The 142,473-nt window shown below is 42.4% G+C and overlaps 5 protein-coding genes and 3 long non-coding RNA genes across 22 annotated transcripts in view; 4 read left to right on the top strand and 4 right to left on the bottom strand.

Moving 5' to 3' along the window:
• Positions 1-4,861, top strand: part of STYK1 (serine/threonine/tyrosine kinase 1) — a 17,315-nt gene extending 12,454 nt beyond the window's left edge. For all 4 annotated transcript variants that reach the window (XM_027693493.1, XM_027693495.1, XM_027693494.1 and 1 more), the window contains 7 exons: positions 15-263; positions 556-737; positions 1,948-2,031; positions 2,293-2,501; positions 2,635-2,675; positions 3,572-3,668; positions 4,462-4,861. In XM_027693493.1, the coding sequence (XP_027549294.1) occupies positions 15-263; positions 556-737; positions 1,948-2,031; positions 2,293-2,501; positions 2,635-2,675; positions 3,572-3,668; positions 4,462-4,666 (1,067 nt within the window). In that variant the 3' untranslated portion in view covers positions 4,667-4,861. The remainder of the gene's footprint in view (positions 1-14; positions 264-555; positions 738-1,947; positions 2,032-2,292; positions 2,502-2,634; positions 2,676-3,571; positions 3,669-4,461) is intronic.
• A 2,961-nt stretch (positions 4,862-7,822) lies between these two features.
• GABARAPL1 (GABA type A receptor associated protein like 1) lies at positions 7,823-27,062 on the bottom strand. Of its 2 annotated transcripts, none has more exons than XM_027693500.1 (4): positions 26,885-27,062; positions 23,486-23,564; positions 22,311-22,429; positions 7,823-8,021 (listed from the first exon to the last, which is right to left on the bottom strand). In XM_027693500.1, exons 1-4 carry the CDS (start codon positions 26,972-26,974, stop codon positions 7,926-7,928), a joined length of 384 nt encoding a protein of 127 aa, XP_027549301.1. In that variant the 5' UTR covers positions 26,975-27,062; the 3' UTR covers positions 7,823-7,925. The 2 variants fall into 2 exon arrangements, with proteins under 2 accessions (XP_027549301.1, XP_027549302.1); XM_027693501.1 differs by lacking the exon at positions 7,823-8,021 and adding an exon at positions 18,361-21,067 and having other exon boundaries at positions 26,885-27,057.
• Positions 27,063-28,880: 1,818 nt separating this feature from the next.
• LOC113972437 lies at positions 28,881-31,276 on the top strand. The gene is made up of 3 exons (XR_003535903.1): positions 28,881-29,916; positions 30,507-30,603; positions 31,166-31,276. It is a non-coding gene; the product is annotated as an uncharacterized LOC113972437 (long non-coding RNA).
• TMEM52B (transmembrane protein 52B) lies at positions 30,805-36,225 on the bottom strand. The gene is made up of 5 exons (XM_027693492.1): positions 35,518-36,225; positions 34,879-34,922; positions 34,141-34,179; positions 32,980-33,146; positions 30,805-32,552 (listed from the first exon to the last, which is right to left on the bottom strand). The coding sequence occupies exons 1-5, from the start codon at positions 35,563-35,565 to the stop codon at positions 32,302-32,304; spliced, it is 549 nt and encodes a 182-aa protein (XP_027549293.1). The 5' UTR covers positions 35,566-36,225; the 3' UTR covers positions 30,805-32,301.
• An 8,454-nt stretch (positions 36,226-44,679) lies between these two features.
• Positions 44,680-113,274, top strand: ABCC9 (ATP binding cassette subfamily C member 9). 11 transcript variants are annotated; one of them, XM_027693513.1, is made up of 42 exons: positions 44,680-44,842; positions 51,288-51,382; positions 52,828-52,993; positions 55,507-55,648; positions 56,012-56,133; positions 57,001-57,167; positions 57,990-58,232; positions 62,405-62,599; positions 65,306-65,470; positions 67,093-67,248; positions 69,220-69,354; positions 70,635-70,797; positions 71,402-71,442; positions 72,308-72,450; positions 75,153-75,261; positions 76,646-76,756; positions 77,910-77,982; positions 79,391-79,496; positions 80,725-80,763; positions 83,484-83,522; positions 85,380-85,478; positions 86,834-86,918; positions 87,414-87,494; positions 88,043-88,180; positions 88,681-88,806; positions 89,351-89,447; positions 90,355-90,590; positions 91,499-91,647; positions 92,403-92,472; positions 93,300-93,457; positions 96,022-96,114; positions 99,180-99,282; positions 101,588-101,689; positions 104,302-104,422; positions 105,442-105,572; positions 106,160-106,238; positions 108,750-108,858; positions 109,076-109,179; positions 109,959-110,092; positions 110,451-110,513; positions 111,989-112,168; positions 112,955-113,066. In XM_027693513.1, exons 3-41 carry the CDS (start codon positions 52,849-52,851, stop codon positions 112,124-112,126), a joined length of 4,710 nt encoding a protein of 1,569 aa, XP_027549314.1. In that variant the 5' UTR covers positions 44,680-44,842; positions 51,288-51,382; positions 52,828-52,848; the 3' UTR covers positions 112,127-112,168; positions 112,955-113,066. The 11 variants fall into 11 exon arrangements, with proteins under 11 accessions (XP_027549314.1, XP_027549310.1, XP_027549313.1 ...); XM_027693509.1 differs by having other exon boundaries at positions 85,377-85,478; XM_027693512.1 differs by lacking the exon at positions 111,989-112,168 and having other exon boundaries at positions 85,377-85,478; positions 112,955-113,274.
• On the bottom strand, positions 99,771-100,564 carry LOC113972444. Its single transcript, XR_003535904.1, has 2 exons — positions 100,095-100,564; positions 99,771-99,941 (listed from the first exon to the last, which is right to left on the bottom strand). It is a non-coding gene; the product is annotated as an uncharacterized LOC113972444 (long non-coding RNA).
• Positions 113,275-123,116: 9,842 nt separating the features above from the next.
• Positions 123,117-130,808, top strand: KCNJ8 (potassium voltage-gated channel subfamily J member 8). Its single transcript, XM_027693550.1, has 3 exons — positions 123,117-123,585; positions 123,833-124,283; positions 127,968-130,808. The coding sequence occupies exons 2-3, from the start codon at positions 123,919-123,921 to the stop codon at positions 128,866-128,868; spliced, it is 1,266 nt and encodes a 421-aa protein (XP_027549351.1). The 5' UTR covers positions 123,117-123,585; positions 123,833-123,918; the 3' UTR covers positions 128,869-130,808.
• Positions 130,668-140,300, bottom strand: LOC113972455. The gene is made up of 3 exons (XR_003535910.1): positions 137,532-140,300; positions 131,986-132,222; positions 130,668-130,776 (listed from the first exon to the last, which is right to left on the bottom strand). It is a non-coding gene; the product is annotated as an uncharacterized LOC113972455 (long non-coding RNA).
• Between the last annotated feature and the right edge of the window lie 2,173 nt (positions 140,301-142,473).

The raw sequence follows: 142,473 nt of genomic DNA, 5'->3' as shown, positions 1-142,473 counted from the left end.
TTTGCTTTTGTCAGTGAAGAAAAAGAACCAGCAGGAATCCTGCTCAACAGAGAATGGCTGCATCCAGCTGAGTGAGACATCCGTGGAGAGCCTGCTAAAATCTGCATCCCCGACTCTGAAGGAACTGCAGATACCACGAGAGAAACTCCTGCCAGGCACCTTCCAGCTGATAAAACATGGTGGCCGTGGGAGCATCTACAGAGCACAGCTGGAAACTGGGAGCTCTGGGAAGACTAGGACTGTGGTGCTGAAAGCCTCACAAGGTGAGGCACGTGGTCAGGATCCCCTGTGGGACACATCTCTGATGCTGGGCAGAACTTTGCCATCACTACTGGGCAAGAACAAGCTGTGTTCAGTATCATGTCAGCTAGTCAGAATGATGGGAATGTCTTGGTAGGATTAAAGATTCCTGACCATCTTGATTTTAAGCTACTCACCCTGTTCTTTGCTGCTTCTGTTTGTTTTTGTTGTTGTCTTTGTTTGGTTTTTGTGTGTGGGTTTGGTTTGTTTGTTGTATTTTTCATTTGTTCTGTTTGTTTGTTTTTGTTCTTCCAGGCCTGGCCAGTCTCCAGGAAGTAAAGGATTTCCTGGGAAGGATTAAATTCCATCAAGATCTTGGCCATCACGAGAACCTTGTTGAACTGGTTGGATGTTGTGTAGACAAACTCCCACTTTATATGATCATGGAAGATGTATCTCTTGGTGACCTGCTGACGTTTCTGTGGACATGTCGGAAGGTGAGTCAAAAGAAGTGATGACAGAACAGCTTCTTAAATTCCTTAGGTGCATATTTTTCCATAAGTCACAGTCCATAAGTCAGAGATGATTCTTTTCATCTCTCCATGCATCCCTCTCTATCAGTCCAAACTATTTCCATCCCCCAGAGAAGTTCCACACAGGTCTAAACTAGAATAGAATTTGTGGGTTCTTCCATTGATATTCTATAGTTTGGAGAAGCTGACACTTCTGTAAAGCCAAGTCCAGCTTTGCATATCATTGGACCTCCTTGAAAGGTAGAGCACTGGAATTAGAGTGAGAATTGATACAGAAGCCTTAATTTGCAAAGTTTGAAATAAATGTCCCACTACAAATGCTTTTAAGGAAACAGAGCAGTTACAATACCAGGGAGAAGGTCATTAAATGATAACTAATTGGTTAAAAGGCAAGAAGTAGAATATAAGAATGAAAGGTTGGTACTTTCACTAGAGGGAGGTCAACTGTCTAGGACCTGGTGCTGATTGTTGCATGTATTAATAACCTAGAAAATGGGATGACAGTGAGGTGATGATGGTTGCTGATGATTCCAGCCAGTAAAGGCAAAGTCTGACCCAGAGGAATTGCAGAAGAATATTCCCAGACTGAGAGACTGGCTAATAAAAAGAACAAATGAAATTCAGCATAGCTAAAAATGAAATGATGCACAGGTGGAAAAGCAATCTTAGTTTCACATATGTAAATGGTGGCTCCATATCTGCCCATTGCTGATGAGGAATAAGAATCTGAAAGTATGAGATCTGATAGTATGAAAATATGCAGTCCATTGGAAATGTTAACCCAAGCTGAAAACAATAACCCAGATATCAGGGGAGGTTTAGATTGGATATCAGGAAAAGCTTTTCACACAGAGAATGGTTGTGCACTGAACAGGCTCCCCAGGGCAGTGGGCACAGCACCAAGGCTGTCTAAGTTCAAGAGATGTTTGAACAATGCTCTCAGGCATTTTTGGGGTGTCCTGTGCAGGGCCAGGATTGGACTTGATGATCCTGAGGGGTCAATTCCAACTCAGCACATTCTGGGATTCTGCATTTCAGTCAATTTATGACCAACTGTGAAATTACATGGGGGAGCATAAGATTAGATAGTACTCATTTTATGAGATTAGAAGGAAGCATTCCCCACTATCCTACTGCTGTGTCACTTGTTGGAACCAAACAAATTTGTCTCTAGGATGTAATGGCAATGGATGGGATCCCCTATGACCTCACTGAGAGGCAAGTTTATGAAGTTGGACAGCAGGTTGCAGCAGCCCTGGTAAGTCTGCTCACATTTACTGCTTTTTTTTTCCTTCTTGCTTGATTGCAACACAAATCTTCCTGGTGGCCTAAGTCTTCTTGGCCTAAGCACTGAGAATGTGTGCTTTGTTAAAACAGAGCCCACTGTGCTTGCATGATGTTGGTGACCGTGTCCCTCTACTCCACAGCATGGAAGACAAGCTTAAACTGAGTGAAAATTTATATCAACTAAATTTCCTTTTAAAATGATCGTGGTTTTGTTTCTTTTCCAACTTTCCAGGCTTACCTTGAAGAGAAGAAGCTGTTCCATGGTGATATTGCTGCCAGGAACGTTCTCCTCCATCCCAACTTCTCTGCCAAGCTCTGTGGTTTGGGTCTGGCCTATGAAACCCACGCTCATGGTGCCACCTTGGTCACACAGGGTGTGCCAGTCAAGTGGCAGGCCCCAGAGAGGCTCCTCAGGAAGCCCCCCAGCATCAAGGCAGATGTGTAGGGTTTAATTTTTGAACTAAAAATCTGTCAGACCTGTCTCTTTAGCTCCTTTATGTATCATTTTCATGTCCCAAAGGCGTATCCAGTCACAGCATAATGCTCCACATTGCTTTGTTTTCTTCCCTTGCAGATGGTCTTTTGGAATTCTACTGTATGAAATGATTACATTAGGTAAGGAGATTTTGTGATAATTAAAAAAAAATTTTGTAAGGAAGCAGCAAATTACAAGACCCAAAATCTCAAATTTCAGCATGTAAAGTTGGGCCACTTAAATAAGCACCCTGTTTTTTTTTCCAACTTGCAAAGTCTTGTCAATTCCTTTCAGGCTTTCTGTCAGTGTGAATTGTGGTAGGGAAAAAAAATGGATCTTGGTAAAGAAGGGATTTTCATTTTCTGGATTTTCATTTTCCATATTGAAGTTGTTGTTTCAGAACAACAACTGAAAAAGTCAGTTCAAAATCATGTAAGTCAAAATCCCAACAGACTTCCACCCAAGGCAGCACATTCCTCCAAAACATTTCACTTTCAACAAAGGCAGTTTCTCTACATGTTATTTATAAGAGGAAAATGTTTTCTTATCAGAGGAAAACAGGCTGTGAGAGGCCAGAACACACTGAGTTCATCCAGCCATCTGCCCCTTAATGGGATCAGCTATACTGTGTCACTTTAACTTCTGTTTTCCTCTTAGAAGTCTTTCAGAATAGGTAAAATATTCTATTCTAGTACTTCATCCCCCTGACAGGAAATTTTTCCTATTGTATGAACTAGAATTATTTTTCCTGGTGAAGTTTAACTTGTTGTTTATGTGTTTCACCCATCATGAACATGGAAGACTGTTGTTTTCCCATCCTCCTTGCAGAATATTCTCCCTATATTTGGAATCAAATATCTCTGTCTCTCATCTTGGCTTATTAAGCTTAAATAGCTGCAGTTTCTTTCAGCCTTTCTTCAGAGGTCATATTATCCAGATGACACAATCCTTCTGTTGCACAGGAGCTTGCACAGAAGCTGTTATCTGCAACCATTGCCATTGAGTTGTTCTACTGTTACTCCTTTTGTCCTTCCAGGTGCTCCGCCATATCCTGAGGTGCCACCTCCTGACATTTTATCACACCTGCAGAGACAGAACATCATGAAGCAGCCCTCACTCTGCCAGCAAGCCATGTAAGCCCCGTGCTTTGTGGGTGATTGAACAGGAGATCTGCAGAGCTAAATGGAAGTGAGACATGGAAAACCAGATCTTACCCAAAATCTCTTAAGTCTGGACTAAGCTGAGACTTGTTCTCACGTCTACCACATCTCCTCACTGGGTTCTGCTGCATGAAACCCTTGATGGCCAAAACCTTTCTTTTCTTCTTTTGAAAATTACACTTGTTTTTGTTTCCTTCTTTTGAAAATCCCACTTGTTTCTGTTTCCTTCTTGTGAAAATTATACTTGTTCTTTGCATTTTGTTGCTCCACTGCTTCCTTGCAAGGCGCAGGACTGCTCTGGAGTAATCTTTCTCCTCTAAGTGGTGGGATATTCCCTGAAATGAGCACAACATCCACAGGGAAGATCTAAGGCACATTTCCTTGTATGAAGACATAATTTCTTTTAATATTCAGACTTTTTTTCTTCCATCATACTGTTTCAAAAGGGGATGCCAGACAATATTCTTCCCATTTCCCACAATCCCAGTTGACATCCTGGCAAACAACTGCATGCCCATACATTATTATGTGTCCCCCTATGAAAATCTTAGTACCAAATCTTAGACTCTCTATGGTATGAGAAGCTGAATTAGGTGTATCACTGATATTGAAGAGTAAAGAACCAATTCAAACTAAGGATTTGGCAGGAGGAGAAGGGTCACTGAAAGAACTTCACATGGAGGAGGAAAATATGAGATGACTGTGGTAAAACTTGGTGTTGGTTGTTTCTCATTCCCAGTGTTTTCCCTGCTTCTCCATCTTACAGGTACAGCATCATGAAGTCCTGCTGGCAGTGGGATGCAGCTAACAGGCCTTCTCCAGCACAGCTCCTCTGGTCCCTGAAAACAGCTCTGAAGAGCAGCAATGGCCACACAGTTCTGCAGGTGCCTGAGCCAGTGGTGCCTGAACTCTATGCTGATGTTGCTGGTGTTGATGTGCACAGTGTAGTGAGGGAATACACCATCCTCTGAAGGGCCCTTCCACGTGCTGCTGAAGGAGAAGTCACTTGAGTTTTCCCTTCCTAAATATTTTGCAAGCTCAGCATGAGGTGCGTGTGTGTTGGAAGGGATCCCTTTGTTTTTCAGACGTGTTTATATATCTCAAATTTCTCCTCCAGGCCAGGCACAACAAGCTATTAGCACTGTTATTAAATCAACGTGTTGATATCATTCTGCCAGTGGTCATTTGGGAGATAACTGTGTTTAGGGAGCTGTAGAAAATGTAATGAGAAACTGGAGTTAAAGGAGTGTATTAGGTTTGTGTGGCAAGGATTTGGTTATGGGGTGGACTACGGGGGTGACTTCTGTGAGAAGAGATTCCACCTGCAGCCCATGGAGGAGCCCACACTGGAGCAGGTGGATGCCTGAGGGAGGCCGTGACCCCGTGGGAAGCCTGGGCTGGAGCAGAGTCCTGGGAGGGAGCTGTGGAGAGAGGAGCCCACTCTGGAGAAGGACTGCACCCTGTGGAAAGGGACCCGTGCTGGAGCAGTTTGTGAAAAACTGCTGCCCGAGGGAAGGGCTCAGGCTGGAGAAGTTCCTGGAGGACCCCACACTGGAGCAGGGAAAGAGTATGAGGAGTCTTCCCCGTGAAGAGGAAGGAGCAGCAGAGACACCGTGTCATGGACTGACCACAACCCCCATTCCCGATCCCCCTGCTGGACAGGAGGCGGCAGAGAAATCGGGAGTGAAGCTGAGCCCGGGAAGGAGGGAGAGGTGAGGGAAGGTGCCTTAAGATTTGGTTTTATTTCTCATCCTACCCGAATTTGATTAGCAATAGATTAATTTCCCCCAAGTCGAGTCTACTTTGCCCATAATGGTAATCGGTGAGTGATCTCTCCCTTAGCTTGACCTATGAGCCTTTCTTTGTTGTATTTTCCCTCCAGTTGAGAAGAGGGAGTCAGGGAGTGGCTGGAGGGGCACCTGGAATTCAGACAGATTCAACCCACTATGAGGTTTCTGGAAGTCTTTCCCTTTCCTTTCTGTCCCAGGAAATGCATCAGTTGGGCATTCAAAGAAGTAGATGTGTTGGAGAATGTGCTGGGGAAGTGTTCAGTAAATGTCTGGGATTTCTCCAGTGCTTTATACTCCCATGGGAGAGTGGGTACTGTGTTAAAACAAACAAGCAAAGCCCCAAACAAACAAAAAAAACCCCAAACAAAACCAAGAGCAACAACAAAACCTAGCAAAGCCCTTCATATCTGAAAATATTTGATCGATGATTTTAATGGGCATGCAGACCTGGTAAAAAATTGGAGGCACTTGAAGTTGTGAACGTTTTGCCTTCATTCCAAAAGAAGCAGAATCAGTCTGTGAAACAAATTTCCTCTTCTCCCCTCTGCTGTTTGTGGTTTCTGAGTTGACAGTGCCTTAAGGTTTTCTTCTCTCATTATTTTGGTGCTTCAAGCATTACAGGTTCTTGTGAAAAAAGAGTAAATGCACTTTAAAGGAATCATTTTACAATTCTGTGTGGAGTGGATTCAGCGTTCACTCAGTATCTCCAATGGCTCTTGTTTGAAGTTGAAGGGCACAGAGACCCACAAAAGACTGCTTGCAGTTGGTTGTATTAATTGGTTTTCAATATTTCATGTAGTTGAATCCCTGATAATTCCAGAACCAGTTGCAGGCCTGCAGCATCCCATGAGACCAATATTAGGTGTGTGAGCCATGTAGGATTTAAGGTGTGAGAAAGCTAAATGGTTGCTCTTCAAAATGGCAATGTTTATCCTGAAGGAAATCTTCAACCACCACTTTGGATATTAAACCTATATAGCTGTAAAAAGAAACAGATCCTGGTTTCCATCAAAATTTATTGGTCTTCTTCCAAAATCAATGTTAAGAAGTTTTCTATTTTGAATGCAAAGTAACGTGAATGACATGGTTGTTTTTTCTATATCACTTAGGCTTTGTAAGAAACTGTGTTTCCACCCAGAAATAAATGTCATGTGAGTTCCTACAGCATCTATATGACCACTAAACACTGTGACATTGCAAAGTCCATGTATATCACCACTGTACATTGCAAAGTGCACCAAAGAGGGCTCAGTTACCTTTCTGTCTTCTCTTATGGTGTTACCACGTTGATGTCCATGAACCACTGGTGATGTAAACCAGATATAAATAATGGAAACATCTTCTTTTCCAAATGCTAAAATTAAACGTCCTCTTTTCTCCCCCTCACTTGAAAACAGGTTCAAAGCTGCCTGGTAAATTTAGGTCAAATTCACAGTTACCTGTCATTTAGGTGAATAAACTATTCATTAAAAAAAAGCATTTAATTGGTTCAGACCCCAAGAATGGGATATTCTCAAAGGTCTCTGCTGTGAAAGGTGTTTCAGACAGGTAACACAATCCCAGAACTGCTGATGCAGAGCTGGTGAATAACCCCTGTCAAACAGAGAGCTAAAGGTAACAAACACAGCCCTGTTCTCAGAGCACGGAAAGCAAAGTCCTGCTTTACACAAATGCTCATATTTTGTTTCTCTTGTCAAAGCTCTGATCAAGGGAATCCATGGGAATTCAGGATGCTGAGCACCTCACAGCCTCCAACAAAAGATCTGCTTTGGTTTCCCCTGAAAGCAAATCTGTGCCAAGAGCCTGCTTATGAATTTGTCCACAGAAAGACATTTTCCTGCACTATGAAAAGGTCTAATTTAATTTCCCTTCAATAAAGTGGCCTCATTCTCAATCTCATCCTGAGCTGACTGTCTTTTCCCAAGGTTGGTTTGGAAGTGACTGAATCTAAACCAGATTGAGTTTTATAGTGACATGAAAGGAATTATACATGTGGAGTTACCCTAGTTTAACCACACTTCATGCTAATTAAAGTAGTCTATATAGAAGTATTTTTCCACAGAGCAGTTTCCATTCGTGCATCTACATTTTTAGCATCAGTGTAGACTCATGAATTCCTCCTTAGTGAATCCACTGAGGGCCTGGTGATATTTTTTTCACAGATGTTGTGTGGAGAATCATGGCTTTTCAATGGCAGCCCTTGTTTTATTTGTTTAATTGGAATATTTTGTTCCCATGAAAAATGTAAACTTTTAATTATTATATTGAAATTATATATCTGTTATATTAGGAGCAGTTTAGCACCACAGCATATAAATGACATGCATTTGAGTCTTTATTAGACCAGTATTCAATGTACCTGCTTATACAGGCTTGGAGACTGGAAAACAGTGGATTGTTTCACTGTTTTTCTCAAATGTAGTGTGTCTTTCATTACAGATCAAGGTTTATCTCTGCCACCTGTCTTCTTCAGCCATCTGATCATCAGTGAGAGGCTGAATGAGCACCAATAGATCTCCTGAAGGTGAGGAAAGTCCTGTCCAGAATAGGCAAAGAGGGACAAAAAGGTGGTGTTCCAAAAAGTGACAACAGACAGGATGCACAGATACTAAATATTCATGGTGTGATTTGGCTTCACCACGTTGGAATTTCCTGAAACCACAAATGAGCTTTTTAAGAGTCCTTTTGAACTCTAAAATCTTTTTTCTGCTTCAAGTAGCAAAGGATTCCCATTTAAACACCCAGAAGAGAGGTACTGCAGTACTCGTTCTTGTGCATTCACAGAATGGCTTTTTGGTGAGGGCTGTGGTTTAGTCATGAGGATGTGGGAGTGTTTATGCTACCTCCTACAGCTTGTGGTTTTATTTATAGCAGGTGTTGCACCACCAAGGAGTAGCAATAATTCACAAACATCCCCCCCCAACTCTCCAAGACACAAAAAATGCTAGTTTTTTCACATTAATTAGGCTCATATTTATAGAATCCCTTAACAGGTCTTTCTATGCTAAAAGGAGGAGGTGTCCCAGGGTTTTCCTCTTGCCTTGTTTTTAAACAGCCCCAATGTTACCCACTTCTGCAACAGGTGTTTTGCTTCAAAGAATCACAGAGTCACAGAATGCCCTGCGTTGGAATTGACCCACAAAAATCGAGTCCAACTCCTGGACCTGCCCAAGACAACCCCAGGAGTCACACCCTGTCCCTGAGAGTGGTGTCCAAACCCTCCTGGAGCTCTGGCAGCCTTGGGGCTTTGCCCACTGCCCTGGGGAGCCTGGTCAGTGCCCAACCACCCTCTGGGGTAGGAACCTTTTCCTAATATCCAACCTAAACCTGCCCTGACACAGCTCCAGGCCATTCCTGGAGCCCTGTGGAGCCCCACTAGGGACTGGTCTCTACTTCTGTAGCTTTGTGTTTCACTTTAGAGCTGTTGCTCTCTCGTTCCCATGTCCACAGCTCCACACAAACATGTTTTAGCCATCAGAATTTACAAGCTCATTCCCCTTGCAAGCTCATTTCCAGCTTTCCACCAGCGCTTTAGACCTGGTTTTATTTTCCCCTGCAGCCACCACTCTGCATATTTTGCCCTTGGCTAGAGCAGCCCTTGTTGTCAGAGCTGCTCCGAGGTGGCCTCCTAACCAGATCAGTCTTGCCTCGCTGCAGGAGCCTCTCACCACAGCAGGGGGAGTTTCTCACACATCAGACCAAATGGATGTCAAAAAAAACCCCCTTCTTCCAGGGTTGGGGCTGTCTTTGCTTCACACGGGTTCATAAAGGATGCCAGTATGGTTTCTGATATAATAAAACGTGTGACAAAATCCCACAGGCTGCAGTGTTTGCCCTCGTTTCCCTGCAGTTGACGCTGTGTGGCAGCACTGACTGGTCTCACCAGAGCTGCCCTCCCGTGATGCAGGAAGAGGACTTGGCCACGGAATCTGATTTTGTAGAGAGGCAGCTGTGAATCTGAACACAAATTAAAACAACTCCAGGTGGAGTTTCACACATTTCAGGTGACAGGAGCAGCTGCACTGTCCTCTAATGTGCTTTGAGCTCTCAGATGGAATCTGAACTGCTGTAAGAATTCAGATATTCCTGTTTCTCTTCCTGGGTTATCCCACATGTATCCTGATTTGGTGAAGCCTTTTCTAACCAATCCTTTGGGCCACTGATAAGTTTCTACCAGTGTAAAAAGACCAGTGTAATTTAAGGCATAAAATACCAGTGTAAAACTGATGTTTAAGGCTCAAATCACATCAAAAGACTCCGTGTCCTACCTTTAAATAAGGAGACGTACAAAAGTGGCCAAGGGTTGAGCAAAATTCTTAATTTGCTCAGATATTTTACATGATCAGTAGAGGAAAAAATGTACATATCAGTAAAAAAAAAAAAAATCAAAATAAAACTTTGGAGGGATTTGTCACGTTTTAGGAACAAGAATTTGGCTGTCCCAGAGTGTGAATCTTGACTCACATGGGGAGCTGGGTGCTATCACATCCCCTTTCCCAATCATAAGGCAAAACTGACCCTGAAAAACACACTGAGATCCACAAAAATGATGTAAATGAATAATTTGTATTCAAAACCTCCCCCCCACTGGAACAAAATCTGGAGGATTTGTCCAGGAGGCTCATTTAAAACAGAGGCTGAAGATGTGCCCACTCTAGGATTCCCACACTTTTGGCTTATTTTGGGTTTTTTTGCAGCTGTTTACGGGACATTTTTCCATCAGGTCTGAAGGAAAACACACAAAAAATACAAAAAACAAGGATGACTTGTGCAATTCCAGCCCCAATTCTCAGCTAAGGCAGCGAATTCCCTGCATTTGTGTTTCCAAAAAACATGGATTTAAGAAGAAAATATGCAAAACTTTAAATTGCTCATTTGGTGATGTCATGAAAATTAATTTTAAAGCCTTTTGTGGCTTACAGTTTGATATCCAGTACTTTTTCTTTCCAAATGTTAATAAATGCTGGTTTGGTTTTCTTATTGCAAATTGCTTTGGATTATAATAATTTTATCACAAATTCCATCTTCTGTGGTAATTATTTCTGTGCAGGGTGCTGTATTTACCTTTATGAGTTTGGGTACATCTCCCTTGAAAATCTTGCCCTTGGAAGCTCGTTTTCATTCCTCTTTTTCTTCCAGTACTCCCTTGCAGGACTCAAAGTGTTAATAAACACTTTGCAAAGCTACTTGTTTGTGTTCATTAGTTTTCTTTAATAGCTCTGAGTTACAAAAAACTAACACAGCATGTGAGAAAAACAGCAGAGGTGCTCCAAATACTTCAGTAAATGCTGTTATTTTCTGTGTTTCTTCCTGGCAGAATGTGAAGCAAACCAGGCAGGGTCCTTGGCTTTTAAATTCTTCTCATCTGGGGTGTTGTTTCAGCCTCTGAGGAGCACTCTCGTGTTTAAAATGCCTTGCCTGTTATTTGTAATTTTGCAAGACTGACATCTAAACCCTCATATATTTTTACAATGCCCATTCAAGCATTTTGCCACCTGACAGCCTCCCCTGATTACTGAGCTTTTTGTCTTTGTGAAAACCCTGTTAACTTTCTGTTCCCCTCTGCCTTCAGTGTGACAAAGGACTAAAAGCATTATTTTTTTTCTGATGGTATTTTATACAATTTGAAAGCACTGCGTGCACAGTGCCAGGAAAAAAAAAAACAAACTTGGAGAAAAAAAAAAGGTTAAATAATCCAGTTGTTTTTCAAGAATTTTTACCTTTAGTCTCTTTAATAATATTAATCACAAAGGCAGTAGGGAACCTTTCCCTGTGATCTGGGATGCTTGATGCTGTGTGGACATGTCCAGTGGAGGGCACTTGCTTGGAAATGTGGGGGAGGATGCTCTCAGGAGCTATTAACAGCCATCTGTTATAATAATCTGATTTATTTTTCAGCAGTTTTCAGTGGACAAGGTTGTGAACACCCTGGCATAGTGACATATGTCAGACCCAGACAAGTGTCTCCCATCTGCTGCCTTGCTGGCCCACAATATGTGTTATGAAATATTAGAACAAGGGGTTTTTTTCCATCTAGTTTCCAGCTTCATTTCCAAATCTTATTATTTCCCAGCTGGGCCCACAGACAGAAAAAAAAAAAAAGGAAGAGGTAGCAGCCTTACTTAATATTCTTTCAATCTGCCCAGCCTAAAATCACCTTTCGGCATCTTTTGCCAGACTGATGATGCCTGAAATGGGAAGTGGAGGAGGGACAACCAACACAAAGCTTTCCTGGGTTCATTTCGACTCCCACCAAGTCAAGAAAGGAATTTTGTCACTGAACTTTGAAGATTTTCTACTGGGAAATAAAAAAGTTCAGTATTCCCAGCATTTTGGGTATGGGAAGGGTGAAATATCCATTAATTCCAATATTCTGGTTTGGGGTGAAACTTTCAGCTGGTTTTCAGCTGAGGACTGCTGAGAATAAGTGTTATTTTATCCAGATAGTTTGGAAAGCAGAAGGAAACATCATGTGTGTAAAATAACCCTGGATTATCAACCTCCCACAGAAGCAGATGTGGATGAGTACTGCTCTGTCAGACCTGGCAGTTCTGAGCACTTTGAACCTTTAAAATATGCTTTGCAACAGTAATTAACTACTAATTAAGTAATATGTTTGAAATAAAGTCCCAATTAAATATACTAGTTCTGCAGACTGGTATTTCTATATTTTTAATTCATTTAAATTCCCTTTTAATTTTTTTCATTACTTCTTTATTAGAATCTTGTCAGTTGTCATCAAAAAAAGCACATAAGTGAGTCAGACCTGCTAATTAATTCTGTTGTTCTGTTTTTCTTTTCAAATTACAATGAAATGAGATAATTATGAAATCTATTAATATCTTTTTCTACAAAAAGTTAAATTTAATAATATTTACTAATAAAGCACAAGCTTGGCAGAAGAGATTCCCAAGTATTTTGAGGATTACAGACTCTAAACTTCATAGCAGTGAATCCCACTTAATGTAGGGTCCTACTTAATGTCTTGGGCCCTTTATAATTATTTTGCTATTACTATTATTATTATTTATAGTTAAAATATATTAGTAACAAATAAATTCAACAATAATACAATATAACAAATATACAAATAACAAAATACAATAATATATAATAATAATAAAGATAATAACAATATATATTATATGTCAATATAAAAAATACAAATACCTAATAATTTAATATAATAATTATGATTATATATGAATATATTTATGGAGTGTAGGAGTTGTGAATCTTGAAAGTGTAGAAGAGTCATCTTTATACAGAGTAATAATAATAAATCTATATAATAATTTATCAATAAACATTAATTTATTAACAAATGATAATTTATTAATAAACAACAATTCATTAAGACATAATAATTTGTTACTAATAAATATTATTATTATTGAGATTCACAACTCCTACACCCCACATCAGGCAGACAAATAAATATGTTACATTAGCAGTGGCTATTTGGGTTCCTTGACTGAAACATGAGTTTTTAATAGAAAATGCTTATAATAAAATTATCTAAAAGTGAAAACCCAGAATAACTGGGGGTTTTCTGTCTCACTCTAGTTCACCCCATCTCTTTTTCTGTACTTTTTAAGAGGCAGTACAAAACTCCACAGAAAATGCACTATCCCCAAATTGTAGCCAGAAGAGACCATTAATTAACATATTAACTAAATCTAAATTTAAAGCAGCCTTGGAAATCTAAAGCAGCCTTGGCTAACCTGAAAATGAGGTAATTTGTGACTTACTGGCCACCTCAGACAGCAATAAATCCCTTCCTGAGGGAAGGGACCCCACCACACAGAAGGCTGACGTTGAGCTGGAACTGCTACATGAACAACCTGTGCCACCAGGCAGGTCTTGGACACTTTTCCCAGGTGGATTAAGGGCCTTGTCATGGCCAAAGCAGTCTTGACTTGGGGAATTTTATTTAATTTATTGCTGACTAGTGTAAACTTTTGGTTAATGACTCAGACACAGAGGGAATAAAACCCAAAACGATTTAACAAATATATAGGTAAACAGGTTTTTTCCTCTTCCCCCAGCTCAGGTTCAGTGGATGTCCCCAGCAGTGACTTCTTTCATGTGTCTCCTCACGTCTCCTCCCTTTTGTGGGTGGGGCTCTTTCTTAAATCTGTTGGAGCAACAGCTTCCTTTCCTTTTATAATTGTTTCTTCCTTATTTTGTTGAGGAATATGCTGCTAGAGAGGAGATTTTTGTAGCTTTGTAGTCTGGACAACCCCAGTAGCAGCTGCAGGAAGCAGAGAAAATGTCCAAGCTGTGGGAGCAACAGACCTACAACGCCTGAGTCAAAGAAAAGTGTCAGTGCACTCCATCAAATTGCAGCTCATTCCACATGGGAAACTATGTTTGTGTGTGTTTTCTGCTTTCTGGGAAAGTACGAGAATATTACAATAAAAGAATATGTTAAAATAGGAACCTGCCTTAACAGCTCTGTGATTTTTCAGGAGCTCAGAAATCAGTCCAAACATCCACTCGATTCTGCCTTCTGGAACAGCCAAAAGTTTGCAAATTTTATGAAACCTGTTCATAATAAAACAGGAGAGCATATGTTAAATACCTTTAAGTTGCCAGAAAACCAAAAAAAAAGGTAAATGACAAGAAGAAGCACTTTTGCTTTTTCCAGGCTTGCACCGTGATTTCTTTTTTTGTTCCAGAGAAAGAAGGCACTGATAAATGAAACAATGAGCTTTGAAGGGAGCTGCTGCTCAAAGACAATTCAGCAGTGTTTTCCTGGCAGTATGCCAAGAGCAGGGACCACCTTATTGTTGCTGGTTTTGGCAAAGAAATCAGCTTTTCCAGGCCGCAAATGGCAGAATATCAAAATGTTACAATGCTCTCTTCCCAGAGATGATCAGGGGGTTCTTTCATTAATTAAAGATAATATGAATATACAGGATCCACAACTCAGATTTTACTTTGTAAAGAGTATAAGCTTGTTATTAAAAGTGCTGGGGATCAGGAGGACAAGGCTTTTTTTTTTGTCCTGACTCTGTTTCATTTTTGGCCTTGGGGCACGTCAGTCCACATCTCTGCACCTCCATTTCCCCAGCAGCAGACTGGAGAAAACAAGAGCTACCCCACTGGGCCACTGGGAGTCTGAATAGATCAGTATTTTTGAAAGAACAGAGACTGGCATATAGAACTTATTATGTAAGTGTGAAGTAATAAAATGCAGACTGTGATCAGACCTGTCACTGCTCATTTTCTGTTATGTGCCCCCAGGAACAAATGAACTGTGAGTGAGAGCTGAAATATTCCAACGTTACCTCTGAACAACCACTGGAAAATGGAACAATACTTATTTCAGATTCTAACCTGTATTACCATCTCCTCCATCATTTTTACATACATTCTTACATAGTGCATTGCAGCTTGACTCCTGCCTTTTTTGGCTCCCATTCTAAAAGGCTTATTTTGTCCCTTTGCCCATTGTCTCCTAGTTTTTCTCTCCTAAAAACTTTATTCTATTGCCCTTCATATCTGCAGAGTTTACACTTGCAAGCTTTTCTGTAATCACCCGAAGCCCATGACTCTGTTATTACCCTGTGTGTTTTTCCCAGTCCTGTGTTTCCCTATTGATTTCCACACTCCAGTGGCTATTTTTAGCACATGGCTTTTGGCTCCAGCTGCTCTGAGTGTATTGTTAATACATAATGCATGTTTGTCCATCATCCTAAAGGCTGGGTCCACATCTTGCTGTTTTTCTTTTCTGATTGCCTGTACACACTGTACCTGTCAAGGTGGTGTGTTTAAGAAGTGTGTATTTGTTGTGGGAATGACGTGTGATGTGAGGCATTTTTCAACCCTGCTCAGTGTTTGGCTGCCAAGTATCTTTGGGAATTAAAGGATTGCTAATCAATGCTATAAATAGAAGAATAAATGCCATACCTGGAAGCAGGAGAAGAAGGTAGAGATCCTGATTTTCAAGTGATGACATTGCTGGAACTGCATTAAGGAACTGGATTATGAGCTGAAGGAAAAACTGATCCAGTTCATCTCCTGTCCAGTCTTTATTCATCCCACAGGTTAGAGGAGTATCCCAGGATTTCCATACCCACTGATGTTCAGCCACCTTCTCTCTCAGAGATGACAGAAGGCTAAGAGATCTGTTCTCATGCAGAAGCACCTCCAATCTCCATTACCTGGGATACTTCTCTAAGCTGTGGGATGAATAAAGACTGGACAGGAGGTGAACTGGATCAGTTTTTCCTTCAGCTCATAATCCAGTTCCTTCAATCTTAATGCAGTTCCAGCAATGTCATCACTTGAAAATCAGGATCTCTACCTTCTTCTGCTTCCGCACAGAGCATTTATTCTTCTATTTATAGCATTGATTAGCAATCCTTTCATTCCCAAAGAACAATGCAACGTGCAGATGACATTGGCCAGGGAGTAAAAACAGGAAGAATCAGACCCTTGCTTTACAGAAAGGTGCTGCAACATCCAGCATTTTCAGGAGAATATTAACTATTTCCTGTAACACATGTATATCCAGGCCTGAGCTGTGCTTTGGGATGCCTGCAAGCTTCCAGGAACACAAATCCTTGGGAGTTGTACCACTGGCAGCACAAGCTGGGGCAGCTGCTGTTCGTGGTCAGTGTGCTCTGCTTGGGTCAGTCCTGGGCCCTTTCTGTGGCTCATCCTGGGAGAGCATTTATCTGAGATTGAGTGACAACAATGAGCTGCACTTTGTCCCTCTGATGGCCTTATTTCTGTTTTAATCAGTGTTTCTTTCATCTTGGACCTGACTGTTTTATGGGAGTGAAAACACCTGTGTTTAGCATAATTTGGGATCTTTTATGTTACCCATATATGTCCTTCACAGTGATGTTGTCAGGCCCTAATGCCTCAGGCCATCTCTTTCCTTAGGTAGACTCTGCTCCAGGAGAATGTTTCCTTCCAAAGCAAGCATCAGGATGACTGGAGAAGGGATCCCATGTGCAGTGACAGTGACCAAGGCAGAGTATTAATTACTTAGCCTTCCTAAACCAGCTGAGCCCATCATTTCCCCCAGGCCTTGCTTCAATACCATTTCTATAACCCACAGAGCAAAGGCTACAGATATAAATGAAACAGCCTTGGAGCACAGGATAATGTTTCATCTTTGGACCAGGCAAATCACACACAATAAATGGGTAAATGTAAATGCTTGCCTGCACATTTTGTGTTTGTGCCTCTCAGTGATGGCACCGACACAGACACAGCATGGCAGGTACAAACATCACCGTGGCACCATATTCCTAGGAAACGGGGGAGAGGGGGAGTGGGAGAGGGCTACTTAGACATACTTCATAGTGGTTTCCTACTCAAACCAGCAGACAATGCCACAACCCACACAGGAAAACCTGCACTGTATTTGAATCTGAAATTCAAATTATTTCAGCTAACAGTGTAACCTTTTAGCTGATCTATGCCCATCTGACTGGAGTCACAGCACCCTCCTGCCATGTGGAGGGAGCTTGTTTTAGTCACAGTGGTGGGTATGAGCACAGAAATTGCTGCTATGGGCAGGCTCCAGTGCAGGATGAATTCCTGCCTCGCCCTTGGCACTCGCAACAGAAGCTCCCGCAGTGGTTCCACTCTGTATGCAGCGGGGAGGAGAAGATCCTATTAAGCGTAGCAGGTTTTGTTCCTGTGAGTTTCAGTGTTGTAATTCCTGACCTCAGCACTCCAAGGAATTCTCCTGCTCAGAGCTCAGCAGGGTTGGATCTGGCGGTCACTCCTCCTCAGGGCCCATCTCCGCTGTGCCGGCCCCCAGCACCCCCACAGGCCACAGGGACCGGGAGAAGTGGCACATCTGTCACTGCTTCCCCAGGTGACAACACACATCCTTTTCCTCCCCGGGCACTGCCAGCTCCCGACTCCGAGTTCTGGCACTGAGCAAAGGGCACCCGCTGGCGTTGCCAGCTCCTGGCAGGACTCCTTCCCTCTCCGCGCACCAATATCCGCCAGGAAGAGCAGCCTGATTTATCACCACTGCAGGCTGCCTTTTCGAGGAGTCCCAGATTTCCCTAGCTTTGCTTTTCCTATCTTTAGAGGGCCCTGGGGCCTCTCCCACACTTGCCGGGAGTCCCACCTGAGCCCGAGCCAGGATGGGACAGCGAGGGCCGGTGGCTCCACAGGGATGTGGCTGACAGGGCACTTTGGGACCCGCTCCGCTGCACCCAACACGGCCAGGGAGGGTGGCCAGGCCCAGGCACAAGCCCTATCCCTAAGGCTCATGGTGGTGATGAGGCAGGCCAGGCTCAGGATCAGGCCCAGCGACGGCAGGGCCATGGGCATGGGCTGAGGCTTGGCCCTGTAGGCCTGGCTCAGTGGGGCTCGTAGCTGGGCAGGGCTGTGGGGAGCTGGAGACCAGCCCTGCTGCAGCATCACCAGGACAGGGGCCAAAATCGGTCCTGAGGGGGCTGAAATGGACAATGCCAGGACAGATGCCCACAGTCCGAGGCCATGGTGACCCCCCTCTGGGGGTCTGGCATGCACAGTCAGGGCTGGTGATGCTTTTGAGGCTCCATCAGCTGGCAAGGACTGTTCAGGGCCTTAAAATGTCAGAAAAAGCCTCAGTGCATCCATTATGCACCTTAAAACCTTCTCACATCACCCAGGTCTAATTAAAGTTCCTACTGGTGGCATGGCAAGACAGAGCTAGGTGTGTATGTGATAGTATCACCAAAAAAAGGAGATGAGTGACTTGTCCTGGTAGACAGGACTGAGTAAATCTGGGGTGGTGGGAAGAAGTAGTAGCAAAAGTAGCAAAAAAAAGCAGTAGTAAAAGTTCTGGCAAAGCTGTCCCTTTATTTATAAGCCCATGTCAGAAAGAAATGCCAGTCACCCATTTTGGATCAATCTGTGATTTTCAAATGCATCTTTATTGATAGGTTGATTAAGCTCTAGTCTGAACTTTATTTTACAAGAACCTGCAGCTAACCAACACAAAAAAATTACCATCATTACCTCGTACAATACCGGACTAGCACAAAACCAGAAATGCCACAATCCAGTTAAAAGAACTGTTAAAAGAACTAAACTGTAAACTCTACATGTAACAAACAGCTGTGATTAGTCCCACATGTCATTTATAAACCCAGCAGCGGGAGGGGAGGTCAGAACACAAAACCAAGCACCCCAGATGCCAACTCCTTCTCCCCTGAGCATGCTTGGCAGTCCACACATGGACAAGTGGGACAGCAGCAGAGAGATGCACACCAGCTGCCTGTCTCCTGTCTTTTACCCTAGAAAGCCCCCTGAGTCTGTTCTCTGCTTCAGAACATTCAGAGCTTCCTAAAACATGATACAGATTTGCACCCAAAGGATGTGAAGAGAGCCTGGTAGCTGAAGGAGAGTGGGTCTAAAAGAGAGGACTGAGCAGTGCAAGTAGAAAATTGAAGTTACCCAAGTTGGCAGTAGGTACAGCTCATCCAAACACATTTATTCCAGATGGATGGAACAGCAAACTTGAAGTTCAGGGTTGTAACACTGGGGATATGACACCCCCCATTTCACCTTCTGCTCCCTCATTTTCTTCTGCCTGTTACTACCAGTCTGTCTACATCCTTTGTGGTTCTTCCCTTCTCTCCCACTCTTCTGCTACTTTCCATTGCCCACTGGGAGCAACCTTCCTGCCCCTCTGCACTACCTTCCCTGACCTTCCCACAGTTCTGCCAGTGACTCCCCCCAACACTCCCTTGAGCTCTTCTGCCTCATGCACCTCTGCATAACAACACTCAGAGAAGGCTGAACCTGATTTCCTGTTTCCCACAATCAGAGGAACACTCATCTTGATTTCTCATTCATGAGGAACACAGGGAACTGGGATCTAACTTTATAAACAATAGAGCAAACACCTTCAACTTATTGTGGAGTCTGCCTGTGTTCTTCATCCTTCTTGCCTTTTCCTCCCTCTTGGTCCCTCTCTGAAATGTAGGAATGTTTACATAATTCAGGTCTAGTTCTCTGATTTTTAGATGAGACCTCAGAATTTTCCTGAAAGTCAGTTCACTCCCCAAAACCGTTTCCTTCATCACTGTTATGGCAGTTATGGGAAAATCTGCTGTTTGTGCCACTGGGAAGAAAACTGCTTTGGCATGACAGCATAAGGCTTGCACAGGACATCACCCATCTGGCACCTTTCTAAGAACAACACTGGTTTAAAATAAAATAATTAAAAAAAAAAATCTACAGATAATCTATTCCCCTTCAAGTCTAAAAGAACCTCTCTTGTGGCAAAGAGTGGCACCATTATCCAATCACAAAAAGCCAGCAAAACACACGTGGCAGTGACTGATTTCTTCCACTTGTGCATGTGGTACAAGGGCTGTACAGGGATGAGATGTGGAAGGGAAGGCTAAACCCACAGGACTTCTGCCATCCTCAGATCTGCAGAAGACTGCTACAAGGACAACACTGAGAGATAATTTTCTGTGTTCACCAATAACAAGACCACTAGTAGTTAGTTGTCTTAATGCACAGCAAGGGAGACTAAAGTTAGGATACCAGGAAAAGCAATCTCACTTGTAGGCTAGCTAGGAACTGAACAGTCAATCTCAGCAGCCTCCAGGGTCTTCCTCAGGGAAGTTCAGTAAGAACAAGTGTGATGAGCAGCCATGGTGGACATGTTTGGTGTACTCAGTCCTGTCTCAGAGCTGGTGGGGGCTAGTCCTTCTCTTGAGGTCCTTCCTAGCCCTGTGCTTATGAGTTTATCAGTTGACTTCACTGAAAAGAACAAAATGGCCATCTCTGATTTTTCTCTCCAGCAGTTGCAATTAAAGCAACAAAGGGAAAAAAAACAACTTAAAAAATCCTTCCTTCCTTTCCCCAACCTTCATGTCTCACAACTGAGGAGTTCCCAGTCCTCAGAGTTAGCCCTTCTGATATTGGTGGACAGAGTCAGCCCTTCTAATACTGACGGAAGTGATGGGAAACACAGTACCCTTGGAACAATTCACATGCAGTAGCTGGAGTGAGGACTGTCAGCACAGGACAGCCTTGTGAGAGCAGAGTGAAGTATTTCACAGCTCACTGAATGCTCACAGCAGTGTGGCTCGTGCCATGGGCAAGACATGACAGGGTCAGTGTACAATACATGGCATGCCTTCTTCATCCAGTGAAAGGGTTACGTGGGAATGGCCATCCTGCCCAGTCACTCTCCTGGAGCTTCCCCACACTGCCTTGTCCAGCAGCCTCCAGCACTAGCTAACTACTTCCAGCTGTGGCAAGAGAAGAACTGTGAACAGTGGAGTCTCCCCATCCCTCAGCGTGGAACCCTTTGTTAGTCTTCCAGTCCACCCTGTCCCTCTCCCCTCCCTCCCCTCGATTTAAAAAATAATGGTTATAATTAATGCGTGGAAGTTGATGACAGTGTGCACGGTGGTTCACTTCCAGTTCTCTTTCCCTCTTCTCATGCATCCTCCTCCTGCCTCTCCAACAACCCCCTCCCCTGCCAATCCACTCCATCAGTCCATCCACCCTGCAGGCCTGGGGGGCTGCTGCTCACTTGCCATAGACGCTCTCGTCGCTGTAGGCCACGTACAGAAAATAGTCCTCCTCATGGTTATCCTGCAAGGGGGCAAAGGGACAAAGTAACAAACCAGAGCCCTGGAACTCACCACATGTGAAAAAGCCCAACCCAGAGGTCACTGTAACTAAAGGGCATAACCTGTCTTTCGCTGTTTCTCCCCATTCACATTGAAGGCTTCGCTTCCCAACTCCCCCTCTCTGGCTACAGCTCTGCTTCCAAGTGCAGGCACGACACATACCTGGGCACAGTGAATTTACTTGAAGAGCCACATCAAGAGGAGAGACTTGGTAGGCTTTAAACAAGTCAAAAAATCACCTCTAGATGGTATTTTTAATTTTTCAGAACACTTTGACACGTGGCTGCATTTCTAGGTCCTGTTTTACAGGCGGGCAGCAGAGCTGAGATGTTCAGTGATTACACTGATACAAAAAGTCTGTCAGTCTCAGTTCTGAACAGTCAGACAGCTTTCTCCAACGTGTTCAGACTTGGAAAACTCCCTGCCTGTGTTATCTTTTATTATCTTCATCACTCCACACGCTGAGGAAGAGTCCAGTGATTGTCATAGGGTGACAAGGCTCACAGCACCACGCTGCAGCTCTTTTATGAAAACACACTAACACAGCAGAAGGAGAAATCAAGGAGAAATCAATGCAGGCTGCAAATCACCCATGACATAATGGCTGTATAACTAAGGGACATTCCTCTGATGGGCACTGAATATGCCTTTAAGGTTGATCAAATAACAGTGCTCAGCAGAAACAGTGGGCAGCAACGTTCACAGCATCCCACATAGTCCTTACTTATACAGCAGAAGCAATGAAAAACTAATTCTAAGCAAAGAATAAGTGTTCCTTAAGAACCTATTTATAGACAGTTGGTTGCCCAGTGATATTGTGTCCTTTTACTGGCTGAAAGGAAATCTCCTTTGTATAAACAGGAAAGCCAGGGTCTACGTTCTGCCCCCTCCCTGCCCCAGACACAATCCTTCCTGTGAAATATAAATTGGTTTATTTCGATACTTTGTCAAAACAGCAGGACTAACATGTTGCTGGGGCAACAACTCTCCACAACCCTTTCAAACAGCAAACAATCAGTTGAATTGATAAGGCTCCCCAGGCTCCTAACTGTGGGATCGAACTTCCCTGGACAGATGATGGGACACAGCTCAGGGCAAGAGGGTCCATGTTCAGGCACCTGTGACCAAGCTGAACCCAGTGCCAGCTGAGCAGTGCATTCTTCTGGAAACTCCAACAAAAGGTGAGAGGAAGGGGCCAGACTTACCTCGTACAGCTGGCCCATGGTAGCACTGGTGGGAGGGATGGTATTATTGACAAAGAAGAACAGGGCATCTTCTGGCCTCAGGTGGATCCGCTTTCGGATTAAGAAGTAGAATTGACCAACTGAAGAGGAACAGAGAGGGCCTTAGATGCAGAAACAATGTTGGTTCGGTTTTTTGTTTGTTTATTTTTGTGGGTTTTTTGTTTGCTTGGTTGGTGGGGTTTTTGTTTTGGTTTGGGTTTTTTTTTTGTTTTGTTGTTGCTGTTTCTTTTTTGTTTTTTAACCCTAACCCTGGCTGTTTTCTTTTGGTGGTGGAAGGCACATCCTGTATATAAAAAGTAGGGGAAAATGAACTTTGCAGGGCAAAATAAAGCAGTAAAAGCAAGCAGTAACTTCATGACTGTAACCACATCAGCAGCCAATCCACCGGGAGCTGGCAGGTTCTCAGGTACACACCTCATGCTACGTACCCTCTACATCCACACTCCATACTATGGTATGAAATGCTCTGCTGAGGGGATTGGTGGGAAGACCCTTAACTAGCTTAACCTTTAAATCCCACAGATCAAAGACACCTTAGGGAATTTAGCCTTGGTGCAAATGGTCATACCACTCCTGAAAAAAAAATTATCCTTGCTATTTGCTTGAACTGTGTTGCACAAGAAAGTATTTCACAGTCCAATCCATACTGCAAAAAAGAGAAATGCTGTTCTTTTAACTCATTCGGGTTCTTCACTGAAAACAAGTGTAATCACACACAAAATCACCGTGACCATTCTGAACAGGAACTTTGCAGCTATGACTCTAACCACAGGGGTGGAAAAGGATAGGACTATTTCAAGAACTTGTCTCTTCCTGCAACAAGAATACAGCCTCTGGCAACTCTGGTCATCACTGGCTGATGATTATGCTGCTGCCCATGATACACAATTCAGTCATGGTCAGAACTCGGCTGTGACACGGCCGTGGCAGCCAAGGCAGTGGGACACCTCAGGGAATTCTCCATGTTGCAATCCAGGCTGGAAGGTACATAAATCCAACAAGGACAGCAGGTGAAATGGGGCAGTGGTAAGATGCTGAGCCTGTCTGGATGTTTTCTTTGTGCTGATCATAGAGTAAAAAGCACTTCTGAGGCTTTCTCACTGAAAATCAGTAAGAAATGAGGTGAACATTGTTACCTGTGAGGTCAGAAGGCACGAGATACTTCCTTTTGTCGAGGTCAGGTACTCTGGCTTTTGGTGCTTTTTCCACAATTACCTGGAGGAAGAGAGAGAGAGAGTGAGAGAAAGGAAGAAAACGAACATGAATATCATAAAACAAAATGGTCCAAAAAGCATCAGTGGATATCATCCTTTGATGGTGCTACCAGGCCTTTAGCTATTTATTTAATCCATAACAAATACACATTAAAGAACAGATAGGTGAGAAGATGACTTAAAATCACTAACAGTAGCTGTCCTGGGAGCCCAGGACTGCAGCAGTAAGCACAGTGAGTGAAAAAAGGAGTCCAGCATAGACATAAAAATAAACCATAATGGCTGAGAAAAAAAAAAAAATCAGGACACCTTGATGTTCCCAATTCAGGTTAATTTTGTATGAAGCAGCTGTCAGGAGGCCAATACATGAACACAAGAAGTATCACAAGTAAGTTAAACTTTCCAGGTTACAGTTCCAAACTGCCTTGCACAAAATCAGCCCTACTCCCAGTAGTCCCACATCCTAATTTCTACTTTCACCCATATCAAGGGCTCTAGAATGAAGAATTAAAGACAAACTAGAGCTCATTGGGGAATTTATTTTAAAAATCTCCAGTTCCTCATTAGGTATCTTCTGCTCTGATATTCATATCCTGTAAATGGATATTATAGTGGATAGTAATATGGATATTATCCACACCTCATACAGCTATGGACATTTCCTTATTTATATAAATATCTAATAATTAAATCCAGCCTACCATCTGGGCAACTGGACCCACAGAGACCTTTGACACAAAACACTAATCTTCATTATACTCTAATATCATTATAATATAGGAAAATATGAAGCTCAACAGCCTTAAGGTCAAGCAGACCAAGAGACCTTCTGCTACAAGTTAATTTTTGTTAGCAGAGCTAGGCAAATGTTTACCTCAGAAGCAAGAAGTATTCCAAAGTGACCTCACCTCCTTCCACTGGAACCTTTGGAACTACTGGGCTTGCACAGAAAAAAATTGCAGGCTTTATGTTTTTTTTTTTTGGTTATATGTATTTTTAAACTGGTCAGAGTTCATGATTCCATCTATGTGGCTTGCTGTTCTGCAGGGGCCATTTTGACCATGCAAACTAAATCTAAAAGCTGGATTTTAAGAACTTCGTCAACTTTTTACTTTTATTAGACCCTGTAATTGTAAATACTTCAACTGAGACACCATGGGACTAATTCCTAAGGGTTCCGTGCTCCCACAGATCCCAGCCTGGACATCTCTTCCCTGTGCTCCATTTGAGTGTGGCCAACACAGCCAAACCCCCTGAAATTTCCAAGTTTGATTTTAAAATAGAAACACAGTTGTCTCTGCTACTTCAAGGATTTCAAGTACCTCAATTAGAACAAGGTATTCAAGCTCTTTCAGGCAGTTTGGGGTGCAGGACGTGCATTTCTGTGCAAGATGCAGTTGGTAAATGTCTCGAAGGAACGACAGTTCCACAATCTCACTCAACAGGAACACTGCACATTTTTTTTTTACCAGCACATCCAGTCAGGCAATATCTAACACAATAAACTGCAGTGGAGAGAAACTTTTAGCACTTGCCCCCAATTAAAAAAACGACTGGCAAGCAGAACTGCTGGCTGTGACTGCCCTGACTCAGGGTGCCTTGGTCACCAGATGATAAAGGAGAACAAGTCATGCCTATGAGGAAGAGGTGAGAGTGTTGCTGGGGTTTCTAAGCCCCTATGGAAGATTTAGGGAAGATTTAACTCAGATCACCAGCAAGCTTAAGAGAGATCTCCCTCCTGCAAAGAGGCAGGGAAGGAATGGAGGTGCCCTGCTAATCTGACTGGGAACTGCAGTCAGCGTGCCTGATAACGCAGGTTATCTCTTCTGAAGCACTAAACCCTCCACACACACACACAAACCCCCCTACAAAGATAATCCAGAGGGCAGATACAGATTATCTGTGCCTCTGCTGCTGCTGAGTGATGACTGTGGTAATGCAGGGCCGTGCCAACAGTAAAATCTGAGCACAGTGCTGAGATGTACCAGGGCACTGCAGTGTGGGCAGCCAAACGAGCGACATCCACAAGGATCCTGCTGTCAGGAAGGGTAGAACAGGCTGCTGCATCCATTTGCTTCCTATGCAGCTCTGACTACAGGCTACCCTTAATAATTCCCACCTGGGCCTTGCCATGCAGCATTTCCATTTAACCTTAACTACAGCACACCTTGTTATTTTGGTCCTGGTTTTCTTAATAAAGGTCTGACGATGCCCCCCTATCTTGACCTCCTTTACCTCTTGTCAGACCAGGCCTGGTCCTGGGCTTTTCCAGACACGTTTATCATGGCCTGCTGCACAACCTGCCATGTTAATCCTCAATTTACAGCCTGTCTCACTTCAGACCCTGCAGGTCCTCACCACGAGACACCAAACCACACACACTTCATTATTGATTTACTCAACCTGCTATGCCATGGCAGCCATCCCATAACCAAATGCACCCAAATACTGACTTCCAAAAATTTGTTTCAAGTCCAGTTGAGGGTCACTTCCAAGATAAAAAATATGCCGTTAGCCTGTAGGGAAAACATGGGGTTTAGTAGCTGTTCCCCCTTGTCCTTAGTTTTACAGGGGTGTTTAAGTATTTTTGGCATGCAGTAAATCTAGGGCAGACTTCTCCAGTGGGGATGGAAAAGACATTTGAAATTTGTTTATTAAAAAGGGGAAAAAAAAAGAACAAACCAACCCAAACACGATTAATTAGATTTGTCATTTCTTTCCCCCCCCCTCAATTATTGTTAATAATTATAAAGGCAGAAGTTTTCCACAGGTACGGCAATGGGGAATGAGGAAGCAAAGTTTAGCTGGATGACCTTGCATTCTGAGGGACATTTTGTCCACTGGGGCGCAAAAAGATTGAGAAGCATAATTTTTTTGCTCAATGCAAAGGAAAAGAAAAAAGCAAGAATATATTGAAAAGCCAAGCCAGGAGGCAGTAAAATAAAAATACAGGGAAATACGAGATGACACGGACACAGATGATGTTTCCTATGATGGATTAACCCACTCATTGTTCTCCTCCATTTTCACAGACCAGGATAAGCTCCTTCCCCGCTCATCAATACCATGTAGAAAAAGACGGGCAGCGTCTTCCCTGTCGAGTTATTGCGGACCCCCCCCCAAAAAAAGGCGCATTACACCCTACACCCCCCCCAGCGCAGAGCTGGCTACCCCGCAGGGATGGGGGCAGCCGGGGATCCGGGTCGGACCATCGGCAGCACCGAGCGCCTTTCGCCGCATTAAAGAACCAGCCCGGGAGGCGCCGGCAGGGAGAACAAAGGCGGGCCCGGCGCTGCCCCGCGGGAGCCGCCGCGCACTCACGGGCACTCTGTCCGGGTACTTCTTGCGGATCTTCTCGCCCTCCTTTTTCCGGTACTCGAACGGGTGGTCCTCCTTGTACTGGAACTTCATGGTGCCGGGCTGTGCCTCCGCTCCGAGCGCTGCGGCGGCTCCGTCCCTGCCCCGCGGCCCGGCCTGCCCCACCCTCCCGATGACGTCACGGAGAGGGGCGGTGCCGCCGTGACGTCACGGGGAGGAGCCCCCGCTGCGGCCGGGCTGTGCCGCTGAAGCTCTGACGTCACGGGGGAGGTGCCCCGCCGGGCGCTGTGACGTCACGAGGGAGGTGCCCTACAGAGCTCTGTGGCGCCACAGGGGAGGTCCCCCTTTGCCGCTTTGACGTCATGGGGAGATGCCCCTCTTCTGCTGTGACGTCTCAGAGAGGTTCCCCCTTTGCCGCTTTGACGTCAAGGGTAGATGTCCCTCTGCTGCTGTGATGTCATGAGGAGGTCCCCCTTTGCCTCTGTGACATCATGGGGAGGTGGCCTGCTGCACAGCTGAGCGCTGTGATGTCATGACGGAGGTCCCCCTTTGCCACTGTGACATCACAGAGTCCCCTCTGCCAGTGTGACATCACAAGGAGGTGCCCCGCTGTGCCGCACATTGCTCTGACGTCACAGAGATGGTGCCCCTTTTGCCTCTGTGATGTCACAAGGAGGTCTCCTTTGCCACTCTGACATCATGGGGAGGTGCCCCACTGCATCTGTGACATCATGGGGGAGGTCCCCTCTTGCCGGTGTGATGTCATAGGGGTTCCCCCTTTGCTGCTGTGACATCACAGTGAGGTGCCCCCACTGTGCCACAGATTGCTGTGACGTCATAGGGAGGTGCCCCGCTGCCTTTGTGACATCACGGGGAGGCCCCCCTTTGCCGCTCTGACATCACGGTGAGGTGCCCTGCTGCACCCCTGAACACTGTGACGTCACTAGGAGGTGTTCCCACTGCCCATGTCTGTCTGTCCGTCCCAGGACGCGTGGACATTTCCCCACAGTCGCCAGGTGGTGTCAGAGGATCCATCAGAAGGCACTGTTTTTGTGCAGTCAAATAGGGAACAGCCTAAGATGGAAGGAATCCTGGGGTTCTGACCTGTGGAAAATTCTGGTTTTGTGGCACTGCACCTTTCCATGATTCCTGTGTTTGGCCTCCTGGCTTCCTAACTGCTGGCAGCACACCAAAGTGTATTCAAGGTCTGTGGTGATGTAGGTTTGTCCTCAAGGGCAAAAGAGAGGAACTTTTCACCCAGGCCACCAACATGTCCTGGCAATTTTAACAGACTGACCTCGAACTCCCTTTGTCCCGTAAATGGTTGTTTCCCTCCCCAGGACTGCACACAAGGCAACTGAGCCTTGTTCAGTTTGAATTGCTGATGACAAACCAGGGAGAAGCTTCAGGGTTCTTCCTTGTCCTGATGGAAAGACATGGCCTGTGAGTGGTTTGCTAGGTGACTTCTCCCAACAAATCCCACGTGATTCACAAATCTTGCTGTTGTCTTCCTGCCCTGATGATGCAGCTCTGGATGTGCAGCCACCAGACTCGCCCCTCCTGCTTCCCCACTTCATCAGGCACCGAGTTCCTAGCTCTGTCCTCCAGCTTCAATAATAACAACAACATCACTGGAAAAACAGCAGGCAGGAAGATGACATGCAGGAGCAGTGACAAACAGCTAAACATCTGACTTGGAGTTATTAGAGTGTCATCCCCGGGGCATGTGACAAACCCTGTGTTATGGATCCGTGTGCTTGTTAGAGGGAGGAACTGGAAATGGGGTTGGCAAAACCCACAGGCTATCAAAACAATGTAGTTTTTCTTAACCCAGAGTGTCAGACCCGCTCTGAGCACGTACTGTACTGCTGCATCTGCAGCTCACGTACAGGGACATTCTGACAGGGATTTCCCAAGCGCTGCCAGTGCCGTAGCCATAGAAGCAGGAGATAAAAATATTTGCACAGAACCTGGGGGCAGGGTTTGCAGTCTGTGCTGTACCACACAGCTAATTGTAGGTCTGGACTCCCTTGGATATTTCTTTCATTAGTACCTCCCTTGGGATACCTTACTCCATTTGTGCCTCCACAGGCTGGCTTCATCTTTTTTTAAGCCTTTGTTGTGGATTCAGCATATCAAAGCCTCTCTTTGTCAGGACACTTCTATTTTGTACTCTGAATGGGGATTAAACTACACATGGTGTACCTGGAAGCACTTGTGAATCTGTTCTGCCTGATGTCCATCCCCGCCTGGCGTCTCTCCCATACCCCTCACGACTGGTCTGGTGACTCCAGAGCCAGTCTGGGCACATTGGTCTTGGATGAGGGCACAGGATTAGTCACTGCCACCAAACAATGTCTAATTGTGTGTATGTTTTCCTTTCCTCCAGAAAAGGACTCTGTGTTGTCTGTGCTGCCTCACTGCTCTATTTTTCTGCAGTTTCTTATTTTTCCACAAAAAAAGCTGCTCATTCCTCCCAAACTTATTGTATGGCCCAGCCTCAGCTCAAGTGGCTTAAACTCATACAAATGGTGTCACAAGGAGATTAAGGAACATACTTTGTGGCATGATGAAAAGCAGCAAATGACAGCAAAATCCTGCCTTTTCACAAAACACATGTGATCTTTTTTGACTCTGTCCTCATTTTTGGATTACTTCAGAGGAGGAAACTTTGAATTGTAACAGATCTGCCAGCAAGAGCAAAGTGTCTCCAGTCACCTGTGCCTGGTCTTTGCTTTCTTACACAACCTTCTATGTTTAAATAGAGTAGTCTGCTTCTGCTTTTTGTTTGTTTGTTGTAATCTGGTGTTTTATTGGGTCTTATGGGCTCACCTGAAGTCAGTTTAGTAGGAAACAATCCCTGAGCAAGTGAAGTTATATCTATCATTGTTGTCACTTCAAATACTTCAGATGTCTTGCCAGTAAAAAACCCCTTCAAGGTACCAGCATAGCACCTGAAAACTATGAGTGAGACAAGCAAGGAAGGATGTGAGCAGATGGGAAGGGACTGGAGAGTTAGACATGGAAATCAGCAGGTAAAACAGCTGAAATCAGCAAGTAATGCCCAGGTCTGGGTACAACTGACCTGTAATTTTTCCCTGGAAACTGAAGAAGGAAGGAGCTCAGTTTGTTAGAATACGATGCTAAAAACACCAAAATCACGTTTGATCCCCATATGGACCATTCACTTAAGAGCTGGACTCAATGATCCATGTGGGTCCCTTCCAACTCAAAATATTCTGTGATTTGAAGACAATTAGAAAAATTCATAGAAGAAAAAAATCTCATAGAAGTTAAAATATTTAAGACAGTAGAGGAGAGGAAAACTATTAATTTAAAAACGTCCCTTATCATTGCGCATATTAGGAAAAAAATTGCGGCGTAATTATTATGGTAAATTGTTGAAAATTGAGCATTTCTGCGTTGCCAGGCAGGATTGCTGCACTGTGGAGCGGGGCTGCCACCGTGTGTTAAATGCCTGCACAGCTCGGGCTTCGCAGGGAGGAGGTGGAGTAGGAACAGTCCGTTCCCCCTGGAAACGACTGTGAAGACTTCCAGGAAGTCTTCTGGGCTTGGTAGCACTTGACGCACGTTCAGCAGACTCAAATGTCTCTGCTTGCTTCAGGATTTCCCCGGGGAGTAAACAAGAGCCTTCCAGGAAATGTTCTACAGCTTGGGGGACACGTCATGGCTGAACAGGACTTCAGAGAGCAGCTGATAAAGTGGGTCACTCGACGAGATGTTCCACAAACAGTTGCTATTACTATTTCAAGGCCGGGTTGGACGGGGACTCTCAGCAACCAGGTCTAGTGGAAGGTGCCCCTGCCCACGGCAGAGGGTTGGAACTCAATATTTAAGGTCCCCTCTAACCCAAACCATTCTATGATTCTAGGATTCAAGCATGCTGGAAAGCAGAAGGGACATAAACTTATATGTCACTTCTTTATTTTTTCCATTTCACTTCATCACTCACTAATGATACAGTTGGGCAATGACCAGACGATTCAGAAAGAAGTTTATAACCTTGGAGATCAAGACCCTTAGACACAAAATTCCTGTGACTGGGCAAGGTCTGGGACATCATCAAAGATGTTTGGGTTGTTCAGTTCAGCTTTATTCTATCCCTGAAGTGATCTTAGCAACTTTCTCTAAAATTTTCTATGGTTGATCTCAACAGCAGTTAGGTCCTTAAAAACATGTGAGACCCTGTCCTTGTTGGATCTTGTCCAACATTGTCCTTTTTCTCCTTATCTACAAAATAACAATATTTTCTGTATTTCACAGGAAAGAAGACCAGCATATTAGGGACAGTGAGAATTCGGGTACTTCAGTAAGAAGGGCCATGCAGGTGTTTCAGAAATATGTGATATCTGTGTCCTGGGCATTCATATCAACGTGAACATATACATCAATAAATTCATGGTTGCTTATCATTTGATATTTGATGTTCCTCTGCTTTAATGTTTTCAAGTGCTGAACCTGGGGTAGAGACAACACTGATGTAATTCAACACTCACCTTCTCCTGACCGCCTAACCCAAGAAAACATTTTACAGATGGTCCATACCCATGTTCATCCAGTTTGATCAATATTTCTGGATGGTTCAGCATATTTGTATCGATCAGGAGAGACTCACAAATTATTCTATCTGGGAAATGGCTTAAATGCTTCAAACGGTCTTACTTAAATTGGTCTGGTTTTGACAGCAACAGTAGGAATTAATAAATGATACAATATGAATGCAATTAAAAGATGATTGAGCTTTATTTCAGGGGCAGTGTTCCTGCTCCTCCCCTTCTTTGATCTGTTGGCACCTATATAATATTTTTTTAATTCAAATATAACAGACTACTATTTCAGAATTGCTATATATCCTATTCAGAACCAGACTGTCTTCATTCTGTGTATCCTGGAGGACATTTAGGACACATACTGCACAGGCTGTCTGTATATATGCTGTCTTTTGTTTACAGATTGTTTGTTTGTTTTAAAAATGCTTATAAATGTTTGGCACTTTCCAGAAGTTTGGTGTTATTTTTGGGTCTTAATAGACCTTCTCACAGGTCTTTTTGTTTTGGTGTGGTTTTTGTTGGTTTGGTTTGGTTTGGTTTCAGTTTTGTCTGTTTTGAAATCCTCTCTACCATCCTGAGGAAACTCAGGCTGGAGGCAGGAGGAATGAGACGCCTCTGCCATCACCCTGAGGTCACTGTCCTGCGAAATGGTTCAGCACCTTGATCCTGCTGCCTGCTTATTTGTGCCAACTCTGCTACTGGTGTTGTGTGTTAATAAACGGACTTGGAGAATGCCAATGGCCAACCATCTCAAGGAGGTGACAGAAAGAGGTGTCAAACTATGACAGCTCTGAAAATATTTTGAATTTTAGTTAGTTCTTACCCCCTTTCTTGTTAGACTAAGGAAGTCTAATGTCCTGGGAGGGCTGGCCGGGCATCCTTGCCCTCAGCAGGTGCCTGCAGCTTTTCCTCCGGCACAGGATCCAGGTCTGGCACCTTCTGGCCCGCCTTGGCCACCGTGAATCTGCTCATGTGCAGGGCTTCTTCATACACTGGGGGAGTGTCCGATGCCGAGAGGGGTGGTGTTCCCTGGGCAGCACTGTGGGAGTGTGCCACTGCTAATATCCTCCTGGCAGCAGGCCCAAACACGGAGTGGAGAGCTGGAAGGGAGGAGACAAAAGTTGTTTGCCTCATCCTGAAAGCATCATGTGCTTAGGGAGTGCATCTGCAGGGCACAGGCTTTGCTCTCCCCACGGCCTGAGTGTTTTCCTTCAGCCTTTCCCTAAAAGGAGTGTGTGTGAAACCCCACCAATAACATCCCACAATTACTCTCTCCTGAAATGCCACTGAGACCTGTAGCTGCCCTAATTCCACCCAAACGTGTTTCAGGGCTGATTCACCATCTGGCTGCATTTGCTACGAGAAGTGAGCACCTCAATTTGTAGGATGTACGGGTGCTGCTTTCCCTCCATCCTGCTATGAACTTCCCTCTGTCAGCCTTGGGGTGTCACAATCTGGGCTTTTCAGAGTGCAGCCCCTCCCTTGGTGATGTGTTGAAGTCCCCAGCGCCCATCAAAGCCAACTCACAGGTGATGGTGCTCTGGAGGGTGCTGTCGTGGTCGAAAGCGATGACGGTGACCTCGTAGGGCTGTGGCCCTGACTCGTCCCCTGTCTGATGGCACTGAAAACAGCACCTCACGCAGACAGAAACCAGGCCACACAGGAGCAGGAGCCCACCAATCACCACCACCAACCTGGAAAGGGAGGGGACACAGAATTAGGACAGAAAGGTTTTGTTTGGAGGACACCTCGTAATATCTCTCACTGCTTAAAGCGTGGCTGGATGTCAAAGCTAAACATCTGCAGCCTTGTACAGCAGAGTTTGGACATTTCCCAGGGATGCAGATCCCTCATCTCCACCAGGCACCTGTTCAAGTGCTGCACCAGCCTCAGGGGAACCATTTTTCCTTTTGTCTAATCAGAATTTTCCTGTATGCAGCTTGGCCAGCCACCTCAAGTGCTTCTGGTGAGCACCTCCAAGTCTCTATGTTTTGTCTCAAGATCCCCCTTAGGTAGTGGAAAACTAAAATTAGGTTGCACTTTTGGCCTCCTCCAGGCTGAAGAAACCTGGTCCTTTAGTGGCTCTCCAGTGGACTTGTTTCAGTTTGTCAGCATCTCTTTTGTACTGGGGGACCAAAACTGGACTGGTCATGAGTGAAAAGCAGAGGAAAAATTGGATCACACAATCTTCAGGCTATGCTCTCTCTCTGTCTATTTAAAAAATATTTTACATATATATATATATATATATATAAAAAATAGATTGTTATTAATTATTAATGATAAATACATATAATATATAATATATATTATATATTATATATATTAATGCAGCCTTCTAGATGTTCAACAACTACCATTCTTTTTAATCTCATCCCGGTGAGAATTACTAAGAAATTAGACTTCAAAAATGGGTCTTTTAAAAGGCATATTTTGCCATGAATGCTTTATTAATGTTGTTCATACACCTAAATTAATATGTGGAATAAAAAAGGAGGCTGGTAAGTCAACATTTGTTAAAGATGATGGGGTAGCTAAGGGGTTGCCTGGCTACTGTAGAGCATTAGAGCATCCCAAGGGGAAGTGGGGGGTGGCATCACACTTGAGCAGGTCATATTTAATCCCACTCTTTGCTACTGGAACTGTCTAGAGATGCAGATAATTTAGAGTAAAAGTATGTTATCTTACCAGATATACCACAAACGGTCCCACTCTGTACCTGCACAGCTGAAGAGAAGAAGGTACAAAAAATAGTTATCCACAGAATACCAAATAAATGGGAAGATCCCTGTGGCACCTTCTTCCATCTCCCCTCGTGCTCCTCCCTTATTGTCCAACTCCCAGGTGGCACAATGATGAGAAACTCATTGTGCTTTGGGGAGGATACAGTTGTCCAACCTCATCAATCTCCCTGTAGATGGGTTTCCCTTCTGTTTGGCTTTGTCTCTTTATTGCTCTCCTGATATTTATGCCTGCCCAATTCCATTTGCAAACCTTAGAAACCTGCACTCACGTTTGTTTTGTCTTTTTTTGTCAGTATATAATTATTCTGTCATTCTTACAAAGGACATCACTGATAGTGATATTCACCAAGGCAGTATACTTCAAACCATTTTTTTTCAAGGAAAGTTCAATTCCAAATTCATAATCTCGGTCAATTAGAATTACGCCAGAAAGCTCTTAACTATTGCAGTTGTGCAAATAGGCAGCAGGTATGTTACCATACGATCAGGATGTTGATCAATAAAAATAGTGATTAATACACCACATTCAAAGCAATGGTAATTTTACAAGAGTATTTAATACTCTCAATTAAATAAGCTTTTCTGGAAAATGTCAACCATCAAGTCATAACACTCATGTCCACTACTGCCTTTGTCCTTCATTGTTTTCTCAAAAATCCCAGCAATTTGGACAAATACTTACAATTCAGTGTTGAGGCAGCCTTCCTCACCTCTTACTTGGGGGAACTACAAAGGATAAAACAAAAAAAGACACAGCTAAGTGAATTAAATCTTTGGCATTTGCAACTTTTACCTCTGTTACCTGGACCATTACCAGTCTGAATCTCCTATGGGAAGGACTTCTTGTTATGCCTCTTCCATTGTTTCCATCCTGTATTCTGCTGCAGATTTGAAGTTATGTGATACCAACTGCATTGTTTCATATCTTAACTTCCTGTAGTCAGTAAAATCCTGTTTAGTACTGTTCCCAGCACAAACCCTCTCTTACCTTCATCCTCTCCACAACTTGCCCTTTCTCCACCACAAGCTCATGATCCTTCTCCATGCTCCAGTATTAAGAACCTTTAAATACCCTGGTTCATGTAATTTACTGACATGAATTCTGCTCTGTCCCTCCAGCATTCTTACCTTTCTCATTCTTTCAGGTGCCCTGACCTCTGTGTTACCCTCCCTGGAATAGCAGCAAAAATTATCTTCCATGCCTGTTATATATCCAGTCCTTTCAAACATCAGGGAAAATTTTTGTGTTAATGGCCCTCCATCTTTCCAAAGTAACTGCAGAGCAGAGACCCCACAAAGAGGAACGTGAGCTGTGACTTACCCATAAAGAACATCCCAAAACAAAGCAGATCATGTCTGAGCTGTGCATTCCCGTGAGGTGATTCTGTGGCCTCTTGGTGTCTCAGGCTGCTCAAAGTCTTCTTGTCCTTCCTAGTTTCAGTTCATCCTCACCAGTCCAGCGACCAGAAGGAGCAGATTCCGTGCTGTGTGTTGAATCCAGTCTCTTCTTCCTACTCTACCCCTTTCTGTCCTCTGCCCTTCAGGTTTTTGCTTTTTCTCTTTCCCTCTTTGTCACTGGCAATTCCTGATCATTTCTGCCTGTGTCTTTTTGTTGGCCTGTTCCTCTCCCTCTTTTGAAGGGATTTCTAAAGCCTTCCAGTCAGATCAGGAGAAGAGCAGTAGCTACAAGTTCTGACTTTAGATGTTGAACTAGTTCAGTGAAGGGCATCGTGAGATCTCTGCAGACCTGACCCTTCCCTTCTAGGAGCAGAAAGGGTCTCCGAGTTTGTTCATTCCCAATTATTTCTCTCCCCGCCCCTACCCTCAGGGGAGTGGGTTGAAGGTCATGTTATTGACCTTTTTAATTGGAGTTCAGATTCCTCTCCCTCCTCCAGTAACTTTTCTGTCCTGGCATTCACATTGTCCTACCTGCATGGATCCAATCTACTGACTTTGAAGTGAAAGAATATATATATATATATATATATATATATATATATATGAAGTTACAGGTATATGTGTAGATCTATATGTGTGTGTATATATATATGCATACATATATATTTATATATATTAATATTCAGCACCTCTTCTACCTCCAATTTTAAGGCTCTGCCACCATCCCTCTTACCTGGTAGCCTCCTGCTATGTCAGTCCTGCAGCTGAGAGTTTTCACTCACAGGTCCCTCTCCCAAAATTCCTGCAGGGCCATCCAAGCCCCCCTAAACACCTTCTATCACAGGGAATACATGTTGATCCTCCTATCCTGGATACTGTTTGTCCTGCAGCTGATTATATCAGTAGGTTCCATTCAACAACCCATTAATTTTCTCTGCCTTGTAGAGCTGCTTAAAATCTCTGTTAGTGCTCATGGCCATTCAGAGGGTTATTATTACATGCACATAATTGTGTTCACCTAATCTTTCTCTTTTGAACAGCTGAGACAGAAAAAAAATGCTCTGCAGTAATGTGTTAACTATTTGTTCTTGGAAACCACCCGGGACTGGTGCATAAATGTTGGTTAAAGGCAGGAGAGCAACTACGGAAACTTGTTGCCTCATGTTGGAACCACAGTCCATTCACATTAAACTGGTGAATCATTAGCCTGCATGTTAGAGTTGATGGTTTTAGAGTTGCAGAGCAGAACCAATGGATTCATGAACGTAATGAATTCTCCCAAGGCAGGCTAAAAACTATTTACCATTCTCTAATTATAAAAGTTAGTGGTGCAGTATAAACATGCCTTAGCATTAGTTTATCTATCTATCCATCCCTCCATCCATCCCAGTCTACTGGAAGGAGGTTTCTGGGTCCCGATGGAGAAGTAAGAAAGAAAGAAACACGACCTATTGGCTTTGTATTTCTACAGGATTTGCCCAATATTCTTTTTGTCTCTTTCCCCTAAACTCTTTTGTGTGTTGTAGAAGTCTTAGAAGAAAAGACCCAGCAGAATTGTAAAATAGCCTTTCCTGTATGTCTGGCTTTTGAAACTGATGGGCTTCAATGTAGAAAAGAAGTGCAATTTACCAATTTTTTTCTGGGGATTTTTATTATCAGTGTGATAATTCAGTAGATTATCACTTCATTTTAACTGATAATTTTAAATTCTAGCAGGATCCAACAGGAGAAACACCGGATAAAGTGATAAAAAAAATTTCTAAAGGAAAAGCAGCAGTGTGACATGAAACAGTGACCCCTGCAAAAGCATATAATAATTAATTCTTACTGAAACATTGATTATTCTTTTTCCATTTCTGTGGCATTGCTGTTAATACTGTGCTTCCAGTTCTTGTTAAAAGACAGTGATTATCACATGTGACTGTGCCTGGGATCAGTGTGTTTCTCACTTCATTTTACTTTCAATCCTCCTGTGCCCCTTGAGACATCGAGGAGCACTTCTGGCTGAATTTACTGAATATTAATCACTGTTTAATAGAGCCAGGGAACACAGCCTCATGTTGCTGAAAAAGTTCAAGGAATGATTTAGACTTAATCCAAATTTAGTGTAATTTCCTCTTCCCTACACTCCTTCCTTCTTTATCTTTCTAGACAAAGGACAACAGGATGCAACTCAAGAGACCTCAATGTGATGAAGAACGAGCTGCACGCAAATTTCTCAAATATGCTGCAAGAAATTAGGAAATCAGCTGTGCTTGGAAGGGGGAAAGAAATCCATAAAAATAATGGCAAATCAACAAGTTCTGATGAGAGCTTATCTTTCAACATGGCAGGGAAGGAAATGAGGTGTGTCCTCTGTTTCTGCCCAGGTCTGTCTCCTCAGGTGAGTCTGTGTCTTCACGGATGTGACCACCTAGAAAGTAATTTTTTAGCATTGTGTATCTTTGTCTTAAATAGGTTTCCAGGCTGTGCTTTTTTCCCTAAAAGTGGGAACTGCAGCTCTGTAATTGTTGTGGAGAGGAGGTGATGAGCACAACTTGCTTACTGTGACACAAAGCTTTTCCCTTTCCGTCAAAGCCAGCATCATCAAAGGCCAGCAACAGCGTTCTGTCCCAGCACCTTTCCTGAGGGAGCAATCCCCAGACATATTCAATTTTGGAGGTGCTTTTCCAGCCTTGGATGTTGGCTCCAGAAAGAGGATAACAGTACCTTTCCTGTGGAAGTAAAGAACCCACCCCTAGTGTCGGTGGTGGTAAAGGAGAGGTGTGGGAGAAATCTCTAGGAATCTTTAATTTTGGAGGCGGTGGTCAAGTTTTGTAGGTACATTTGATTTCTTTTTTGGAAGTACACCACGCCATCTGGTGGAGCTGCTGAAATGCGGCAGTGGAAGGTAAAAGGCAACGAAAGCTTTTCGTCCTGGCGCAAAACGTGACAGGAGAGAAAACACTCGGTGGGTTTCACACTCACAGCAAAGGATATCAGCTATATTGTGCACTCAGAGCTTTCCTTTCCAACTACGTGTACCAGCCCGTTCTTTCACGCTCATAGAGATCCTGTAGTTAAACTAAAAATATCCAGCAAAAATTTCAGTGCCAGCCGAGAAACCTCCACACTGAACTCACACTCCTTGAATTGCATCACAGCCCCTGCAGCCTTTACCTTCCCCCGGTATTTTATCGTCTGCACCACCAACACCGGGTCTGGGTGCTTTCCTTCCCGAGGAAAGGCGATGTTATCCTCATTCAGGAGCCCACCTCCAAAGTTTGGATGCAGCCTGCAAAAGTGACTGCTCCCACACAAAGGGATCCCACACAGGATAGGAAACTTTAGCTGTCTTTTCCCTCCCAGCAGCAGCCCATCATCTGCACAGCCAGCACTGCTCCAGAGCTGGGCTGGGCTGGAGGTGGGACAGGCTATTGCCTTGCCAAAATCAATGGAGTGCCATAATTTACAGGAGCCCAGCTCCACAATTTGTGTGCAGTCTCCAAAGTTGAATAAGTCCAGGGATTCATCCTGAAGAAAAGGAGCCAAGAGAGAAAGCTGCTGCTGGCCATTATCTCCCCTGTGCACCCCACCATCTCTAACCCCAGCACTGGGACAGGGTGATTTCCTTCCCAAGGGTTCTTCGACCCTCAGCAGCCCCACAGCAGAAGGGTCATCTGAGAGACCAGGGAAGGTATTCAGCGCTCTAATTTCCCCTGTCTCCACAGCAGCTCTCCCAAAATTCCCTTTCGGGTCTTTGAAATTCCTGCTCCTGAGGCAATCCTTGCCAAGGATACACTGGGCCAGTCACATTGGGGTGTTTTTGCCATTTTTTCCCAGTCAAGCTCACTCAGCTGCCAGTACAGTCCACCAAAACATCACATGGAGGGTGTAGAATACACAGTTTGGTCACGTCCACATAGTTCTGAGCTTCCCCTACTATCCCTGTAACTAGGATGATAAAAACAAACAAACTAACAGGCTGTCTTTGTATGCAACAGATGTCAGATTTCAGAGTTACTGTAGGCAAATTAATTTAGTAGTCTCACATAAAAGAGATTTCTTATGGTTTTGATGATTTGTTTTTCCTCATGCTGTACATTTTCCCCAGCATGGAATGCAGTAGGGCTCAGCATGACAACCTCTGGAATTACAATCAGAGATGGTAAGGGATGTGGGAGAAAGACTGTGTGGGTTCTGCCAGGTCTAGTAAAAATGGTGGGGATGATTTCCACAAGGTACTTGCCATGATTATTGTCCTTTTAGTATATTCTCTTGCTGTACACAATAACATAGGTACAAGCAAAAATACATCAGGCTGAAAATTTATTTTCATACCTCAAAGAAAATAAAAAGATACACTTAAAATTTTCAGAAGTGCTCCGGTGATTTAGGTTCATTTCCAAACATAGCATGTGGAGCAGCAGGAGTTCACTTCCATAGTTCTACATGTGTGAATTACTTAAGACTATAACAACCATGTAGACACTCTCATTCTCCATGGAGTGAGAGAGTCATACCCAGGGGGGAATTGATTCCCACTATCTTATATATCCAGTTTAGGATGAAAAGAATAATCCTCTGAAAATGTATTTTTCTCTCCCAAGGCCATATAGGGAGTCTGGCCAACCAGCAGAGACATAAGAAATCAAATATCTGCTATTTAATCCTGGGTGAGGCGAGTTCTGTGTTTAGTATCTAACTCCCCTTCCAGGCATTCACACTGAAATTAGACACCTAAACTTTTTATTTGTGGCTACTATGTATCTAAAAGCCAAAATTTGTAATTGGGCCTAAGAAATGTAGATACCTGGTTGAGTTGAATGGGAGAAAATGAACCTAATCCTATTTTAGTTCTACCTTGTTTGCAGAGGATTAACATCTGACTGGCTTAAAAATAATGATGATTTTCTGGGCAACACACAATAATAGTCTGAATTGTCCAGTAACAACCTAGAGGACAAAAATTCTATATAGCACAACAAAAAGACAACCTTTTTTCCCAGTTTCTCACACACAGACACACACAGAAAAAATCCACAATATCATTGTAATCTCTAATACGAGTGGATTTGTGGGTTTGGTAGAATTTAAATTATAATACAAAAAGTTTACATGGTGATTTTTAGGATGCAACTCCTCTGCACTTAGAGGATGGGGAGATCTTGCATTACTCTTGACAGCCTTGAAAAGCCCTCCAATATTAAAAGAACAGCTCTCAGGTTTTGCAGGGTTTTTGAAGCAAAAAAAAGGAATGCAATCCAAACCAAATTATGCATTTGCTTGCCAATGGGGCTGATTTTTAATTTTTTTTTTTAATAAAACAACCTTTGTCAAACAGAACAAATAAAACTGGAGGGCTGAAAAGTTCTATTTTGTGCAGGATCTAACTTTGCACGTGGGTTTGGCCAAGATTAGGAGCTACCAAGGCAAACTGTGGTGCCTCTGGTGTGCAGTTGTCCCTCAAAGATCAGAAGGTTTGTAAATCCCTGCTCAAGTCCTGTGGCTTTGTTCACCTTTTATAGTGATGAACTCTGAAGTCTGGGATTTTCTTGTCATTCTCCATATAGAGTCCTTAGAGCTGCTCAGGTTGCTCTGTTGAAATTTTGCTGTATATATTTTCCACAACACTTTTCCCCATAGAAACCAGGAGTAATAACTTCTAAAGAAGCTGTGGAAAATATTTCAAATAATACTGAGATTCTTTTGCTTCCCCCCTCCATGCTTAATCACAATATATATTTAAAAGGGACAGAGAAGTTATTCAAAGACCTGGCTGCATTTTCCATTACATTAAAAAAAATGAAAATAGAAAATTAAGTTTTGCTACTTCATTATCATTTTCTTGGCAGCCCCATTATTATTTTTTTAGATACAATAAGCAATGTGTAATTAAAACAAATATAGCAAACCTTCCTTTTTTATGTAGGGTTGTAAGTGTAAGTAAAATAACCTTGAAGCTGTGTCAGTCTGATCTTTTTATATGGTGGCACGAGAACTGACACAGCTCTGTGGGGATTCTGTCACTGACAAATTTAGAAGCAAAATAAAGACTTGACAGTCCATACCTTGCATAATTTACTCTGAATATTTGTTTATATTGCTATATTAGCATAAAGCTCTGGTATAAACTATATTAGTCAAGGAATTTGTCCCCACTTTCTCAGCACAATATCCATGTTTTCTCCAGAACAGCTGCTTTAGTATGCACAGTTCAAACAAAATCACCTATGAAATGATGGAGATTTCAGCTCTTCCTCTAAGAGGTGGGAAAGACTGGGACCCTGCAAGCAGCTACCTGAGTTTGGATAATAAGTGGGAGCTCCTTATGATCCAATGCCTTCATTGCTCATCTTGGAGTGCCATAAAGAACACACAGGGAGACCTATGGATTGGTCCACAGTGTGGAAAATGGCAGAGCAAGCTATTGTCAGCTGGAACCAGAGCAGCCTGTTGGGAGAACACTGTCCAGAGTGCAGCCACCTTTCCCCTCCTGGTTAGTGGGTTAAATAAACCAGGACAATCCAGGTGGAGAGTGCTCAGCTGGGACCTGTGGCAGATTAATCCAGACTGCAGCAGCTCTTAGGTTGTTTTCCTCACATTAGTGAGGAATTTATGAAAACCCTAATTTATGAAAACCTCTTCCCGCTGACACTATTCCTTCACCATTTTGGTTCCTTTGGGATAGGCTGGCCAGGCTGATGGAATCTGTGTGGATTTCGTGGAGCCAAAATTCGGCGTTTTCATTGAGATCTGCTTAGAATTCTTTGCATCCCCACTCCCTCCACGAGGCCATCAGGTGAAGCAGCTTCTGTCTTTAGGCTGCCCGTCAGCCATGGTCACATATTCCCCTTTCTCCGGGGTCACCAGCCCACGGAGGGTCCCCCCCGGCCGCCGGTGAGTGCCCCACGGGGACGGGAGGGGCGGCGGAGGGGTGGAGCATGCTTCCCCGCATCCTTCCCCACATCCTTCCCCGCATCCTTCCCTGCATCACACCCGCCATTCCTCCCCGCATCCCTCCCGCATCCTCTTCGCATCCCTCCCCCCATCCCTTGGCGCATCCTTCCGCATATCCCTCCCCGCATCCCTTCCCTCTCCTTCTCGAGGAGATGTCGGTCGGTACCAGAATTCTCGTCTGCTGGAATCTGACGTGGGAAAACTGGCGACGTGTTGTACCTGAGGATCGGCCTGTGGTTGTTTCCGCTCGCTTAAAGGTCCAAACATACCCTAAAACGTTTCGAATTCCCGTAATTACCATTTTTTCCCCCCACCTTCCTTCCCCCCCCGCTTCCCTCCCCCCACCCCCGGCAAATCGAAAAGCCCTGATGCAAAATACCCTTTCAGATCAGAGCTGAGAGTGTTCTGACATTCGAGAGCTTTTCATTTTTCTTAATCCTTTAAAAAAAAGCATTTCAAAACATCTTAGCTTGTCACGTAGAGGAATGAAAGTACTTCACTTAGAAACAGTAAAATGAAACATGCTGGTTGATTCCACATTCACTGTGCCTTATTTTTTTTTCCTTCCTGTTTGACAATTTTGTGGAAATGGCAGAACTGAATTAAATTATGAAGTTTAATAGACAGAAATTAACTAAACTTTCATCTTCTGATAAAGAAAATCATGACCATAAATATTACTCATTATATGTATTTTCAAAAATATCACATGACAATGCTATTTCAGATGATGATTAGGTGGGTTAAAGATTTTTTTTATTAAATCTTGTGTAACAAGACATAGATACATAGCAGAACTTGGAAGCTTTCAGTCAATAATCTTTTTTTTTCTAAAGCACTGAACTTTAGTACCTGAAAAAGGAAAGAAATAAAAGAAAGGGGGGAAAAATGAATGCCATAAAAGATTTCAAGCCCTGTGGAGGACTGTTGAGGACTGTCTCAGTGTAATGCTGTGTTGATACTTCAAATGAAAGGGAGACAACAAAAGATACTCATTTTCTCTAGTTCTGAGGTTTCTGATTTCTCATCCCTACAACAGTCAGGTAAGAAACATCAGAGAAGAAGGAGCAATCTGGATTTGCCAAGATTTTGATGTCCTGCAGTGTTTGACCTCAGCCATCCAACCCCATCCTCAGCCCAGAGCTCGCTGTAACCCCTCTCCTGGCACGGAAACGTCTTTCCCCTCAATCCATTGGAAATCATTTGCTCTTTAGTGACCCTGGATCCCACAAAGTTTAAGCAAATTCTGTCCCAAGGGCCTCCAGCTCTAGTACCTAATGGCAAGTCCAAGGAATTGGACCTGATGATCCTTGTGATCCCTTCCAACTCAGGATGTTCCATGATTCCAAGAGCTGCCATGTGTCCTGTGAGGCACCACAAGCCCCAGACCTTTGCAATTTGTGCCTTTGAGTTTTAGGGCTCAAACCATGATAGAAAAATATGAATCCTGGTTCACCTTTGATGGCACTGAAATAAAAGTGAGCAAACAAACCAACTGGCTGCACGTAGACCCTCTCAGGACTTCTTTCTCACTAAATGAACATACATGATGTTTTTTTCAGCTAAAAAATAGCCCATGTAAAAAAGGGCTATTGTATTGAAAACTGTATTCTTGGTATGAGCAATCATATTAGTTTGGAATTTCCTTTCAAGTTTTAAAAAGGCTGTTTCAAAAGAAGCAGGTCCGTGTGATCAAAAAGTGAGATTTGGTCTGTCTTTTAAGCAGAACAGCTGGAGGGATTTAGGTAAGTAAAAAAAGTAAAATATCTGAGTAGGTTTTTTGCTCAATATGGTGGAAGACATGCAAAATTACGCTGTCAAATTCCAATTATCCAAGCTTAATTCAAAAGAAATCCAAAGCTGAGTCTCTGCAAGCCTGCCAGAAGTTAGACTACCTTGTCTAAATCAGTTACTTCAGAGTAGCCATCTGCTAATAGTCCATGTGCTGCAACGCAGCCTCTTGGAATCTTACTGCTCCAGAGAGGGGAAAAATGAAAATAAAAGCAAGCAGAAGAAATCCCAGGGGACTGCAGCTTCAGGAGGCGAAAAATCGGTGCTTTTTGCTTGCCTGTCTCTTCCCAGTTTCCTGCCCCCTTCAGCGTCTGAGAAAGACAAGAAGAGTTTGTGCACTTTGGAAACTCGATAGGAGGCAGCAGCTGATCTTCCCATCACCAGCCTAAAAATAATCCGCTCCAGGGCTTGGAGCGGCTTCACTAAGTGGAGAAAAATCCTGCCATCGGGATGATATTGATCACATAACACAGCCGAGTGACAGTTTGGGTTGGGATTTGGGGTTTGTGTTGCCAAAGGTAAGCTGCAGAGTTTGTTCTAACATTCAGCAACCAACCGGGGCATGCGATGACCCTCCCCCATTATCTCCCACTAACCACCTCCTCCTCCTTCCCTTTATATCTCTGGGACAGGGCTGCTCCTCGTTCTTTCCTGGGATTACAACTCCAATCTCTTTTTCCTTTTCCTTTTTCATTCGCAGGCGTTCTCTGCCTTTACTGTCTCCTCCTGCTGATGTTTTTTTTTTTGCTGCTGTTCACAGGGTTATGTTTGTTTTTTTTTTTTAAGCTGTCCTGTCTTGGCATGTGAAGTGGAAGGTTTTAGAGCAGCGGGGCAGAGTAGCACGCTGGTGTTGGGAATTGCATTGTGTGGAGAAACTTACCAAAAAAGAGAAAAAAAGCGATGTGTTAGACCTGTGAGACCACTGCAGATGTTTGTGTGAGAGGCTTTGCAGTGCCAACAGCTTGTTTAGCACCGCTGCTGCTGTGATTTTCTCTGTGTTTGGAGCCTGATCCAAAAATCCTCCAGAAGTCAATGAGATTCTTTGCATTGACTTCAGCAACGTTTGGATCAGGCTACTGGTTACGGCAGCGAGCGATGCGAACGCTGACAGGCACCAGAGGTAATTCATCACTGCAGGGCCCAGGGCAACTGGGACAGTGCTCAGCAAGGAAGAGGGGTCTATCTAGAATGGGTGGTCACAGCTTAAACAGGAATAAAAAGGAAATGGGATTTTGCATAGGATCATTTTTTATGAAACAGGTTTTAAAGGGGTGGCGCTTTTTGCCGCTGCAAAACTCTTTGCAAGGGATGCATGGACTGTAGATCACATAGACTGGGTTAGGTCCAGTGCTTTTAGGAGGGTAAGAAGGACAAACTAGAAGGTTTCAACCCAGAAGGAAAAAAGATTCAGAGCACTCACCTAATATCTGTGGCAAACCTCAGAGTTAGGCCTTCTGTTGTGTCTATTCAAACTTATAAATTCATAATTCGTCCTTAGTTGAAATTCACTCCGTGAAATTCAAGAAGGAAAGAAAAATTCTTGCTTTTGTAATGACTGATTTATTCAGAAGACAAGAACTTTTGTATAACTGGGAGTATTTTCTCAATCCTGCACCTATATGCATACACGTCTGTCTCTCTGTATAGACATTTATATATATGTGCATATACAGGCAGATAATGCATATCAGATGTAAGACCAAAATGAAATTCGATCTGAACTGAGACACAAGTATGCTCTGTAAACTGATCTCTTTTAATTAGCAAGTGCAGCTATCAATCCATATATTTTTTTAAAATATGGGCAACAGAACTACTGCAATAAATGTTTTTCTAAATATTTTTATTCCCCCAAGGAAGCTCCACCTGAGGAGTGTATTTATACTCTTTTCTCTATAGTCATAAGTATCTTGCAGAGCATGACGAACAGAGGTATAATCCAGGTAAGATGAAATTCTTGAATCTGAAGATTTTTAAGTCCACTTTAAAAGACCCTTAAGGTAGTTAAAATGTCTTTCACTAGAATTCCTGTAGTTTTGTACTTGGTGAGGATGTGAGGATGTTCTCATAACTTTTACGGAAATTCAGATTATCTACCGCTTTTCCACTGTCTTCCTCACAGTTGCTTGTGGAAAATATATCTCATGGACTGGCTTAGTGCCCTGAGAATCCCCATTTGTGCTTGTTAATATGATATCTGTGAGCGTTTAGGTTCAGTGTTATGTCATTTTCATGTTTACTACTTTGATCTATTTTCTTTTCTTCCCAAAACCTCTGTCTTCTTCACAGTGAATCACTTTTTTGCTGTTTTCTGTTTGTTATCTTATGACTATGTCTGTACACCTTCGCCCAAAACCAGGAAGTCTCAACTTGCCAGTGATGGGGATTTTAGCATAAAAACTTAAATGCTTAAAGGACACAAGGTTTTTTAGCCATTTTGTTGCAGGGTGAACTGCTGTTCAGATAGTTCACATCCTCATTAAATAAACCAACAGGGAATCAGAGTCCCAAATGATGTAAAGGAGGGCTGAGAATTGCCTTCCACTGGCACCCACATGGGCCCATCCTCTTGATTGTTCTTTCCATTCCCCCCCCCTCTGTGAAGTTTTGCTGGTGGCTTTAGCTCATATGTGACTGTTCAGCAAAGGCCATTTTCAAAGGGAGGAAGAAAAACCACCTCTGAGAATTTCTGATGAGTTGTAGAGTTCATAAAGACAGGAGTTAAAGCGAGTAATTTGTCAATAACTGTAAAGGGCAAAGGCCTGCCAGCCTACAAGTGTTAAAAACTTACCTGGTACTTGGCATCCCAAGTGAGGAATGTAGCTGGTACCCTCAGGTAGCACATACTTGTTATCAGGTGATCTTTATCACATTACTGCATTTTCCCTGACTGAAATGACAGATTAAACCTGGTATACTTGACAACATTATTGTAAAGTACAGCAAATTTTTACATTCCTGCTGTAAGTAGCAGTGAAGCAAATATACTGTGATGCACCCACTTCAGTGTAATCACCCCAGCATAACTTGTTGGCCTACTGTATTCTACAGAAAGGGAATTTATCTCTGGGGAGGCCATTTTTTGGTAACAACTATTAATAATGTTGCCTTATTAACTGAGTATCTGAGGAACTCAACAGCTCTTCTGAAAGGCTGTTACTACCTGACAAGTACTGGTGATCAATAACTGCAGATGACCAACAGATTTCAGAATAACCTGCTACCCTTTCATCTTTTCTCTCCTGAATGTTCATGTTTGGGTTATACATTTTATTGCTTTAATGTGGCAGTTGGACTGCTCCCATTTTTTGCAGCCCCTGCTGTTTGCCAGTCAAAGCCATCTGCTTGTAGAGAAGTCTTCAGCTCCAAAGATTCCCACCTGGGCATGAGCTTAGAGAAAAGATCTTTGTAAATCCATATGAGAAGAAGAGGCCTTTGCTTTCCAGTGACTCTCCCTTCCTTTGGGACCCACAGACAAAGATTTGCTAGGAAACTAGTGGACATTTCTCCACTGTTATGCCTTGTTCCTGTGGTCCTTGGGACAGTCCTGCATGAGCCAACTTTGGAACTGAAGTATGGCAACTGCAACAGCTCACCACTGGTGTTAATCTTCCTGTGAGCAGGGCTTCTTATTTTGGGAATTGCACCAGGGGGATAAAGACTGTTAATTCTGAGACTGAACTAATATTTGCGTGGCTCTCTGCCGGACTGTGAGGCTGCAGTGGAGCAGGCTGCTGAGGGTGATAAAACCACCTGGGTTTGCTGCTTAATTCACCTGAGCACAGTTCCAGGAAGGCTGGCTTTGTGCTGCTGCTGGTGTTCTCAAAGAAAGGGTCTTGGCAGGTGTGGGAGGGCAGGGGCTGCTATGGAGTGTGATACCTTCTCCGAGTTGCAGCATTAACCGCTTTTATCTCTTCCACCCCTTGACAACAGAAATCTCTTCAAATTTCTCCTCATGCTCCTCTGCAGCCCCGTTTTTCCTCTGATATCTCCCTGCATCCTTACTGTGGCCTAAAAAGCCTGTCTCCTCATCACTGATGAGGAGAAAATCACCTTTGGCTGCACGGTGGGAAACCTTGAGTCAGCTCTGTGCTCTGACCTGCTGAGGGCTAATTCAAAGACCTCCAGCATGGCTGTTCTTTACAGGTTTTGCTGTTCCATGTGGTCAGCATTCTGTCTTTGGCAGTGATCAACAACTGCTGCTTGGGAAAAACATAAGAAGTCTTCCATGTGTTTAGTTATGTACTTGCACAATGCTCAGCACTGAGAGAAACATGGGCAAGATTCACCTCTCTAAAGGCCTAGTTCACCTCTTTACAGATCTAGTTCTGACTGAAGCCCAACACTGGCTCACTAAAAGAGTTAAAGCGATGGAAGAATAGTTTAATTTTTATTAAGAGAGCCAAATCTGGCCAGTGCTTAATCATGAAAGTGTTCCATCTTCCTTTCCAGCTGCAGTTTTTGATGAGTTACAACAGTAAGCACAACTGCAATTCTTCATAGTTTTTCTAAATTTGTTGTTCTTCCTTTTCACATTTTCATTTCATTTCATAAGATGAAATCTTATGGGTTTACAGAAGAGGAAGGAGTAGTGCCTTTTTGCTCTACCTTTCATTTGGTATCTGTAATCATGGTCTTTCAAACTGTCTTAATTTCCAGGCTCAGTTTTTTGAGTGGAGATTTTCAAAACCTCATTAAAAGCCAGTATAGCTGAGGCCTTTTAAAAATCTTTATAATTCTTAGAATTATTAAAGATCTCTTTCTTTAAAGAACACCCAATACTGAAATATTGTTTGAAAATGCAACTTAGACTCTCAAATTAGTCTTTTCAATCTTTTGAACGTGCTTTTTACACTGTTTACAGCCCTGAGAACGTGTCCTTGTGTAGTTACACTAAACTTTCCAAACATGGGATCTGAGTGTGGGCATGAGAAATTTTGCCATTACGTTATCAAATTTTTCTTTAAAGAAGACTGAAGGCTGCACTGTTGGATGAGTGATGGCATCTGAAAACCTGTCATGGTCCAGCCCGTTTTTTTTAGCGGCGCTGCAAAAGCGTTGTTGCAAAATGCCCTGCACTGTCTAGAGAAATCAAGGATTTGTTCTTCTGCCTCAGGGGTTTTCCTTTCTGTCCTTCTTTGGAGATGAACACAGCTTGTTAAACCTTGAGGGTGATGAAAATGAGCTTCTGGAAGCACGCCCTGATGCAGCAGAAAGTAATGGCTAATTTCAGCTTTGAACCAAATGGGACTCTCCCTCATCCCTTAGATGTCAGTAAAATTTCATCCAATATATTTTGCCTATTTGTGCAGCTTGAGCCAGGAAGTAGAAACTGCATGATGTCCTTTATTTCTAGGGTGATGTGTCTGTGCAGCTTTGCATCTCCAGAGCCTTCTCTGTTTGTAAGTTTTCCAAAAACACAGCGCAAGGTCCAGTGGTTTGAGTCACAAAACTGTGGAGGGTTTAACAGATCTGCCTTCTGTACCAGAAATGGGTGGGAAGGGAATGATGGATCTCTTGGAGCTCTGCTGTACTGCAGTGTGTTTCCATACACTATTCCTGAAGATACAGGGAGCTGCCAGCAGCCTGTCTGTGTAGACACTAGAAGGTGTTATAGAAGTTGGGGTACACCGACAGATGCAGAACATAAGTCCTCCACTTCCAGTTACAGCTCATTCCCAGCACAGTGGGAATGCACAAAAGGATGGAAGGCAGGGAGAAAGGAAGGGTCACTGGACTGTTAATGCTTCCAGAGTTCTTATCTCCTCTATTCCCTATCAATGCCATGCTGTAGTAGATGTGTGTCCTGAGGTGGGTGATGCTAAAAAGGAAAGTTGTGCACCTTATGATTTGGCATTTTATGAGGCATTGAGTCAGCACAGCATCACAACACTGGCCAAAATGTTTAGACAGATTTTAAGCCTGTGGAGGTTCAATGAATATGGTCACTGGATGTGCTGATTAACGATGAAGTATTTTCTGATTTAAAATCTTGGGAATTTATTGCCAATTACCCTCTATCATTTCATTGGCAAAGCAATAATTTTTTATTTTCTGTTGTTTTCTTTACAAACTAACCAACCTAGGCTTGATTTTCTGTCTCATTTTAACAGAAGACAATTAAATTCTACTTCCTTTTTGAAGTGAAGATGTAACAAAAGTACTATGAATAAAGTGCTCATACCTACTCTTGAAAATTATTACTATTATGATGGGCACTATCTCTACACATCAGTATTAACTAATAGGACCAGATTCTTTTCTCAGCAAAGGACAACTGGTTTTAAGAGTGTGTTGTTGGTGTAATGGGAAACCTCTACAAACTGTTAGCTAGGAGATAACACTCTCCATGAAATTATTAGTCCTTTCTTCCACAGGAACACCTACTGCCTATATTCCATTTCCCTTCCAGAAAAATGTGAAAAAGCCCCCAACAGTTCCCTTAGCTTCCCTGGGATGTGGTTTTAATCCTTTCTCCCAGATTTATTTTTGTCCAGAAGCCAAAAGCTACACTGGAAGTCAATGATTCAGTGCTCATTTGAACCCAGGATTCTCCTGCCTTTCGGTACCACTCCAACCACCAGACCACAACAGCATCTTACTCTGTCTCAGAAAAGAGTCCTCTTTGTGGGAAAGGGAGGAAAATTCCCAGCAGAACTCCCTTGGACTTCTGACCTTCGATAAAAATGAGGAAACAGCGCTTCTGATTTTCAAGAGATTATCATTACCATTAGTTTTCTCTTAAAGGAGACATGTCAAGTTTTACAAGTTAAACCCACACAATCTCTGTGCAGCTTTTTGAAAAGTTCCATATTTTTTTTGCTAGTAAGTCCCCAATTGAGACAGAATTCATATTAACATAATATTTCTTTTGCGTTGCTAGTCTCATTTATTGATTAATGTATTTTTATATAAAAATAAAATGATAGAATGATAGTGGTCATATCACTCTATTCATTACAGAGAATGGGCCAAACTCTGCATCAAACTGTTCTGGACTATTAACAGATGGTTTTTACTGAAGATTGAGTGGGTTGTTCATCAGCTTTTGCATCACAGTAAGTACATGCATGCAAGTTATGTTTTACTTCTGGCAAATCTCAGCCATAAATTGCTGATATATTTGAGAAAGGAACTGCATTTCTCACATTCTTTTCAAAGAAACTCCTTTACAAGCGTCTCTGATGTGTTTCAATATGGATTATGCTTTTCAGAACCAGCAAGAAGTTAGTTAAAAGTGAAAAGGGGGTTTAGCAGAGGTTCAAAATGCACCTTTGAATTCTGTATCTTTTGAAGAACTGCATGTTTATGCTCCCTCTAAGGGACTACTTGAGTAGTTTATGCTTACCTTGTTTAAACAACTAGGCTCACAGAATTAATCTAAACTATTTGAGGAAAGAAGGAAAACCTTTCCTCCCCATTAACTAACCTTTTTTTATTTTAAACTGCATTCATGCCTTTTTTGCATCTCTATTTGGTTCTGATTCAGCAAAACTCGTTTGTCATTAATGCCAATGTTGTTGGAGAAGTATGCTTTGCTGAATTAAATATATCCTTTCTATTTTAGCATACGAAATTTGAGAAAAGAGAATGATGTGAGTAAATGAGTTTATATAATCCAATTCTAACCACTGTGTTGCTCCTTATAAGTCTCAGGCAAAGAAATGAGCAAGGACACATTTTTGGTTGCAATCTTGTTTCATCTTCTGATAGAGAAGAATGAAAAAATAAAAGATGCACAGGTTGATGAAAGCCAGAAACTGGTCACACTGTGGTCTGCAAGCACGAACACATGAGCTTATCTTGGTGTACAAAGATAATCTCTAAGAAATCATGGTAGTCAGGGACTGCTTAGATGAGTCTAAGCACGTGCATAAGGATTTGCAGGATCAAGCACAAATGCTGATTTACTGCCTGTGCAACCTTCAATGCTACCTACTTTGGGTAAGAGTTTGTCAGTCATCTCCAATGACTGGTGTGTGTGACTGTTGCTCTGTGCAACAACAAAGAAATACGAATTATCACTGAATGCAAAGCTGTTAAATCATAAATATCAAAGGTCCAGAGCAGAATGTGGTGCAACAAATGGTTAGAGATGTTGCACAGGCAATGTTGGCTCACCAGAGAAGCACTTACCCACAGGAGTCAGCTTATGTCCATTTGGGTTTTCTTATGGGAAATGGAAATAATTCTTCTTCAAAACTTCCTTATTCTCACAGGGAGAAGATCTGTGCATATAATGAACACTAAAAGGCACAATTCATTTAAAAATAGCACTTATTATAAATAGTAGATACAAATAAATATAAACAATATCAGCAAAACACAAATGTCTCATGAGCACAGCCTTCATTCTAACGTGCTTACACTTGGCGTAGCCCAAAATAACTTTCAAAATGCAACTGCGTGGGTTGTTCAGTGTCTCTTTATTCTATTTGTTTGGTCTTTGGGTAAAGGGAATGCCAGCATTCCCGGTAAACAAAAAATCTCTCTTTTTTTGCAGTAGCCAGACCCTCTGGGAGCGATGAGACTCGCATTCTGTGGGAACGACAACGCCTCGGCCTACAACATCAGTGCTGGTGTCCTGAGGAATGTCTGCTTTGTGGATGCCCTCAACCTGGTTCCCCATGTCTTCCTGCTATTTATCACCTTCCCAATCCTGTTTATTGGTGAGTTAATCAGCGATCATGGAACCTCCTGCAGCGCTACAGGCTGGGGACAGAGTGGCTGGAGAGCAGCCAGGCAGAGAGGGACCTGGGAGTTTGGATTGACAGGAAGCTGAACATGAGCCAGAGTGTGCCCAGGTGGCCAAGAAGCCAATGGATCCTGGCCTGGATCACGAACAGTGTGGCCAACAGGTCCAAGGAAGTGATTCTTCCCCTGGACTCAGCGCTGGTGAGGACACACCTCGAGTGCTGTGTCCAGTTCTGGGCCCCTCAGTTTAGGAAGGATATTGAGGTCCTGGAACAGGTCCAGAGAAGAGCAACGAGGCTGGTGAAGGAACTCAAGCGCTCTCTACAACTCCCTGACAGGAGGTTGTAGCCAGGTGGGGGTTGGTCTCTTCTCCCAGGGAACTCTCAGCAAGACAAGAGGGCTCGGTCTTAAGCTGTGCCAGGGGAGGTTTAGGTTGGATATTAGGAAGAATTTCTTTACAGAGAGAGTAATCAGGCATTGGAATGGGCTGCCCAGGGAAGTGGTGGATTCTCCGTCCCTGGAGGTTTTTAAGAAGAGACTGGATGTGGCATCAGTGCCATGGGCTGGGAACCACAGTGGTAGTGTGTCAAGGGTTGGACTTGATGATCTCGGAGGTCCCTTCCAACCCAGCTGATTCTGTGATTCTATGATTCTATGATCCTGCAAACACCTGAGCACGGGTTTTATATTCAGTCTGGTTTTATTCGTCCTGTAGTGAAATCGTTGGATGTTTTATATTTCTTGATTTTAAAGAAAACAAGAGGCAGAATGGCTTCTCCCAGAGGATGTGATGCCAAACCAGCTTTAAATGTGGGCATTTTTGGATATGAATATGAACTAATCAGTATGAAGAGATGGATGAGAACCAGAGGCATCAGAGCCAAACTTCTCTCTGTAGAAGTTTTCCTCAGAACTGAAATTACTATTATTAGACACTAGAAGACTCAGGGCAGTGGGTCTGAATTCCCTTCAAGTTATGTGAATTTCAGAGAATATCTAAAATGTGCAACTTGGAACTAAGGATAGGACAAGTGTAGGAAATTTTTAGAACAGAATAATTGCTTCTTTTTGCCAACATTTGTAAACAAAAGTAGAGCTATAGAGATAATTTTTTTTCCCCCCACAGGAATGAAAAGAAGAAATGATAAATCCCCCTTGAGGAATTTAGGAGAGTGGAACAGCTCTAACTCATATTTTCTTGTATAAAAACCATATCTAAACTAGTACTCTAATGACACTTTTTTTTCTCTAGTTGTCTCTTTATCCCAGTTAACTTGCAGGGATGAAATAAATACAATTTAATACGTTTTCAGAGCTGTCAAACTGATCATAGGAGATAAAGAGACTTGAATAACCATCAAAAGGCACTAAGTACTAATGAAAATAAATACTCTCCTGACAACTGCATGAGAAATGGCACATCAGTTCTTCCACACCACTTTCCTGGTGTCATATATGTACATAGGAATACATTTCTTGCACGAGGAAGATTTGAATTTGGGACTATATTTGAACTGGGGATTTAAGGACTTTTCTTGTGCAAAAAGACTCTAAAGTGACTGAATAATAGGCTACAGGAACCTGTGGGCTAAAACACTTGGCAGCAGGCAATATATAAAATAAAATAAAATATTATAACATAATCCAGTGACTGAAAACTAATTAACTAATAAGGCAAAGCAATAAGAAAAAAAGTTTTAACAAAATAATAACTAAAGACTGGGGGAAAAAAACCCAAACAAGGGTTATAGAGAACTCTTTCCAACAGTGCTGGGTTTTTATGTCAGTGCTGGCTCTTTCTTTGAAATCAGAGCAAGTCACCCTTGAATGATGGGGTTTTCTGCAGAAGTGTTTGATAGAAGCTCAATGCAAAGTCTGAGGACAGAGAGAAACTTTTACAACACTCTGGATTATGCATTGAGTGGCTGCTTTAATTTTTTTACAGGTATCAGCCAATCAATTTCGAAATAGCATTGCAGCCACTGAAAATCCCCTCTGTTTTCTGACAATGTTATGGGAAAAAAACCCACAGTAGCTTAAATTGTATGTTATTTGTTTGAAGTAAATGTATCTCTTTGAGGCTTCATTTGAGGAGACAAATTTTATATCAGTGGAAAACGTTGCCCACTCTTGTCTGTGACTGGGAAAGACGTGATGTTGTGCCATCACTTCAGATCTGTTGGTCTGAGGATGACACTTGAGATGTTTTTTTGTTTTGTTTTGTTTTGTCATCATTTTTCTTGGCCAGGGATTTCTTCTCTTTAATTGAAACTGTGGGAAGACTGTTGTCCCATTGTCTTCAGGGTTAGATTGAAGTTACATGGCCACTGAGACACTCCTGCCTCATCTTTTCAGTCACAACAGCCCCTATAGCCTTGTAGGGTGTTTGTATTGATTGTTACATATATATTAAGTGTGACCTATGGATTAGAAAAGTCACTGGTTATCACTGTGATAACCTTTCTCTTTCATTACCATCCTTTCCCAGGCTGGGGAAGCCAAAGCTCCAAAGTCCAGATTCACCACAATACCTGGCTGCACTTCCCTGGACACAACCTGAGGTGGATCCTGACATTCACCCTCCTGTTCGTGCACGTGTGTGAAATAGCTGAGGGAATAGTTTCTGACACGTAAGTGGCAGAGTTTGGTGGACAATCAAGCTAATTGCATTCATTAATATATGGTCTTAACGTGTGAGGGGATGAATAGTAAAGCATAAGGAAGTTTCCCCCCAAAAAAAATCACAGAATCATTTCATGAGCCATGCAGATTTTGGTGGGATGAAGATGATTGTTCTTAGCACTTATTCTCCTCTCGTGCTATAGTGGCAAGTAAATACTGACAAAAGTTAAAGCATTCACGTGGAAAAAATCCTTTTTGTCTCTAGGAAAGTCACTTTTTTCCTCTTGAATAGATAAGCAGAACACCTATGGTTTCACACAATGGTGAAAAAAGGCATCAAATTCACTAATTTCTGCCTGATTTATTTCCAGACAAATGAAATCTCGCCACCTGCATCTCTTTCTACCAGCTATAATGGGATTTGTGGCTGCCACTGTATCCATAGTCTATTACCATAATATTGAGACATCTAACTTTCCAAAGTTACTGCTGGGTAAGTCTGAGTCCAATATTTATGCACTCAAGTCTAACATTTATGTACTCTTACAAGACCCAGTAGTTTAGCCAAAGTCAGCTTGTGTAGATTGAAGAGGAGGGTGAAACATATGAGAATATTAGAAGAGGAATAGTTCTCTGCTCTTCCAACTAGTAGTATCATAGGAGTACTTTTATGAAGTACATGCTGAGAACTATTTTTAAAATTATCACAAAAGAGAAAGCCTTGTATGACTACTGTATTTCTATCACGAGCTTTTAGGTATTTCTTAACACTGCTCATTTTTTTGAGGAAGAATTTGTCTTCACTCAAAAGGACTATTTCGAAAGGCCACTTTTAACACTAATCTGACCACGAACCGTCCTGTGCAGATGCTGTTGTTTCTCAGCATCCTTTGCAGTTGATTTCAAGATTATCCAGCCTGCTGTCTCAGTCAGGAGATGGTCAGACTAGACATTGCAGGACAATATTTCATAGAGATTCATACTGTCCAAATTACCTGTAACTCAGCAACCTGAACAAGCTGTTGACAGGTACAAGCCAGGATTCAGGATATCACTAAACTCCATGAAGTCTTTTTAAAATGGGCAGATTTCCATACTCTCACTTGGGATGCACTCTTCTTTTTTAAAGAGGCAATGTGATGTTTGTTAAGTTATGAGACTTCTGCTTCTTGTTCCAACACCCCTGCCATGGGCAGGGACACCTTCCACTAGACCAGGTTGCTTAGAACCCCATCCAACCTGTCCTTGAACGCTTCCAGGGGTGGGGCTTGGAAGCTGAGACTTCTGAGGCAGTGGTGTAGTTAAATTCTCATATATGTATTTATTTTTTTTCCACTATGAGTGTGCACCTGTTTTACAGCTCTCTTCCTTTACTGGATAATGGCCTTTGTCACCAAAACCATCAAGCTTGTCAGATACTGCCAGGATGGTGTTCCTTTTTCTCAGCTGCGTTTCTGCATCACTGGAATTATGGTGATCCTCTACGGGCTGCTCATGGCTGTGGAGATCAACGTCATTCGAGTCAGGGTATGTGGCTTCTTTGGCAGGGTCTGGGAAAATATCAGCAGTATCATGGGGATGAAGGTGGGTCTTTAGTCCAAGTAACTCTGGTTTGTGTCAAGTTTGGGCCCAAGTTTAGCTTAGCCATAAATATTTTGTTAATTCTGTAGAAATCAGTGGTCATGTCTTTAAAATGTATGTCCTTGGTGTGTCCACTGGGCTTGGTATGTATGGGTGACTGTGTTCAGCTATCGATCTATGTATCTATCTATTTGTCCATCTATCCATCTATCTATCCATCTATCTATCTATCTATCCATCTATCTATCCATCTATCTATCCATCCATGTATCTATCTATCTATCCATCTATCCATCTACCTATCTATCTACCCATCTACCTATCTCTATATATCTATATATATCTACAGACAAGGTGAATTTATTTATATAGATAGATGTATATTTGTGGATGTAAGGAGGGTGTATGTGTGTGTATGTATCTACATTAAATGCTGATCAACTATTCAGGTAGTGAATGTATAAGTTAGCACACATTCTTACCCTCAATAATTTGAAGTAATTATATCCCAAGAGTACCTTTGTGTTGTTGCTCAGCTGGTGATAGGTGGTACTGGCAGGCTGCAGAGCTGTGTCCACATCCCATGTTGCTCAGTGTTTTGCCAAAATGGAAATGCTCCTATTTATAAGCAAATTCATATTTAAGTTCAATGTAAATGTACCCTTAAATGCAATTTTGACATTGTAGTTGTACTGTACAAAATTTTGCTAAAAATCACTGTTAATAAGATAATTTCTGAGCAGGTCTTGTCTATTTTCTCCTCTCCAGAGGTACGTGTTTTTCATGAACCCTCAGAAAGTGAAGCCCCCAGAGGACCTGCAGGACCTGGGGGTCAGGTTTCTGCAGCCTTTTGTCAATTTGCTCTCAAAGGCCACTTACTGGTGGATGAATACTCTCATTATATCTGCTCACAAGAAACCTGTGGACCTGAAGGCCATTGGAAAGCTCCCGATTGCAATGAGAGCACTGACAAATTACGTCTGTCTCAAAGAAGCATACGAGGAACAAAAGGTAACCACAGATGTTCATGTCACTGTTTGGCCTTGGAAACGTGAAGTGTCACTCTGAATTTTTTTTTTTTTCAGCTTTTATGAAATCCTAGTTTTGGGAATTTGTAACTCAGGACTGTTTGTTCCAAGGTGAAACTTGGCATGGGAAGTTCCAATCCAACAGTTGCTGTTTGGTTTCAAGCGAATTTATAGCAGGAAGGAGTTGCCAGATTGAGTGCAACTGGAAACTAAAACCACAACAGAATAATTGCTTGTTGGATTTTAAAAGTGAAAGCTTTGTTTAAATCTGAGCTACTCCAAACAGCATATTAAATTGGAAGACATCCTGTCCATAGTATCAGCTGGAAACACTCATCTTCACTTTTTTCTTCCAGAAAGAGAAATAGCCAAAACTACACGTCACGAATAGCCAAAACAACTGGTGTCTTAACAGTGCTTTAGTCACCAGTGTCAAGCACAGCACTGCATGAAGAAAATTAACTCCATCCTAGCCAGACCCAGTAGAGAAAGCATGGTTGGGAAAACTCACTGGGGAGAGAAGAACTTCCCAGAGAAACTTCTGGATGTATTTAGGCAGCTCTCTTCTCCCAGCAGGGAGCTGCAGGCTCCTTTCTGTGCCCTCATAATCAGTACAATTGTTTATATTTTAAAGGATATAATTTGCTTCTCTTCCTTTTTGCAGACAGTAGAGAGTAGAGACTAGAGATCAAGATCCTTCTGCTTTAAGCAAAAAGCTACTGAGTCATTGGAACTGAGCTTTTCTCAGCAAGGGAGAAGTGCATTCCTTAGGCCAGCTCCTTAAGGTGCCTAAATCCTACTTAAAGAGACCAAAGAGTCTTAGGCACCTCCATGCCCTGAGGACCTGAGTCTGTGGGCCATTCTTAATGACAGGCATGAGGACAATTCCTGTGGCTCATTTACATCTGCAGATACTGTCTGTGCCTGCACAAATATGCAGTTCAGAGGCCAAAATTCAAGTTAAATGTGCTATTGCTTGTGTGCAAAAGCACAAAGTTTTGGTGTCTCTCTTCCCTTGGTGTGTGTCATACACGCAGGAAGACTTTCATAAATGTGCCCCATGCAGTTACAGTCACCTATGTTTCTAATGTTGCCTTACATCAGATATTTTGGGTTCTGGAGTTGTCCAAAATATTGAGATTACCACAGCTATCACACTTGTGCTAATATTGGAAAACAGGCTGTAACCCTAAAGTAAACTGGTTCTTTGCAGATAAAGTTAAAGTAAACCATATGGCTAAAGCAAATCCAAGAATCCAGGCAGTGGAACTCACTGCAGTTTATCCCTGTGTGGATATGTGCTGGCTTGTGCATGGATGGGCCAGAAACAGCCACATAATTAGGAAAATTCTTCAGGTTAGAGTGTGGTCTGCAGCCTGGAAGAAATGATCTGTCACTGTCTCTGCTGCCAGTGTGTATCTTACACTAATCTTCTACTGGAAGGGATGGCAGCCCCCCACCATCCTCTGGATTAAGTGGGGTTACCCCTGCCTGTGCCTGGAGACAGCTGAGCTCAGCTGTGCTCCATGGCCCTGCAGAAGGAAAGCTTCTGTTTCTCTCCAAACCCTTCTTATCACACCTTGATGAAAGACAGTGAACATGACCTCGAGTATTCTACATTGCAAAATGCCTTCGAGATAGCTCATGTGACATTGTCTTGCTATCTCTTCTGCATGCTATGAAAATAAAAATAATTTAATAAATTCTCACATAATTACCCCACCCCCTCAAAAAAAAAAGGTGACCCTGTTTCTGTGTTGCTTGGCTTTTGTTTCAGCTCCTATCCAAGCAGTGTAGGTGTTTCAAACCACATGCTAATGCACTATACATCACATAGGTGAAAATAGATTTAGCACATTGATATTACATTTGGGTTCTGTGTAATTTGTCATGATGATCAATAGAAAGTTTTTCTTTTGGGAGTGTAACAGCAAAAGCAAAGTCAAGGACCATTAGTTCCCTATGCCTGCTATTCATGTGCCGTGATGGATGTTGCCTGTTAAAGAAAAAAAAAGGAAGAAAAAAGTGTGTCAACAGGGGCAGAGCATTGCCCTACAGCACCAGGATTACTCTGTCAGCTCTAGAACTGTGGAACAGTCCGATTTCCATATTTACTGAGGCACACCTTGCAGGTGACTTGATTTACCAGCAGGCTCTGTCTTACTGTCCCTGTTTCAACTGCTGAGCACCCAAGGTAGAGAACATCACAGGGATTTGAAAGGGAGCTGACAAGGGCAAGGAAAATCTAATCAAGTCCCACAGCTGAGAACAGCAGCCCATCCTGGGTAATTAACACAACAACAAATGCTACTGACTAACAAAAATAATCCCTGCAAATTTAAACAAACAGATGCACAATTGATCTGTAATGAGTGGTGATTGACAGATCATCCTTCAGCACCTAAATAAAGGGTCGGGCTGGCACATACAACACACATCCTGTACTGCAAGCCCATAACTCTCAAGAACCATTCTGGAAAAGAGCTTATGACCAGAAGAAAAATTCACTTTTTCTCCCCTCTCCCCATTAGATACTTCAGCTAATATGATGTCCTGATTAAAAAAGGAAGAGACAAGAGTGTTTAGCAGCAGAGATTATTAGAAAACTTAACTGGATTAGTATTTTTGCAATTAAAAGTAACTAGATTTCATGTGGTGATGACAAATGTGTGAGTTGTAGTAGCAGTGAAAATGGCTATTAAATTGTTACAGAAATAAGGATTATCATTGCCATTTACAAAATTTGCCATTAACTGAATGACCAGGATAGTATGACAATTTTTTTCCCCAAAAGATGAGAGCTGTGTTTTCCCAATAATTTATCTGAGCTCCTATCAAGCTGCTAAAGTGACAGTCATTTCTCTGAGGAGAGTGACAGCAGCCCCTTCAGTGCACTCAAGCTCAAAACCCACTAGGCAGCAAATCCAGAGCCTTTTATCTGGGCAAAGGGCACGAGGCCCTTGTGCTCCTTCCCTCCTGAGAAAAAGCAGTTTCATTCTGACCCCTTTCTGAAATGTTGGCCCTGGTTTGTCCGCCCTGGTTTGTCCCCATGCTGGTTGTTTTTCCTTAGTAAGCTTTTTGGCCCAATCCCTAGCAGCCATCTGGTCCACCTGGACATTTTTGGCACCACACACATAATCCATGGTATTGTTGAAGTGGCAGTGAAGGAAAAACCAAGAAAAGAAAAAAAAAACCATGGAGGCATCCAGGCAGTTACAGGCACACTTGCTTTACTCCGGTGACTTTGCTGGGTGGGGGGTGGTTGTTACTGGGCTGTGCTTAAAACGTCTCTGTGAATGCTCAGAAGGGCTTGGCTTGGCTTACAACTTGCAGGCGTCTGTGCTACTTGAAAAATGACAGATGCCTTTTTAGAGTGTCAAAAGCTGCTGCCTGAATTGAAAGGAAAGCACTTGACAGACCATGGGTCTGTTCAGTAGAATTCTTTCTTCGTTATATTGAAAGGAGTTCAGAAGCATCAGAACTCCTCTGAGTAGGTAAAGAGAGATCTGCTGGCTGGTGTTTTAGGACAAGAATTGGGATATTGTGTAAATCCACAGAACTGAAGGCTAGAAAGTACCCTTAATTGATTCAGTCTTGCCTCCCACCTGGGTCTGTTTCTCTCATCTTTTCGAGCATGGTAATGAGCGATCAGCTGAAGTGTGTCTTCCTGGAGGGCACCTAAGGGACGAGAAAAAAAAATCCAGATAAATTTAATTAAACTATATTCTTGCAGGCATCTGTCCAAGTATTTTTCCTTCAATCCCTTTGTCACACCAGAAGCCTTTACTGGACCAGGTGGTTCCACAGCCACTGTGAAACGAGGATTACCCGCATGGACAAGGGGTTGGAAGGTCAGACTTTTCCCTGAGTGCACATGAGACAAGGAGCAGTGGCTGCCTGCCAGGACTATTAATCTGTGCCTGCATCCCCATGCCCACAGGTTCAGAAAAGGGGTAGGATGTAGAGATGAGAAACCACAGCCACAAAGGGGAGGTAGAGCTTGAATTTGCTGTGAAGAACGTCTGAAATCTGTTGGTATCTCCAACATGTTTGCTACCTCACCTTTCAGGAACCATTTGGGCATCCAAGATGTTGCCATATAAAGCCAGGGAAGCTTCTTCTTAATGTGTTGATACCTATTTCTTTGTTTTCCAGAAAAAAGTGGAAGAGCAGCCCAACAGGAGCCCCTCCATATGGCTGGCCATGTACAGTGCTTTTGGACGACCAATCCTGCTCAGCAGCACCTTCCGGTACTTGGCCGATTTGCTGGGCTTTGCTGGGCCATTGTGCATTTCTGGCATTGTCCAGGGCTTCCAGAATACAACCAATAACACAAACACAACAGAAAAGGTAACCTGACAGCATGGATTGAAAGGCTTGGGTGCTTTAGTTCTGGATTCCTGTCAGGTGTTTGATACACCCGGCTTTTATGATCTTCACTGTATTATTTCATGGTTTCTTCTGAGCAAATTGAGGTTTTTTGGTTTTTTTTTGGTGAGAGACAGTCAAGTTCCAAACCAGAGTAGTGGCATGGAACACAGCTAGTGGAGGCTTCCCCCAGTTTCACAGAATCACAAAATCACAGAATATGCTGAATGGGATGGCACTCACAAGGATCATCGAATCCAACCCTCAGCCCTGCACAGGACCATCCCCAGAGTCACACCCTGTGCCCCAGAGGATCATCCAAACCCTCCTGGAGCTCTGACAGCCTTGGTGCTGTGCCCACTGCCCTGGGGAGCCTGGTCAGTGCCCAACCACCCTCTGGGGGAAGAACCTTTTTCTAATATCCAACCTAAGCCTCCCCTGACACAACTTCAGGCCATTCCCTCAGGTTTCCCAGCTCTCTGCCTCTTGATGGAGTCATCCCAGCAGTTCGGGGGAGAAGAAACAACTTTTCTGCTCCTCTTCAACTGTCCCTCTTTGTTCCAGGCAGGACAGCCACTGGTGGTGCCCCAGTGATCCATCCAGCAAGGATCAAGCTGAGAATTTTCCTTAATTTCTCTCCATTTCTCAGTTTGAACTCTCTGAAATCTGTTTTTCACTGGGAAGCTGAGAGGAGTCAGTCCCTGTTTGTGACTGATTATACCACTGTTTGCAGTGATGAAATGGGTAGGCACATGTGAGAAATTGAAAAGCATTCACTTTATTCAATGACTTTCTTGATAGTAAAAATTCACTAAAGACACTGGAATACAGCTCATTTCAAGTTTCACTGAGACTGAACTTTCAGAGATCACTTCTAAGCACTGAACAAGCCTCTGATCTAGAACATTTTCTGTCATAAGAAAAAGAATTTATTTCATTAGAGGAAAACACAGGTAAAGTTATTTTACTGACTGATAGCAGAGAAGACATGAGGAAGAAATTTTCCTACATGTGTCTCCTGATAACAGAAATTTCTCCATACACTTTATGAAGCCAGTAATTTGTATTTGAATGAGCAGATAGGTATGTAATGAAACAACATTTTCCCCTCCAGATAAAGTATTTGACCATCATCACTATCCAAATATCTTTTTCTTGGCTGTTCCCTCCTGATATTAATTTTCTTGACTGATGGTCTCAGTCTGGCTTTAGACTTTCATTGCTCTGAAGGAGAGTTTAATTGTACAGCTTATCAAATAAAGCTCTTTATCATCCTTGAACCTGCACATGCTGGACTTAAGCCACAAAGTCAGAAGGCAAAGTGCATGTTTTGCCTTCAAAAATGTTTTTTTTTGTGTGTTGAACAAACAAGGTATTTAAGCTTGAAAATAACTTCTGGATCTCAGAGTTGAGAATCTATATCTTGTCTGCTTCATTTATCTTTTCTACTCTTCAGTGCAGTGGTTTCAATTGTGGGTTTCTTAAAGTTTTAATCAGCGTTGGCTAAAGGGAAGATTGGAATCATTGGAAGTCTTGAAATCACTCCAAGGGTCTGGCTTGGTGACAGTCACTATTTCTCTTGGCTACATTTCAGAATACATTTGCCTTTAATTTATGGATTTTGATAAACTTTCTCGTGGTCTTTCTTCCTATTACCCATTTCTGTTTTAATTTCTCTCTAGTTTGAATTAATGTGAACAAGTTTAGTTTTATGCTTATTCTGCTTTAATTCCTGAGAACTCTACATACATTGAAAAAGAAAAGATATTTACAAATGCTATTTTATTATTGATAACTCCACTATGAAAACATGGGGAGGTTTGATGCAGCAGAATATGAAGAGTCTTCAAATATATTTATCTGACCAATCATGCACTTAAACAACCCTTGTTTCAAGGAGTCTTGGGCAGGTGGTTTGCTTTCCTATATTGCCCAAAATTTTCATCTCAGAATCAGGCTGGGTATTTCAGTAAAACAGGCTTTTTCCTCCTTTTATTTTTTTAAATCTCCCTAAGAATTCCAGTACATCCTGCTTCCAGCTGGATCGGAAATACCAAAGGAACAGTCCCTCTTGCAGTATTTTGGTACATTTGTTTCCTTTTCTGCCTTCAACAGAGCAGAACAGTGAACACAAAAACTAGAAAATGAAAACAAATAAAGTGATTTAAACAAGATTTTTTCTCTCCCCTCTTGAGGCATCTGAACCTCATTTTGTGGGGATTACTGGCATTGTTTTATTCAGAATTCACAGGTATCCTAGACTTTAATTCTGGAAGGAATTGTTTCTATAATATGCAAGATAACTAATCCCATATAATAAAAAATATTTCCTTTGTGGCACAAGCAGAATGAGCTTTATTTTGTAGTGAGTAGCATTTCTATGCTCCAAATCACCAGAATTTGATGGAGAAACTAAAGACAAGGCAGATGTGGTGAACTTACTGACACTTTCCTGCTAAAACCAGATCATTTTAGAACTGCTAAAAGTTGAGATCCTAAGTCTTTGGAACACGAGAGGAGTATTTAATTTTGATATCTAGGACAGTGAGAAATCTGATTTCTATAACTTTCCCATAATATCATCAATATTTTTTATTTTAGTGCAATGAATGAATTTCCTTGTTCCCAGTTTCTCAAGAAAATACAATCTCTCCTAGGGCACTTGAATAATTTTTTCCTTTCTTTCAGGTGAAGGATCCATCCAACTCCTATCTTTCCTCGGAAGAATTCCTCAGAAATGTCTATGTTTTGGCAGTCCTTCTCTTCCTGGCCCTTATCTTACAGAGGACGTTCCTGCAGGCATCCTACTATGTAACCACAGAAACCGGCATCAACCTGCGAGGTGCCTTGCTGGTGAGCAAAGATGTCCTGCCAAAAAATTCCCTAACAACAGCTCCAGCTTTGTGCTTCCATTTCATTTGTCTCGTTCTTTATCTGAAGGCTGAGTTAATGATGGTTTGGGAGAAGATACAGGCTGTGTTTTTATACAGAAAACTTGACAAAGCAGCATCACCGACGCAGCCAAACTGTGGGCAGCAATTCCTTCTGCTAAAAAACTGACCTGTAGAAGTTCAACACTCACTGTGTGTGTGTAAGAACACATCTTTGCAGATGAGGAAAGATGTAAGCAGTGCCATTTTGGCCCTGTGTCTGCTTTGCTCATTCCCTTACGAGTTAGACTCTGCTGGCCGTGAACAGAGTCATCTGCAAAGCATCTTCGTTTTATGTGAACCTTGTCCATGTGCCCTGAGTGGTAGGGCTGGATACTTATGCCCTTTTGCACAGAGCCCTGTGGGAAGGGGTGGGAGTGATTCATCTGCAGAGCTGTGTCTGTAAACCCAGCATCCATTAACCCCCTGTGACAGTTGTGTTTATGGACTGGAGCCAGCAGCTCCGGCTCAGCACGTGGGTGGGTTGTAGCAGGGCTCTCCCAGACCAGACTCCACAGGCAGCAGTAGCAGGAACTGATGTTTTGCCAGATGTAACTAACCATGGGAATATCAGCTCAGCGTGGAAGCTGCTTCTTTTGTGCCCACGGGGACCGATGGAGCTGTTTCAAATGTTTTCTGCCTTCTTCCAGGATAAGGTGGTACAGACTTGGAGAAAAAAGAGTACCTGGTTATTTCCTCATGTTTTTGTGACTCCCACTTGTCAAGATGGGGACTCTTAGGAGCATTATTAGCTCAGTGGGTGCACATAACACCAAGGCTGTGGGATCAATCCTGTACAGGTCATTCACTTCAGAGTTGGACTTGATGATCCTTGTCGGTCCATTCTAACTCAGAATATTCTGTGATATGCAGCTGATGTAATTCACTGTGGCCTGTAGACATTTCTGATTATTTTTACAGGATCTACATTGCTCAAGGACAAAACAGGTCAAAGAGGACAAAATTTTTAAAAAAACTTCCTTGGAGCTGCATTGTTTGGTATTTGGTCATAACTGTGAATGGGGCTAACAATATTTGACTTTACAAGTCTTGTAGATATAAACCCCGATTAATTTAAAACCCTGTTAAGCTCCTACAAATTTTATGGAAAGAGGTGGCCAGGTAAAGGGTAGAAAGCCAAAGGAATCCATACCCACCCTGATCAAACCTTCACAGTTTAACTATCTTATCAGAAACAAGGATCTCTTTGAGAGACAGTGTCACAGAAAAGCAGGCTCACCAAATGCTTTATAAAAAAGTATCTTTGACCAGTCTCCTAAATTTTGAATGTTTTGTTGTCATTTTGTTCTATTTTAGGTCTACATTAAGCAACAAATCTTTTCAGAGGAATTGGAGCTTTTTAAAGTCAGTTCTCTCTCTTGTGCTTTGTCTCCCTCTGTCTCCCTCTCTCTCTGTCCCAGGTGAGAGACCGGGAGAAGGGCTGCCTTAGGCAAAGGCTGATGCTGCAGTTTGAAACATCCTGCTGCCACTGTTGTTTTATAATTACACCATTTTCATATCTTCCATTTTATTCTTTTCCTACAGGCAATGATATATAATAAGATCCTGAGGCTTTCTACATCCAACTTGTCCATGGGAGAGATGACGCTGGGACAAATCAACAACTTGGTTGCCATAGAAACAAACCAACTGATGTGGTTCTTGTTCCTGTGCCCCAATCTGTGGGCAATGCCTGTTCAGGTAGAGCATCAAAGAAAGGGCCTGATTTCAGAGATCCTCCAACCTGGTTGGGAAGAATCTGTGAGACTGCTGCAAAATCCAGACGGGAACCTGGTCTTCATGCTCATTTCCCAGGAAGACTAACAAGCAGGAATGTGGCCCATCATCTGCTCCAAGTGCTGGGAGGGTGTCTCTCCAAGGGCCAGTGAAGAGAGAGGGGGTTTTTTGAGAGAGGGTTTTGTTGGAGCAGGATTTCCATGTCATGGATGTTATCTGTGACTTTAAAAAGATTGACCTGCAATCCTTTCCCTGCCCATATTTCTTCCATTGCTGACACAAGCCATTGCTTTTACTTCTGCCACATGGCAGCAGCACAGGCATCTGACAGGGCTGATTATTGCTCTTTGCAGTGTCCACTTTTAACTGGGTTTTGTGGCAGGAGCAAAAAGTAATTGAATCCTGTTCTGTGACTGACAGCAGCACTGACAGTGCTCAGAGGAGCTCCCTTCTAAACAAGCTTAGTTACTGTACACATCTAGTCCTCAGCAAGGCTTGGAAAGAACTACAGGCTGATCAGTGGGAAGGAAAGGTTAGAATTGTTAGCCTGAAAGAAATCTTCAAAAATGCCAAATACCTTAATAAACTAAGACACGTTGGTTTTCCATGAAGCTTGGACTCCTGTAGCATTTCATAATTTTAGCTTGGGGTGGGTTTGGCATGCTCCTTACCTGTTGGTGATCCCACTGACATTAAAAAATTTTAAAAAGGGATAGAACCAACTGTTATTATAAGTATTTTATAATCTTTTAATATCTCAATTGACTATTTTTTAGAAAGAAAAAAAAAAAGAGTTGGAAGAAACTAACCTGTGTTAACTATGAGCACTTTTCCACTCTGGAAAAGGTGATAGGACTGTCCTGCTTATAGTAAATACTGAACTTATATCCATCTAGTGTGATCAGATTTAGCCATACCCTGATGAAGATCAGGGTGAATCCTAGAAAATATATTGTTCATCCCTCAATTATGGCCTGATATCCTGGGCAAACATTCATTGCAGAATCAGGGCCCAAGTAAGGGCTTCAGTTTACACCAAGTGCAAATTACTGCCTGCAACCTTTTATAATTCCCTAATAAAATGGCATCTGGGTATGATACTTTGCTGTACAGAAGTCTGAAAAGCTGAATATTGCTTTGAAAATGTTACACTGCACTGATTCTTACTTCTGATTGTGTAATAAGAAGGGAGATTGAAAGACAGAATGGACTTGTTCAGGAGATAAAAATATGAGATAGGCAACTAGTTCTCTATGCCTTCTTGTCACTGAGGATATCTCTGTACCACAAAGTGGAGCTTTTAGTAAAAATACTTAAGCAGTAGAGCTTGTATTAACTCAGGAGCCAGAATTCCAGTAGTTGCATCACAGCCATTCCCAGGTAAGCCTTTTTGGGAAGTGTTCCCACACTCTTTGCAGGACTAAGGCAACGTGTTTGTGTTTTCCTACAGATGGTAATGATGCACAAGCTCAGGTTGTGTCACTTCCAGCACATCTGCTTCATGCTTCAGTGCCTGTCTTAGGTGGAGGACCACTATGACAGAATGCAACTGTGATCCAAGGCAGTCCTAAGACCTTTGAGAGCTCCCAGAGTGATGCAAGGAGCTCTACTGTAAATAAGACTTGAGGCCAGTAACTCTCTGAAATGCCTCAGGGCAAGCACCATCATTTTAGTGCTCCTTCAGCTCTGTGGAAACCCAGCCTGGATTAGAACTACCAGGCAGTAACACAAACTATTTAGTTAATGTCAAAAGTAAAGGCTTCTGGGTTTATTTCCCACACTTTCCAAACGTGACCTTCTGAAGTGTGTGCTCAGCCCATTCCTACGAACCATTTAAGTGTTTATTAGAAGAACAAATATTTTTCTTCTTGGTACTGTTCTGGCATATTGAAATCTACTTTTTTCCTCCCATGTTGTTTTTTATTTTCTTGACAGATAATAATGGGTGTGATCCTACTCTACAACTTGCTGGGAGTGAGTGCCTTGGTCGGTGCTGCAGTCATCGTGCTCTTAGCTCCAATACAGTATTTCATAGCTACAAAGTTGGCTGAGGCTCAGAAGAGCACCCTTGTAAGTAAATTATTTCAGCGACATTTGTGGTCCAGGAATGAGAACAAGGCATCAGGGTTTCTGGGTTCTGTTCCTGTAGTTAGTGAACATCCATTAGTCCCATCATTCCTCTGTTTCTCTGTGGCTCAGTATCTCTCCCTTCCTCACATTTGTCAGAAGAGACTCTCAAATAAAATGTGTGGGCCTTGACCTGCCTTCTCTGCAAAGAGTATTTTTAACACAACTAGCACAATTTTGTCTGAATTCAACTCCATAGAAGGGTGTTATTCCCACATTCAGACGTTGTATTTAATGGGATGCTAGCAAAGAGTACAAATGACTGATAAATTATAGCAGGAAATATTAAAGAATGTGTACAACAGACTTTTTGCTCTCACCCCAAGCTTTGGTATTCTCTACAAATCAGCTGGCACTGCTGCATTAATATCTATTTTGCATTCTTCAAGGCTGTAAGTTTGTTTTGCTGTCTGATTTAATTCACCAGTTGGAAATGTTTTCTGGTACTTTGTCTAATTTTTAACTTTATAGTCGTGATCTTTGAACTTTTTAAGTCAACCTTTGATGTTTAAGTTGCCAAATATTTAGAGATCCTTTTCATCATAATATCTTAATGAGCAAATTATACATACATGGATCTGATCTCCAGCAGGCTTCAACCCTGTTGAGTTGTGCCAGTTTGTACAACCTGTACAGATTGTACAGAGGATTTATCCTTGCATAATTTCAAGAATAGTCTGAATCTTTCTTACTGCTGTTTTCTGACTTCCTCTGAATCATAACATTTTTTTGATTACGATTTTACCAAAATTTATGATTTTACCAAACCTTATGATTACTGCATTCTGGTGAGGGGCAATTAGCTAAACATATCAATAAATAATTCACCTATTTTCATGACTGGTCTGTTTGGATCCCAAAATGAATCTTGTGTAGCAAGTACACACATATATTCTTCTATCTATTGTTATGGACACTGTTGGCACAGTAACGCCCCTCCCTGAGTCTCACCCACTGTTTGAAGGGTTGGGATGCTTTGGGTTATTTTTCTTTTCAGAACAGGCTCACTTAATTTCCCCTCATGGCTGTAACCATTTTAATATCTCCAAAGAACATGGAATTTTGTATTGTTTTTCTCAGTATGGCACCTGTACAAAATCATGAACAAACAAAATTAAGCATTTTTGATGAATTTTCCAAGAGAAATGAAGGGGAAAGAGCATTCTCATTAAGACTACAGACCTGTTATCTATTTCTTATCCTGGTTTTCTTTTGAAATGAAGGACTATTCTACTGAGAGATTAAAGAAAACCAATGAGATACTAAAAGGCATTAAGTTATTAAAGCTGTATGCCTGGGAGCACATATTCTGTACGAGCGTGGAAGAAACGAGGATGAAGGAACTCACCAGCCTCAAAACCTTTGCACTTCATACATCTCTTTCTAGTAAGTAACTTTATTTTTGGTGCTTGGAAATCCTGTTCTTCAGGATCTTCAGGATGTCAACATTCCTCCTGACTTCAACTAAGGCAAAATCCAGCTGTGTCTGTGACACGTTTTTGTGTGTGATGTGATTAAAATAAAAAGGCATGAGATATATATAAGACAAGCTTGAAAAGGTAGAGTATGCCTTGTTGATTTATTTTTGTAGTAAGTTCAATGACATTCATTATGACATTATATATTAGCAGATCTGACTGCAGAAAAGACAAATTAGTGTCTGAAAGAAATTGTGTTTTGTGTAATGGAGAAGAGCTGAGAGGGTAATGTTTTAGTTGTGTTGCATAATATTTGTGCACATAATAATTTTTCTGCAAGTTTACTGGAAAATACAGATGGGAGAATTCCCTGGATTATTTGTTGGTGTGTTTAAGATCTCTGACGACCATGGAAGGGAGTTTCTTCTTTCAGAGTAATTTTCCTTTGGGAGTTTTAATTACTTGAATTGGAAATCCAAGAAAATGGATTCTTCTGGTGTCATACCCTTACTGTAAAATTGTTTTTTTCTTGTTTCATATAATCTGATGCCTATTTTGTTTTTCCTTCCCAGTTTTTATGAATGCAGCCATACCAATTGCAGCTGTTCTTGCAGTAAGATGTGTTTTTTTTTTTTTACTTTTCCTTATAAAAGGTGGAGAAAAGGAGAGGGGGGTGGAAAAAAAGAATGGACAGCATTGTTATTGTAGCATCTATTCCTCATAAAACCAGCAGGTGAGTTAATGTGCCCCTGCTAACTGCAGGAGAGGAGTGTATGGAGTGTCCATTCCCAGAGTGTGGATTGGTAAAACCAAAAAGAAATATAATTGTTTACCATCAGAAAGAAAGAAAAAAATTCATTGCAACTTGAAGGGTGACCCATTTTGAAAAGCTCTTTTTCTGAAGGGATTTTGAGTGGCTTTGCTTGTCTCTCGAGCATTAAGTGCATTATAAGCAATCATTTCAGTTTGCAGGAAAGAGTACTCTGCAGTTTATGGAAAAATAAGTTTTGCTTGTGGTCTGGCCAGGTTTAAATCTCAGCCTCAAGCGCTAGAGGAACTGTGACATGCCAGTAAGTGTGGGTTTTTCACAGGCCACATTTTGAGGGCATTACTGAGAGTACAGTGAGTGTAGGTACCAGAACTGGTGGAAACATATCCAGAGTTCTGGACCCATAAGATTTGTTGGATTCTTACTGATTTTTATGAGTTATGTGTTTCCTCTGAAGTCACTTACAAAGCTAGATGGAACAATGAAATTTTTTTCATTCTTAAATGTGTAAACCTCTTGAAACCATGGGCAAGGTTTTAAAACCTATTTCACTTTAGGGGAAGACACCTTTCTCTTCAGTTTACTGTGATCCCCAGTAAACTGAGGCAAATAGTTATTAGCCTTAATTGAGACAAACATTTTGCTTCCTGCCCTTGCCCCTCTTTTTGGAGAGCCCTTGTCCTGACCTGCTCTTTCCCTGGTGTGACAGACCTTTGTGACTTATGCCTACACCAACGAGAAGCCCCTGCAGCCTGCCCAGGCCTTCGCATCCCTGTCCCTGTTCCACATCCTGGTCACACCCCTGTTCCTGCTCTCCACCGTGGTCCGTTTTGCAGTCAAAGCTATTGTAAGGTAAGTGGCCCTTCTGTTTTCACCAACTCATGAACACCTAGTTGGGTAACACATCAGGGAAGGTGCTGGAGGAAGGGGTTGTCTCTACCTGCTTGCGTTGGAAGAGAGTTAAGATGCGGGACTCAGGTGTTCAAAGATGTGAGAGAAATCAGAGTAAACAGTTCATTTTACTGGATGATGCAAAGAAACAGCAAAGGAAAGGCATTGAGCTGTTGGAGCAAGTCCAGAGGAGACCACCAAGGTGATCAGAGGGATGGGGCACCTCTGATATGGGGTAAGGCTGCGAGAGTTGGGATTGTTCAGCCTGGAGAAGAGAAGACTTTGGGGTGACCTAATTGTGGCCTTCCAGGACCTGAAAGGAACCCAAAAGGAAGATGGAGAGAGACTATTTCCAAGGGCCTGGAATGACAGGACAACAGGGAATGGCTTCAAACTGACAGAGAGTATGTTTAGATTGGATATTAGGGAGAAATCCTTCCCTGGGAGGGCGGTGAGGCCCTGGCACAGGTTGCCCAGAAAAGCTATGGCTGCCCCTGGATCCCTGGAAGTGTTGAAGGCCAGGTTGGATGGGGCTCTGAGCAACGTGGGCTAGTGGAAGGTGTCCCTGCCCATGGCAGGGGATTGGAACTGCATGATCTTTAAGATCCCTTCTAAACCAGGCCATTCCATGATTCTATGATTATAAACGATCCATTCTTTTTATGATTTCACTACCTTTGACAGTTCAGATTTAGAGCTGCACTGTTCTTCCTTGGGAAATGCTTCTCTGCTCACAGTGTGGCCACTGACCATCACTCTCATCTAGTACTTTCTGGGCTCTTTACTGTACAGAGGGAGATGATAGAGACTGGTGTGAAGCTCTCTAGCAAGACTGGCCCTGCTGAGACAAGAAAGAGTGACTCTACCTCCACAAAGGGTGCACTGGGATTTCAGTGAGAATTTGGCAATGTCCTGCCTGATATGTTCCAGGCATTTATTTCTGTAAAATCGCCCAACAGAACAGCTTCCTTCATACTGGGCTGTAAAGCACTTGATCTCGAGGGAGCTGGTTGGTAAGAAGTCAAATTTCAGGCTTTTGGCTGCTGTGCCAGCGGCCTGTATGGACAGAGTCATGGTCACAGGGCAGTTGTGCAGACCTACACATTGCCAAGATGTCCCAGGGGGCACAAACTGACACCTGACTGGCAGCAATGTGTCAGATGCCAACCACTAGCAGGATGTGAGGACAGAACTAACCTTCCCACCCAGAAACATCGTTCCCTCGTGCCAAGGCTGAGGCACATTGGCAAGGTGTTGCGTTGCTGCTGTCACTGACTCTTTTTGGTGGGCAGAAATAATGACAAATAGCAGTCAAAGGGACTTCAGGCTCCACAGCTGTCCTTTGCCAGCACCACACTGACTTCAAAAAACAAAAATAATTAAACAGGGTTTATTTTTATCAAAGCAGCAGCAGGGCCACATGAGACATTTTCCCTAGGTTGAAAAGGATTTCTGAGTAGTGGAAAATCTCAAGGCTCCTCTATAAATCATCCATGCCTCTACATCTCTGTACTATGTTTAGCAGAGCCCTAATATCAAAATGGTGTGTACATTTTCCTTAACACTGCTGGCCACTCCTCAGGACACTATTTAGAGACCATATTTGCCAAAACAAACTGTATCCTTTGGCAAACTCATTTCCTAACATCTTTCTCCCATGAACATCATGTCCCCCAAGCGAAGAATGAAAAATGTGTGCTTGGCCACTCCATGGCACTATCCTCAATCAGATACATACACGAGTATGTGCTCATTTGTTTTATGATTAAGTGCTTACACTTTGGTCAGAATTTCATGTTCAAGAGTAGTTCTAGTGCCTTGAAAACTTTTGAGGGTACTTCATTCAAATTCAAAGTAAGGGTTGATGTTTTCTTGGGTGCATGATCAGAGCAAGGTCTCTTATCTTCCACAAGAAAATAAATTCTTGCTTGGTGCCCTTATGTAAGACTGAAATTCTGACATGGGAGTTAGACACATGAATCTTCCTTTCAAAAGAGGAGGTAGAAACAGGAATACTGTCAGGAGAAAATAATGACAATAACAGTGCTTTCTCGCTAACATGTGGCTAGAACATGTATTGATAATTTAACATGAAATGTGCAGGTGGGCCTTGAGACAGGACTACTTTCCCATTTTCAGATTAATGTTCAAATCACTGATCTGAAGGCATGTCTCCTCCTTCTTTCTCAGTCTCCGGCCCAGCACACTTCAGTTTTAGTTTTTGCAAAGTCACAGAGCTTCACCATGATCAGTGAGTGACTTTGTTCATCCCTGCAGAAGCTGTGTCAGGATGTACCTACTGCACTGGCATTTCCAGGGGGTGTAGGTGGGTGAATGACCATTTATGAACCCTGACTGTGTGTAGGCATGAGAAAGGCCCAGAAGAGATGGAAACCATTCCCACGGAGCTCCCTCGGCACCCACATGACCAGCCCTGCTCTTCATTCCTGGCCACCAGTACAATGTTTGATTATTTTCATCTGTCCTTCTTCCACACACATAAATTTTCATTTGCCATCAGGGTAGCAGATAGTCCGAGAGGAAACTGAAAGTATCCCATGAACTTCTTTTGGAACATTTCTGATAAATGCTGCTGCACAAAAATGGGAATACTCTAATGGAAACTTGGGTTTGTGCAACTCACTGTCCTGTTTTCTTTCAAGTGTCCAGAAGCTGAATGAGTTTCTCCTGAGTGATGAGATTGGAGATGACAGCTGGAGAGGGGGGGACAGCTCTGTACCCTATGAATCCTGTAAGAAGCACACAGGACTTGTAAGTTCTGGTTTGTGACACTGAATTTCAAAGCCCTATAGCCCCATACAAGATCAGTGGCTGAGCTGATAGACCTTGGGAGTTTTGGCTTCTAGCCTGACTAATATTGACCAATTTTGCCTTTTTTATGTCTTAATCTCTCTGTTTCTATGACATAAAGGGCCCACAAACACATTTAATCATTGCTGAAGTGCCAGTAGTAATAAAAACCCCACAACACACCAAGATATTTGCACACGGTTCAAATTAATCCTGCTCAGCTTTTATAGAAGCCCCAGGTGGATTCCCTGTGATTATGGGCTTTGTGCTCTATATTCCCAGTACATCCTGTTGTATCGTGGGCATCCTTAGGGAGAAACAACTCCTGCTCTGGGAAATTCAGAATTGGAGGTGGGAAAAACTGCACCAAACTTTGTGAAATAGGAATTAATTCCAAAATTCTGTTTCTGGAGTGCAAAACATAGAGTGAATTAGAGTAAAATTTGAGGACAGAAAAAAACCCAATGAAGATGATTTGGGAAAAGGTTGGGGGTTTGTTTTTTTTTTCATTTTGACATTTTTTAAAAAGCCAGATATTTCAGCTCTTTCAAACTGATTATACAAGTTGAAATGTGACTGAGTCTTGAAGACAGCAACAGAAAGAAAGGATTAGCACAAAATAAGTTTGATTTTGAGCTGAATTAAATTATTGAACAACATTTCTTGTTTTTCTGGGCTAACAATTATAATAAATGAAACAAATATCAAATTGTTTCAGCATTTGTTTTATTTCTTCTGTCCACCTTTTGTCTAGCCTTAAAGAGACAAAGTCTAGATAGATGGTGGGGAAAGGGAAAGACGAAGGCAGTGTCTGTAAAAGTTAATCAATAACCAAATATAGTCCAGCTGTAAGGAACCACTAAGATTATATTGATTCAGCTCGATACAGAGGTGCTTACAAATAACAACAGGTAGCTCTGAATGAGCTGGCTCCAAAATCACTATTATCCCTCAGGAAGGTGCTCTGCACAAGCTAAACTGACATGCTTCCCACTCCTGCAGCTATTCTGCTTCCGAGAACTAACTGGTAACTCAGCACGTCATTACACTTTTAGTGACACAGCTTTGCTTGGGGCTGCCTCAGGTAGGGCAGAGGAGGGTGACAGGTGAAATTTGGGATGGTTTTGCGTGGGAAACAAAAAAAATCAGATATTTTCTGTGCTTCAGTTAGAAGTGTTTAAAGCATTACACTGTGTGCATGACAGCAGCGTGTCTTTATTATCACACATTGGTGTCTTGTTTTGAGCTGGTACAGTGGTAAGAAAGGAAATGGATCTATAGGGAACCAAATGCTGTCTTCTCCTGAGGATTCTGACTTTTCTTCTGTGTTCATTTCCCTGTGCAGCACACCAAGGCCATCAACAGGAGGCAGCCCCTGAGGTACCAGCTTGAAGGCTATGAGCAGCCAGCAAGGAAGCAAACACGGCCCGTGGAGATCGACGATGTCGCGATCAAGGTGGTTTGAAAACATCCTCTCGTTCCTTACGAGGAGCAGCTCCTCCTGAAACAGCGCCTGATAGTGCCCAATTGCTGCTGCTATTCCAAATTGTCCACTGTCAGAGCAAGCCCTTAGATGAGTCAGCACATTAGCCAAAAGTGCAGTGAGAAGAGTTAGCTTCAGACCAGGTCTTTATAGTGATTTCCAACACTAACATAAAGGAAAAAAACTTAGAATATCTGATGGGCAGGAATTAATACAGATTGATTAACCTGTCCTTTCAGGCAGTTCTCATTCAACCTTAGAATAAAGACCAAAACTTCTGAGTTGACATCGAACTGTTGGAGGCTACCAAAGTGATTAAAGGGATGGAAATATGAGGAAAGGCTGAGAGAGTTAGGATTGTTCAGCCTAGAGAAAAGAAGGCTCCTGGGTGACCTAATTGTGACCTTCCAGAACCTGAAGGGAGCCCAAAAGGAAGATGGAGAGAGACTATTTCCAAGGGCCTGGAATGACAGGACAAGGGGGAATGGCTTCAAACTGACAGAGAGTATGTTTAGATTGGATATTAGGGAGAAATCCTTCCCTGTGAGGGTGGTGAGGCCCTGGCACAGGTTGCCCAGAAAAGCTGTGGCTGCCCCTGGATCCCTGGAAGTGTTGAAGGCCAGGTTGGATGGGGCTCTGAGCAACATGGGCTAGTGGAAGGTGTCCCTGCCCATAGCAGGGGGGTGGAACTGGATGGTCTTTAATGTCCCTTCCAACCCAAGACTTTCTATGATTATTTGATCTATATTATGACCTGTCATTTATTATGACATTATTTTAAGTTATGTTTGCCATGTGTCCCCCCTCAGTGTGCTCGGTACAAAGAATGTTTATTTAGCCTTATATTTGACAGAGTGAAAATATTTGGTAGAGTTCAACTCAAGATTATCCTTTTATTGCATTACATAAAGTATATACATTTGTGTATATATCTTTTCTTATTCAGAAGCTTTTCTGGGTTTGCCAATCTTTAAAAATCTAACTTTTTTTGTTTTGTTTTGTTTTTTGTGTGTGTGTGTGTGTGTGTACAACTTATTTAAGTGACATACTTTAAATCCAAACCAGCCATTCTATTTTTAACCCTGATGTGTTTATATATAAGTGACATGTGGTAATTGTTTTGTAGGTGACCAATGGATACTTTTCATGGGGAAGTGGCTTAGCTACGTTGTCCAACATAAACATTAGAATCCCAACAGGTACGATAAAAGCACAACTTAAACATGAAACATGTAATGTCAAATTGTTATTACTAATTCCATTTCTTGATGTTGTGAAAAGCATAGAAGTACACCTTTAGATTTTTATAAGAAAAAAATGAAAGTTAAAAATGTATAAAAATCCATGACCTGTTTTGGTCATATAGCAATATCATTAGATAAATTATGTGGGTTTTGCAGACCTTTAGATAGTTTCAATAAGAGCAGAAAGTCAAGCGTAAGAATAAATAGGAAAATGATGGTTTCAAATAATTCATTATTATTTCTAATAGAGAAATTTAAAAAAAAAGAAAGAGAGAGAACTCCAGACTTGTTCAAACCCAGGGTGAATCTAATTCAGTATCTTATTTCCACCAGTTGGTGCCCAGGGACACAGCACTCATGTCTTGCACTTTTCCTGCCATTCATCAACATAACAATCTCCCAGTTCACAACTATTTTCATCTCAGAAAATGCAGTTTTTCTGTCAAGAAAACCTCAATTATTTCCTCTTTCAATGAACTTCTCCTTGTCAAGCTGAGTTCCTGTAATTCCTTGCATTGGCGAGGGGTTCCACAGGTTTACAAAATACTGGTTTGTTTCAGAAAACTTACATAGCAAGTGTGAAAAGTAACAACTATTATTTTCTATTATTATTATTAATGATAATAATAATGATGCTGATAATAGTAATAATACTTTTTTGTTGTTTTTGTTGTTAATGGTGTGAAATACCTAACAGTTGGTAGTTGATGCTATTAAGTAGCCTTATATTTTATTTTTACGTCCTATCAAGTGCATAGTTTTAAAATAGACCATTGCTTTAGGTTGATGTCACATGGTTGTTAAGTAATCCCAAAGTCTGTATCATTTGTTTCCATGTAGCATTAAGTGCCCCACACATGGATGAACATTCCTCTGTGCTGGCCCAGTGCCACATCCAACACCACTAGAATGCCTTTGCTGCAAGGAATTTAAAGTCTAAGGCCAGGGGTTCACAAGCTGAGTGAGCCAGAGTTTATCTCCTTTGGAAGGAATAAGACCCTTAAATTCCCAGCTGGAGAGAGATATGGAAAATTTCCAGTACCTGAAAGGAGCCTGCAAGAAAGGTGGAGGAAGGCTATTTATAAGGGCTTGGAGTGACAGGACAACAGGGAATGGCTTCAAACTGACAGAGTGTAGGTTTAGATTGGATTTTAAGAAAAAATTCCTCCCTGTGAGGGTGGTGAGGCCCTGGCTCAGGTTGGCCAGAGAAGCTGTGGCTGCCCCATCCCTGGAAGTGCTAACATATTTAACCAACGAGTTCAAACATGCTCTAGACCTGGATCTGGTTGCACCATGCTGACTGGAGTATATTTTTTTTCCTCTTTTCAAGATGTGTTTTTTGGTGTTTTTATTATTATCACAGGTCAGATGACAATGATTGTGGGTCAAGTTGGCTGTGGCAAGTCCTCCCTTCTCCTTGCTATATTGGGAGAGATGCAGACGCTGGAGGGAAAAGTTCACTGGAGCAAGTATGTTTATATAGCTTTTAATTGCTGTATTTAAGGAGGAGGAGGTTGAGGTTTGCTGTGAGAAATGTAAACTTCGTGCCTCAGAGCTGCATGTTGAGTGATTCTCATCACCCAGATCCTCTCTGGAATGCATCACCTGCAAACTTATGAAGGGTTTTCACTGCTGTTTTTTCATGGTTCAGAGCAGGCAGAGCAGCCTTAGGAAGGGAAAAAGGCTAGTGTGGCAATTAACATCTAATATGTTAGCCTAGCAAATGACCTGACTAGAAATTCAGATTATCAAATAGGCATGTATTTCTCACTCAGAGATGCTGCTGCTGGCAGAAAAAAAAAAGTGATACAACAACACGTGTTACCGCTTTTCTCCTTCCCGGGTACATGATCAAGCCTCACCTGTGGAAGTCACTGTTACTCTTTACAGTAACCCCAAAACTTGTCTTTGATTTTAAAGATCAGCTCTGTTTCCTTAAAACTGCCAAGCCAAACTCCTCTCAATTAGCTTTTTGCTGAGAAAGAGGGAGTTTTGTCACAGAGGCCAATATTCTGTTGCCCCATTCCTTGACTAGTAACCTCCTTTGTCATATTTTTCTTACAGCAATGTTGCAAGCTGGATGTTTTTTGCTTTTCCTGTGCTAGTATCCATGGCATTTTTTGCTCTCCAGCTATATTTCACTTTGTGCTATTCTAAACATATGATCTCACTGGAGTAGCAGGTACAGTTGGAGCCAAGGCAAGACTAACTTTGAGTTTAAGCTTTGAAGGAAGAAGAATATGTGACTTACCACAGTTAATTTCTTTGAGACACATAATGAAGGCTTTTACACCCCAATCAGGCATTGTTTTTCTGAGTAGTTTGAAAAAAATACCAGGGGTAAGTACAGTGTACCTTGAAATGATTCTCACAGTTGTTTTCAAAGATATAGTTGAGAAAGACTCAGGTTTTTCCTAGAAAAAGATATGAAATCTAAGGGAGATTAGAGAAGTGAGAAATCCTAGAAACACACTAGAGACAGTTTGTGAAATGTTTCATAATCGTGAATGATGAAAAACAACAAAAATGAAAATTTCACGTTGTTCAAGGGATCACATCATGCTGTCAGTCGATTGTACATCACCAAACAACTCAGGCTCTAGGAAGCATCTCAGGCTTTTTTTTTTCATTGCACACTATAACTGGTACCGTGAAATAGCTGATGCAAACATGGTTATGTTTTGCTGGTAATTTCAGACTGCCTGGCAGACAGACGAATACAGAAGGATACTTCAGGTATTTAACCAAGTGGATCCTCTATTTTGCAAAACCACACTAAAGGTCCTATTTACTCTCTTAAACCCCCTTCCATGCGATTCTACGTGCATGACTAACGCAGCTACTGATCCAGGGGTGAAATGCAGTGAATTCCCCCACAAATTCAGCCACAACAACACAGTAATAGGAATAATGGATAAGATCTCAGCACCAGTTGTATTGGGGCAATCCTGCAATGCATCAGTGGGATTTGAATACACTGTTGCTGTGGGTGTTGACTGCAGTAAGAGCTGTATGCCCTCCTGCCACGGTTGTCACTGGTTTGGCATCTTAGGGAAATAAAGCACATTAGTGCGTCTTTCTGTAAAAGATCTTGGCCAGGGCAAGTCTTATGGGCCAGATCTCCATTCTTCCCACTTATGTGAGACATGTCTCAGATACATTACAAACCTTAGACACACAAAAAACCAGCCCCTTGTCTGAGGTTTGTAACATAACTGAGGCTGTCTGGATGCAGTGATTGAACCAAGCTCGTTTCAGATCTGAATTGATAATTATTAAGTCTATATGAGGACAGTTGTGGGGATTATGCAGAGACGTGTTCCCCTCATCCACATTGAGCCAAACAGCCAGAACTATATTGTCAGGCTGCCAAGCAAAGAGTGGCTAAGTGGAAATCCCTCACAATACATTTTATGTACATTGGACTGGTTTCTGTGCAAACAGGTTGTTGTGTATTAAGTGAAAAGCTCAGGAAACACAAGAACTATTAAAGGGATCCTCACAAATGGCCCGTTCTGTCCTCAAGTATCAAGGATACAAGAAAAGTTAGGAAAAGGAAATGCTCCCCTCGGGCTGCAACCATAGTAACAGCAGCTCACAGAAACCACATTATGGGCACTGGAGGGATAAATGCCCTGCAATCCCATCACTCAGCTTCAGCTGGGTAAAAAAGTATAAGACCAAATACTTAATCCCCTTGTTTGTGAAGGCCCCAGCTCAGTAAAGGTCTTCTATGTGTTTATTCATGGGATTATTGGTGAATGTGGGTTCTCACAGAAATCTCACTCATAATTTGGGAGAATTAAAGTGTATTTGTCAAGCTAAGCATGGAATGACATTTCTAAACAAAGAAGAAGTGTTTAAGTAAGTAAGATCTGAAAATTAGTCCTTGCTCATTCAGATAATCTATTTGATTCCAATGGCAAGTGTATTAAATCTGGTATGGAATTGCAAGGGGTCCTGCAAGACCTGTGCCCAGTTTTTGTTAAATTGTAGTTCAGAGGGCACTCCTACATGTGTACATGAAAGCATTATCTCTTTCTCTGCCACTGCTATGCCCTGCTGATAAAAGTTTGGGGGTTTTGAGTAGAGCAAATTTGGTTTGTTCTTTTTTTCTTTTTTGTTTGGCTTGACCTAATTTCCAACCCTTTTCAATCTCTCCTTAGACTCCATCTTTTGCTTTCTTGTAATTTTATTCCATTGTAGAGAAGACTGGAAGTTTCTGCTGAGTAAGAGACCAGTTCTAGTGAAGTGATGTCTCTTGAGTCTCAATTTATGTCCCCTTGACACTTCTGAGATAAATCAGCAGGACTTACTCACATCTAATGAAGTATCTCCTCTGACAATTGATGCCCAAAGGAAACACAGATTGTGTCCTTTGTGAGGCCTGAATTGTCAAAGTCCTCAGAGAGCTGATGTTCTGCTGTGTCTCAGGTCTGGAATTTTGGGAAGATGATAATACATGAGACTGGCATTACAAGGACTCTGCTATTAGAATTTTCTAGACTTGGATATTCTCCTTATGAGTGCAGCTGCATTTACTGGTATCCCAGCAGTCAAGCAGACATTTCTGCCTCAGTAGTGAAATATTTCACCTGGAGGATTCATAGAACTGAGAGTGGAGGATAATTTTGTTCATGGTTTTGTTTTTTTTTTTTAAGTCAGGAAAATAATACATTAGCATCAGTTTTCTAGTCCCTTCCAATGCCTATTTCTATCTACCTGGCATAAACTTACTCTTCTGGGTTTTACACTTTGCAGTGATGCATCACCATGTCTGGACACGAGCATCATCACTGGTCCAGAACTGCTTTTGCTGCCATTCCAGCCCCTTAATACAGTTTTTCACTCAATTAACAAACAGAGGGAGCTGCAAAGTCATTCATGTCATTACTGCCACTGAATGCTCTTCAGAATGAGTTTCTTAAGGATATGATCCTTAAGAAGTGGAGGTTGCCAAGGAAAGCCTTGTAGTGCTGTGCTTTATGCAGCCTTAGTGCTATAAACAGGTTCAAGATCTCTTCTGATTCAAAGGTGTGTCTGCAAAGCTTATCTTTGCTCCAGGGGAAATTTGACATTAGTTACCAGCTCTTGCAGGTCATTGACAGAACTGTGGAGAAGTTATTGCTTGTCAGCCTTTTACATGCCCAGGCAATATTAAATATGTTAATTTTTAATAGGTTTTACAATACGCTTTTAATTTTTAACACATTTTCTAACAACATGATTTGCCTGTTTAGCCACTGTGTGTTATAGATATGAAACTGTTGTAATTAGAAAAGTTTTATGCTTTTACTAAGACCTTGTTTGTTTTCCCGTCAAGAACAAACAAACCCCAACTTATGTTGATTTCTTAAAATATGTACTTAACTCCAGTTTCCCTGTGTGTAAAACTAGCACAAATTGTTATTCTTTATATTTCCTGCTTACTAAATGTCATTTACCATAACTTACAGTGTAAATGAAACTGAACCTTCTTTTGAAGCATCCAGAAGGTATTATTTCTTTTTTTTTAGTGTATCTTAATACACGCATTAATTCCTTCAGAATTTCCCCAAACCTTCATCTTTGTACTCTTCAACCATCTGTGTTTTCTTACCATGTTGATGATAATTGTTTTCTGTGGGATTAACTGACAGACTGTGCTAAATCCAGTGAATCCCAATCTTCTCCAGTGATTGTACCACTACCTCAGTCTTGTCTGAAAGATGTTCAGTGATCCCAGGTCCCATTTGACAGCACTGGGAGTTTCGTGTGCTCCATATTGTGCAAGACAGGGCCTCTAGATGGATTTGAGACATCATCATGTGGATCCTGCCGTGTGTTTTGTGTGTTCTGAGGTTTGTGCTGTGCCTAACCCAGGCTGTGTCATAGAGCAGGTCACAGAGGGAGCTGAAGTCAAGCAGTGCCTCCACCCCTGGCTCCAGGGAAGAGGCCTGCAGGTTCAAAAGAAGGACAAGCCAAACTGAAAACATCTCATAACTGACAGAGGAGTAGTGGCACATGGAGCTGTGGTTGGGAGACACACCAGGATTTGCTGCCTGATAATCCTGAGGACACATTTTGTACTAGTGCATCCTGAACTACTTAAACTCCTCAAAGTTTTGGGATACTACTGATGGCTTCTAACCAGCTACTTCTCATGCCCTGCACCCTCTTTGTCGGCAGCAAACACAAGATGTTTACACACAAAGTTAACCAAATGCTTTGTTGGAAGCAATAGCATCAAAGAGACTGAGAAGGAACCCAATTGTGGCCTTCCAGAACATAAAGGGAGCCTACAGGAAAGATGGAGAGAAACTATTTCCAAGGGCCTGGAGTGACAGGACAAGGGGGAATGGCTTCAAACTGACAGAGGGGAGGTTTAGATTGGGTATTGGGGAGAAATCCTTCCCTGTGAGAGTGGTGAGGCCCTGGCACAGGTTGTCCAGAGAAGCTGTGGCTGCCCCATCCCTGGAAGTGTTGAAGGCCAGGCTGGATGGGGCTCTGAGCAACATGGGCTAGTGGAAGGTGTCCCTGCCCATGGCAGGGGGGTGGAACTGGATGATCTTTAAGGTCCCTTCCAACCCAGGCCACTCTGTGATTCCATGTTTCTATGATAAGTGTTCAGATCCATGAGCTGATACCAGTTCACCCCTCCTGCCTCACACACCTTGGCCATCTCAGAAAAATATCTGACATTACATGACCTCTTTTGCTGCTGTACATTGGCAAAACAACCAGAAGAAAAGAACACGTCATTAGGTATTTAGACACGTTGAAAGATGACGAAAAAATGCTTGGGAGAGTACAGTGATTCCTTCCCAATTTGTATTAAATTCTCTTTTCCAATATCATGTCAGTCCACTGAGGATCTAATAGACTGAAAGTAAAAAATCATTCACTGAGAAAAAAACCATTTTATGTGTGTGGTCACCTAAAATAATCTAAAACTTCAGAAAGCAGCAAGTCAAGTGTACTGATGCTGCTTGAACAGTGTCTTTTCACATATCTGTTTTGATATTTGAGAAAAAATACCAAATAACTATTCTTATGAGAATATAATCATTTTTATTATTTATTAATTTGCCTTTGGATTGAAATTGCAGTTACTAGATTGAGGTAGGTACCAACCATTTATAGGAAAATAGGATACAACCTAGAGTGTAGATTTTGCCATCAGGGGAGAGAGTCGGTGCTGTTCTAACAAAAGCATCTAATTTAAAATTCTTCCATTCATTTTTGTAACAGTTGCTTTGCTTATGTGTTCCCCTGTATTTCTCTGAATGCACATTCATAAAATTAATGTTAAAAACCCTGATTCTCAGACATTGCTTTGCTTTTTGCTAATGCTCTGTATCTGCCTACAGTAGAAACAGGTACTCTGTGGCTTATGCAGCTCAGAAGCCGTGGCTGCTGAATGCAACCGTGGAGGAAAACATCATCTTTGGGAGCCCTTTTAACAAACAGAGGTAAATATCAACCTCCTTGCAAAAACACCTGGCAGCTCCTTTCAGAGAGGGTTTGTTTTGGGTTTTTTTTGGCATATTCTGGAGTAAGTTTGTAGATTTGGAGAAGTATGTATCAATGCCCATTAACCCTGGGGAGGGTTTAGTAAAACTGATTTTATCCATCTCAGAGGAAGGTTTCTGGTTTAAGTGAGCCTTTCAGGAAGGTGTGTGTGAGAAATCACACAGGCTGTCCATGGGATACAGAGAAAGCCATACCTCTGATTTCCAAGGTGAGATGAATCCCATCTTTGCAGTCTTTTTTGTTTAATGGAGCCTGAGGTTGCCAGAGGACTCTGGAAATAGGGATTCTAGGCACGTTTCCACTGAGTTTATGTGCTTATCCTGCTGTGATCCAGTTACTGGAGCACTTTTTCACAAGAACAGTGCACATATGAAGATGGGCTCCTACAAGGAAATAACCTTAATTCTTCCTTTAGAAACACAGGAGAAGGGGGTGTGACAGCTGAGGTGCACAGCCTCTATTGTGCCTATCCAGCTGCTTGTATCCTTCTCAAAGATCAGTTAAGAAATGTCGAAAAAGTGACTAGACTTAAAGGAAAACAAATTGCTGCTGTTTTCAAAGGCAACATCCTCTCTGTTTTAAGTTATTAAAAATACACCCCATTCCTCTCAGCCTGTGCTTTGTTAAGATGGATGAGTCCATTCTGACCTGATAAAACTTGACCATGATCAAATGCCTCAAAATCCAGAGAGGCACCTAAAATTTCAGGGACCGGATTCTTCGGCTGCTGCATCCATCAGCCTAAATTCACCTGATTCAAAGATTCAAGACTGAATTATACCACTCAAATAGCCTGATCCCAGCTGCTGATTAGCAGGTCATCTGTGATACCCCACAGACCTAGAAATCTCACAACAAATTTCAAGGCTTTGCAAGTGGTTTCCTGTTTCTGGTGAGACCAGAATCACTGCAAGGATCCTTTGTCCTGGAATATCACTGTGAACAAAATGAAGAGGCGCTTAAAGGGGGGAGAATAATAACTCAGTGGAAAATGGCTTTAAATCCTCCAGAGTCCAACAAAACAGCTCCATGATAGGGAGAAACATACTCAGTATTTTATGTAATTAAATCTTTAAAAAGCAGTGTTGTCAATAAAGATCTCTAATAAACATGACATGTTTTACAGTGCTTAGTTTACAATGCTCCAGGATTAGCTGCTGAGTAATCATTTTGCCCTTCTGATTTCTGCAATTATCCATCCATCACAGAGCCATAAAAACGTAGCAGTGAATTTTTTTTTTTAGCAGAGTAAGTGGCTGGTTAAATAATTGCAATGACTGTATTGTTTTTACAGGTACAAGGCTGTTACAGATGCGTGTTCTCTGCAGCCTGACATCGACTTACTGCCATTTGGTGATCAGACAGAAATTGGAGAAAGGGTAAATAACACAAATGCTTTAATCTCTGCTTGGCCTTTGTATTAAGAAGACACTCTCTGGTGTCACTCGGACAAATCTGATCTCCGTTGGGCTGCCAGACTGGTAAATAATTGTAATTTACCAAGGCTCACTGCAAAAAGAGTTGAAAACTTTTTTCCTTCTTCAGCTGTTTCTCAAATGGTATTTTTGGAGCAAAGTCCCCTGTATTTTGCATGCAGAATTTGGTGCTTGTATTTGTTATATTTTTCAACCTGAAAAGCCTACTGTGCTCAGAGCAGCTCTTCCTAATTTACACTTACCCGTGAGTAGTTGCCGAATAATAATTTATCTTCTGATATTACATGAAGATTATGCTTGTTTATCAACAGAATTAGCATTTTAATGAAGTTTTTGATATTCACTGGAGCTCTGTATAATTGTAAAAAATCACATTTCCGGAGGCCTGTCACAATGTTTATTCAAAGATGTCTATTTTTCATCCGTTTTACTCATTAGGGGATTAATTTAAGTGGAGGCCAACGACAAAGAATCTGTGTTGCTCGAGCACTCTATCAGAACACCAACATTGTCTTCTTGGTAAGATTCTTCTTTTCCACATGGAGCAGGGAAAGTTAGTAACAAAATCGACATTCCATATATTTATGTTAGATTTAGGAGAGCTACAGGGACTTGTGTTCAACTCCAAATTCAAATTATGCAGGTAGGAAATAGGCAGCCACCAGAGGCAGCATCAAAACATACTGGGAGACTGATGGAGGTGGAATTTCCTACTCAGATTAACACTGGAAGAGCAGAACAGATTCTCTAACTCAAAGTGAAGATCAGTTTGGTTTTGAGGAAATTAGAAGAGTTGCTAATTCTGTTTTAACTTTCCTGTGCCAGTTTCCCACCAAAGTTACTAATTAAATTAATTAAAAATTAACTGAGTCTATTGTTATGAACTGAAGATCAATGGATTCCAGTTCCCTCTTTTGTAGTGCAGGCCTCTGGCTGGGTCTCAGTCATTAGAGAGAGAGATGAAACATTAGCAACCCTAGACACTTTCTAGTTTTAAAATAATATTTTAGAAATAAGACCAACTTTTGTACCCTGTTCTAATATTTTCTAATTTGATTTGATTGCAGGATGACCCGTTCTCTGCACTGGACATTCACTTAAGTGATCATTTAATGCAGGAAGGGATTTTGAAGTTTCTGCAGGAAGACAAGAGGACTCTTGTCCTGGTGACACATAAATTACAATATCTACCACATGCTGACTGGGTAAGAGAAGCAGTACCAGGGTGCAAATCTGATGAACATACACTTGAAGCTCACATCGTAACACTTGATGGGATTACTACTTTTCTCTGTAATAGATTCCCTCCTTAATTCCACATGCCATGGGGCCACCTGCCACTTTAACAAATACAGATTTTGTAGTGGAAGAACTATTTTATTTTCACATTATTTATGTAGCTTTTGTAATTGAAATTGAATCAAAGTTAATTTTGATTTTGATTGCAAATATGACTATTATTTATTATGTCTTGTCTGTGCTTCTTAAAAGTGCAGCTGAACTTGGCTTAAAGATGTTTCAATGTTTCAGTTTATGAGCTGTGCCAACAAAATTAAGAAATCATTCATAAAATGTTCAATAAAGCGGGCACAGAAATTTGCATAATGGCAATGCCACCAATGCTGAGACATGTCTTGTAGGATCCAGGTCAGTGATTATGGTATTTATGTTGTTGAGTAAATCTATCAGGTGCTTTCTCTCCTAGATCATAGCAATGAAGGATGGAATGGTGCTTAGAGAAGGGACACTAAAGGATATCCAGAACAAGGATATTGAGCTCTATGAACATTGGAAAACTCTGATGAATCGCCAGGATCAAGAGTTGGAAAAGGTAAATAGACATTTAGACAAGGATGGTTTTTCTGAAAAGAAATATTCTCCATTTGAATTAAAAAAAAACCATCCCAAACTATGTCAGAGGAAGTTTTAAACTAGGCATTAGGGCAGAACTGCATGACCTGTACGGAGTTTTAAGGACTGGAATAGGTTTTCCAGGAAGTGTGTGGTACATCCATCATGGGTGGTTTGTAAGGACACATTCCCCAAACCACCCTTTGGAATGTGGTGCACAGCTCATCCTTTGGTGGGCCGTGGTATCTCTTATTCTGTTATTGCCATGAACATCTAGGATTCTCTAAAGGCTATTTCTGAAGTTTTTATCATTCCAGAAGAGAGGGAATGAAAGAATGGAAGAAAGAGAGAGGGGAGTAGGTGGACAAAGCAGGATTTTCTGAAAGTTAAATCCTAAAACACTGTGCTTTTCCGTTCTGTGAGTGAAGTGACTCCAATAAAGTTCTCTTTGAGGTTGCTGTTGATGCTGCCACAGTGGCAGAACAGCTCAGCTCTAAATGAATAAACACATTTCCTTATTTCAGGATATGGAAGCTGACCAAACTACTCTTGAGAGAAAAACCCTCCGAAGGGCCATGTACCCCAGAGAATCCAAATCCCAACTGGAAGATGAAGATGAGGGTATGTCTTATCATTTCACTTTATTTAATCTGTTCCTATTTTTCATTGCCTTTCCACTTCAATAGCTGACAATTTTTAGCTATGAAATGTGAAGATGATGGTGACACTTGGTAATAACTGGGAAGTCCAATACTTTGAGCTGTTTATGATATGATTTATTTAAGGAATTCTCCATGTATTTGTGCAGGGATAAGGGTGTCACAGAACAAGTTAATTTCTTTGATAACTCGCACTGCCTGGAGTTATTGAGGGATGAGAGAGAAGTAAAACAACAGAAATAATTGTAAAGAGAACAAATCGGGGTAGTTGTCAAGAGCAGGGCAACATTTCCCTTGCTCAAGTGCAGCCTGCAAGGCTGTGAGATATATATTCTTATTATCTGCAGAAAAAATTAAATGTCTTGTTTATACACCTATGAAATATGTATCTCTCACTAATTGTGTTTCAGTGTAATGTGATAAATTATCTGTTTATCACAGACAAAGCTTTAGTACTGTTGGTTGAAGGGAAAATTGAACTTTTTTGTGCAACAGATGTTGGAGCCTCTGGATGGAAAGGTTTGGAAGGCTTTCTAGAATCTTCCATGTGGCCAAAATTGCTCTGTTGACTGTAAAATAAAAGCAGCTGAGTTGGGAAAGGCCTGGTCTCTGCTATAAATGGTCAGTTTAACTAAAATTAACAAGGCTGTAACAAGTCAAAGACTGATAAACGATAGAATTGCTTAAAGAGCACAGGGAAAGTCTTATGAGAATATATCTGAAGTGTTTGCTGTTTTTAAATGACAAACCAAATGTTTTCTTTAAAATTAAAATTCAAGACAAGAAAAAAGTCACCCAAATCTAGTAAAACAAGGTAAAATTCCTAGTACCGAGTCCCAACTAAACTTGATTTAATGTCTGAGTCACAGAGGAAGAAGAGGAAGAGGATGAAGATGATAATATGTCAACTGTCATGAGGCTGAGGACAAAGATGCCATGGAAAACCTGTTGGAGATATCTCACCTCTGGAGGATTTTTCTTGCTCTTTCTGATGATTTTCTCCAAGCTGTTGAAACACTCAGTTATAGTGGCCATAGATTACTGGCTTGCTACGTGGACATCCATGGACAACACAAATGAAGCCAGGAATGCTGATGATGATAAGGTGAGCCATGTCTTGGAGGATAAAAAGAAAGAAAGAAAGAAAAAATATTCTAAAGTAATTACTTGCTGTTCATCTAGTTAGATTGGAAAGATGATAGATGGAGTAAGCTTGGTTATAATATAGGATGGACAAATTCTTCATGTTAAAACAAGGCCATTGAAATTTTATCCATCTTTTTGAACATGCAAAACTGAAATATGTTTGAGGGAAGAAAAATAATTGACTTTTCAAAGGAAGGGACCTCATACTAAACTTTTCCTTCTGGATTTTTTAACTCCTAAGTCAATGACCCCATTTTCCTAAGTACTGGCTGTCGAGTAATGTCCTGCCAGAAAAACAATTAAAAAAAGTCTTCAATTGTGCTATTTAAGTACAATCTGCTTATAGCTGTAAATTTGACTAATATACCATATTGCACTGGAATCCACTTAGTAAACTTTCAGAAAGCTTGAATGTGTTATAACCCTGGCAGATGAGTCTAGGATTTGCTCTGGGAATTTTATGATGCTTGAACTCAATAAAGTGGAACTTTCCAATATCTCTCAAATGCCTTTATTCTTCAGAGGTTCTACTTTGGTTGACTGAATTTCTTGGCCAACAGTGTGTGATCCTTTGTATTTATCCATTTAGTCCACCTTCACAGTTCCAAGAACTATCTTTTCATGGCCTTGAAGGGTGTTCATCAGTAGGGCGAGGGCTCAGAACTATGATAACTTCTACTTATGTGAACTTACTGAATTGCAGTTCAGTCATAGGTTTTTATTTCTCAGATATTATATACAATTATAATTATAACTATGTAATATAAGTGATGTGACATAGTAGCTGATTGGTACCTTAGGAACCTCCTAGAAGAAAGCAGAAATTGGTGTTTATTTCTAGGATTGATGTGTTTGTCATTTTATCAGACTTATCATGTAGCTGTCTTCAGCATCCTGTCCGGAGCTGGGATTGTCCTTTGCCTCATCACATCACTGACTGTGGAGTGGATGGGCCTCACAGCAGCCAAGAACCTACACCACAACCTCCTCAACAAGATCATCCTTGGACCCATCAGGTACAGCAGAAATTATATCCCCCCTGAAAAGCTCCGTGACCAAAACCCTCTTTGTACCTGGGAGGGTGCGCCTCCCAAAAGCTCTTGTGGCCACCCTGTTTCCTCCAAGGCCTCAAAAAGTGAAAATAACTAGTGAGTGAATTAAGGGGGGGAAAATTCCATTGCAGAACATGTGAAATCCTTCCACCTTTTTTATCTGGCTGAAATCTGTTGGATAACTGGCAGCCCTTCAAGGCTGGAGTGTCAAGGGGCAGTTCAAGCTCCAGGACACCCAAACTCCAGCTCTGAGCAGTGACGTGGTGACAAATGACACCAAGGCTTCTTCTGATGGCCAGCGACTGGTTTTGTGGATGGCAACAGAGGCAGCAGGATGGTCAAAAGGATGCACGAATAACAAATCAAGTTATCCCAGTGCTTCCATGAAACTTCTGGAGTTGGTGACCTTTATCAGGAGCCAGGGACAGGCTGAGGTCTTTGGAAGGGATCTTAAGTCTTGAGGGAGAAAGAATGAAAGACCAGCACATAAGACAGCAGGTTTTTGGAAGAGGAGATAAAGCTTTTTTCTGTGGGGGAAATGCCAAAAGAAGCATTTGGACAGTCAGGATGCAGATTTTATATCTGTTGTGTTACTCGTATTTACTGCTTGGTTTTAGAGAAAGGCTGGAGACAGCTTTCTGTGTTCTGTCTGATTGGACTTTTTACCCAAAAATGGAATTCCTTTACAGGTAACTTTTTGGTTTTAATTTGTTCCACAGGTTCTTTGATATGACTCCATTGGGGCTGATTCTAAATCGTTTCTCTGCTGACACAAATATCATTGACCAGGTAGATGCATTGATATATTCTGTTTTATTACACCTTGGCTTTGCAAATTTTCACTTAGATACTGAATAAGGGCATTAAATGTATTAAAGGTACGTATTATTAAATGTATTAAAATGTTCAGTAGAGAAAAGCATGGCAAAACAGGCACAGGGAGTGATAAAAATAGAAAGTAATACGGGCAGGTAACTATAAAAATAAATGTAGTGAGAGATAGAGACTCTCAGTTTCTTCATATGCACATCAGTTGCTTCTGCTGGTAGATCTGGATTAGCAAAACATCATATTTTGAGCTCAAAACAGGAAAGAGGGTAGAATATAGTAACTTTTACTGTATAGGAGTAGATATGACAAATAAACCTTCCACCCTGGCTGTAGAACATGTGGATTTAGAGCATTCGGGGGAAGGAGAGGATGTTTTCACTATGGCTGTGCATTAAAATTTTTGGATGAGCAGCAAACCTCAATGTGAGGTTGGTGAGAACGTGGAAGAAAAATTAAGAGGTTCTAAAAAAGTTCATTGTATTTTTCTAAATACTTAGGATATGAAGAACAATTTTTTCTTCCTTACCTATTATCTAAAGAAGGTGGAAATGGCTCCTGTTTCCCCATGAGATTTGAAGCTCTGACTTTTAGAAAAAAAACCAAACACACTGGCTCATTTATTTTTAACATTTGGCTATTAGACTCACAGAAACATAAAGGCTCTTGATGTAAAGAGAATATTGATGACTGCACAGTGGTATCATTCCACTTTCCCAGTGGTCCTCTGTGGGAAAAGGGCTATTCTAGTGATTTTTGCCTTATGTAAGTCTTTTATTTCACTGTAGCACATCCCTCCTACGCTGGAGTCTCTTACCAGGTCCACCTTGCTCTGCCTGTCAGCCATTGGAATGATCTCCTATGCCACCCCATGGTTCCTCGTTGCCCTCGTGCCTCTTGGGATAGCATTTTATTTCATCCAGAAATACTTCAGAGTTGCTTCCAAGTACGTATTAAAAAAAAACCCCACACAAATAAAACCAAACAACAAAACCTGTCCTGAAAATTTCTTCTAAAAAAAAAAAAATTGTGCTAAGAATTGTGATGGAATGTGAGGCTACAGGAATAAGGGGAAAATGGCCATGGCATCCTGCTTCTGATCCTGAGGCTTGAGTCTGGGACATACACAGGAGGATTTTTCCAGGTGACATGACTACAAATGGGATATTTAGGGAAGTAACACCAGTTGCATCACTTTTGTACACTGTTGGCTATAGAATCAGATGAGCATGAAGTCTGTTAATCAACTGAGCCAGCTTGCCTCTGGTCAAAGCTCCTCTTTGACCTTCTGTGGGTTAGTAGAGAATGGAAAATAACTCCCCGGATTAACATCAGTTGCTGCTTTTTCTTCATATTGGGGGAAAAAACCTCTACAGAAAGTCATTTCCACTCTACAGTGTTTCATATCCATATTCAAATGATTTTAATGGTTTGCCTGGGTATAAAAAGTACAATTTTTTAGCAAAAAGAGCACCATGATTTCTTAGACTCATGCTAAAGTCATTCTATAAATGACTTTAAAAACATCTTAAGCAAGCCATCTGAAGGTTTTTTCTTAAATTGGATCCATTACTTTTTTTTTGTTATCAGCCAGAATCTGGCTGGATTTACACCACTTTCTGATACCTAAAATTACTCACCAAGGCACCTGCTGACTTGCAGGGAGGCCAAAAGAACCTGTCATTATTAGCAGGTTATTATTATCAGGCCCTGTCTTTGCAGTAGGCACATGCTACAGCATTAGCTGCTGTTTTGCAGCAAATAAGAAATAGATAAACTAGTAGTTTCTTATCCAGAAAGAGTTGTGTCAGTTATTCCCCTTAAATCCATGGAGCAGGGTGGGCACTGAGCAACATATTAATAATTTTACTTCACTTTACCCTACTTTTCATCATCTTTCCTCAGAATTTCCAAGATTTATTCTTAAGAAAATGACATAATCAGAATTCATAAACCAGGAAAATGTTTAAATATGAAAGAATCTGCCTAATTTCTCCGAGGTTTGTCCAAAAACTTTGTTCTTACCCCACCAAACCTGGTGTAGCAATAACCATGCAAGCTAGAGAGAGGTTGATCACCCCTCTAAGTCAGCACACACCTACACGTGCACCCATGGGCTCTGCAAGTCCATAACCATCTCATCCATTTTATTCCCTTAGTGTTCTGGGAAAATCTGTATGAGGAGTGTTTGGGTTTTTTTTTAATTAATCTGTTTAAATTAAACTCTTTTAAATCACTTGTGAGGCATTCAGGGTTGACTTGGGTTCTTTCAATGTACAACAAAAAACAAAAAAACCCAATTTATTTCTATAAAAATCAGTCTTGGGAAATGCAGGAGGAAGGAACAGCTTCAGCCAGTATTTATAACTTACTTGCACGCAGTGCTTTGCAGGAATATAAGCTCCACTAATTTTTAGAAATGCAAATATTTACAGTATTTCTTGCAGCACTTTGTTGTATTTTCCATTACATCTTTCAAAAACTTCTGTGTATTTTCCATCATAAATTTGAAAGATATTTATCATCAAAACATAAGCAGTGAAATCAGCTCTGTGTACTGCAACATTCAGCATCATGGAGCACTTATTTCTCCTGGCCTATCTAATGCAGTGTGCAAACATAGCAGGATTTTGATAAAGACTTTAAATCTCTAATGATCTGGCCTCTCTTCTGTTTATACAACTGGCTGCTGTGCCAATGGCAGAGTGTTACAGAAAGATGGATTTTTCTCCGTGGTTTGGAAAACATTCCTGTTTCAGGAGACTGGAACTTTTTGGACTTAAATATCATTGCTCCAAGCAGGTCTTGGAAGTACCATTGCTGAGTAATTGAGGAAATTTATCATTCGTATTATTTCTCTGTCAGTGCTGTCTCTGTTTCAGCCAGTGTGGTAATTTAAAACTGCAAATAGAAGGTCTACTATCATCTGTTATATTTACATTCAGCATGCTATGGTACTTACAGATATGGAAAATGAAGCAAGATTTATATGGAAAGGCACCTTTTCTTTTTGTTAGACTGGCTGGTACAGTTGCAATAAAATAAATAAGCTTACAGACACACAAACCCTGTTTTATACCTGACCTAAGAGTCATCAATAACATGTTACAAAATTTAAAATCAGTTGTTCTGAATTAAAGTTCATTATATTAATAAATTAGAATGTGTGAGAATAACAGGTAATTAGGATCTGGCTAGCATGAACAGTAGGTATTTACCCAGGAGAGACATGATAATGTCATTATCACTGAGGGACAAAGAGAAGCTCATCTGTGACCAAAAGAAGATGGAAGAGGTGACTGGGAAATGATTCAAAGGCTCCTGCGGCAAGAGAGGAACACGATATTCCCATGCCAGTGTCTTTCTATAATATAGAAAGACAATTTTGTGTGTTCCTGAAAAGAGTATGTGCAATGCGTGAAAGGTCCATCCTTGCCTGCTATGCATGAAATTTCTACAGACAGAGATGTTTACATTGTAATGGGTGTCTGTTGTTTTTTGTGCTCCCAGGGACCTCCAGGAACTCGATGACAGCACCCAGCTCCCTTTACTGTGTCACTTCTCGGAGACAGCTGAAGGCCTTACCACCATCAGAGCATTTGGGTCAGTAAAACAAATTTTTAGAGGGAGGCTTGGCTTTTGGTCTGGCCTGTGCAGCCTCCTTGGAGCATGTCTGAGAGCAAGTTCTTGGATTTGATGAGCTTTCTTAAACTATCTCAAAAAAACCCAAAAAACCAAAGAGATTTTGTTTTATTATTGCTTTTCCATGCCTTTAAAACCTTTTGCATATTTTCAGTAACACATTAATTATTTCTGTATTGGTTTTCCACTGAATTAAAGATGATTACATATTTCAGATATGATATTTAGACTTTCAGGGAGTCTGTTTTAGCCTTGCCTTACCTGGGCAGCAGGGAGCTCTCTTTTTCCAAGCAGGCACAGGAAACTCCTTCAGACCCCCCTGCTACATCCTACAACCTGTGTCCCTGAATCAGTGCTGTATTTAACCCATTCCCTGGGCAGGGAAACATCTTTATAACACTCTCCAACTGAAAGGGAGACTTTCCAAGAAAATTACAGCAGAACAGAGCTTGATCTTAATATTGTAAAACCTACCCTTGCTAATCAAAATTGAAAAATAAATTCCAGAAGATTCAGGTAATTTTTTCAGCTTCCCATGCATGTATTTTTTCTCTACTTACTACATGAAATGCAGGCCAAATTCTCCTTGTATATTCACTACATTATAGCTGGCATGACTGACCAAGTCCCAGCTTGATGTTGCTTCCCAGTAAGCACAGCTTGCACTCATCCTGTGCTATGTAGAACCTCAAACCAGAGCAGATCTCACTACAGTGCCATTTACACACCTCTCTGATCAGCTTAAGACTGTTTCCCTGCTTCAGGCTAAGCTTTAGGACCTGGGCTGTTAGTACAGACTGTTGCAGTAAGGAATGTGGAAGGACAAGCAAAAATATTGCTGTGTTGAAGAGATGTGAGCCAGTGGTCAACAGGAAATGTTTTAACAAGCTTGATCAACCAGAATGACGTACTGAAAGAGTAAATCATCATTAAGGCCTGATGGTGATGTAGCTGAGTGCTTCTTGAGAGGTTCAGAGCGGCCTTTTACCGTGTTGTCTCCTGAGAAAGATGAAGGACCTTAGCACCTCTTGGGAGCTGAACTCTACCTTATAAAACAGACACTGTGGGCTTGGATGGCAGAGAGTAAAAGGCAACCTGAGGGAAGGACTGGGCATCACAACCATCGCTTGAGTTCTCCAGGAACTCTGGTCCTAATCAAAGCCATTTCATCTCCCTGTCTGTGCTCCACTGTCAACCAAACTTGAAGTCTCCAGCACTTTTTTTCAGCAAGCTCGTATTTACTGTTAGCCATTCTCTGCAGTTTGAGTTCAGTATGTTCCAGGATAAAATAGAGCAGCTCCTCACATAACTTACCACAAAGTAGTACAGTTGGATCAGAGAGCAATCTCAGTGACCTTTGCTGTTTGTCATCTGACAGGATAAAAGTCTAAAGCAGCCCAGAAGATGAGCTGAACGTGGACGAAAGCATACAGATTGAGCATGTCAGATTTTCCATTAGGAAAACAGGAGTTTTGCTGCCAGGAAGGCAGATGAGCAGGACAGTCAGTGCATCTTTGCTCCTCCCCACGTCATTCCTGTTACCAGTTGTTTTGGGGAGGTTGCTTGCCATGTTTGCAAGCTGTGTAGAGGGAAATAAAACATCAGTGGGAAACAGTAGAGGAAAAAAGAAGGAAATTTCTGGTAGAACAGGCGTTACAGGTGCTTCACAGCAGGGCCTTGAGACTTTAAAATGGAAGATAAAACAACGAGCTGCTGACTGAAGTTCAGCTGGTTTATTCAAGTAAGGGTAAGGAGCAGACAGCAGAATATGAAACAAGATGGTTTCCATCTGACTGTGCAAGGCACAATGAATTTAATACACTTAACACCAACAGAGATTTCCCCCTCTCCTCCCAAAACATACCTCAGCTCTTGGGGGCTCTGGCATCCTTGGTTTTAAATGTGATGGGCGTTACAAGGGAGAGAGGGAAGCAGTGGAGGTAACACCTCTCATTTTTGTAATTCAGAGATGATCTCTGGCTCTCCCTCATTGTAGTTTCCCAGTTGTTTAGGCTGAGAAAACAGCTGAGCTGTGTGGCTGGAAGGTATTGATCTGCGGATAGATCTACATTAGCTGAAACTTGAGAGGTGTCACTCTTGTTACTTAGAGGTGTCACTCCTGTTGAAGAGCCCTGCAGCTGGCCAGGCACCTTTTTTGTGTCAGACCAGCTGGTATAGTTGCAATAAAACAGCAGACACACAAACTTTGTTTTATACCTGACCTAAGAGTCACCAATAACATGCTCCAAAATTTAAAATCAACTGTGATTAATATAATGAACTTAAATTCATTATATTAATAAATTAAAATGTGTGAGAATAACAGGTAATTAGGATCTGGCTAAAATGGACAGCAGGTTTTTACCCAGGAGAGACATGATAATGTTATTATCACTGAGGGACAAAGAGAAACTCATCTCTGACCGAAAGTAGATGGAAGAGGTGACTGAGAAATGATTCAAAGGCTCCTGCGGCAAGAGAGGAACATGATATTCCCATGCCAGTGTCTTTCTGTGCTATAGAAATACTGAAAAGAATATGTGCAACACATGAAATGTCTGTTCTTGTCTGCTATGCAGTAAAATTTCTACAGACAGAGACGCCTGAAATCGGCTTTTCAGATGACAGGTCTTGGTGGTGGCTTGTGAGGAAGAAGCAAGGGGCCACAGGAGCACTCACTTGTTAGAGGACTGAAGGGTGGCCACAGCTATAAAAAATGGATCAACTTTGAGAAGCAAATGCCCAGCACCCCAGCACTGGAGTGTCTCTCAGGGGACAGGCTCTGATCCAAAATCTACTCCAAAACAAACCCTCCCCATTACACGTGTAGCTCTGGTTATGGAGAGTTGTGGCAGCAGGGAAGAGTTTTTTAACCCAAAATCAGAAGGGCAAAAAGTTTTGACTGTGGAAGGGGGGAGGGAGGGAGGGAGGGAGGGAGGGAGGGAAGTCAGAGGAGAGTTGATGCTTCACCCTTCTGTGTGTGAGCGTGTGACGTGCTGTAAATGTACCAACTTTGCTCTTGGCAGGCACGAAGCCAGGTTCAAACAACGCATGCTGGAACTGACAGACACGAACAACATTGCCTACTTATTTCTGTCGGCTGCCAACAGATGGCTGGAGGTCAGGACGGTACGTTCAGTTTCGTCCCAGCCGTGGTTTTGAAACCTTGGAAGCAAACAGAGGCTTCTCCTGACGCGGAGAAGATAATAACGGGAATTAATCTCGCGATGAGGTTACACACACACAGCTCCTTAAAATAGATCGGCATTGTTATGTTAAACCCAGAGGGTTTTTTCAGCTTTCTTGGCCAGGGGTAGGAAAATGCAAGTTCTCCCTCATCTTTTGCTGCTGTGCTGTCTAGTGTCTGAAGAGAATGCAAGGACAAACATTTACATAACTTGAAACAAGGCTTTCTCTGCTACTGTGCAGCATCTGCAGACCTGCTCCGGCAGGAACTACTTTCAAAGAAGGACAGGGATTTTTGGTAGTTTTGTGAACTGTGTCATCATTCTGCCAGGGCTGTTTTAGGCACCACTCACCTTTTAGGTCCTGAAGCAACAGGTTTGACCCCACAGCTGTAAGTTAAACCCCTCCTTGCAGTGCCCTTACTGCAGCTGTCAGGCCATACTCTTTGTGGTTTTACTGTTTGATATCATGAAAGATGGCAGAACCAGACTCCAACTGGAAAAAAAAATGACAGTGGGGCACAGAGCAGCCACTGACAGTGAAACAGGCTCCTGGTTTTTGTGGGGGCTCTCCAGGGACAGCACATGAGGGACTTTACTAATCTGCAAGGCAAGAAGAGGCAAACAAGGCAACTGTGATTTCTTTATTCATCTGAAACCCAAAGAGCAGTGAATAAACAGAGCAGTGACCTGGTTCTGCTAGACACAAATAGCAACAGGCATGATTAATCCCCACATCAAAGGCTGGATACTCACCTTATTTTCCTGGTATGCTGTCAGAGCAACAAAGTTATTCTCCATTTCTTATGATGACAAAACTTTCCCTTGTGCATGAAGCTCTCAGCTTCTTACAGCGTACAAGACCAAGCTGAACTTGCTTCCAAATCTAAGGCAGATAAATAACAGAGCAACAGCCAATCCTGGAATGAGCTGTGGCGATGCCTGTTAATGTCTCACAGTTTTAGACTTGCTTACATGTGGAATGAACCTGATCCAAGAATATGCCTCGCTTCATCGTAGCATTAGGAATAATGTGGCCTTGCCAGGGAGTAGTTCCTTTATCTCTCCCTAATGGCACAGTGGTACTAAGATCACCCAAAAGCTTGTAGGATTTTATAGCAGCTGTCAAGTCCTATCCCAGCTGCTGATGGAGTCTCAAGACACTGTGGTTCCAATTCCCTGCATATGTCAATCATAAAATCCCAGAATCACATGGTTTGGGTTGAAGAGGACCTTAAAAATCATCCACTTCCAACCCCCCTGCCATGGGCAGGGACACCTTCCACTAGCCCAGGTTGCTTAGAGCCCCATCCAACCTGGCCTTGAACACTTCCAGGGATGGGGCAGCCACAGCTTCTCTGGGCAACCTGTGTCAGGGCCTTACCACTCTCACAGGGAAGGATTTCTTCCTAATATCCAATCTAAACCTCCTGTCTCTCAGTTTAAATCCATCCCCCGCTTAAGTTTGAGTCTGTCATCTGCTCTTCAACACAATTTACAGACAGAAGAACCAGGCAACCCTCATTTGCAATCTCAGAAGGAAAGATTACAGGCATTATCAGACAGGAGGAGAAAAATGGATGGAAAATGTAATCCAAGCTAAATAGAGTGCAGGTAGCAGTGGGAGAGAGGGAATACCAAGGGTCTCATTAATCAGACACCTTGATTCCATGAGATCACATGTGGCATTGACTTCAAAACTGAGGTGCACATCAAGAAAATAGGTTCCAACTCCTGCAAAGCTTCTGCCAATAAAACATATGCATGACCTGTATAAATTCTACCAAAAGCCTTCCTGGACTTGGTGAAGTCACCGATACTTCTCTTTTCTGAGGAGGCAAACCCATGTTTTAAGAAGACCCGAAAGAGAGTGAAGAAAGTGGAATTGATTTGTTTTAGCGGTAGGAATTAGGGGTGTCATTGTTATATCATTCTTAGGATTTTTTATGTGCTTATTTGATTTTTTTGATATCTACTCTATTTGGGGCTCCCACAGTGAAATACCAAATGGATTTGCTGAAATTACTGGCCTGTTTCACTTGTGTTCAGCAAGTTGCTTTAGGGTGTTTCGGGTCGAGCCCTACAACCTGTGACCTTCTCCAGGAAGAACAAACCAATTATTAAGTAGTAGGTGTCATTATATAAATAATTCTCAGTAAAGTCAAACTGCCCCTCAACTAAAGAAATGTTCTTGTTTCTGCCTTTTAAAGTTGCCTAGAATCTTTCTCTCCCTGTCTCTCTCATTCCAGGATTACCTTGGTGCCTGTATTGTCCTGACTGCAGCTGTCACCTCCATCACTGAAGGGCCCAACTCGGGATTTGTGGGGCTGGGTCTCCTGTACGCTCTCACAGTACGTACCAAGGCAAAGCTTAAGAACTTTCAGACCAACCAAGTATTAATTTTATAATATTTTTATATAGACATGGTTGTCTTCCAGCTTTCTTAATCTTGAAAAAAACCCCAATCCTGCAAATAATGGATTCGAGCCAAAGTTGAGAGAGTTCAGGGCAACTTGGACTTGCTTCAGGTTTCATGAGCCAATTAAAAAAACACAGCCATTCCCAGGCCCTGCGTGCTCCCAAGCAGAGCAGGAAAATTAAAAATGCGTAAGAGGACCTGCCGTGCACTCTAGTTTGTATAACACAGTGTTGGTTCCGCCTCTACATGGCAAAAACATGCCAGGAAATACTATTCCACAGATTGTCATAATCCAAGTAATCTTTAACCAGAGACCAAATCAAATAATTGCTGAAGAAACAGATACATCAGTTTTGCCTTTGGAGGGAAGCTACTCAGATGCCTGATGTTGTCCATGCAATTCTGAATGGATTTGGGGACTGGGACCTTTGCAGGCATGGTTCATCGTGCCGGGCAGCAGTAGGAAAGCAGAGGAGATTGACTTGGGAATGATGAGATTTTGGTGGTCCAGTAGCTGACTCATTTTGCCACTGTCATGAGCAGTGAGGTATTTTAGCTGAGGAGAGGGAGCAGTGTTTTAGTGTCCCTGGCTACGAGAGAGGCTGAGAGAGCACCATGAGCACAGAGTGAATTACAGTCACCATAGAGGGTAGAAATATTACTGAATTAACCACAAGAGTGGGGACAAAAGCAGGATGATGACAGTGGCAGGAAGAACTTTTGAAACCATGGCAAAAATCTGGCTCCTTTAAAACACTGATATGAGGGAGGGATATGGGTCTAAGACAGAGATCTGGCTTTGCACCTAAATGCTGTCAAGCCTGTGGTTACAACAGAGTTTTCGGCAGCTGCCTTGGGGTGACCTTAGATCCCCTTCGTCCCTCGTTGCAGCAGTGTAAGGTCCTGCCAGAAACTGAGAATCAGTCCCAGGGCTTCAACCTCGCTCAGAAAACATGCCTGATAATCCTGCTTCATTAGCAGAGATCTAGGAGCGCTGGGATGTCTGCATCATCCTTGGCTTCCTTGTTTTCAGCCTGTGTTTGCAAACAGATCATTGGTGTGAAACAGGCACGTGCTGAAGTCTGGCATGGCAGAGGAAGAAGTGCTGTAGCCACCAAGTGTTCACCTGTCCCTCTGCTTCCCCACAAGAATACTGGTGACATTTTGAAGGCAGTTTGATGATTACCCGTGTCCCCTGGCACAGGGTTTTGTGTTATTTCTCTTTGTTTGGACCTGGATGAGAGCAAACTGTACCAAGGCTGTGTTTACAATGGACATCCATGGCTTGTTCTTTCCTCTTCTGTAAACACTGCCAACCGCCCTGTACAACTGTGAGGTGGTGGTTGAAGTGGTGGGTAGAGCTTTCTGGATGCCAGGCTCTGTTATCAGATCCGTCAGTTCTGCAGAGTGTTTTGCTTATCTGTAAACTTACCCATTTCTATAACTGCCTGGCTCAAAAGCTGGGCACCAGATGAGGAGTTTCTGAACAACAAAGAATAACCCCTCCAGAACTCTATCTTAATGATCACTAAGTCTTACTTACTTACTAAGTCCTCTAAATTAACAACAGGTTTTGCTGAATCTCAGTAAAAGTTATTTTCTGTTTGCCCATTGCATCAGTATTAGGTTAGTGGGAAAGAAGTGGGGATGGGGGATTTATTAATAATAAAGTCCTTATTTGTCAGATTCAATGATCTCCACCCCCCAAAAAAAATTACAAAGCCTTTCTCTGAATTATGTTTGTGCATAGGATGTTTTCATTGCATTAAGTTTCTAAACCTTTAGCAGGTATATAAAATATCTCAATTTTTAAAGGTTCTTGGCAATCAATAAGATCAATTTTTCTTTCTTATATATGTGCCTAAATACAGACTTAGGAATGTTTAGGAAATAGCTTTACAATTTTCAGCCTTAAATAGTCAGTCCTGACTAGAAATCAGTTTGTTTAATCTACTGGGTATTTTTAGACAACTAATTGTCAACTATTATCTACTGGAAGTAATACCTTTACTATTGATCAAATCCTTTTCATTACAAATGAGAATAAAACACAGGAAAGAACTACTGCTGAATTGATAACACAGTTTTTCCTCATATATTTCTGTGCTAAATATTTCTTGTATTTTTCCCCAAGAGAAATGGATTATCTAAACATATGCAGGCAGAAACAGAAATGAAATTATCATCAAATCTTTTCAATATATTTGCAAATTACAAACTTCCTTTATCCTTAGTTGCAGTCTTTGAAACATTAGAAAATATGGTATTTCCTAACAGAGCTTCCAATTTTGAATCTTTTCTGTATTTCTCCTTCAACAAACAAGGATGAGAATACCAAGCATTAAACTACTATGTCAGGGCTGTTTGTGATGGGGTATGATGGCCTTATTATGGATTTGATGCTGCTGCACTGGGTCTTGAAGTGGTGGAATGTCAGTGAGTGAGGCCAAGGGCTTTCCCAGATGTATCCAACCTTTATTTGCAAACAGGTAGATGAACAGACAGAAGGCTGAACCCTGACCTTGTTTTCATTTTGTGATGCAGATAACCAACTACCTGAACTGGGTAGTGAGGAATCTGGCTGATCTGGAGGTGCAGATGGGTGCAGTAAAGAAAGTACACAGCTTCCTGAACATGGAGTCGGAGAACTATGAAGGCTGCTTGGGTATTGCACTCTAATCTTTTGGGGGTTTTGTGTGGTAATGCGAAAGAATGGTAGGCTTGGTCATGCAAAATGTACACACCACTTTGGCCAAAATCTGCTCTCATTGATGTGGAGGAACTGCCACTGATGTGAGTGACAAGGAGAGCCAAAAGCAGCTTTGAGATACGTTGCCCATGCCAGTCAACATGAAAAGAAATCCCTATCTAATGCCAGGGAGACAGAGAATGGCCCTGTGGTACAATCAGAAAATACCAGTCATAGGTATTTTCATATGGGAAAATGGTATTTCATATAGTATTTTCATTTTGTTCATATGGGATGAATAAAACATCCATGTAGCTATTCAAGAAACAAACACAGGGATAATGCACCATCAGTCACACGCTTCAAAATCTCTGACCTTTGCAGCAAATGGGCGACTACAGGACAGGGTCACACTGTCAGACATTGTCAGCTGAGGCCTGAGCTGCACCTCAGAGTTTGTGCTGCACACACTTCAAATTGCCTCTGAGGGGTATTTTAGAAGCGGTTGAAGGGCGAGACCGAGAAGGTTGGCAGGCTGACAAGCTTCCCTGGAAAGCCAGGCTCCTCAGTGTGGAGACAAAACCTGCTGCCTATTTGCAACTCTGGATGAAATATGAGCTGTGATAATGTCAACAGCTCGTGTTGTACAGCAGTAACAACATCCCTCCTCACGCTGCCCTTCCTGTGCCGGTTACTGACCGCGGGACACGCTCACCCCACGCTGGACTCGGCGTTCTCTGCTCCTTTGCCTTCTCCCCGTTTCACTGCCAAGAGACACTTCAGCATCTGCCCTCCCTCTCTCCTTATGTGTTGAGAGCTGGAAGCCAAGTGCTAATGTGCCTGCCTGGCAGTTCCCAGCTCAGCTCCCCCCTTGGCAGGGAACTGGGGCTCCATTTCTGGAGATGCCCTGGCAGGAGAGAGGGGGAAAGGGGACTGTCCTAAAGGGTGACCCCTGGCAGCACTCATTTCAGTTTGTTTTTCTGTAACTATTTCAGATCCCTCTCAAGTCCCCAAAGACTGGCCCCAGGAGGGGGAAATCAAGATTGAAAATTTGTGTGTTCGGTATGAAAACAACCTGAAGCCTGTTCTCAAGCATGTTAAGGCATATATCAAACCAGGACAAAAGGTATCATGCAACTGCCCATCTTCCTCAACCTGGAGCAGATCCCTCCTTACTGTGTTTGCTTTTCTAAGGAAGCAGAAGAGCAAGAATAACAATAGCTTACAGTGGCAGATATGTACATTGAAAATCCTCTCTGAGGTCCCTGGGCATGGATCAAAAACTTACACTGATAAGAGCTGGTTCTTGGTTGGGATCAGCTTTCCTTATCAGAGCCCCGTTTCTTTCCAAGTCCATCTCCCTCTCATAGAGGGAGCCTAGGTGGCAAATGAAATCAGATCTGGAACACCAGTCTGGAACTGAGTAAAAATGCAAGAATATCTCATATTTCAGCAAAGTGTCATCGGAGTCCAGGTCGAAACGCAGAAGTTTCATAAATGTTCCTGGGACAAGTCCTTATGATGTAGAGAGGCAGAAAAAGGAAGTGTGTCTTGCCATGCTGTTTTGTTTTTCCCCTGGTGTCTGCATCTGCCCATTGGGAAGGACCTTTCTGGTCACCAGCAGCACATCCCAGTCCAGCTTTCCCAAAATAACTGCGGGTCTGATTTACAGCTTCCCTCTGTAAGGAAGTGACATCTTGCTGTCTTTTGCAGGTTGGGATCTGCGGTCGGACTGGCAGTGGCAAGTCCTCCCTGTCTCTGGCATTCTTCAGGATGGTGGACATATTTGATGGTTAGTTTTCACCAGGGGATGTTGTCACTCCTAACCTGCTCCCCCCTTATTTCTTCAGAATGAGCGAGGAGACTTTTTGATAGTTTCCATCCTGGCTCTTGGATACTTGATTAGAATGGGGTTTGTTATGCCTGATCCTTCAAAATACAAAGTGTCCTACTGTGAGCAACGCTTGGTTCTTGCAGCAAATGCTGCACACAGACCATACTTCTAAGTTTTTAAAAAATTTTCTGTGGATGCTCTGACAAAAAAATATGCCTTTTTTGAGACATGATGAAAAAATATGTAACTCTCTGGAGTGTTTAAATTTCTCCCTAAAGAATAACTGCATTAACTTATTATAGCTGTCAAAATATTAGCAGAGTAGAAACTAGAACTCAACAAGTCATTCTCTAAATATTTATTTTTTATTTTATTGTGGTTTGCCACAACTGCAGCACAAACTGACTAAAAGTTTGGAAATATTTGGCTGTTTTCACTCTCCCAGCTAATTGACATGAACAGGTATGCAACAATACCCACTCTGGTATTTATAATATAGATACATGTGTGCTGTTACATGATTATAGAAAACCACTGGAAAGTCATCCTTTCGTTTCAAAGATTTCCTTGTTTCTAATTTAGCCATTGTGCATGGAATGTTTTCTAGGAAACCCCAGTAGGATGTGGGGGGACAAGTGAATCTGATGCAGATAATACTTGCTTTTGTTGTGGTTCTCTGCCTATATGTATCTATGGTAATAGGCTTCTGATTCATGGCCAGGGTTCCTGGTTATATGAGCATTGCAAACAAATAATAGCTCTGTTTACGGCCAACATGAAGTTTCCTTCTACTTAAATCTCTTTTCTGTATATTTTATCTGTCTGCTTCTTCTGCATCTTTGATTTTTCCCTGTGGGAATGTCTAAGTCTTTTCTAATCAAGCTCTGTTTATCCTTTGTGCACGTCCCTCTCTCAGCTAGACCAATATTTGGCCTCTGTGCTGCTCCACTTCTGGGTGGGGTTCCTGACTTTAATAAAAGTTACATAACAAGATTTCGAGTAACTTTGCTAGAGCCAAGATTTCATTCATGTTGTTCCTTAGGTCTTTGTTATCTCTTCAAATCTGTATGTGTTCCATTTTATTTTACTACTCTTGCTTCTTTCTTTGTGCTTCTTAGTGTTCCCCTTCTCTTGCCCTCTGTTCCAACTACCTCTCATTTCTCTACTGTCTTGCTTGACAGATCATTACTTTCCCAGTTTTCCAACTTCTCTCAAATTTACTTTTTCCCCTTAGGTCTTCTCATCTCCTCTTTTCTTTTCCTTGAGCACCTTGGCTTCTACCAGATATGCATTTCCTTAGAACAGAGACACACAGACCAACCTACAAAATGCATTATCATGACAATTGGGAACGACAGAAGAGACACACATGCACAGCTCTGAATATCCATGTATCTGCCAGGTTTTCCACATGGAAACTGTGGAAAAGCCTGATGAAAATACTCCTTACCATGTCCCCATGCAGTTTTACCTGGCCCATCCCATCCCCGTAACCTTGAGGAAGTTTCCATGTCCAGGGGAAGTCAGTGGGGTCAGTCATTCCTAGATTTTTTTTGAGGATTCAAGGGAAGAGAGAGAGATTCCTTCTGCCCTTCTCACCATCATCCATTTACAGAACAACCAACCACTTTCTCTCGTACATTTTTCTCATCTCCCTCGCCTGAATATCAACCGTTGCCACACCCAGAACATCATAAATCAGATTTTCAGATGAGATCCATGTGTTCATTGACCTGAAGTAGTGACTAGAAAAGGAAAAAATCCTCTTTCTTTACTGATTATCCCAGCTGTTCCCACAACTTCTTGTTGGGGAATGAATACTGGGAGAAGGAGTGATTAATGTGACTGCTTCCAGTAATCTTATGGCAGCAGAGCAGTATGTGGCTAATTTGCATCAAATACTCAAATGGAATTAAGCTGTAGGAATGAGCATGAGTGGAGCAGGACATTCTTTTTGTTTTTCTCATCTACCTCTTGATAAAACGTTGATACCACCCCATTCCTTCTAAAGTTTGAAGGATAGCTTTGTCTCCTGATGTATGGATTGCAGATAAATACATGTATTGTGCACAAGCAATTGTGCACAACCTCAAAGTAAATATCTGCTGCAACTGCTGAATTCCAGGGGAACAAAGAAAGGCCCAGGACGTGGCTAACTACAGAAGTTGCTCTTGCTCTTGCTCTGTTTGGCTGTAAAGCTCAGGTTGCCCTATAAAAAAATCCTCCTTCTGGTGCTATCATTAATCACAAAACAGGAAAGCCATGTCTTTCCTTTAAGGAGGGTGGGGACAAAAATAAAAGGCAGAGAGCAAGGTGATAGTGTCACTAATAAGCTGGGATACCTCTGGCTTGTGTTGTTATGTACATCCACATTTCCCAGTTGGATGACAGTGCTGAGAGGTCACAGAGGCAGAGCCCAGCCCAAAGGAGCTGTTTTCCCTCATGTCTTCTGCATGTTGTTTCAAACAGGGAGGATAATGATTGATGGAATAGACATCAGCAAATTGCCTCTTCACACTCTCCGCTCCCGACTCTCCATCATTCTCCAGGATCCAATCCTGTTCAGTGGCTCCATCCGGTAGGTGTATGTCATCGGGGGGGACAGGTAGCATTGCGTGGCCTGTTTGGGACAGGAAGGTATGGAATAGGGAAGTAACCTGCCTAGTTCAGTCCAACCATATCCACACAGTCTGCCCAGGGGAAGTCAAGAGGCACATACCATGTCAAGGTGTTAATTTGCAGAAGAGTTGAGTGTAATTGCAGTAACGAGACTCCTGTTACGGTTTTCTTTGCAGCTTTAACTTGGATCCAGAATGCAAGTGCACTGATGACAGACTCTGGGAAGCATTGGAGATTGCTCAGCTGAAGAACATGGTCAAGTCATTGCCAGGAGGCCTTGGTATGTCTGAAATGTCTCTGGGAACACAGGACAATAATAAAGTCGTACATGCACATATAAACAAATACATGTGATCTGACACTCTGAACCATCATATAGGAGCTGACAGGCACATAATGAAGATTCTCTCTCCATGCTAGAGAGAATATTCTTACTAAAAAGCTGAAGAGGCACCTGTTTTTCCATGCACTGTGGAAAAATCCTGCAGCACCTCAGCATGATGGTGTGATTCTTAGGGCTGGCCTGTGCAGGGCCAGGAGCTGGACTTTGATGATCCTTGTGGGCCTTCTCCAACATGAGAAAATTCTATGATTCTATAATTGTATGATCACAGTGGGATAATTAGTCAATAAGGACTAAAAAGAGCAATTTTACCTCCGCTACTTTAGCAGAATCTAGGTCTGCCAGCAGAGCTGCAGCTCTTGTCTAGAACACTGACAGAGTATTTTTCTTACCATTTCAGATCCAATTCATGAAGGAAACTCACATATTTATTTCCATATTAAGCATATTTCATACTACTAAGATATTACCCTGCAGCCTACCAAATTTCCTAACAAATTTGGGCCAACTATTTGAGCCAACTGTTCATTTAATGATATATTGCTCCTTTCCCAAGAAGCTGTGCTCACTTTTCTTGGTATCACTCCATTCCACTGTTCAGTCAAGATTATGATTATTAGCTTTTATATTTTGGCTCTGGAAATAGTGCACAAGCAGAGCTTTCACAGACAGTATTTCAGTGGTTGTGACATTCAAAGTAATTGGTTTTATTCCAGATGCCATGGTCACAGAAGGAGGAGAGAACTTCAGTGTGGGGCAAAGGCAACTCTTCTGTCTGGCCCGAGCCTTTGTCCGCAAGAGCAGCATTCTGATCATGGATGAAGCCACAGCATCCATTGACATGGCCACAGTGAGTAAAGCAATTAGCACCATGGATCTGCTTGGAGAAGAGGCATCCAAGTGTCAGCCATGAGATCTCATCAGCATAAAAAGCTGACTGGTTTGGCTTCTCTCTTGTGCTTGGTTTCAACCATTGCTGTTGATGTGGCTTGGGGATTGATGCCTGTGGTGAGGAGGGGGAAAATGATAAAATGAAATGTTTTAGAAAATCCCTGATTTCACGTTTCATTATGTTTCACTACTACCTCCGGTCTGGTGAGCAGATCAGAGATGGTATGGAATATGATGGTCTCTCTTAGGTGCTTGAAGACACATGAATTAAAATGCAAAAAGGATGAGGTAACTGAAATGAGCTTTTCCTTTGACAGGAAAACATCTTGCAGAAGGTTGTGATGACTGCGTTCGCAGACCGCACGGTTGTAACAATAGCGGTGAGTACTGGAGCCAGAAAATGCTCTTTCCTCATTCCTCAGGCAGTTCATCTTGCCTTCCACCCATTAAACATCACTGTATAAAACTAAAAACATCATAACATAAAAGGAAACCACAAGATCAGGGTATTCCCAGGTACTAGAACAAGTCAAGACTGGATCAACATGAAATCTTTCAGTAAATGCTGTCTTGCTGTCAAACTAAAACACTTAGATCTCAAAAAACACTTTACAGAGAACTTCACCATCTTCACTGTCTCCAAGAAAATGTGAAGTCAATCTCACTAAAAAATTGAAACCAGATGCATGGGTTAAACCGTTATTGAAAGTTGCGTCAAAATCTAGGTTTGAATTTTGCCTCTGAAGTCTGTGTATGCTTAGTGCCTACAATCATGACCCAAATTTATGAGTTGAGATTTCAAAATCTCTTCGGTGTGTTTTCTCAAGTTGGGTTATCTTTTCTCTCTTTCAGGATAAAAAGCTGTGTTTATGATAAGGGTTTAAAAAAACCTGAATCAATGGGAATTGCCCAAGCTTTAAGATCTCTTCAACTAAGGGCTTATAGTATTTTTTCCTGTTTTCCTACCTTTTCACATTCCCAAAAATTCCATAAATCTGTGCAGGTATGCACATGAATGTGCAGACATATACATGCACACACATGGTGGATGCCATGAAGAATATTTCCACCTTGTGACAGCAGGCTTAGTCAACAAACAGATGTTTTCTCCACGGGATAAGTGCATGTTTCAACAGCTGTTTCATTTGCTTTGTCTGGAATCCAGTCCTGTGGTCAGAGATTAGAGTCAGGCCTCCTGGACTCTGGTTTCAAGTCTGTCAGTGACTAGTTTGTGTCGGGCAAACCACTTAACCCAGCTCATTTACAATGTGCTGTGAGGTTCTAGGATGTGTAAGTGCTCAAGATGCCAATGGTGTGGGTGTTCTCCTACATTTACACGCCATTCCAATTTTCAGTACTGTCCTTCTGACTGGGATTATAGAATAATAGAATGGCCTGGGTTGGAAGGAACCTTAAAGATCATCTTGTTCCAACAATTCCAACACCTTCCACTAGCCCACGTTGCTCAGAGCCCCATCCAACCTGGCCTTGGACACTTCCAGGGATGGGGCAGCCACAGCTTCTCTGGGCAACTTGGACTAGAACAGTCCAGTCCCTCATCACCTTCACAGGGAAGAATTTCCTCCTCATATCCAATCTAAACCTCCTCTGTTTCAGTGTGAAGCCATTCCCCCTTGTCCTCTCACTCCATGCCCTTGGAAATAGTCTCTCTCGATCTGTCTCCCTTCAGGTGCTCTCGCTTTCCTTTTGCTTTGCCTTTCCAAATTTGGTGTCTCAAGCAAAACAGCACGCATTAATATTTAGCTTTCCTGACAGAACTGGCTTAATTTCCTTCCTCTCTTCGCTCATGGCTGATCCTTCCTTCACCCACCTGTTTTTCTTTTCTTTTTTCCAGCATCGCGTATCTCACATCTTGGATGCCAATCTTGTCCTAGTCCTTTCTGAGGGCTTTCTAGTTGAATGTGACACTGCCTCAAACTTACTCCTCAAAGAGGACGGCCTGTTCACCACTTTGGTGAAGACTCACAAGTAGACTCTCTCAGTCCACACTGTTCACGAGACTTCTGGCTCTTTGGTAGTTATTTTTACCTCTTTAGTTTCCTTTCACTCTGCTGCCTTTCTGCTGCACAGCCCCTGAGACGACAGTGCAAGAAGGTGTTTATTGTGTGGTTCCTGGGTTTGTTTAATTCCATGACTATTTATGCTAAACATAGGTAACAAAGCTCAGACATTGAAACTGTCACATCAAAGGAGCCCAACCCATAAAGTGATCCCTGACTTTCAGCCTGTAAAGAGAAACATCCCACTTTTAAGAATTCATCACATCTATACCTGAGTGGGTGTATTCGCATGAAACTAAACTTAAACTGGTTTCACTCCTGTTGCCCATGGGGTTAAACTGTTGCCTGGAGCACACTCAAATTAGATCTCAGATAATTCATTTACAGGTGGGGATAGCCCAGAGGGAGAGTAGACTGGTGGGGTACAGAGACCAAGGAGCAGAGCAGGATGTTAAGCCACCTGGCAGTGCAGGCATATCCAGGATGTTTCTCATCCATATTTCCTTAGGGGAAGACGTATTTCAGGGATACCATAGGATTTATTCCAACAGCTGTGCTGTCTATAACGGAAATTAGCACTCAAAGGTAAAGTGCATGCTTGGTATTTTCAGACTTGGTGGCCCAGGCTGTAAAGTAATCTGGACATTAGATTAAAGATAAAGTACAAGGACCTACTCCAAATACAAAGAATAAACAAGGAGAGCCTTTCCCCAGCTTGCTGTGCCTGGCATTAGGCCCATTAATGACCTGCAGTGGGAATTATCAAAATGAAAACTTGTGTTTGCTTTCCTTTTGGGCAGCATCGGGTTCACACCATCCTCACTGCAGACCTGGTCATCGTCATGAAGAGAGGGAATATCTTGGAATATGACACACCTGAGAACCTGCTTTCCCAGGAAGATGGCATCTTTGCTTCCTTTGTCCGGGCTGACATGTGAAGAAACCACATGATGCAATTTAATAGCTTATTTTTAAACAAATGAAACGCGAATATTTTCTATTCAATGTAACATCACTTTTACCTTTTTTGTCCTTTTTTTTAGAGCTTCTTTCTTCACACTTCCATCTTCCAAAATAATAAAACCTATTGCAATACATGTATGCCTTGAAGCAATAAAAATGTCACTTTATTCAAAGCTATTAAAATTCACACGCACACACACATGCACACACGGAGGGAGGAGTTTTTGCTTCCTGGGAATTTGGCATTTTCCTTAGACTTTTTTGTCTTTTATAGAGAGCAAAAGAATGCACTGATCTTATAAAGTACATATGTTAGGCTGGAACTGGCAATTGAATCGTGCACTTTGTCAAGGAAACGAGAGGTTCCCCAGAAGCATTCTGTCCCCAGAGGGGAAAAACTGGGAAAAAAATCCAACCCCATAAGGCCTGGGGCAATATGCTGCATTCCAAAGGCATAAACTTTGCTCTCCAAGTTGTAGTGTAGGAGCAGTGAATGAGGGAAAGGAATTTCATCAGAAACAAGGAAATCCTTCCTGTCCTTCACTCCAGTTAGCACGCTTTAGTTGTGACAGTACTATTTTCAGTGCAATGATGGCTTATTCCTACAGTCAGCTCTTTCTAAATCCATATGAATTCTGCCAACTTTCATCAGCCAGAGATTCAAATCATCTTATAAATATGCATGCTTTGATAGGCTTACAGAGGAATTTTGTACAGTATCTCAAGATTTTGTATTAAAATTCATCTGAATTTATAAACTTGGTATGAGCCAATCTTTTAATCATGTCCACTAAAATATTCTACTTAATTAGCCAACTACTAGTTGTTTTGTATGTCTTTAGTCCTTCATGTTATTTTTTTATCCTGGGATAACCTTTTCCTTTACCCATTTCTGGCACATGTCTGCATCACATCTAGTACAAGGAGGTATGATTTTCAAATTATTACTATATCTTGAAAAATTAGGTGAAGTTAGATAAATATTTAGCTCATGAAGGTTTGGAAAGGTTGCTTGCACTTGACTAATGCACGTGGTTAAATCCTGACCCTTGTCAACTCCATGTAAATCTCCATATTTTCAAAGGCACAGATGAGACATCAGCTTCTGTAACAATATTCAATGTGATTCTTATTCACCAATTGCTACCAGATTTAGGAAGACCACGAGATGCACTTAAGCCCATTTTTAGTGCAATTAAAATAACATAAGACACAGTATTTGGCCCAAAGAAATGCAGTGAATTTTGGAAAAGTTGTAGGACTTAAAACTGGGATTACATTTAGTCTGATAGCGTAATAATTATACAGTAGTTTATCTCCTTTATTGATTTTTGGAGGGTTTTTTTCCCTCTGAACTATTGTAAATAAAAACTGTGTGACACAACTAAACAAAGAAACTCAATCTTGAACAATTTATGAGGGGAAGTACTTCTGTGATTTCCCTGTCTACTGCTGTGGAAAGTTTATCTTCTTTTCTGGATTAATTCTCTGTGTTGACCTTTGTCATAAAAATAAAATAAACTAAAAAACAAGCAGATGTTTGCAGCGGAAGCACATATTGTTACCCAAATTTCACAGCCAGAAGACTAAAACAATTCTTGATTTAATTTCATTGTCTTCAGTGAAAAGCTAACTGGATTCATTGCTGTCAGACTCAGCCAGCATGAAGTACAAAAAACTTTGTTTATCTGCGTATCTTTGATGATGATGCAATCCTGATTTATTTTAAGTATTTATTTGAAGTAATGCCAGCTAGTTCAGTGAGATCCCAGTTCCCACTACATTAAATAGTTGCCTGGGGTTGTGTGAGGTATATTTAAGAGAGGCCAATAATTAGCACCTCTTTTCTCTTACATTTGTCCCAGAGCCATTACAGGTGTGAGAAGCACCTTTCTTGCTCATCCAGAGCTATAGAAGTTGATACTGCTGTTTAAACACATAGAAAAGAAAACATACCATGGGATGAGAAAAACCTATCAGCCTGATTCCTTCATTTTGAGGGAGGAGAGCAGGACTGTTGGCCCTACTGTTAGGTTAACCATGGTCAAAGTGTTTGGTAAGCAGGTTTAGAAAGCACAATCTGATTTCTAAAGCAATTAATCCTATTCAAAATAGACAAATCCAAACGGAGTTAACAAACATAATCCATCTGCTGTAGACATATGAGATCTCCCCCTGTTATAGCTGCTGTGCATGTAATGGTATATACTCACCAAGAGCTAGGGTGAACTTTTTAATGTGTTTTTCTCTAACAGAGCAGGGTGTTGCCAACTGTATCACAGCTGTTTTGTTACTAAGAAGGGTGCAGAAGTGAAATTGGAAACAAATTTCTTTTGATTTCGTGTAAAAGTCTGAAGTGGGTCCCGTTTGAGAGTAGTTTCCTTGGACTATGGCACATACAAGGTAAAGGAAACATCAGCCTTATTCTCTTCCACAGCATCCTCACCTTTTTTCTTCGCCACCTCCCTATATCACACCCTCTTTGAGGCTCCTGCTTGTATCCCTGAATGCTCCTTATTCTGCCTGTGCCCTCCCACTCCTTCCTGATTTAGCCTCACACCCTCTGCCCCATTTCTCCACTCACAGAGCACTGCACTCCCTCTCCTTTCCCCTTGTCTTTAGCTTTCTGCCATAACACCCCTCCCCTTCAGGGGAACACTCAAGTGTTGTGTTTTGAGGTTGGTTTGTTCCTCTAAGCGTTAAACTAAGCCAGCTTTCATTACCCAGATATTATGCACTAGAACTATGAACTTCCTCCTCTTGCAAAGGAGCTTTGAATGCAAACACTGACCGTGTGCACATTTCTTTAACTCTGGACAGAGGAAAATCATCTCTGTGAGAGATCTTTAATTATGTTTCTCATCTCATCTCCATTTCTTTTTCTATTAACCGTTTCTGTGACAGAAACAGCAAAGAAGAAGGACCACTGAATCATAGAATCACTGAATGGTTTGGGTTGGGAGGGACTTAAATCTCATCTCATTCCACCCCCTGCCATGGACAGGGACACCTTTCACTGTTCCAGGTTGCTCCAAGCTCCATCAAACCTGGCCTTGAAGACTTCCAGGGATGGGGCAGCCACAGCTTCTCTGGGCAACCTGTGCCAGGGCCTCACCACCCTCACAGGGAAGAATATGGCCCAAAGAATTTGGCATCCCATTATATGTAAAACCTATGCAAAAAGTGATCACATAGAATTACATTTTTCTTAAAATTCAAATACAATTTTGAATGTGGTCAAGTCAGTCTCTTCCAACTTCTTAAACAATAAATTGTTTTATTTAATTAATTGTGTCCTTTTTGCTTCCTAAAGCAATGGGCTGTCATGCTTTGTTGTGAAAAGATGCTGATACATTCACAGACCACTTTGCTAATGTGTCATGAGAAGCTGAAGGAAACCTATCACAGACATTTTACACAAGTTTTTTTAGATATTTTATCACAAATGGAGATATAATGCACTCGAGGCAAACAGACACCTTTGTAAAAAAAGCTGTGGACAGGGGCCATCTCTCCATTATCTGGTGGTAAAAGTTGGAGCATGTTTCCCTTGGAAGCACTATAACCCAGTGTGATACTGCCAATTGAAATCTGTTTGAAAACATCTAGTGAAACCACAGTGCTACTTGTAAAAATCTCTCTGGAGCAATGATTCTCCCATTAAATGTGTTTAAAAGCAAAAATTAACTCAGCATACTTGTATCCTCAAGTAGTATTTTTGAAAGCTTTATTTAAAATCAAAATATGTTACGTAAATTCTCTGATATAAATTCCAGGATGGCATGTGAAGAGCTCTTTAGTTTCTTTGGAAATAAATCCTTTCAGAGGCAAAACTAAGAGAGCACTAAGAAAAGTCTGAAAACAAAACTGTAAATCAAATTATTCATTGCCACACAAACATCCCAATAATTTCCACACCGTGCCTTGTTTTCTCTCCACTGGAATCGACCTGTGTGCTTAATTGTGGGGAAAGATTAACAAGTTTTCAAATTATCAAAGAACTGTTGGAAGGAAGAAGTTCTCTCTAACAAATTAGCAACTTGCTGATGTTGCTTTGGCAGGACAGCTGTGTGAAGCTTGTGTGAAGCCATGGAGTTCAGAGAAGCTTCCAAATGTAATCCTTCAAGAGAAAAGAGATTTTTAGAAAATCTACTTACTACAGTTGCTATTAATTATTCACTATTAACAGCATTTGTCTGCTGTTACACACTCCCCATGCAAACACAACAGACATTCCTGGTAGGGGCTGTTTATTTCTCTAATATAATAAGCCATATTCTTAAGAGATTATAAACAAGAAGTCATTTAAATATTTTATTCTTTTTAAATTAGTTTCTCTTTGGTGTAATTCTCATTCATCACATGCAAGATGCCTTCTTTTATTTTCATGGAACATGGAGATTTTCATCCTATGAAGTACTATGTAATAATGCAGCATTCAACCCACTCAGTGCACTTTTCACTGCCCAGCGCATTCATTCCCATGTATGTATATTAGTCTGGTTTATATATAAATACATTACATGGTTATACAACTTTTGGATTAAAGGTATAAGTAAGTAATGAACAGTGTCAGCAAGGACTGCCCATAAGAGTTCCTCGTAGCTATTCCCATGACATTTCTTAACTCTCCCTTTAATTTACTTCAGGGTTTTCTGGCTACATCCATAAATATCACTAAAACGTCCAGTAAAATATTTAACCATGTAACTAAGGAACTAATGCAGCTCAGTGTAAATGACATGGTCCAGAACCACCACCCTTCAGGATCACAGTTACAGATGCCCCAAAGCAGCATATTCTTTCATATTTAATGGTTATATGTGCTTTTATTCTACTGGCCAGATTAGGCCCTTACTCCTTCAGGAGTGTGACCATTAGATTTCTCCATCAGAGGCAGGAACCTGAGGTTTTAGAGGTTCTAAGTACTGCAGATTTTCATGGCTGAATCATTTGGGTTTGGGGTTTTCCGCTTCTCCAGCTCTCACCACAGCACCTGAAATTTGAGGGCTTGGAGTTGCCAATTATTCTGTGACATGATCTTAAAATAAGACATGGCATGTCTCTTCCATCAATGGCATAATCTTGGTTTAACCCTCACCCTGCAGCCAGCAAGAGATAATTACTTATGGGAAAGGGGTCCTGGAAACACAAAGACGGAAAGGCAAAAAAATTCCATTTCACAAACCAGAAGAAAAATAAAAATCTCTTTCAGGTGGTAGTACGGCCTGCTGAGACAGTTCTGGGCTTTCCAAAAGAGGAGACAAAATTCTGTTATTCTCATCTTAGGCTGAAGCCAGCCACAAGCTTTATGGTTGCTGCTGCACAAGAGGAATAAGCACAGTTTGGACAAGGAGATGGAATGAAAAGCCCTGCCCTCAACACCTGGCTTTGTTCCTCCAGATACCACCAGAAGAAAAGGAGAAATGGCAGCTCTAATTTATCCCAGCAGTAGGAGTTATCCCTCTCTCAGTTTCTAGCTTTTTGTTGCAGGGAGCAGCTTTACCTGTTCCTTGACCCAACCTTTAGGCTCTACCTACACAGCCAAATAAAATGGGAAAAGTGAAACTACCCATCTGTGGGAGCATCCCTGTGTCTAAACCCACAGCTATCCCAAAATAAGGTTGCTTTGTCCATCCTGCACATTTACAACAGTCTCTGGACTATGCTTGGGGCATCCCACACCCAAACCACACCTGGGCACTGGGTGGGAGGGAGGTGCTGCCCAACATGAGCCCAAATCCTGCCATGGAACAATCACAGAATCATTTAGGTTGGAAAAGATCTCCAAAATCATCAAGTCCAACTTTTGACTGAACACCCCCTCGTCAGCTGAGTGCCTTATCTAGTTATTTTTTGAACACTTCTAGGGGTAGAGACTCCACCACCTCCCTGGGCAGCCCATACCAATAATTGACCACCCTTTCAGTGAAGAAATTCTTCCTGAAAGACTTGGACAAACGACTTTGCAGTGGAAGACGTTTTTAAAAAAATCAGGTATTAGACATTTTAAGATATCATTTAGTGAGGAAATCCCTGGTCCACAGGAGTTAAAATCCAAATGTCGTTTGGAAACTTGAGATGAGACTGAGCAGAAGGAAGAGGGCAATGACACCAAGGAACGTACAGAGCTGTGCCTGGTCACTGAGGAGCAGATTAGCAGATCTTGCTCTGAGTCTCTCTTGAGTTTGGGAACAGCTCAGACATTCAGAGAACTCTTGCTGTTTTGAGTATAGTTTGTATTTTGAGTGTAGTTTTTGAGATAGCCCTATGGGGAAAAAATGGAGGAATGCAAGAGGAAGACACCATTTGATGCCTCCATCTTTGGCAAAGGGTGGGAAGAGGAGCATCCACATCTCCACCAGCCAGAGGAGGCAAAGAACTCACATGTCTACTCAGCCTATTCAGAAACTGCTCTGGCCTGTAAATTCAGAAATGAGAATCATCATAAAGAGATGGATCAGCAGCCAGTTCTTCCACAGAAAAAATGTAATCAGGGAAATAGCCAGTGAGTCAGAGAGGGGAAGAACCCAGGGGACAGAACACCCCAGTGAATCGGCAACATAGGTTATTGTAACCATGTCCAACCTACCTGGAAACCAATTTGCAGTCTTTTCTTAACTTATGGCATGGGGAGGCAAATAATCCCAAAGTGGGGCTCCTCTTCCCAGAGCCTCAGAATAAACCTCTGTCCCAGGAAAGGGTATGTAATAAACAAACTTCACTATGCAACTTATATTGGATGAGGGGCACTAGTTACATGTATTTTGATGATAAAGACTATTTTTGTCCTGTGGCTCCTGCATGAAACAGGGAGAAAAAAAAAAAAAAAGAGCTCGTTCAGGGTAACAGATGCCCTTAGTTTGCAGTTTCTGCTCTTTCATGTTTGATGGATGTCCTGCCAGCTCATCTGGGGAAGAGTTCATCCACGCTATCCGAATATGGCTTATCGGCTTTGTGTGTCTGTGGAAGCCTCTTTCTAAGTGCATGACATCTCTGGAAGCCTGCAAAGTCATCCTATCTCTAAGCTAAGATTAGAATTTCAAACAAAACTTATTACGAAGCAGGATTTTCTGAAAGGGCTGCACACAGCTATAATGTGGAAATTTCAGATTCATGTCTAAGCACGTTATTTAATCCTTTTTTTAGATAGACATAATTGTAAAGTGATATTTACCATATTATCAGTAACCCTTGTGGGTGGAGGGGAATGAAACAGCAAGGAGGAGATTCATGAAGGGCCATAACAAAACTGGACCCAAACTTGCCATCAATTCTGATCATGTTTTTTTCCTGAAAAGGCTGTGCTCACAGCACTCAGACACTGTGTTCCCTACCAAACGGGTTAGGAGACATTTTAGGAGATTTTCCCAGCTATTACTTAAATCTCAGACTTAAATGTGCATGTGGCAACCAAGCAAGTATTTAAAAGGTCAAAGGGGAACTTTTTTAGTAGCTGTCACTCTCCAGAGCATATTCACGTGCTGCAACTTGGGGAAGTGGATGCTGTGCTCAAAATCATGTCTGGTGCCCCTGATCTTCACACCCCTGTGGTCATGGCCCAGCAGGCTTCTTCAAAGCTCATCTGCAGTGTAAGCAGGGAGCAAGGCATCTCCTCCTGTGAGAGGGAAGCTCTTTCAGCAGAGAAAGGTGGGATTTTATGAGCAGTTTCCCTCCAATGTACAGTGATGGGTAAAACCATCAGTAACTTTTGTTTAATCACACTGGGGTTGTGCCAAGACTATTTGTGTGAGTTTGATGGATCCCTTCCTGCCTCAGCTACAAAAATTCCACCCTCTGCATGGTGCCCAGTGAAGGGTGAGGAAACCCCCAGCAGGTTAGCAAGGAACACGTGGGGCTGAGAGCTCGCAGGGGAGTCTGACAGTACCAACGCTGGCAGCAGTTTCTGTTCCACCTGACCAGCTGGAGGAAGGTTGCTCCTTGCTCCCACCTGCCCTCAGAGATGCTTTAGATCCACTTTTTCCAAGCTAGCTGCTGATCCACATGTTGATTTTGTGCCACACAGCCGTAGTCACTGCCAGAAGAGATGGTGTGAGGAGCACAGCAGCAGCTGAGGAGCCTCGGTTGAGAGAGAAGGAGCTGAGGGTGAAAACAGCCACACAGGTGTGTAATGCTCCAAGGTGCCAAGTAAATAAAATCACATTTCTTGGTGTTTCTGTGTCCCTGTTTATAAAGCTGTGGACTCCAAGAACGTCAGAGGAAACCGTGCAATTGGACATGTCACATGAGCCAATTTGTGTCAGAAGCAAAGTAACACAATTCAAGGACCTTATGAAAAGTGAGGGGTGGGAGGTGTTCTCTGCAGCTCCCAGGCAGTCCTTTATTTTTTGAGTTGCAGCCAGCAGCCATCCTGGGGAACATCAATCTTGTTTCTAGCCTTAGTATGGAACAAACATTTCAAAGGAGCTAAAAGAGAGAAAGTCAGAGGAGAAGAACAAGGAAAAGAGGAAAAGGATGAGGAAAACAGGAAAAGGGAACAGAATTTTTTTTTAATGTGTATTAAATCTGTTATTTCCAATAGTTACACCCAAGTGAGATGCACTTTTGGAGGTTGCATCAAAAAAATAAGTCAGCCCCCCTAGAGCTGTCCCTGCCACCCCATTTGTAGCAGGGTGATGCTCTGAGTTCCCCAAGCCCAGCACAGGAAGTTTCAGAGCTGGCACCAACAAGGCTGATCCTGCAGATACCCACCCGAGTGACTTTATGCGTTTGCACTCTGGTGTCTGGTTAGAATCTAAAGGTGTTTGGTTTGGATCCTGAGTTTTCAGACTACAGCTTCTCATTTGCTTAATTTCACACACCAATATTTAGCTAATTGCCTAATATGACTGGGGCTTTGTGTATGTCTCTCCTCTGGGTGCTGGGTATGTAGTACTGGCAAAGGACAGTGCTAGAGAAGTTTCCAGGAACCACTCATCTATTTAAAGCTGAGCACGTGCATGTGTTCAGCAGGGTGGATATCTTCAAGCTGAGGATTACACTGCCTGTCAAATGTGCCTTCTCAGTTTTTCCAAGCCTGAATACACTTAAAACCTTCCTGATGGCAGCAGGCCTGTCAAACCTTTTCTTCTCTAGTTTAAAGAGAGGAGTGAAGTGTTTTGTTCTGTATAAATTTTATACCGTACAGGTAATTTACTTGAGTGATACACAGAAAAGTTTAGAAGCTTCCCTACTGCACACACACACATTCCTTGAACATGAGGGAGTCAATCTGACAGGATGAAATCTCTGCACTTTGCTTCATTAAAATCTAAATTTAGAGCTTTTAATAAAATCGATGTACTGTTTATTCTTCCTATTACAAACCCTAAGACTTCAGGGGAAAAAAAAAAACCAACATAAACCCCTGCCACTTCCAAGAATGCAAGTTTCCATTAAACACGAGAGCCAAAGCTGTAAACCTCAACTGGTGGGAAAGAAAAAAACTTCAGTGATTTCACTGGGTTGTTTGTTTTTTTTTTTGTGCATAATTTCTCCTATACCCATCCCAAACACAAAAACCAGTGCTGGCTGTCCAGCTGAACAGGACAAGGGGCCTGACTCTGCCCAACAATAGCTGTGACCCATGAAAAGGGACGTCTTTTTTCCTTTTCTTGCAGAGACAGGTAATTAAGTTTGTCAAAGGCGGCGAAAAGTCACGAGATTCTGGCTTTGGTCTCCCGAGTACAGCTTCACTTTCTGCTTGCAAGCCGTCCCAGCCAGATTCGAGGGGAGATGGAGTTAGGACGGCACAACTCTTGGTTTGCCAGGGGCAGCAACCAGGAGTGCAGTCGGTGCTGGCTTCGCTGGCTTTTTTTTTACACCCACGAACCGCGTGAGCACCTTGGTCCTCTGCTCAGTGGGCTGGTCCCAACCTGAAGCTCGCCGAGCGCCGCATCCTCCGCGGGCACCGCGCAGCACAGGGAGCGCTCCCCGCCCCGCCCCGCCCGCGTCCCGCCCGCGGCGGGGAGAGCGGCGGGGCTGCGGGGCCCTGCGGGGCGGTGCGGGGTCAGGCAGCCCCTGCCCTCCCCCGGGGGGACGGGCCAGCCCGCCCGGGAGCCGGGCTTTTCCGTGCGTTTGTGCTGTCACCCCGTCTGGGGACAAAGTTTGGGAATAAAGGGAGGGCTTCCCCGCCTGATCCCGGAAGGGAAGGAGAGCTGAGAAGGGCAAGCGCGACCGCCTGCTCCGTGGAGGGCCGTTCCCTGCTTCCCGCACCTCCGGCTCGGCTCCTTCTTGTGATGCTCGCGGGGGACGGGGCAGGGGCTCTCGGCGGGGTGCTGGGCGCGCTGCGGGGCTGTAGACGTAAGGAATGAGTCTCCACGCTCTCTCCACAGACTAGCCCCGGCTCAAACCGGAGACGTCCGATTCTTCGGGTTCTCAAGGATGCGAGTAACTTAGTGATTCGTGTTCTGGTACCCACCTGGGCACTGCTGCCTCCTGGAGAAACAGCCCGAGGAACCGACCCGTTGTACGTCACGGTACTTTACACCGCGTTTGTGAGGCTGTTGGGCAGCCTCCCTTCCTGCAAGGAGCGTCCAAATGGCATCTTTCCTTTCTGTTACGAGCTGATACCAACTGCTCCTATAAAAATGATGGTCTGAAAGAGGGTGGGCGCTGTAGAATGAGCATTAAATGTAATGGATTTTGGTAGGGGGCACCCAGCCAGGGCTTCTTGCTTGTAGTGGCAAATTTGACCAGGTTCTCTCTCTTTGCAGGGTAGAGCGAGCCCTGCAGAGACGCTCTATAGAGGGACCACCCCCCGCTTCTCATCTCACTGTGAGTGGACTATGGTGGCAGGAAGATGTTGGCTCGGAAGAGTATCATCCCCGAAGAGTATGTGCTGGCACGGATCGCTGCCGAGAACCTGCGCAAGCCGCGCATCCGGGACCGGCCGCGCAAAGCCCGCTTCATCGCCAAGAACGGCGCCTGCAACCTGGCGCACAAGAACATCCGCGAGCAGGGGCGATTCCTGCAGGACATTTTCACCACCTTGGTGGACCTGAAGTGGCGTCACACGCTGGTCATCTTCACCATGTCCTTCCTGTGCAGCTGGCTGCTCTTTGCCATGATGTGGTGGCTGGTGGCTTTCGCCCACGGCGACATGGACCCGAGCACAGAAAACGCCGCCAACAGCACCAAGTGGACGCCGTGCGTGACATGTGTCAGGTAAAGTTCGGTCGGTGGGGTGAAGGAAGGGGGGGGGAGCAGAGCTGCCTGCTGTCCTGGAGTTGCCTAAAATGCAGCTTTTGGTTTACACGAACAAAACGTTGTGTTTGGTTGAGACAGTTGAAAAGTGCAGTGTTTTCCTCTAGATTGCATATATTCAGCAAGCCTGTCGGGCTTGGAAAATACTGTACTGTAGATTTCTTTGATTCCTTACAGGATCTGAGAGAGAGGGAGACCTGCTGCTTTTCATGTGTCTCCACACTCTGTGGGTAACATACCTTGCCTGTCGAGATAAGAGCCTGCTGCAAGAGTGGGTATGTGTTATATGTATTGTAACGTTGTCTACGGCAGCGGGAGCATCTCCAACCTGGTGGTCCCTCTGGAGTGATGCCCGAGAGGCAGGACACCAGCTGTGGGTGCCAGGCAGGGCACCAGCCACAGGTGCCAGGCAGGGCTAGCAGGAAGAGTGTCACTTAGGACAAAACTGGATGTCTTTAAAGATGACTCTCATGGGACAGTTAAATATGGGGTGCTTCAAAATATCTTGGTGAAGCCGCAGGTTTGATAGAGGAACAGTTTCCACAGTGAACATGATGTGTCAGACAGTGAAAGCTTAAGGGATGACTAGATGAAATGTCACCTGCTAGGGTATTTTACCTTCCACCCCCAAACCCATGACAGTTGTCAAGGCACTGATAAACTGGCACATTCATACACGGAAGAGAAGACTGTTTGTTAATTGGAGGTGGGGTAAGCAATAAGATCGCTTCTGCATCTGTTAAATCTGGTTTTTTAGGGAGAAAAATCCTGGTTTGGTACCACTAGATTACCCCAGGTCAGCTGCCCTTACACATTGCAGTGCTGTGAGGGTCTGGGGAGCTGCAGGGTCCTCTGAGACATCAGAGAATCCACTTCCCTTTTCTCCTTTCTCCTCCATAGTTTTGAGACACCTCACCAAGTTTGAAGGGACATTGTATCTGGCTCGTGAGTGAGCGGAGATTTGATTCCCCTTTGTTCTGACAATTTTTTGCTACATGGGGATTTTCCAAGCTAAAGGAAATGGGGATTTTTCTGAGCTAACCTTCAATAGGTTTGGGGGGATTGGAGCAGGGGTTGCTGCCTTATCTCTTTTCTAATCTGTGGCCACAAGCAGTCTCCTCTGAAATGAGATGTCATGATCTAGCTTGTGCCCGGAGGAGTGTTACCCCTGGCATTTCTGGGATTTGTGGGGTTGGTCCAGCCGGAATTAGCGAGCAGCTACAACCCTCCAGCTCTTCAGGGTCGGCTGAGGGGACATCCCTCTGTGTGGCTGGCAGCCCCCTCAGCTTGACCCGCCCCATGGGGTGTCTACTGTGTCACCCTGCAGAGCCTGAGCCGGATGCCAAGGGCTTCGGGTCCATCCACAGCCAGGACTCGGCCCCTCATCCCCTCCCTGTAGCCCTGGCTGCTGCAGCCCCACCTTGGCAGCTTTTCCAGGATGTCTCCTGCCAGGACAGCCAGGAGGGGTGTGGAAAAGCAGAGCGAATGGATCGGTGTAACTTTCTGGTTTAGCCTGTGCCAAAGAACACACATCGTCCCTCGTGCCAGTACCTGGGGTGGCTCAGCCAGCAGCTGCTGGAGTGTCCATGTGCAAGCCATGGAAAATCTTCTCCCTTCGTAGTGAAATACTTGCCCTTGTTAAATCTGGCTACCACTTTGGTCAAAACCGGGTAGTAACAATGTGATTGCTGCCATTTTTAAGGATGGTGAGTTGTTGGGTGCAAAATATCTTTAATATTGCATTTAGTATTATATGCCAAAATAATGGCAAATAATTTTTAACCTACTTCCCTGAGGTTTAGGCCCACAGATATTTCAGGAGGGCTTTCTTGGGTTGATGCCATTACAGATTTACGGGAAATCTGGCTTTTGAAATTTTAACCAGTGCCCAGAACTTGCACAGCTCTTTAATTTTTCAAAGTATTGCAGAAGTTTCTAAGTCTCGCAGCTCTGCCACAGGAAGTGAGCATTATCCAAAAAGAAAAACTGCTACACAGCTCTAAGGGAAAGGACCTGGGAACAGTGTGATTTGGAGTTTCTCGTTCCCTTTTCACGTGGTCAAAATGCTTTACAAACTTGCTGTTTCAGTTACTCCCATCGTTAAAAGTGGATTTCCTTTACTTTGTTTTTCTTTTTAAAAGAAGGAGTATTCTTAAGGAAACTCAGGGTATTTACTCTGCAGAGCTTTAAATTGAATTAAGCTGAATTAAGTTTAATCCAGAAGCTTCATTCTGCATGTAAATAAATATTCATGAGCATAAGTAATCATTCCATGGATTTCTATTAATTAACTCCTTTGTACCCAATTTGTTAAGAGTGGATTGCAAAAATAAACCCCCTCAATACAAAGGAATTGGCTAAAAATTAAAAAAAATAGAAAAGGTAAAGAGTTCTTTCAAAGATAACTCTGCAGAGACTGGCTGGTTTTCTGAAAGGTGGACTTTCTCATTCTAAAGAAAATTGTCCCTGATATTGTCCATGCTATTTTAACGTCTCCCCATGACCCCAGTGAAAATACAATTAGGGAAAAAAAAAGAAAAAAATATTTAAAATCAGATTAATTGAAAAGTAAAATGAAACCTAATGAATTATTTAGACCTATCTTCATGGGCAGGACATATTTTCCATAGGTGAAGCTCTGTTGAGCATGGTGATGCTTCAAATTTGGTGGATAGTACTGGGTTAAAAAGGTGACTATGATATTAGATCATATGAGACCCAGTGTGCTGTGAGTTTACCAGATAAACCCCAAGGTACTGATTTTAGACACATGAGACTTTGCTGAAGGATGTCTTTGGTTGTAAAAGGAAATTAAAGACCCTGATATATACAGGGGATATGACATTGTGGGCTACTATAAATAATGTATTTTGGAAAGTTTGTGGTCAGGGTTTTCTGATGTCCAGCACCATAGAATATTAGGGAATTTAACTTAACCCACACTTCTACAACCCACTTCTGTGTGCTGAAATTTTCCGGCTGGTCTTGCCAATGCAGTGAGCTAAACCCAAGCCCTGGGTCACAGGATGTGCAGGGGGCACCATGGAGGCCACTGGCCTCCCTCTGCAGCCTGATCCTGCAGGTTCAGTCACAAGGCAAGCAGGGTTTTGGGAAGTGTCACGAATCTGGGAGTGTCCCCTTTCCCTCCAGGAAATTCTGGCTCATGATTCAGGTAGCATGAATGAAAGGCTGCAATTTTCTCTGTTTCCTTTCCCTGCACAGGCTGGTGGAAGGATCTCAATGTGCCAGCTGATTGCTCACTGTTGCCAAAACCGCCTCTCTCCACCAAGAGCTTCATGGGATGGAGGAGGTGGAAAGCCCAGGTGTTACAGAGCTGTTGACTTACACAGTGGGCAGGATGTGCTCCTGAGCAGAGACTCCCATGAGCTGCTCAGGGTCACCTCGTGTTACAGACGGTCTTTTAGGGACTCAGGCTCTGAGGTTTCCCTGTCACCATTAGATACTACACCCACCACACAAAAACAGAGTCAGCAAGCACACAGTGGTGGTGTTAACAGAAGGCTTAAGTATGCCAGAATTGTACAAATAGGTCCGTTAATTTGTTTCTACAAAGTACACGTGAACAGTTTCCCAGTTTGTGTTCCCGTGTCCTGGGAGTTAACTTGCTGCAATCTTCCCCTACAGGTCTTTCACCTCCGCTTTCCTGTTCTCCATTGAAGTCCAGGTAACCATTGGTTTTGGGGGCAGGATGATGACAGAGGAATGTCCCTTGGCCATCACCGTGCTGATCCTGCAGAACATTGTGGGTCTGATCATCAACGCTGTCATGCTGGGCTGCATATTCATGAAAACGGCGCAAGCCCACAGGCGGGCCGAGACCTTGATTTTCAGCCGGCAGGCCGTCATCGCGGTTCGCAACGGCAAACTCTGCTTCATGTTCCGAGTGGGAGACCTCAGGAAGAGCATGATCATCAGCGCCTCGGTGAGAATCCAGGTCGTGAGGAAGACCACGACCCCTGAAGGAGAAGTCATACCCATTCACCAGGTAGACATCCCTGTGGACAACCCCATCGAAAGCAACAACATTTTCCTCGTGGCGCCGCTGATCATTTGTCACGTCATAGACAAGCGGAGCCCTCTCTACGACATCTCCGCCGCCGACCTGGCGCTCCAGGACCTGGAGCTCATCGTGATACTTGAAGGAGTCGTGGAAACAACGGGCATCACGACGCAGGCCAGAACCTCCTACGTGGCTGAGGAGATCCTGTGGGGCCACCGCTTTGTGCCCATCGTCACCGAGGAGGAAGGCGTGTACGCAGTCGACTACTCCAAGTTTGGCAACACCGTCAAGGTGGCGGCGCCGCGTTGCAGCGCTCGGGAGCTCGACGAGAAGCCCTCCATCCTCATCCAGACCCTGCAGAAGAGCGAGCTGTCCCACCAAAACTCCCTGAGGAAGCGCAACTCCATGAGGAGGAACAACTCCATTCGGAGGAGCAACTCCATGCGGAGAACCAACTCCTCCCTCATTGTGCCCAAAGTGCAGTTCATCACGCCCGAGGGGAGCCAGAGCGCCTCGGAAACGTGAGGCACAGCTTTGTGTGAGGCCGCTGGGCTTTGGAAGGAGGAGACACCTGTGGTGGTTTTGCCTAAATTTCCTTTTACTTCAGAAAACGAGAACATGATGCAGAAGAGAACCGTGCAAGAACTATTTATTCCATTACTTAGTGAAAGCACCACCTAATGGCATAAGAAAACACTTTAGCACTTAGTGTATGAATTAATAAAAAAATGGCACGTACACTGAAGAAAGCACAGTTCACCCATGTAATATAATGTGTATTTATACTTGTTTTAATGGCACGCTAATTGTTTTAATCGTATTTTTCCTAACAGGGGTCTCTTTCTTGTCTTCTGCTGGGTGTCACAAGATGTGGTGTTTTCCTGTGTAAGTGGGTTACCTACCTGCAGGCAGAAGTAAGTTCTTTTACCAAACTTCTGCATACAGCTCCCATGGATTTTGTGCAAGATATTTGGATGTTGATCTTTTTTGGGTGTGAATTCCTTAAAAGGAGTAGCTAAATCCCTCAATGATTTCACTGGAGGAGAATTTTACCTTCATTTTCCAGGCTTTTTCTTTTCCTTGGTTTGTGGTAAGGGCATTTTGAGAGCCCATTCGGGTCAGGTGAAGTGACCTGTCCATCCCACAGGAAAACTGGTACCACTCCGGGCAGCACTGGCAGGAAAACCAGTGGAACAGCAAAGAGATACTCGGCTGCAGGACAACACACATCTTAGTGTAGCTGTAGCCCAAGCTGAGAAACTCCAGTCCTCCTGGCCACTACCTGAGCATCTGTTTCACTGAAATGATTCAAGATGGAAAAACCAAATGCCTCTCTAACATCCTCTTCATGTCGGTGGAAGACCAAATCCTGTTTTGTTTCCTCTTATAGATTCATACATGGAAGACAACACATGTACATCCTTCACTTACGGTATTTTTCATAGGATTAAGTCTGTTTGCTCCAGCAGAAGGTTGCATTTTGCCAGTGGGAATTCATGAATGGGAATGTGAGGGAACCATGCCAATAATATTAGAGAAAGTATTTGCAAAACTATCCGAATAATTTTCAGGGGGACTTGGGTGCTGCTGCTGCTGAATTACTTTTTTTTTCAGCAGCATCTCACTTGTGTTTTTATATAACCTGGCATTGAGAATTGGTGGTAAACAGCTTTTCTCTTTAAATTTAAACGGGCATTTTTTACCTAGAGCCATCCCAAAAATGTCGTCACACGTTTTTCTACAAGAATATATAAATGTATGACAATTAATTGTATCACATTTGGTAATGCTAAATTGATACCTGATTCTTTTCCTTTGTGAATAAGAAGCGTAATTATGGACAAATTCACATTCAAATTTCTTTAAAAATTAGTGTTATGTCTGTGGCTCAAGAGTAGTTCTGTCCTTGTATTGACTCTCTGAGCCACTCAACCATTTGAATACTTCTGCAATTTTAAATATTTGCTTATTCCTGTTGGGTACAATAGTCGGAAGCAATGCTGGATTCTCATTCTCCTTGGAAGTCAGTTCATCAGCAGTTGCATGGATGGTTTTTAGGCTTCATACAGCATTAGGTGGAGGCAGGGAGGGACATTGCTCTGTAGTGTAGACTCCCTGCTTTTGGAGCAGGTGCTCTCCAGAACATCAACTCTGACAAATTACTTCTGTCTGAAGCAGTAGCGGAAACTGAAGTTTCTGCTAAAAGCATCCATTCCCTGGCCTGCCCACTAATGTCCAGGAAGAATGGATGGTGAACATCTGGAGATATTAATCTGTCCGTTTTGTGTCCAAACAATGAACATCTGCAGCTTCCAAGAAGAGTCAGAGCACATATACAATTTGTCTCTGGCCTCCGTTTCCAGGGCTGTGAATTTCTTTGAGGTTGTCTGTTTGATACGTGGTTAAGTCAGATGCTGTACAAAAGCAGATTTTCTACAAAATAATAATAAAAAAAGTGACAATTATGATTTCTTCCGCCTCTGATTTTTCCTTATGTCTTTCCTCTTTTCCTTTATATTCTCCATTCATTCTTCTCTACTCTTAGTCCTTATATCCCAGCCTTTTCCACAGTCCTTCTGAGTAATAATTTTATATTATCTCAGTATTCTGTCAGTATTTCAGATGAGTTTTTTTTACCCACAACCATTTTCTCATTTTGCCCCAAGTACATTCTTTATTTCATTTTCACCTAACGTGCTCTGTTTCTTGTCAGACTGCTATAGGGGTACTGATGTTTTGAGACAATGCTAAAACACTCCAGTACGGTGCCAGGATGTTGAACAGATACACAAGGCAGACTCTCGTGTCATGAGTGTCATGTTCACATGTGCTGTGCTCCTGCTCTGTGCAGAAAATCCTTTATTGCAAAGCCCCTTTCTTGAGCAAGTTTTGCAGACCTGGAAGAGGCCAGTGGTATAAGCAGCCAGCTGTTGAGTAGGGAAGAGGTTTTGGGCCTGAGAGCTGCATTCCTCACTGAAAGGACACGTTTCAGACACAGCTTTGCAATATTGTGCCTGCTGAGAGGGGATGAGCTGGCAGGACCTCGGCTCAGTATGTTTAATTATTTATTCTCCCTGGCAACTTTATCAGAAAGGGGCTTTATTTTAAATTTGAAGTTTTCTGTGTTTAATATAAACTGCCAAGTTAAAAATGACGGTTGAGATTTCAAACAAATACTGCTTACAGTTCATATTGACATTTAACCTTCTGTCTCTCTCACTGATAATAATTTAAGAAAGTAGAAGCAATAACATATAATATAAGCATGATCCCTTCACACTTATTTGTGTCCCTGCTGTTCCCATCCCCCTGCAATGTGGTGTAACTGGAACTGCATTACTTGACATTGCTTATTCTGTGTATTTAATATGCTTTGGCTCTTTGAAGAGCCTACCAGGGAGATGTCACTGAAGAGTAAAATTATTTTCTAAGCATAGAAAAGTAATTGCAAAGTCTGTCCAGGACGGGTGTAATGTCTGGGACTGCACTTTATTTTTTCTTTCTAGCTTTCACTTAAAGAACTTCTCTGTTTCAGACAGAAAAAATGGCAGTGAGACCCTTTGTCCTCTTTTTGGACACCCAGAAGATTCAGAGTTAACGTGTTGGGGATGCAGAGAGCAAACAAACACAGACAGTGCTTACAGGGGATATCAAGATTAATGCTCCAGGGTCGCAGCCAACATCTGAGTAATAAGCTTTGGAGGAAACTTTCCCTGTTGGCAGGTCATTCCATGGCTGTCACCTTCAGGATTTCTTATGCTCTCTTTGGAAACATTTTGTGTGAGCCAGGGACAGAAGCAGGGCCTCGACAGGGTGCACCCTGAGGAGGGTGGGGACATCAGGTCTCTGCAGCAGGTTGCTCTTCAAGCCCAAGGGCTGCTGAAGAGACAAGCAGGATAGGCACCTAACCATTAAAAGTTAATGAAAGTGGGATCATGAGCCAATGAGCAACAACTGAATGTGTTTTGGGAGTCCTGGGACACCCTGTCTGGTCCCAACAGCAGCTGCTCAGACAGCCACTGGTGTCCTGTTAGCACAGGCTGCCCAGAGTGGATGCCCCATCCCTGGAAACATTTGAGGTCAGGCTGGATGAGGCTCTTAGCAGCCTGACCTCACTGAAGACATCCCTGCTCACTGCAGGGGGTTTGGACTAGATGACCTTTAATGGTCCCTTTCAACCCCAACTATCCTATGATACTATGGCACTCCTGTCTGCTCAAAGCACCTCTCTTGGGCACCCTCCAGGGCATCCTGCTCTGCATATCAACCCCTAAAACCACTAAACCAGTAAAAACCTCTGTATTACCCCTGGCATCACTGTGGCCTTGTCAAACAATTCCCTCCCTGGACTGCTGCTTCATGGGCACACATTGTACCACAGTGGTTTGCCCTCTCCAATTCAGCTGCTTGGCCCCATCCACAGAAGGGTCAACCCAAGCTTTTTGGGATACTCAAGGCAGCAAGAAAGCCAGAAGTACATTCAGATTTAGTTAATACCTCCTGTATGCAATAGGCCTTTGCCCTAAAGGCAGTGTTACTTTAGGCCATGGGGTCATTTCAGGGGCCCAGACTTGCCTCGCAGCCGTCCTGGATGTATTTCACCCAGCACGTGCCTTATCTGCATAAAGTTCAGGCCAGGAATCATGCTTGTGCTTTTCCACCTGGAAAGCAGCATGGACAAACCATTCTTTCTGACTGAAAAAAGCCCCCCATGGCAAATTCTTCATGTCTTTTCCTCCTTCACAAACTGGAGATTGAGGACGTTTTGTGAAGCCGGTTTCCAAGCACTCCAGTGATTGTCACTAGCAAATGCTTGTTGCTGCAAGCTGCAAAAGTAGTTAGTCCAAGACCAGAAAGGAACTTTGACTAGAGAAAAAAAGTTATATATTGTGTGATGAAAGGAACAAAGCTTTCATTATTTTGACAAAATGCATTCTCTGTGGAGCCTGATATTTTCACAATACTGATGGTGGTTTGGAAGGCATCACCAAGCAATAAATCGTGTCCTACTAAACTCTTGATACTAAACTATTGAATACAAAATAAGGCTGCAAATTCCCACCTCTCTAGCCCAAATTTCCTGGTTTGGGTTGCTTGTGTAGTCAGGTGAGAGTTAACTTTTTCAATCCCAAATGCTTACATTAAAATATTTTCTCCCCTGTATTTCTGTTTACATCACATCCAGACTAATCTAAGCTGATAGACATGAGTTTCTAATACCCCTACCATATTAATTATGCTTCTCAGCCCTATCTCCCTGAATTACGTTTCGTACTTTTCCCTTAAGGGTTCTTTGAACTTAAAAAAAGAAGATTTCTCATGTGATAACTGGACAGTAAAGATAAAATATGCTCCCACATTCCCTTATTGGACAATGAAGAGAGATTTAGCCTGCAGAGACAAGATCTGTGCTGTCCAACAGAAACAGCCACAGAGATTGAGGCACTCACAGTCAGGACACATCACCAAGGGGCTTGGATTAAAAGAAATATTTTAAAATACTAAGTATTCAGTGGGTTTCTGGCTGAGGACTCTCAGAACACTGCTAAGTTATTGGCCAACAGCGAAGGGAATATTCTGGGATCATCAGGACACAGTACAATGTAAGAAAGACAAAAAACATGCATTCAAGGAAAATGTTGTCCATATTTTTAGTTATTTTCACTAATTATTTTAACATTTAGATAATAAAATTCAAAGGGGCAAACAAAAGAATGATGGATACTCTCTTCACTTTAACAAAGGTTTAACACCTTTTTTTTTCTGCTCCAAAGGAGAGTTGATCCATCTGGAGACATTACTCCTACACACAAACGTGCTAGAATTTTCTGGAGCATATGGGTTAATCTCAACACACTTTTCTGGGCCCAGGGCAGGAATAGCTGTGCAGGATGTTATGGGATGATCTAATGATCCCTGCTGCCCTCCAGATTTATGGATAGGGAGAGTTGATGAGTTTTGGTCAAGAGAAAGCCTTCCTCTGAGTCTTAAATTAATCTCCCACTGAGGAAACAAAGAAACAGGGGGAAAAAAAACCCCAGCAGAGTTAGGCATCCCCAAATTGTTGATTTATTTTGACAAATGCATTTCAGTGCTAACTGTGGCTTCTTCAAACAGCATTGACAAATGTCCCTGGGGATAATTTGTTAAAATTAAGGTATCTTATTATTACAGGAGTTTACTTGGCTTTCTACTGTTGTTAAACGTTGGCTTTGTAGCAAGGATGAGAAAGCCAGCTTCTGTGTGAGCCAAAGGGAGATGATATTCCTTGGTTTCATGATCTGAGGTCTACTGCAGAGACCACTAAAGTGAGGGTTGGCACTGGAGTGACTGCAAAGGGCTGTTGTGGTTTGGGGTTCAGTGTCTTCCTCATCCAGGGAACATCGTTGCTTTCCTCAAGTGCCTTTTTTTTTTTGTAACCACAATAGCCATGAAAATTAATTGCATCCTTCCATGGCCCAGCCTCGTTATCCTTCAGGGTATATTTTTTGATGTTAGGTCTTTGATTGTGGGTGATCTGGGTCGGTCTGTCCAAAAGGGGCTGATCCTGCTGACTGTCACGGTTTTCGGATTCAGTCAAGGTCAGGACATGGAGAAAAACTGAAGGGTTGCAACACCCAGTGAAAGAAACTCTGCTGAGTTTGAGTGAGGGCAAGTGACAATTGTGAGCCCCTTGGGTGGTCAGCTTTTCATCTCAAAGCTTTTCAAAAACACATCAAATGCTAATAAATGTTGTCTGCTCAGCCTTAGCTAGTGTTTTAAATCACATTATAAACAGATACTATTCCTGGCTGATCAGATTAAATTGTTTGTGATGTAGCTATTTTTTCCATATACAAAATCCCACTGCATTCTTTAAATTTTGTATTAAATTAAGACAGTAATAAAATATCTGAACTGAAACTCTCCTTCATACTGTCTATACATCCACATGAAAAGTAAAATGGAACACAAGTCTGAATGTTCTTCTTGAAATATTAAATTTAACCTAATTTTAAAGGCATGAGTGTCTTTAACATGAGTTTATATTGGTATTAAGTATGTCATGTTATCAGCCATGGGTGTTTTCCTTAAGGGACCATAATCTGTTCAAATATCAATTCAGATACTCTGGTTAAAGATGAAAAGCAACAGTCAGTGAGCAGAGAGTAAGTCTGTAGTTTGATCAACTACAACAAAATTGCTTGTGATATTCCATCATGTTTCTCTGAAGGTTTGTAGTAAACTGTGTGACTGAGGCCAAGTTTTCCCGTGTGTCCTTTTTCATGGATTTAAAAAAAAATTCCAGTGGAGCCACTAGTGTCCCTTCTGTCAATGAAAGTCCCAGACAAAATGGGCCATCTTCTGTGTTTTGGGTTTTTTCCCTTGCTTCAGTCCTAATAAATGTTTCACCCCTGTTTAGTTAAACTTGGAAACAGTGCAACCCAGATCATACACAAGCCCCTGAAATATTTCCTCACAATAGTTTAAAACCTCTTCTGTTTATAAGTAATGGAAAATCCTGCGTTTAAAATGCAAAGGGCAATGTTGTACATTGCTTTCAGAGGGAGCTGGAGAATGTCCAGGGCTAATGCACTTCAGTTATATCAATTACTAGAGAAGAGGCACAAACCCAGAGAAACTAGAAGTTCGGATGATTAAAATAGAGGTTTCTTGACCATGTACTGAATGGTAAGTGGAACAGTCTTCAAAGCAGAGGTACCAGAAACTTTACCGATGGATATGTTTGGAGTGAAACCATACACAGACATGTACAAGCACAATAATTCCACATGGAAACATTTAAACTAAGTCAACCGTTATCTTTCTCATTTCAGATGTCAATATCTGAACACTCACTCATTGAGAGGCTGCTATTGGTGTCCGTAAAACAGAAATATCATTTTAAGCAGGTAGCCACCCCTTCCACAGGGTTTGTGACTCACTGCAAATCACTCAGCAAGCAACTGGTGATAACTCCTTATGGCTTTCCAACATCATACATCTGTGTATATGAATACATTCTTTCCTATTCCACTTCAAGCACAGGAGCATTAATTCATCAGTAAACCCCTTAAATTTAAATTCTTCTTGGGTACATTATGTAATCAAAGGAGAAAATTTTGTTTAACTTGGTATTTACATAAATATAAATATAAACACACATGCACAAATCTATATGAAGAGTCAAGTGTTTGCACTGCCAGATTCGACAGTAGGGATTCTCCAGGTTAATTTTACTTTGAGTTTCCAGCTAAAAAATTCCACTTATAGCTTAGGCTTCGGCCACACACACACACACACACACACACACACATAAAATCTGTATATATCATGAATCCTTATGTCTCAGAGACCCCGTCATGTGTTTTAAAGAGAAAAAGACCATCGCTGTGATGGACTTCTCTCCCACCCAGGGCCTCAACTAACCAGCTACCAGCTCCATCTCTGTGGCAGACATTAAGAAAGGTCCAACACAGCAGAAGATGCTTTTTTTAATTTGGGACAACAGGCGGTGAAGTGGGAATTTTCATCCTTATTAGGTCAACCTAGCAGTTATTAATGTGACATGATGTCACAGGAGAAGCACTGGTTTGGAGACTGATTTTTGTTTGGAACTCTTTGCAATGTGTTGGTTTAGATTTCTGTGAAATGTCTCAGGGAGTCTCACATAATCATTTTCCAATTTTGAAGTTTTCAACTTGAATTACACGTATGTGTGTAGGGGTGGAGAAAGGCTGGCACATGCCACTGTGCCATCTGGGCAGAAAACGGGTCAGGACAGTTACAAAGTGAAACTTCTCTTTCTTCCCCCATTAGGATTTCCAGGCATTTTACATGGGCACTTCAGGGATGTCATTTGGAGCACGACACAAGGGAAATAAACTGCAGTGGAAAAATGTGGGCATGTACAAGTGTGCACGTGCAAATACACACATGGAAAAATTATTGATGTTTTGTTCCTGAACTTTTTTTGGTGAGGGGAAAGGGAATGATTTTCTCAGTAGAAACAGATCCTTTGAAAAGCTTGCCCATAATAAGCTGGGACATGAAATCACCAAGAGGCTGTGGCATTTCAGCTCAGTAAAATTGCCATACACACAGAGCCATCTGCCCAACAGCATCAGCCATGGCACACACACAGAAGAGGGAAAAAATGTACCTTCCAAAGGGTGAAATGCTCATCAGGAAAGACACAGCAGGCTCACCAAATGGTTTCATTCAGAGATCTGGGTTTTCAAAGGCACACACCGTGAGGGACATGCATTTAAGTCACGAATTCAGCAGCGACCACACAGCTACGTGCTGCCCTGTCACATCAGGCAGGGGCTCCCTTCCAGCTGGGTCGAATGCCATGGCTGTGTGAACTTCACAGCAGCAGCAAGGATCAGCTCTGGATCTTGCTCTCAGAAGCACATGTGCCTGATTTCCCCCCGGGGAAGGCTTGCTCAGAGCTGCCAGAGCACAGTTCAAAGGACTGTCAAAGGAGAAGCAGATTCCGTCTTCCCTTCCATGGCTTTTGCTTTTCCTCTTGCAAAATGATTGATTGTTGCAATGTGAGGGTCTTCCACACGCTCTGAGCAGGAACAGGTCCCTTGTATCCTCTGACTGAGCATGGACAACCTGGATTCTCTCTGGGTAGTGAATGCTGGAACAGTTCCTACGGTGTTGGCTGGGCCATTACGGTGAATCAGATCAACAAAGGGCTGCTGGGCAAAAAAGAGAAAAATGGTAGGACAAGCCACCTTCAGCACACAGGGAGTATTGTAATGAGACAATGACAGGGCAAGGAGGAGACCAGAGATACTGGAGACAGGAGGCTTGTAGGAACACATCATCCAAGGGAGGAGAAGGCAGCTCCTCCATGGAACCAGACTACCTGGGAATGCACTGAAGAAGTCAAGGGATGGCTGGCTTTTAAGGAAAGAAGAACTGAATGTCAGCTGTTCAGTTTTAAAAACATTTCTTACTAGGCAAACTATTCTTTTTGGTAGAATAAATAAACTGTCTTCATGGTTTATTTCAGATCAAAAACTTCTGAAAGGGAGATCTGCAAGTGCTGCATTCCAGTTATTGTGCTTGGAATGATATGCTAAGACATAGGTACCTAATACAGTGTGAATTATAGAGTACTGTCTGCTAATGTGAATAAATATAACATAATTAAAAGACTGGGAATGCTGTTATCCACACATATAGGCAGGCTGTATGGGAATCTGAGCAACCTGGTCAAGTGGAAGGTGTCCCTGCCCATGGCAGGGGGTTTGAACTAGATGGTCTTTAAGGTCCCTTCCAACCCAAACCAGTCTGTGAATTCCATGAAACACCTTAGGCACCTCTGAAATCCTAAACAGTTCAGCAATCCCTGTACACTCATGTTAAGCCCCCTCCAAATTAGGAGGATTCTCAAGGAAGTCTCTGCAGTTAAATATATGCTTAAGGGTCCAGGCAGGAAGAGCACTCCAAAGGAAAAGTAGCACAAATCTGTCTGGCAAGGGAGTTTTCCTAATCCTGAAGCAGCCCTTCCCAAGCAGCGTGGCTGTGTGCCTTCCAATCCCAGGGATCTTCTTAACCCTAAACTTACAACCAGCAGCATCTCTGTTTAGACATTTCAATGCAAAGGAAATGGTAGGAAGATTCTAGCTGCCCTTTCTTTCCATATGGCAGCAAGGTACTTCTGTTTCACAGGTTTCTGATAAAAAGAAAAAGGAAGGTTATGTAGCAACAGGATCTCAATGAATAATGAAAAAAAGATACATCACTAATCTAGTAAGAGAGCAGGATTTGGGTTTCCTTGTTTTATACCTCGTGGTTTTGAAATAATTGTCTTCTTTTGTGTAGAGACAGAACTCCAGACACTGCAGAGTAGACTGGTGCTGTTTGAAATGCCAGATGTGAAAACTGTATGATGAAAATAAATTTAGATAGGCTGTTTGGATCACCTATTAGACCTGTCTTTCCTATGAACCTTCCAAATGTGGTGAATACGAGCAGCTCATATTGAAAACACTATCAGGTAGAAAAAAAAGGTTTAATTAGAGTTTAATTAAACTTTGCTATTTGTTCTGATATAATCTGAACCTGGAGTTCTGTGGAGGACTTCAGGCTTTCCAGATGCAACCCCAACATATGTTACAACCATTCTTCACACTAACTATGCTGCATTTCCAGAATATAGAACAAATATCTTCTTTCATTTTATAAACAGAGCAGAGTTTGTTGCTGGTTCAATGACATATTAAATGCATCATAATTACAGCAGGCACAGATCACCACTGGCACCTTATGCTCTGTTTGGCACAGTCTGTCAGCTCTGGCCCCCAAATTCCCTGTGGGACAAGGTATGAGAGCAGGGATGGACAGTGGCCCAGTAATGAGTTGGGGTTTCCTGAGCTTGCCATGCTACCTGCCACCAAAATGTAGCCAGTCCAGATCAGTCTTGCTCAGAAAAGCCCTGGGAGGACAAACCCCTGTATATCCCCTCTCATAAACCAGTTTAGCCTTAAGCGTAAGAGCCTTACAATTACATAATTACATGTACTACTTGTAGTCAGGGAAAAAAAATTACTTATCTCCTCCGAGCAAAGGTCCAGCAGTCACTTGAGAAACAAAATGTCAAGCAAGAAGAATCTCCAGGGTACTGAGCATTCCCAGAGGAAGCGAAAGACACGTTTCTTCTCAGGAGATTTTTCCCACCGTCAGGAAGCGAGGCCGTCACGCAGTTTACATAACAAACAAAAAATGAAAAGATCCCAGTTGTGATAGATCAATTCAGCTGCTTTGGCGTGTGGTTGTTTTGTTTAGGGTTTTTTTTTTCTAGTTCATAATCCTGAAATTGAATACCCACAAGCAGTATTTTGTGTTATTTTCCTGGTGGTATGGATTTGTCTTTGACGTTTTAAGTAGAAGAGCCAGGATTGCAACGCCAAGTCTCATCAGTAGCAAAACCAGATTGCAGTGCACACATCCCCTTCTAACATAAATTGCTATACTATATGCAAGAACTTGGAAAACATGATAAGGCTGTAATAATTAACAGGAATTGGTTTACTACTGAATTCTCCCATGGAACATGTCCCAGAGTACAGGAAAGGGAGGCTCTGCCTGGCCCTTCATGCATCAGTTGAAACTGGATTTGGCACCAAAATGGAGAAGCACCTAGACACCCAAAAATTATGTCTTATTTTGATATAGCCTTTCTTTACTGAGAGCTAAAACCCAACATGCTGAGGAGAAGGATAATTCTTTGACTATTTTTTTTCTGTATAATAGAGTGAAATCCTGAAAAATTACTTTTCTTTCCTCAGTTTAGTCCTAAGTTTTGGTTACCCCCACATACACACGCACACCCCTTCTTTTCTTTTGACCATCATCTCCATTCCTTGTCCTTATGTGGGCAGCTCAGTGTCAGCCTGGAGCTCCTGCATTCTTAAATATTTGTGGCCTGAAATATGACTGAAGATGGTAGGCTTTTTTTTTTAATCCAAAGACTTAACCCAGATTTTAATGTCATGGTAAGACACTACTGGGAAACTTTTCATACTTTTATTTCTCTCTGAAATCAAGGAATCACAGAAGTTGAGACAGAGATATTTTACATTAGTTTTTCTCTTAATGTCATCTTGCATTGGATTCATGCCAAATCTTGCTGGAAATATGTTTATCACAGCAAATGAAACAGCCAAACTATTTCTGACAGACTATAGGATGAAAATACAGTCATAGGAATCAATTCTCATTGTTGGGCAAACCTGGAGGATGTTTATCAGACTGGCTTTACAAGAAACCTCCAAAGCATAGAAATCTACAGACATTCACTCCTTTCCACACAGTACAAAGCTTTGGGAGAGTGGAAAATTAGAATAAACATTATTTACTCTGTGTGTATCTATCTACATAAACGTGTGTGTGTATGTAGCTCAAGGAACAATTTAAGAAGTGAAGATTAACAGAAATGCTACATTAGTCCTGTATGTTGATCTTCTAAAAACTGCAATGGATTTCTTCTGAAAGCCTTTCAAAGATGGATTCTGACCTCCTCTGCACCACTGCCTGGATAGAAGAGGATGCAGAGCAGATGAAGACTCGTGGGAGAAATGCAACATATTCTCTCTGGTATAAGAGTATTAAGAAATAAGCCACTGGGACAGTATGCCATCCTTCAGTGATAAGGAACTATTGAATCATGCCTCCTGCAGAAGGGAAGGCATATTGCAGCATATTTCTTGTTGCACTCATCAGTAAAAAGAGTCAATCTTTCACCAGATATTTTTGCAATCCATGCTCTGAATTTCCCAGCAAACATATTTTTCCATAACTTAACAATGTCCTACATCAGTGGAAGATATGGGATAGCACCCCAATGAAACTCACTTGCCTTCCTGATGCTTTTGTCCCTGTTGGAGGACAGACAGAGCTGGTCAGGGACAAATAGACATATTCAATAAACACAACCATCATTTTGTTTGATGAAGAGAAAAATGGTGGGTGGGTGGGTGAAGAAACTTCCCTGACTTTTAAGGGTGGTTGGGAGCAGTGCATTCTTGAGCATCACTGGCCTGTCACCTTGGGGAGTTCATTTCCACATAAATCAAACGTTACCCACCCAGGGGAAAACTGTTCTCACTGTTACAAAGGAGGCAGCTGGCCAGCTCCAAAGGACGAAATCTCTATTCCTCTGGGACATATGGAAATGGTCATTACAAGACAATATTTATTTATAAACACACTTGGCCCCATCAATTGGGCTTGAATATATAGAGGAATGGAGCTCATTAGTAAGATAAAGCTTTCCCATGACCTATAGAGGACACTGCATAGGGACCACAGATGTTCCGTATTAATAAGCTGGAAAATTTATGTCAATGGCCATGAAAAGCTCAGTTGGAAAATAAGTAAATAAATAAATAAGGAGGTCACCAGCAAAGACAAGGTTAAGGACACTGGAAAATGGATCTTGCAGGATACTTAACCTTTATTTATTTAATTAAGCAGAACAGATCCTGACCTCAACTCCGTGTGTCTCCCCTGAGCGACTCTGCTGAAGTCACCAGAATTATTCTGGATTTGCACCAGCCCAGATGGCTGGTCTGTCACACAGGCAAACAATCCCCTGGCAGTGGGATTCACACAAGTGGTGCCAGGAAAGGG

Source organism: Neopelma chrysocephalum, unplaced genomic scaffold, assembly GCF_003984885.1.
Source record: "Neopelma chrysocephalum unplaced genomic scaffold, ASM398488v2 Primary Assembly neopelma1_92, whole genome shotgun sequence".
In the NCBI taxonomy this organism is placed as follows: Eukaryota; Metazoa; Chordata; class Aves; order Passeriformes; family Pipridae; genus Neopelma; species Neopelma chrysocephalum.
This window is presented reverse-complemented; position numbering and strand designations above follow the sequence as displayed.

Coding starts and splice junctions, on each gene's coding strand:
- TMEM52B (XM_027693492.1), bottom strand. CDS start 35,565: ATGCACAGCTCAGACATGATCTGCTTTGTTTTGGGATGTTCTTTATGG. Junction 33,147..34,140: donor GACCGTTTGTGGTATATCTG/GTAAGATAACAT, acceptor CTCCCTTTCCAG/GTTGGTGGTGGTGATTGGTG. Junction 32,553..32,979: donor CCTCCAGAGCACCATCACCT/GTGAGTTGGCTT, acceptor CCTCCCTTCCAG/CTCTCCACTCCGTGTTTGGG.
- KCNJ8 (XM_027693550.1), top strand. CDS start 123,919: ATGTTGGCTCGGAAGAGTATCATCCCCGAAGAGTATGTGCTGGCACGG. Junction 124,284..127,967: donor CCGTGCGTGACATGTGTCAG/GTAAAGTTCGGT, acceptor CTTCCCCTACAG/GTCTTTCACCTCCGCTTTCC.
- ABCC9 (XM_027693512.1), top strand. CDS start 52,849: ATGAGACTCGCATTCTGTGGGAACGACAACGCCTCGGCCTACAACATC. Junction 83,523..85,376: donor TCTTTTGAAGCATCCAGAAG/GTATTATTTCTT, acceptor ATCTGCCTACAG/TAGAAACAGGTACTCTGTGG. Junction 91,648..92,402: donor ATCATCCTTGGACCCATCAG/GTACAGCAGAAA, acceptor TTTGTTCCACAG/GTTCTTTGATATGACTCCAT.
- GABARAPL1 (XM_027693500.1), bottom strand. CDS start 26,974: ATGAAGTTCCAGTACAAGGAGGACCACCCGTTCGAGTACCGGAAAAAG. Junction 22,430..23,485: donor CGTGCCTTCTGACCTCACAG/GTAACAATGTTC, acceptor GTTCCTCTTCAG/TTGGTCAATTCTACTTCTTA. Junction 8,022..22,310: donor CCATGGGCCAGCTGTACGAG/GTAAGTCTGGCC, acceptor TATTCTGGACAG/GACTTTCCTCACCTTCAGGA.